Source organism: Pongo pygmaeus, chromosome 7, assembly GCF_028885625.2.
Source record: "Pongo pygmaeus isolate AG05252 chromosome 7, NHGRI_mPonPyg2-v2.0_pri, whole genome shotgun sequence".
Classification (NCBI taxonomy): domain Eukaryota; kingdom Metazoa; phylum Chordata; class Mammalia; order Primates; family Hominidae; genus Pongo; species Pongo pygmaeus.
Window position 1 is genome coordinate 28,396,134 of NC_072380.2, and position 121,190 is coordinate 28,517,323.

Consider the following 121,190-nt stretch of genomic DNA (forward strand, 5'->3'; position numbering starts at 1 on the left):
ACCCACCTTAATCTGAAAATGGAAGGCTTTCCCCTAGACAGCCCCATCACTCATTCCCTATCTCCTTCAGATCCCTGCTCCAATGTCACCTGATCAAGGATTTTCCCCTGAACACGCTACTAAAAACTACTGCAACGTTTGTTATCCATTTCTTAGTAGCTCCACCTCACCTGGAGTGATGGTTAATACTGAGTGTCAACTTGATTGGATTGAAGGATACAAAGTATTGATCCTGGGTGTCTGTGTGGGTGTTGCCAAAAGAGATTAACATTTGAGTCAGTGGGCTGGGGAAGGCAGATCCACCCTTAATCTGGTGGGCCCAATCTAATCAGCTGCCATCCAATATAAAGCAGGCAGAAAAACATGAAAACAAGAGACGGGCCTAGGCTCCCAGCCTACATCCTTCTCCCGTGCTAGATGCTTCCTGCCCTTGAACATCAGACTCCAAGTTCTTCAGTTTTGGGACTTGGACAGGTTCTCCTTGCTCCTCAGCTTGCAGACGGCCCTATTGTGGGACATTGTGATCATGTAATTTAATATTTAATAAAGTCATATATATATATCCTATTAATAAACTCATATATATGAATTAATAAGCTCAGATATATATGAATTTATATATATATATATCCTATTAGTTCTGTCCCTCTAAAAGAACCCTGACTAATACACTTGGCTACAAGGAATGGAAGCTCTAGAAGAGAAGTCCTAATTATTAACCATGGCTTCAACAGTAGGTTAGGAACAAGAACTACAGCATCTCACCATGTTTTCTTTTCTGGTGTGTCAAGTAAGCATGTATGCATCTTTGTGAATTTTATCCTTCCTGTTCCTCTCCTTTTCCCTCATCATTTTATGTAGGGTGTATCAGTACTCTGTCCACGAGAATGAAGCTTATCCAAATAGCCTATCATGGAGCTAAATGTGGTAACCCATGAGTCTCTGGGGCATTCCTCTTTGGGAGAGGGGCAGATATATTTTCTGTTATATTCCGCTGCACTATGTGAGCCTGGAGCTTTGCAGTTTACATTTGGAAATGTAAATATGGGAAGAAGAGTATATTATGTGCATTGGACAACCAAACTAGTGGTCTCTGATGAACAGTTACCACGCTCTTTGACCACAATCACTTGAATGCCCCACCTTCAGAGCTAACATTTAAAATGAGTGCTTATTGTGTGTCAGGCACTGTTCTAAGTGCTTTATCCATATTAACTGAGAAAATCTTCACCCAAATCCTATGAGCTAGGAACTACTATTCTCATTTTACAGATAGGAAAACTGAGTCCTAGGGATATTACATAATTTAATCAAAGTCATATTAGCTGGGCATAGTGGCTCACACTTGTAATCCCAGCACTTTGGAAGTCCGAGGCGGGCGGATCACAAGGTCAGAAGTTCGAGACCAGCCTGGCCAACACAGTGAAACCCCGTCTCTACTAAAAATACAAAAATTAGCTGGGCTTGGTGGCGGGCACTGTAATCCCAGCTAGTCAGGAGGCTGAGGCAGGAGAATCACTTGAACCCGGGAGGTGGAGGTTGCAGTGAGCCGAGATCCCACCACTGCTCTCCAGCCTGGGTGACAGAGCTAGACTCTGTCTTAAAAAAAAAAAAAAAAAAAAAAAAGTCATACAGTAAGTGGCAGACCTCAAATTTTGGAGTCCAAGGAGTTTGGACTCCACACAGAGTTCACACTTTTAACTACAATTCTGTATTGTCCTCACTATACTGGCAAAATTCAGAGAATTCCAATCTTGCAGTTTCTGGTAGAAGGCAGAACTCATCTGCCACTTTAGAAACCGTTAGAAAATTCCAGAAATTCACTTCCTCAGGCTCTCCTCCATGTCAGTCATGGGCACATGATCTAGATTCCACCAATAAGAAACACCTGGGCCGGGTACGGTGGCTCCTGCCTATAATCCCAGCACTCTGGGAGGTCAAGGTGGGAGGATCACTTGAGGTCAGGAGTTTGAGACTAGCCTGGCTAACATGGCAAAACCCCGTCTCTACTAAAAATAAAAAAAAATTAGCCAAGTATGGTGGCACATGCCTGTAGTCCCAGCTACTCAAGAGGCTGAGGCAGGAGAATCACTTGAACCTGGGAGATGGAGGTTGCAGTGAGCCAAGATCGTGCCACTGCACTCCAGCTTGGGCAACAGAGCCAGGCTCCATCTCAACAACAAAAACAACAACAACAAAACACTTGCTGCAGACTTTGAGCAAGTAGGCAGTTATGCAAAGAAGTGAAAACCACAGATAATTCTATCTGGCAGCATTGTACCAAGAATGAACTCCGGGGCAACACTGGCTTTTGCTCATCCAGAGCCAGAGGTGTCTGCAGTGCTATCTCCATACAGTGGCAGAGGCAGCAGTGATAGTCACACAGAAATAGAACCAATCCTATAAAAGTAATTTTGATCATGGCTCCTGGTTATGTAGCCTTCAAGTCTAGTTTTCCAAGGCCTCTCAGTGAGTGGGTGTGAGCTACCCAACATCCTTTTAATAAATCGCTTTGCTACTAATGTCAGTCAGAATCAGTGTCTGTTACTTGCAATTAAGGACCCTGATATATGAGTCCTTTTCTGAGGATGAGTGATTCAGAAACATCGAGGTTCCAGGCACACCCAGAAAATTGATGGTACAGTCACACTAGAAGCATATCAATGTGATTGTGTGGGCTGTGGTGCTTCTTGGAAAAACAACTTAAGCTCTATTCTCTTATGGAGTTCATCCACATCTTGCATAGATACTGTTGGAATGGCACATGTAATCCTTCGTTCAGGAGGGCTGAGGACCCTATAATGATTAATTTTACATGTTAACCTCACTGCTCCATGGGGTGCCCAAATATTTGGTTAAATATTATTCTGGGTATGTCTATAAGGGTGTTTCTGGATGAGATTAACATTTGAATCAGTAGACTGAGTCAAGCAGATTGCCCTCCCCTGTGTGGGAAGACCTCATCACATCAATTGAAGGCCGGAATTTTAAAAAGGCTAAGTAAGAGGGAATTTACTCTCTCTGTCTACCTGATGGCCTTGGAGCTGGAATACTGATCTTCTCCTGCCTTGGAACTTGGACTGGAACTTGAACCATTGGCTCTCCTGGTTCTCAGTCTTTGAATTCCACATCTTGGGACTTTTCAGCCTCTGTAATTACCTGAGCCAATTCCTTATATCTCTTCATCTATATCCATACATACATAAGATATATAAGACATACATACACACACACACACACACACATATACATACATACAGGTATATCTCATTTCATTCAGCTTTGCTTTATTGCACTTGACGGACATTGTGTTTTTTACAAATTGAAGGTTTGTGTTAACCCTACGTTGAGCAATTCTATCATTAAGAATTTTCCAACAGCGGGTACTCACATTGTGTCTCTGTCACATTTTGGTAATTCTCACAATGTTTTAAACATTATTCTTATGATTATATTTGTTATGGTGATCTGTGATCAGTGATCTTTGATGCTACTATTGTAATTGTTTTGGTGGACCACAAACTGTGCCCATGGAAGATGGTGAACTTCATCAATAAATGTGGGTATTCTGACTATCCCACCAACCAGCCGTTTCCTCATCTCTCTTTATTTCCCTGGGTTTCCATATTCCCTGAGACACAATATTACTGAAATTAAGCCATTGAAGAACCCTACAATGGTCTCTAAGTATTCCAGTAGAAGGAAGAATTGCATGTCTCTCACTTAAAATCTACAGGCTGGACACAGTGCCCCACGCCTATTATCCCGGCACTTTGGGAGACCAAGGCAGGCAGATCACTTGAGGTCAGGAGTTCAAAACCAGCCTGGCCAATATGGCGAAACCCCATCTCTGCTAAAAATACAAAAATTAGCCAGGCATGGTGGTGTACACCTGTAATCCCAGCTACTCAGGAGGCTGAGGCAGGAGAATCATTTGAACCAGGGAGGCAGAGGTTTCAGTGAGCTGAGATCATGCCACTGCACTCCAGCCTGGGTGACAGAGCAAGACCCTATCTCAAAAAAAAAAAAAAAAAAAGTTAGAAATGGTTAAACTTAGTGAGGAAGGCATGTCTAAAGCCAAGACAGGTAAAAAGCTAGGCCTCTTGTGCCAAACATTAGCCAAGCTATGAATGCAAAGAAAACATTTTTGAAGGAAATTAAAAGAGCTACTCCAGCGAACACACTGATGATAAGGAAGGGAAACAGCCTTATTGCTGATATGGAGAAAGTTTGAATGGTCTGGATAGAAGATCAAACCAGCCACAACATTCCCTTAAGCCGAAGCCTAATCCAGAGCAAGGCACTAACTCTATTCAATTCTATGAAGTCTAAGAGAGGTAAGGAAACAGCAGAAGAACAGTTGGAAGCTAGCAGAGGTTGGCTTATAAGGTTTAAGTGAAAAAGGCATTTTCATTACATAAAAGTGTAAGGTGAAGCAGCAAGTGCTGATGTAGAAGCTGCAGCAAGTTCTCCAGAAGATCTAGCTATGATCATTGATGAAGGTGGCTTCACTAAACAACAGATTTTCAGTGTAGGTAAAATAACCTTGTATTGAAAGAAGATGCCATCTAGGATTTTCGTGGCTAGAGAGAAGTAAATGCCTGGTTTCAAAGCTTCAAAAGACTGGTTGACTCCCTTGTTAGGGGCTAATAAAGCTGGTGATTTTAAATTGAAGCCAATGCATTGTCCATTCTGAAAATCCTAGGGCTCCTGAGAATTATGCTAAATCTACTCTTCCTGTACTCTATAAATGAAATAACAAAGCCGGGAGGACAGTACATCTGTTTATAATGTGGTTTATTGAATATTTTAAGCCCACTGTTGAGACCTACTGCTCAGAAAAGAAAAATTCCTTTCAAAATATTACCACTCATTGACAATATACCAAATCACACAAGAACTCTAATGGAGATGTCCAAGGGGATTAAGGTTTTCATGCCTGCTAACACAACATCCATTCTGTAGTCTATGGATCAAGGAATCATTCTGATTTTCAAGTCTTATTATTTAAGCAATACATTTCATAAGGCTATAGCTACCATAGATAATGATTCCCCTGAAGGACCTGGGAAAAGTAAGTTAAAAACTTTCTGGAAAGGATTTACCACTCTAGATGCCATTAAGAACATTTGTGATTCATAGGAGAAGGTCAAAATATCCACATTAGTAGGAGTTTGGAAGAAATTTATTCCAACTCTCATGAATGACTTTAAGGAGTTTAAGTTTTCAGTGGAGGAAGAAACTGCAGGTGTGGTGGAAATAGCAAGAGAACTAGAATTGGAAGTAGAGCCTGAGGATGTGACTGAATTGCTGCAACCTCATGATAAAACTTGAACAGATGAGGAGTTGCTTCCTAAGGATGAACAAAGAAAGTAGTTTCTTGAGATAGAACCTATTCCTGGTGAAAATGCTATGAACAGTGTTGAAATGACCACAAAGGTTTAGACCATAAACTTAACTGATAAACCAGAAGTAGTGTTTGAGAGGATTGACTCCAATTTTGAAAGAAATTCTACTATGAGTAAAATGCTATCAAACAGCATCCCATGCTACAGCACAATCTTTCCTGAAAGGAAGAGTCAATCAATGTGAGAAATTTCATTGTTGTCTTATTTTTAGAAATTGACACAGCCACTCCAACCCTCAGCAACCACCACCCTGATGAGTCAGCAGCCATCAACATCAAGGCCTGACCTTCCACCAGCAAAAAGATTATGATTTGCTGAAGGCTCAGATGATCATTAGCATTTTTGGCAGTAAAATATTTTCAATTAAGGTATGTACATTGTTTTTTGGACATAATGCTATTGCACACTTAATAGACTACAATATAGTGCAGACATAACTTTTATATGCACTGAGAAGACAAAAATTTCATGTGACTCACTTTATAGCAATATTCACTGAACCAGCAATGTCTCCAAGCTATGTCTGTGTGTATACATACATACATATATATCTCCTATCTGTTTTGTTTCTCTGGAAAATCCCTAATAGAGACCCTCTCAGGAGAGAAATGTTCCTAGAGGAACAAGGAAATGTGCTTCACCCAGTAAGGAAGGGAAGGGCATTTATTTAACAAGATCTGTTAGGTTAAACCAAGATTTCTCTACTTTGGCTATCCATCCACAGACCACTTAATGGACATTTGGAGCACAAATTTTAGGTCATCTCTAAAGAGATTCATTGTAAATTTTATGATAAAAATAAAAATACATAAAATCAATACTATTCATTTCAGATCAATGAAAAAAATGACAGTTTGAACTCTTTCGCTCTTTGGAGGGATGACATAGTTTGTGTCACAGGATTCCACATCTGACTGGTTTCTTCTATATTTACCTAAACTTACCAGTTGTAAGTTATTGAGCAGGGCAGCAAGAGTTTGGCTCTGTCGGAGAGTGCTAGATATTTGGGTTGAACAGGGACATGAAAATCGTGGAGAATGACTCACTGAAGACTCCTTTCAGCTCTCTGTCAGATGCTAAGTCAATAAGCACATCACACTGAAAAGCTGGAGGGATGACTCTGGGCTTGGCATCAGTGCTGAATGGATTCCTAATCTACTCTTTGGAAAGTAGCTTTTCATGCTCCATTGCAGCCCCTGGAGGTAATTTTAAAATATGCCCAATAATACATCATTGATTTCTTTCTCCCTGAGAAGAAAATCATCAAATGTTAAAGAAAAGACAAATTTTCTGCAACTGTCCTATTTGTACCATGGACAGTCTAGTGTCTTATCCTCAGTATTAAAATTCATGGTCACTAAACCCTGAGGCAATAGGTTCAGGCTCTAAAGACAATAAACATGTGGCTGAGAAAACACCAGTTCAGCAAAGCACTTGAAGTCTCAGAAATAGTTTATGACATTATCAGTGCCATGAAGAAATGTTTCTATTTCATTCCTGATTTCAAAAATTATTGAGCACTGCTTTCTCTTTGACAGGGTACTTCAGTATTGAAAATGTCTTGTACTAGGTGCCCAGTGGGTATAATTTGGATAGACTCACAATTTTCATTATTTTCATCAATCTTGAATCAAGATCAAGATGCATAAATACCATTGGCTACCAATTGTTCTCAGGGAATACAGTCATGTGTGGATCAACACTGCAGCACAGGCTGGGCACAGTGGCTCACACCTGTAATCTTGAGCCCAGGAGTTTGAGACCAGCCTGGGCAACATGGTGAAATCCCATCCCTAAAAAAAATACAAAAATTAGCCAGGCATGGTGGCTTGCGCCTGTAGTCCCAGCTACCCGGAGGCTGAAGTGGGAGGATCTCTTGAGCCCAGAAAGTTGAGGCTGCAGTGAGCCATGATCTCACCACTGCCTCCAGCCTGGACAACAGAGTAAGACCCTGTCTGAAAAAAAAAACGAACAAACACAAAACCTTGCAGAGCAAACCTTTATCGATCAATGCACTGCCTTGCTATACACATAGGTAAGTACACTCAGAGATGATACCAACACATATTTGCTAATCTATACCACAGTTCATGAACTAATCAGCAACTAAATGAAAAACCTTTTCTGTAGCATAAATTTTTTAGTGACAAAAAAAGACAACAGTTTTCTAAGCTCTTTTACCTCATGTATGCATCACACCTGTGCCATGAGCCAATTCACATTCTACCTACACATCAGGGGCTTCCTCCAACCATGCATGATTGCAATTGCTCTTTCATATTGCCTGTGATATCCAAGAACACCATTTTTTAAATGAATTTCTCAATAACTCATATTGCTTAGCTCCATGTATATTTATCATCGGTTTTTGGCTGGTTTTACAAGCTTCCCATCAACAGTGTAACTAATACCTTTTTCTGCTATGAGGACTCTGGAATTCTAAATGATGTCACTGTAGTTTCAGTCTCGTCTCTACAATTAGCAACAAGATTAATTAGTTAGAAGTTTACTAAAGAGGTTTGTGTGCGTTGAGAATAACACAAGAAATTTGAAGGCTCCCTATTATACTTGACAAAGTTTCATAGCAAACAACTTATTAGGGACCAGGTGGAAAATAGATTGCTTCCATTAAAATCCAATTTCTCATTTATTTACTCTCATACTTCTTATTTGCACTCCTCTTTTGACATATTGTGCAGTTTTACTTCTTCCAGCACACAGAGTCACATTCTGTATTTGCACATTCTATGTTTGGGTTGTGGTGTTTACATTATTGTTTTCATCTCCATTTTGATGCTTCTGTGAACCACTTATGAGCCATCTATCCTTTTTAAGCTAGAGAAATGCTGCAACATATTTCAACCTATAAATGTTCCCTTAACTGCTGCTTTCACTGTTTGCAATAGGTTTTGATACAAAGAGTTCTACTGTTCATTTCAATGCTTTTCTAGATATTACAGTACAAAAGTGATGATAATAGATGCCAAATTCAATCCATGTAAATGACATGTAAATACATGGACCTAGAAGAACTGAATCTGTTCAGTGAAATGTTGCAGAAGATGATATTGTGAAAATGCAATACATACACAACCTTTGAGAAGATGAACACTATGACTTCATTGGTTGTCTTTTAAAACCTGTGAATCACTTAATAGCTGAGCTGGGACCATAAGTAATCAGTGATCTGGTCACCGTTTTGATTGTCCAAATTACTAAATCAGTGTTTGTTTCATTTTTGTTGTTGTTGTTGTTGTTAACCTATTTCATTTTTTAAATTTAGAAATAATTTTTTTATTTCCAGAAACTTTTTGTTTTTTTTTGCTCTTTGACAATTCCTTTGCAATATAGTCTAATATTTCAGTAAGGTTTACACAATGTCTTTGAATCTCTTGTTTCTTCCCAAGTCTGAATCAGCACTCCCTAGCCTGGCTTTGGCTAGGTTTCGCTTCAAGCCGCTGAGCCTGCTAAATGGTTCAGGGCCTTTCTTTGCCTACTTGCAAAGAAAGTAGGCAAAGACTTAATGCAGGTTGAGATGTTGAGCTCTTGCAGGCCCCACGGAGCTGGCTGCTTGGGAAGGAACTGTTTCTCCTGTGAGTCAGGGCCCAGTGGCCTGGCAAGCGGGGGCCTCTTGACTGAAGCCCCTGAGGAGACACCCAGTATCTCAGGGACTTTGGGAGGACCAGTCCTCTCCCAACCACATGGAAAGAGAGCAGTTCAACCCAGCAGGGTGGCTCCTCTTGAGGGGGACCAAGACCTGTGGAATCAGCAGCCCGTGCCCTCTGGATCAGTGGGCTCTGGCCTAGGCTTTGCCAGAAAGTTTGGCTTCCTCCCAGGTCCTTGGGTGTTCTCTCAGTATTGCAAATAATGGTGCACCAATGCCATCCTCCACTGGCCCTTGCCTGCACTTCCTCTCATGCTCAAAGTTCCAGATGTGTTTGGGATCCCTCTCTAGCCTCCAATAGGGAGCCACACTTGTCTTACTGGTCAATGAACCCAGCAGAGAGAAAGGGACAGTGGGTCATGACAGTGCTCTCCAACCAACATCTTTCCAGAATCCCCAGTATCCAATCTGTCTCTCATTGAACTCATCCTTCAGGTGGTCACCAGTGAGATTTACCTAAAACACAAAAGTGTCAGGCCCTGATGAGAACCATTTGTGGTTCTCCATCAGCCGAAGTCGAAGTGCAAGCTCTGGAGCATGGTTTACTAGTTTCATTCCACCGCTCGCTGACACATATTTTACTCTGAATAGGACAGAACTGCTTGTGGTTCTAACATCGTTGCTGCATTCCTGTGTGTTCCTATCAATGCTGCTACATCTCACTTCCAGTGTTTCTTTTATCTCGAGATTTAGCTCAGGTGTCACCTCCTCCAGGAAGTTGTCCCTTAACCCCCAGGTTGGTTGAAATACCTGTTATCTGTGCTGCCATAGCACTTTGGGAATGCCTCTCTTCTAATGTTCACCTAATGCTGTCACTGTTTCCAGTGGGTTTTGATACAAAGTTCCCCTGTTCTTCATTTCACTGGTTTTCTAGATATTACAATACAAAAATGACCATAATAGATGCAAAATTCAAGCAATGTAAAGAACACGTAAATGACCTGTAAACACATCGACCTAGAAGAACTGAATCAACACATTATGTTGAACTTCTGTTATGCTGTCTCCTTCTAAGCCATCAAACTCTCAAAGTTGAAAACTTTGTCTTACTCATTTCTGTATCCCCGGAGCCTAGCAGAGTACCAGCCACGTGGCATGTCCACAAAATATTATTTGTTGAGTTAAATTGAGCATATGTCACAGTTTCCAACCGACTGAAATTTCTACTCTTTTTACAATCTCCCCACCAATGCCCCAGGAGTACTTAATGAGTTAAATTCAACCATTTAATGTACAACTCCCATAACAAAGAATGTTTCATCCTTGAAAGGCAATATTGCATTTCAGAAGCCATCTGAGATTAGAATATCACCTGGCCTCAGATTTCTGTAGATGGATATTTTTACCCAAATAATACCATCCTGATTATTCGATATCTGAAACTCTTATTCATCTACAGCAAGAGAACTCATTCCTATTGTCAAGGCTGCAAAATTCTATAATGCACTATGTGAAATAGGCCAAGCTGTTGCTATCAGCAGTGAGAGATTCTTACGCCAGCTGAGGACTCGGCTGCTTTGCCAGAAAGGTTCTTTCAACCAGACCACAGTGTCTGTTTGTCCCTGAATAATCCACATTTTCCAGTCTGTTATGATGCATTCCTTTCCCAGCTCCATTTTATGCGGCCTGATTCTGCCGCATCACCACATTATTTCCACGGCCCACTTCCTGTGGGGGACTGGATTTGGCATCAGTTCTTATTTTTCCCCAAAGCTCAGGTAACAACAGCTTGGGGGAAAAAAAATCTTTGACAGCACCCATCTCCTAAGTTTAATGGAAAGGAGAGAAAACTGGCAGGTCGGGGGAGGCGGGCGGACTCTGCATAGGGTACATTTTTAAGCTAACAAAGAAGATAGATTTTATATCAGCGTGATGATGAACCACCATACATCACCCATTTTCCTATAAGGTGAGGATTTTTTCTTAATCAGCAATACGGATACCATCCCTTCAGGCCATTGTCAGAGAATATAACCCTGAACTACCTACTCCCACCTCCTTTAGAAAGCCTTGCTAAGAGAAGTGATGTTTAAGAAGGAAGGCCTAGAGTCATGCACTTCTGACTTCAAGCCTATCTACTGTTCAGGTTAAACCACCAAAAAGCCCCCACTGGCCCCGTCTACAAAATCATCTTTCACTGAAATGCCCTGGAATGTTTAATATCAACTTTCACTGAGTGTCACAAGAGATGGAGCACAAAAGTTGACTCTGCTTTTGTTATAAATCTTGTTATTAAGGAGATTACTCAACATTCCCGACAAGAACAAGAAGGACAGCAATAAAAACCCTGTGCGAAGAAAAACCTGAAAAACTCGTAAATCAGAGGAGAACGGGCAGACCAGATGACTACAGCTAACGTGATATCCTGGATTGAATCTTGGAACAGTAAAAGGATATTAGTGGGGAAACTGCTGAAATCGAAATAAAGTCTGGTGTTTAGCTAACAGTTATGTATCAGTGTTAGTTCCTTAGTTTTGGCAAATGTATCATGGTCCTAGAAGATGTTGACATTAGGAGGAATTGGATGAGGAGTTTACAGGAACTTGATATTATCTTTGCAACTTTTCTGTACATCTAAAATTATTCCAAGATTAAAAGTTTATTTTTTAAAAAGACTTGCAGGGCTGGGTGCAGTAGCTCATGCCTGTAATCCCAGCACTTTGGGAGGCTGAGGCAGTTGGATCACTTGAGGCCAGGAGTTTGAGACCAGCCTGGCCAACATAGCCAAACCCTGTCCCTAATAAAAATACAAAAATTAGCTGGGCATGGTGGTGTGCGCCTGTAGTCCCAGCTACTTGGGAGGCTGAGTGAGGCAGGAAAATTGCTTGAACCCAGGAGGCAGAGGTTGCAGTGAGTCAAGATTGTGCCACTACACTCCAGCCTGGGTGACAGAGAGAGACTCTGTCTCAAAATAAATAAATTTAAAAATAAATAAATAAATAGGCCGGGCGCGGTGGCTCACGCCTGTAATCCCAGCACTTTGGGAGGCTGAGGCGGGTGGATCATGAGGTCAAGAGATTGAGACCATTTTGGCTACCGCCTGTAATCCCAGCACTTTGGGAGGCTGAGGCAGGCGGATCACGAGGTCAGGAGATCAAGACCGTCTTGGCTAATGCTGTGAAATCCCGTCTCTACTAAAAATACAAAAAATTAACCAGGCATGGTGGCGGGCACCTGTAGTCCCAGCTACTCGGGAGGCTGAGGCAAGAGAATGGCGTGAACCCAGGAGGCGGAACTTGCAGTGAGCCAAGATCGCGCCACTGCACTCCAGCCTGGGTGACAGAGCGAGACTCCATCTCAAAAAAATAAATAAATAAAAATAAATAGATAACTTGCAGGAGAAGCTTAGAGTCAAGAAAAAACACATCTCCCATGAGAGTCTTGCATGAATTCTCCTTTTCAACAACAAATACCCATAACTATTGTTCATTTCTTTTCACTTTTGCTGTTTAGATGCTCAGAGCCAAATTCTATGCTGGATGATATCAATTTTATTAATCCTTACGGTTATCATATTTGCTTCCTCATTTTTCCTGATCCTAATTTCCCTTTTCTATCAAGAATAAGGATAAATGCAGCAATAAACCTTGCTGCATTTTTGCTCTTATTGCCATAAACCAACTCTAATCTTTTCAGGAAGGAGGCTCTGCATTCATTATAAACCTGAAAACTGTCCAAAGGCAGGGGAGCAAGATTGGGAAGGTTTAGGAAATCACGGGTCATGATGTACAGCTGAAGGAATCAGGCTTCTTAGGCAGAGAGATGACTCAGGAGACAAATGATGGTTATCTTCATATGACTGAGCAATTGCCCTTGAGAAAGCAGGAAAGACTGGCTCTGTGTTGCACCAAAAGGCCGAATCCCAACCAAGGGATGTACATCATGAGAGGAAGACCTCAACTCAGCACACGGAATAACTAACAAAGCTTTCCAACGAGGGAGTGGTTAGTACCCCTTTCCATAGAGAAACCTGAGTAGCATTTAGATCATTTTCACAGCATCCCAGGTATGCACATTACACTGATGCAGCTGGCCTGCAGCCCATGCCTTGAGTAGCAAGTCTCTACTCTAGACCATCCATCAGGTATCCCTCATTGAAGAGGTTAAACTAGAAGATCTCTACAGCTTCTTCCAGATGCAAGTTCTGAGATTATATAAAAGTAGTTTAGATCAGCCTGGGCAACACAGAAAGACCCTGTCTCTAAATAATTTTTTTTTTTAATTAGCTGGGCATGGTGGCACATGCCTATAGTCCCAGCTACTTGGGAGGCTGAGGTGGGAGGATCCCTGGAGCCCAGGAATTCAAGACTGCAGTGACCTATAATCGTGCTACTGTGCTCCAGCTTGGGCAACAAAGCAAGACCTCATTTCAAAAAAAAAAAAAAAAAAAAAAGAGTAGTTCATATGGGTGATCATCATTAAATGTTTAGTCAGGAGCTATAGAGTGCCCTCTGCAGCCACTCTCTTTTAATCCTCCCAACAGCTCTTCAAGTTGGCCTGGAAGGAGCATTTCTGCCCCATTGGCCAGGTCTTTTCACACTGCCTTTTTCTATAGTGGCAGTGCTTGCAAGCTGGCTCTGGCATGATGTCCCAAAGGCAGAGTCTGAGACAGTTACATATATTGTTTTGGGAAAAGGTATGGGTGACTAAGTTAGGTGACCAATTTAGTCAATCATTGTTGCTGTGGCAACCAATTCAATAATATGTTGAGAAGAGGCCAAGTCTGTCTGTTTTGGAAGGAAATCTACATGCCCTCAGCATCCCTAGCTTCAAGCAGAACTTCCTCTTCCTCTATATTTGGGTTAATGCTGTATCATATACACAATGTGGCACCCACTAGCTATGTGGCCTTGGGCCAGTTACTTACCTTCTGTCCATTCCTCACACTCTCCAGGGAGTTAGGCAAGTATTTCTGAGAACACTTAGATCTAATATTATAGATAATAAGTGGGGGTAAAGTGACATTTTTAAAAGCATCTAATAATCATATAATAAGCCAAGTATCATCTAAATGTTGCATCTCAAGCTTTCAACAAAAGTCTTCATTATAGAGTCTTAATAATGGAAAAAGAGTAAGGCTGGTGGGAGCAGAGGACAGCAAAAAGAGAAGGTAGATGAGCTACAAGTCTGCCTTTCTTCGTGGTCCAGGACACATAGCCCTCCTGCACAAATAACTCACAATCATCTTGTGCCCAGCTATCACCAGACCTTCGGCTGAGAGAAAATTGCAAGTTAGCTCACTGCAACCTTGGCATTATTAGTACTGCACGTAGCTTTCTCCAACACAAGCACCATCCTATAAAATCCCCTTGCAGTCAGCTCCTCTCTTGCTGACTTGCCCATTGCTTTCTTGCAACACATTTTATTACTTTCTCTAATAAATCTGCCTTTCTTTACCTACAGCTGTTTACCACCTGCACAATACCAGCCCCAGATAGTCATCACCCATGACACTCATTCACAAGCAGTTTGATTTTTTTATCTTTTTTTTTTAGACAGAGTCTTGCTCTGTCACCAGGCTGGAGTGCAGTGGCGTGATCTTGTCTCACTGCAACCTCTGCCTCCTGGGTTCAAGCAATTCTCCTGCTTCAGCCTCCTGAGTAGCTGGGATTACAGGCATGCACCACCATGCCCAGCTAATTTTTGTGTTTTTGGTAGAGATGGGATTTCACCATATTGGTCAGGCTGGTCTGGAACTCCTGACCTCATGATCCGTCTACCTCGGCCTCCCAAAGTACTGGGATTAAGGCGTGAGCCACCAGGCCCAGCTGATTTTTTTATCTTTAACATCCCCTGAGAAGTAGTCATTGACATCCATTTCTCACATCTGCAAAATGGGGCCATGGGACTTTTCCCAGCATTCAGCCCTCCTGACCTTAATGGGTTACCACGCTGAGTTTTAGGACAGAGAAAATGGAACTTGTGTGATCACAGCTTCTGCCGCAAGAAAAAGGCTGATGAGATTACCTGTTATTAGTATCTTTCAGAGGAAGATTTGGAAGCAGAGTAGCATTGGCTCTCCAGAACATCAAAATCAGGACCTTTGGTCCAAGATCACCAAGAGGAGTACCACGTAGGAAGCCAAAAATAAATGATATCTAAGTTTCAGGGGAGAGAGTAGTAAGACAAGGGGTAGAACAACTTGTCTCTGAATGCCAAGGTACAGATCAATCAGACACCTTCCCTGCCCTTCAATTATCAGCAGATCATGCAGAGGATAGAAAAAAACAATGATCAAAACAAACTGAGTTACATGTAGTCATAGTGCTATGGCAGCAGAGAAGAGGAAAAGACAGATTCTGCTCAGAGAAATCTTGGGAAAGTTTATGAACCAAGCTACATTTGGACTGGGCCTTAGAGATGGTAGAGTTCTATAGATGAGGTGACAGGGGAAGGAGGAAAAAAGGAGATTCGAATCCAGAGGACGAGTGATAAAGACGAAAACAGTGGCAAAATTAAAACTGTGACTTTCTATTAGATTGAAGGGAGGGGGGATCCTGGAGATGAGAACGGGAAAACAAGCTGAGGGTTTAGTGCTTGCTGAGGAGTCTCAGCCTCACCTGGAGGCAATGGGGTGACTCAGAGGGTGTGTGAGCAGGACAAGGGACTCCTAGCTGTGTTTTGATAAGATGACTCTGGAAGCAGTGAAGATGCTGTAATCAGAAGAGGAGATTGAGCCAAGAAGTCTTGGTAAGCTCTTTATAACAGTCCAAGTTTACAACATTAGGGGCTCAACTAGGGGCAGGGCAGTGACATTGGAAATGGAGCATTGTGGAGCTGTTTGGGATATTACCAGGGTCAGAGGTCCAGGTTCCTGGAAGGGATTGATGACATGAAGCAAGAAATGTACAGCACTTTGGCGTTTCCACAACACCTTCCCCTCCCTTTCCTCATACCTGGGCTACAGCAGTCTCCCTAGGAGGGCTGCTCCGCTACCATGCAGTCTCTTCCCCACTCTGATCCATTCTCCAAAGCTTCCAAATGCTCCAAATGCATTTCCCCACTAGCTCAAGAACCTGTAGTGATTCCAGTCCAACTCATCGGATTCCTGGCAGAAAACGGAGAGGAAGCACTTCTGATCACTAACGGTCATTCCGCTGCATCTGCCTTCCAACCCCATTTAGGCCCCGGTGGCAGCCAAGCTCTGTCTCCCAGCATATGTGAGTCCTGTGCTGGTGTTTCCTTATGGTGCCCTACTCCCCTCCATTCCTCAAGATCCCTTGCTTTCCTCAAAATCCACCTTGGAAGTCATCTCTAGAAAACTCTGCCCCTTCAGGGGCTGCCTCAACTGTAGCCCACAAATGACCATTGCCAACTGGAGAAGCCCCCCAACTTTGGCTCCCTGTCCCCTCCTCACCACTGAAGACTAGCAGCACAGAGTTGGCCCTGCTGCCCAAAGGGGCTGCATCTGGGCCCCCCAACCTGGCAGAAATGATGGCTCCCTGAATCTCTCTCCAGCAGATGACAAGAAGACAGAACTCTGCATCTGCGAGCTTCAGAGACTCCTGCCTCCCCAAGTCCCTGGCTTTCGCTCTATGTCCCACCCATTCTGCAAGGAGTCAGGGGGTGGAATGTTCTAAGATGCCAACCTGTCACTGAAGCTCCCACTCCACCCTACTGACACCTGACTGCCCAGAGGACTCACAGGGCCAGGGCAACCTGCCATTCCTGGTGTCAGCAATCTACCAAAGAAGCGAAGCCTCCAAGATTCCTTTGACCAGGAGAGAAGAAGGTATTCAGCAACGCAGAAAAGATAAATACTGCAGATTAGATAACTGGACAACATGCTTGAAATTACTCAGTGGCACAGCCATCTTTTAATTACCTTGGAACAGGAGATAAGAGTAATGGAAAGCTACAGATAATTCATTAGTTTCTAAAAACCTTTCACATCCAATGTGCCATTTGAAGTCGATGCTTACAAGACACAGAAGAGGCTGGTGAAGGGTTTTCAGGAAGGAAGTAAAATCCAAAGAGCAGGAAAAACACAATTTGTTCCTCATAAATGCTAAGTGCGGCACAATGCAGTTATTAGCCACAACTCTACACACTCTTTCCCATTAATGGATAGGTTAAATCTTTTCCAAGTGTGACAAGTGGCATCTGATCACTCCCTAGGGATTTTCTGTTCTTTAGCCACTTACCAGTCACAATAAATTTTTCTGCAGTTCCATTTAAGACGTTATTCTCTGGGGGGTATTCCAGTTTACTTTGAATAGCCTGTAAAAGTATTCCCAACCAAGAGCAGAAAGGCTTACTCCAACCCACTCTAACAGAGAGAGAAGTCTGCCCAGCCCAGGTATTAAATGACTTCATGACTACAAAACAGCAGGGTGGAGCCAGGCCAGCTCCAAAGCTAATTCAGCTCTCTCACTTTTACAGATGAGGACAGTGAGTTCCAGGAAGGGAAAAGGACACATCCAGGGTCACACGAACTAACAAGTGATAGAATCTACACCAGATCTGGATCCCTTAAATTCTGAGACCATATCTAATTTTAAATAGACATTTTCTTTCTATTTTCTGGTTCTTTCTACAGCCTGAGGGGGCATGAGATGCTCCACCCAGGTCCCCCTTGAAGGAAAGCCTTAGGGCCTAGCTGTGGAAAGCACGGTCAGCACAAAGCTGCCAGCTCTCAGTTCCTTCGGGATCTGCCTCGACTAGAGAGGTCTGTGCCACTGGAGGCTGCATCCTTCCTGGGAAACCCAGCACCCAGTGACTGAGGTGGGTGGGGTACAAAGGCCCAGCCATTTCTGCCCAGCAAGGGCTACACCAAGGCCCAATATTCACTCCACGGCTCCCCAATGCCACTCTCTCCAGAATGTGGTCTTCCTGCCTCTCCAACCAATGATGCAGCAGGAGAGGGAAATGAGACGCCTGGGGTGGCTGGACCATCTCCTTGCAGGCCTCTGCCCGGCAACCCCAAATTCACACCCCAGACCCCTTCAGTTCACATGGAATAGAGCAGGTTCCAGGAGCTGGCCAAGCAATTGCATGTGAGCACATAGATGCCCTCGTGCCTTCTCCTGGGGAGCTATGGGTCACTCATATCCTTGTGGCATTGATAGAATTTGTTGGTTTTGCTTAAAGAGGTAGGAAGTTTAAAAAAATAAGGCATGATTTGGCAGAAAAGCACAAAACACTTGGGTTCCAGTTATTTGAGCATTTGTGGGTGAAGTGACCCTATGTCCAGTATGCCTGGTTCGTGCCTGTCACCCCAGGGCCATTATCAATAGCGCTGCCTTTCACCCTCAAATGCCTCAAATACCTCAAATGTGGCCACCCCATGCAAAAGCCATAGTATCTCAGAGCAAGTCTCTCTGGCTGTCTATCCTCCTCTCCAGTCTTGGATATTTTGAGAGAGAGAGGAATATGATGTCCTGGGTGGTGAGTGGAAAGAATGCCCTTCCAGGACAGACTTGGGTTTCAAAGACCTCTGGACCAGTCACCAGCTCAGAGACTTCGGATGAGTTTCCCAGCCTCTTACTGCCTTATCTGAGAAATGGAAGTAATTAAACACACCTAGCCTTTCATGCGTGGTTGTTGAGAACACCGAGTCAAATACTGGTTACGAACTTTCTCTGGAAACTGTGAAGCCCTATTCAGATGGAAATATGGACAAAATGCCTAGCAATAAGTATTTACTAAATGATTGAATGCTTGACTCATTGAATGGGTGGAATGCGGCGAATGTTAGGTGTAATTATTATCAATGTGTGACAATGATAAAACAACAACCAGGTTTTTTTTTCAAGTTGATAGGTCACCCCTCAGGAGGTAAAGTCTATTCACCTAGTCTTGAATACAGGCTGGACTTAGGGACACATTTCTAAGGAAGACAACAGAAAACAGCACAAGTGACACTGCATGTGTTCCAAGGCTAGACCATGAAAGGTACTTTAGCCTGGCTCTCTCTTGGGACGCTTGCTCTTCAATCCCTCCTGCCATGTTGTGAAGAAACCCAAGCAACAATGGAGAGGCTGAGTATATTCATTCTAGTCCTCAGCCCCAGTGGAGGTCCTAGCAAACAGACAGCATCAACAGACAGTCTTTGAGATGACTGCACCTCCCATCAATGTCTTATTGCAACCTCACAAGAGACCCCCAGTGAGAACCACCTCCTGAGCTCAGTCAACAATAAATGATTGTTTTGTGTTTAAAAAAATAGTCAATGGGAATGTGTTCTGAAAGCAAGATGCATCTCTTGGAGCAAACTGCCTCCCAAGGATATGAGAAGGGCCACGCTAGGTATGACTCTCTGTCTCTGCAGCTGGAAATGTACAGTCCTGACAGCAGCCTCTGGGGTGTGCCACCCAAAGCATTCCATTTTCTCTAATAGCCAATTATAACTGTCATCTCTGCAAGTATCTTAATCTTTGAAATTACTTTTGCAGGCACTACCACCTCTTGGGATAATGGTTCCATAAGCTTCTTCCTTATGAAACTCCTCCAGAATTTGAAAAATAAATGCATGTCCACTTTATCCACTGCTCTTACCATTTTAGAGATTATGATCACGTTCACTCTTCAACTTCCCCTTCCCAGACTGGGTCATCTGGTATTTTTCGTTACAATCCCTAATGGCAATCCAGTGTGGTACCTAAAACATTCAAGACCTGGGGAGTTAGTGTAAACTTCCAATGAAACAGAGTTGAACTAAATAGCTTATTTGTTAATAGGTATATAGTTTTAACAGGCTTTGAAAACAGCATGTGGGTTTTAATTTGTGTTAATGAATGTAGTCCCTACTGAAGTACTTGAAAATAAATACACAATGATCTCAATTCAATGTTAAGATTCTTGCCCTTTTTGCCCCCTAGCACTGCTGGGCCTGCAGGTCTCTGTCGAGCCATGGATTCGGGTCTCTGTTCCGCAGGATGGAGTTTGTTAAAGTTGTTAAGAATAAGGCCTACTTTAAGAGATAGCAAGTGAAATTTAGAAGACGCCAAGAGGGTAAAATTGATTACTATTCTCAGAAATGCTTGGTGATACAGGATAAAAATAAATACAGCACACCCAAATACAGGATGATAGTTCATGTAACAAACAGAGATATCATTTATCAGATTGCTTATGCCCATATAGAGGGGGAAATTATAGTCTGCACGGCATATGCACGCGAACTGCCAAAATATGATGTGAAGGTTGAACTAACAAATTATGCTGCAGCATATTGTACTGGCCTGCTGCTGGCCTGCAGTCTTCTCAATAGGTTTGGCATGGACAAGATCTGTGACGGCCAAGTGGAGGTGACTAGCAATGAATACAATGTGGAAAGCATTGATGGTCAGCCAGGTGCCTTTACCTGCTATTTGGATGCAGGCCTTGCCAGAACTATCACGAGCAATAAAGTTTTTGGCACCCTGAAGGGAGCTGTGGATGGAAGCTTGTCTATCCCTCACAGTACCAAATGATTCCCTGGTTATGATTCTGAAAGCAATGCAGAAGTACACCAGAAGCGCATCATGGGCCAGAATGTTGCAGATTACATGCGCTACTTAATGGAACAAGATGAAGATGCTTACAAGAAACAGTTCTCTCAATACATAAAAAACAGCGTAACTCCAGACACGATGGAGGAGACGTATAAGAAAGCTCATGCTGCTATATGAGAGAATCCAGTCTATGAAAAGAAGCCCAAGAAAGAAGTTAAAAAGAAGAGGTGGAACCATCCCAAAATGTCCCTCACTCAGAAGAAAGATCAGGTAGCTCAAAAGAAGGCAAGCTTCCTCAGAGCTTAGGAGCAGGCTGCTGAGAGCTAAACCAAAGAATTTTCTATGAGGATTTTTCAAATAAAGACAATAAACTTATGGACAGCAACTAAAAAAAAAAAGATTCTTATGTATGGTTTTTATTACATGTTAAAAGCAATATTTTTTCCTTGGGAATAAAGCTCCACAATCCTAGTAAAAACAAAACAAAACAAAACAAACAGCCAAGAAAATGTTTGCATGCCTCATGCCACCCTGCTGAAAACCCTCCAGACTCACTGCTTCTTGCCTGCAGAATAGCGTCCACGTGGCTCAAATTGATGGGCGGCCATCATTGGTCCTCCAACCTGATGCCTCTCTCCCCAACAAAGCATCAGCAGTGGTGAATCTGATTTACTCACTGACTCCCACACATGTATTGCCTCTCCTTGTTGTGCTTGTTTGCCAATCCTGCCTCCAATAGCAGGAGTGCCTGTCTATCCTCACCCATGGTTCCCAATTCCCTATCATGTTTCTTTTTGTAAGTTCTAATGCTTTATAAAGATTGATGTTTTATGCCTTTTCTTCTTAGAGGTCTTCCAAAGAACAAAGAGAGAATTTACATATTTTTAATTAAATAAAACGTATTTTATTTTGCAATTACCATATGGGTCTACTGGGATCCTTTTTATCTAAAGGCAATGTGTATAAGAGGCATTACAGGATCTAGGTGATCTTATTTTTCTTATATCTTGAGATACTTTACTATTTTATTATCCTGGGAATTATTGTTATTCAATTATTATTATCCTGACAATTCCATCATTCTTCCATTTAAAAATTATTTTCATCATTTTTGGCATGGTTGGGAACAACTGATAAGTAAACCAACTGTTAAGTAACAATTGCTCCCAACCATGCCAAAATTGATTAAAATAAATTTTTTTTTTTTTTTTTTGAGACGGAGTCTCCTCTATCATCCAGGCTGGAGTGCAGTGGTATGATCTAGGCTCACTGAAACCTCCGCCTCCCAGGTTCAAGGAATTTTTCCTGCCTCAGCCTCCCAGGTAGCTGGGACTACAGGTGTGTGCCACCATGCCTGGCTAATTTTTTGTATTTTTGTTTTTTTGTTTGTTTTTTTTTTTAGTAGAGAAGGGATGGTCTCGATCTCCTGACCTTGTGATCCGCCCGCCTTGGCCTCCCAAAGTGCTGGGATTACAGGCATGAGCCACCACGCTCGGCCTGAAAACAATTTTTAAATGGAAGAATGATGGAATTGCCTAGAAGGATGGTGCAATAGCGAAGCAAATCATCATCCTTCCTTTTTTTAAAAAAAGGTTTAAATTGTTTTTTTAATTTTTTGTGAGTACCTACTAAGTGTATATATTTATGAGGCACATGAGATGTTTTGATACAGGCATGCAATGTGAAATAAGCACTTCATGAAGAATGGGTTATCCATCCACTCAAGCATTTATCCTTTGAGTTACAAATAATCCAATTACATTCTTTATTTTCAAATATACAATGAAGTCACTATTGACTATAGTCACCCTATTATGCTTTCAAATAATAGGTCTTATTCATTCTTTCTGACTTTTTTTTTGCCAATGAACCATTCCCACCTCTCTCCCAATTACCCTTTCCAGCCTCTGGTAAACATCCTTCTACTCTCTGTGTCCATGAGTTCAATTGATTTGATTTTTAGGTCCCACAGATAAGTAAGAACATTTGAGGTTTGTCTTTCTGTGCCTGGCTTATTTCACTTAACATAATGATTTCCAATTCCATCCATGTTGTTGCAAATGACTGGCTCTCATTCTTTTGATGGCTGAATAGCACTCCATTGTGCACGTGTATCACATTTTCGTTATACATTCATCTGTTGATGGACACAGGTTGCTTCCAAATCTTAGCTACCATAAATGGTACTGCAACAAACATAGGAGTAAGGACACCTCTTTGATATATTGAGTTCCTATATTTTGGGTTTATACCCAGCAGTGGGATTGCTGGATTATCTGGTAACTCAATTTTTAGTTTTTTTGAGGAATCTCCAAACTGTTCCTTGCATTTTCTTATTACCCAAAGAATGACACCGTCTCTCAAGAAAGTACAAAAGAAGACAGGAGACACCATCTTTGTAGGCTGCTTTTTGCTTTCATTGAACACACTTGACAAATCAGAATTTTTCATTTTCCACCCATAAAGGCAAAGAAAATAAAATGGACAGAAAAAGACATTCCAAATTATTAGATGAACCAGAAAATGAAATGAAAAGAGACAGAGAGTGGCACTGTAGACACGAATAATAATGGTAAAATATATCCTTAAAGTGAAATCTCAGGCTATCAGGCCTCAGATGACACCATCCTAAGTGAGTGTTCTCAAACTTAAGAATCAATGCGTGAACAATGTCTTTTTTTTTTTTTTTTTTTTTTTTTTGAGATGGAGTCTGGCTCTGTTGCCCAGGCTGGAGTGCAGTAGCGCAATCTCGGTTCACTGCAAGCTCCACCTCCCAGGTTCACGCCATTCTCCTGCCTCAGCCTCCCAAGTAGCTGGGACTACAGGCGCCCGCCACCATGCCCGTCTAATTTTTCATATTTTTAGTAGAGATGGGATTTCACCGTGTTAGCCAGGATAGTCTCGATCTCCTGACCTCGTGATCCAACCGCCTCGGCCTCCCAAAGTGCTGGGATTACAGATGTGAGCCACTGTGCCTGGCCAAAAAATGTCTTTTTAAGAACAAAAAGGAAATACAGCATTTTTGCCCTGTTAATCAACAGAAAGGACTTCATCATGCAATAATTTGTGACAAGAACCTGGACCATCTCCTTTTGTTAAAAGGACATGTGTGCTGGGTGCAGTGGCTCATGTCTGTAATCCCAGCACTTTGGGAGGCCGACGCAGGTGGATCACCTGATGTCAGGAGTTCGAGACCAGCCTGACCAACATGGTGAAACCATCTGTACTAAAAATACAAAAAAAAAAAAATTAGCCAGGCATTGTGGCACATGTCTGTATTCCCAGCTACTTGGGAGGCTGAGGCGGGAGAATCACTTGAACCCGGGAGGTGGAGGTTGCAGTGAGCTGAGATTGCACCATTGCACTCCAGCCTGGGCAACAAGAGTGAAACTCTGTCTCAGAAAAAAAAGGGCACGTGACTGCAGTGTTTCATTTTTAATTATGTTTGTGCCTCAAAATTTACTTAATACAAAGAGGTCGGCTACATTTGCATTCTCATGAAAATTTTTAGTAAAGTTGTTTTTCACTATACTTTTATTCTCACTTCTGTTAAGTATTCACAGGATGACTTATGATATGAAAGTAAATAAATAATCCAATGGACATGGATGGTAAATGGTGACGACCATTTGTCCTGGCGTCCTGAGAACTGAGGTCTAGGCAGAGTCCTGTCTACCTTCTAAAATTTTCTCTTGTTGTTCCAGTCCACCCAGAACTTTCTCTTCTCTGAATTATTATTCTAAGAACTTCCACCAAAACAGTTTGGAGGTTAATAGAGGTCAATACTTGCTTGGTTTCTTATCTAACCCAAATCATAAACCTCTTTGAGGCAAAGACATTCATCCAACAAACATTCAAGTGCTTACAGGGACTGTGGCTGGCCATGGAGACACAATAGTAGGCAAATTAGACCTCATCCCTGCCCTCATGGCATTTACCCAGGACCTCGGCTGTGCCAGTGCCGGAACTAGATCAAAGGAGAGTGCAGTGGAAAGGCTCAGAGCTTTAGTGTAGACAGACCTGGGTTTGAATTCTGTCATCACCACTTCCCATCTGTGGGACCTTGGGAAAATGTCTTCACCTCTCTGAACTACGTCCTATTTTATCTGAGAAGTCGAGATTCTATTTCCTTTCTTGAAAAGATGAGTATTAATTTGCTAGGACTGCCATAGCAGAATGCTACAGACTGGGTGGCTTAAACAACTGATATTTATTTTCTCACCATTCAGGAGGCAGGAAGTCCAAGATCAAGGTGGCAGCAGGTTTGGTTGCTCCTGCAGTCTCTCTCTTGGGCTTGCAGACAGCCACCTTCTTGCTGTGTCCTCATGACCCGCCCTCTGTGTGTGTGTCTCTTTCTGTTCTTGTTTTATGCCGCCAGTCATACTGGACTAGGGTGTACCTATACGACTGTTTTTTACCTTAATTGCCTCTTCAAAGGCCCTAACTCCAAACACAGTCACACTAGGGGTTAGGGCTTCAACAGATGAATTTAAGGGAGACACAATTCAGTCCATAACAGAGTGTTATGAAGATTAAAACATATACTTTTTTTTAAGAGACATCTCACTCTGTTGCCTGGGCTGGAGTGTAATAGTGCAATCATATCTCACTGCAGCCTCAACCTCCTGGTCTCTAGCAATCCTCCCACCTCAGCCTCCCAGGTAGCTTAGAGACTACAGGCACACATCACCACACTTCACTACTTTTCTCATTTTTTGTAGAGACAGGGGTCTTGCTTTGTTGCCCAGGGTGGTTTCAAACTCCTGGCCTCAATTGATTCTCCCACCTCAACTTCCCAAAGTGCTGGGATTATAGGCATGAGCCACAGCATCCTGCCAGAGCATACGCCTTATGTACGTACCTAGTACACCACAGATGCTCAATGTAAAAGCATCTAATTGTCAGTTAAGGTATCTTGACACCCAAGTCAATATCCTTTTTGCAAAACTCTTTAAACAAGTTGATATGGTTTGGCTATGTCCCCACCCAAATCTCATCTTGAATTGTAGCTCCCATAATTCCCACGTGTTGTAGGAGAGAGCCAGTGGGAGGTAATTGAATCATAGGGGCGGGTCTTTCTCATGCTGTTCTCATGATAGTGAGTAAATCTCATGATATCTGATGGTGTTATAAAGGGGGGTTCCCCTGCACACGCTCTCTTGCCTGCCACCATGTAAGACGAGACTTTGCTCCTCTTTCACCTTCAGCCATGATTGTGAGGCCTCCCCGGCCATGTAGAACTGTGAGTCCATTAAACCTCTTTCCTTTATAAATTAGTCAGTCAGTGGGTAATTTATAAATTACACAGTCAGTGCTTAATAAATGATGTATCCTTGGACATGCCTAGTACAGTGGTGAGCATGTAGTAAGTAATCAGGGCACATTCGGTGACTGACTCTATCAGGGAACTGGGTTATTTTCACACACTGGCTTGTAAGGAATAGGATGGAAAGTACCACATTTGAGGCCTGAAGAACTGAATACAAGTGTAGATTCTGCTCCTTAGCAGCACGTAAGCTTGAGATGTTACTTCATCTAAAACCCATTTCCTCACTTGTCAGATGAGAATAATCGCACCCCTTTTGCACGGTTGCTTTGAAGCCTAAATGAGATAATGTCTGTGAAATCAGCTCTCCTGGCACATAGTAGGAGATCAGTACATATTAGCTGAGTTTATCAGGGTTTATCTGACTGTGCATCTCTAGGGCGGTAAATAACAGTCATGCCCCCACCAGCATTTTCATACAGGTAAAACTGGGTTCAAATGAACACAGAGATAAGTGTGACATGGAAACATGCAATGGATATGTCCCAGGAGGACAACATAGGAAAGGATTAGAATAGGCACGCTGGTCCCAATCTTGAAGTCTTGGGGTGTTAAGGCTTCCAGATTTTTCCACCACTCAAAGGACTCCCCTTCCACCTGCTCTCTGCCCCCATTCCCCCCTCCACACACACAAACATAGGCAGGAATATCTGTTTTATGGGGCCCTTTCCTTACCCCACCCTCCTCTTTTGCCATTGGGATAAAGGGTGAAGGGTAAGAGATTCTCCTCTGGCCATTCAGATTCTCTCTTTTGGTTGATTTTAGATTTGGGGCAAAGAAAATGCAAGGTAATTCCAGAACACACTGTGCCAGAAAACAGTGTTCAAAGACTAATGGAGTCATGCCAGAGCACAGAAGCCACAGGTCAAATTTGGGGCAATTTGAACATCAGAAAAGAATTACAGTAAGCATTTGTGGTATCTTGTGTTTTTTTTTTTAAGATCTATACATCCATAGTGCTCCTAAAGAGAAATAATGAGAGAAGGAAAATGGGGAAAAGCTCTTCTTTACAAGAAAACCATTAATAAATGAGGACGGAGCCATAGAAAATTATCATTGTGCAATCCCCAACATAATCACTGATTCCAGCAAGAATCATCAAAAAATGTATTGGATAAAGAGTTATAGAGAAACAGAATATTCAGTCTCAAGGTTATCACCTCACAGATTCCTTGTTGACCAGAAAGGCAAAATTATCATTACAATGGAAAGACTGTTCAGTTACTATATCGACTAATTAATCAAATTCAGTATCACCAGCCGTTGCCTCCTAATGAATCTAATCATGAAGAAACACCAGACAAATCCAGAATGGGGACATTCCAAAAGACAACTGGCCAGAACACTCCAAAAAGTCAATGTCAAGAAACAAAAGAAGTGCTACTGCACTCCAGCCTGGACACTGCAACAAGCAAGACTCTGCCTCAAAATTTAAAAAAGTAAAAGACCAAAAAATGTAATATATAAGCTTAATTGGATTCTTTTTTTTTTTTTTGAGATGGATCTTACTTTGTCACCCAGGCTGGAGTGCAGTGGTGTGATCTCAGCTCACTGCAACCTCTGCCTCCCGGGTTCAAGCCACTCTCCTGCCTCAACCTCCCGAGTAGCTGGGACTACAGGATCGCTCGAACCTGGGAGGCGCAGGTGGCAGCAAGCTGAGATTGCTTTCATATTTATAGTTTTTTGTATAGTCTGAAATTGTTTTTACACAGAGCATGTATTTCTCGTATAATCAGAGAAAAAAAAAACAAACACCCTCTCTTTTGCGGGGAAGATACCGTCTCCTATTCTGTAAGTAAACTTTCCAGCTCAGGAAATTATGGGGACAATTGTTTTGTGGTAGAATGTTTATCCATTCAGCAAATAGTTCAGTATAAAATGTATTGCTTGCAAAGACTCTAGATATGTAAGGTCCTCTCATCTAACCTTAAAATTTTTCTCCCTACTTTACCATATATATAAGAACATAAAATAAAATCTTGGCCAGGCATGGTGGCTCACACCTGTAATCCCAGCACTTCAGGAGGCCAAGGAGGGTGGATTACCTGAGGTCAGGAGTTTGAGACCAGCCTGACCAGCATAGTGAAATCCCATCTCTACTAAATACAAAAAATTAGCCAGGCATAGTGGAGCATGCCTGTAATCCCAGCTACTTGGGAGGCTGAGGCAGGAGAATCACTTGAACCCAGGAGGTGGAGGTTGCCGTGAGCTAAGATTGTGCCATTGTACTCCAGCCTGGGCAATAAGAGTGAAACTCTGAGAAGAAAGAAAGAGAGAAAGAGGAAGGAAGGAAGGAATGAAGGAAGGAAGGAAGGAAGGAGGGAGGGAGGGAGGGAAGGAAGGAAGGAAGGAAGGAGGGAGGGAGGGAGGGAAAGAAGGAAGGAAGGAAGGAAGGAAGGAAAAGGAGAAAAAATCACCACATCAGGGCTTGCTTTCTTGTCTCCCACCAATCCACGTCTGTATTTATTTTACCTAGTATGATCATCTTACCTTCCTTTCACTACCCTCTTCTGAGTCTATTGTTCATTAATTTAAGACCTTCCAGAACCTATTGACATTTGGGACATGCACTGCTTTGTGTTCATACCAAATGCAGTTTTTAAGCTTCAAGGGCTCCGGTGCATTTCGGCTGGGATCTGGACTCATTCTTGTTTGTGCCCAGCCCCTAGCATGATGCCTGGCACTAACAGGCCCTCCACACATGTGTGTCAAATGAATGAACACCAATACGTACAGTTAGCTTAGGGGGAGGGGTGGCTTGGTCTTATTTAGAGTATACACATGCACAGAGATATGGAATGCAAATAAGAACATTTCCACCCAAACCCTGAGCCCTGACTCAGGGCCCTCTGGTGCCTTTTGTCTCCAAGCAGCAGGGAATTCAAGCAGAAAATTCACTATTAATGGTTCAATAAAACATTCAAGTCCTGGATGTGGCCCCAAGGGAAGCCTGCAGCAGCGTGGAATACAGATATGTTTCCCCAGGAGGGAGCCCCATGCTCATTTAGCCTTATCTGTCAGAAGGATAGGAGCCTGGACTCCTGGAGCCGGGCCTGGGTACCTTGTCAACACTGGGGCACAAAGCCACAGGGAAAGGTGCAGCAAAGTCTCAGCAGGTGCCCATCAGTCACTCTGAAAAAGTTCCTCTCCTGGGGATTTGCACTCAGTTTGTTATACAAGACAACAGAGGTTAATCACATACCTTACCCTCAGAGAAACAATTCCATTATCTTAACCGACCGTGTGGCTTCAGATTTTTTTAGGTGCTGTGTTCATGTGTTTCAGTGAGATACATTTGGCAAATAATTCTAACAGCGCCAGCTCACGTGGATGCTTAGTAAACGCTCTTTGATTGTAATGATGGCAGACAGAGCTGGGACTACCAGCTGTGTGTGCGTGTGCGCGTGAGTGTGTGTGCGTGTGTGTGTGTGTGTCTGTGTCTGTGTCTCTATGTAGCCAGCAGAAGCCTTGGCAGGGTAGGGGGAAGCTATGGGGGAGGAGAAGGTTACAACAAGCTGTTCTGGCAATGTCTTTTAATTGATACCGAAAACCTGAACTTAGAAATCTTAGAGATCTGTTATTTAATTTTGCAAAGGACTAAAACTATTTTCTTTCTCAAAAAAAAAAAAAAAAACATTCTATCTCATATCTTCCTTTTCCAGAACCACAAAATAGCTTTGGGAAGATAATCATCTTGCATGAACAAAAACACAATTTTGTGAAATGGCATTTCACCAGCTTTACACCAACACTCTGATGAGGAGCAGGGGAGAAGCAGAAAGAAGGGACTCTCTTCCATTTAAGCACAGATTCAGACCGTGGCAAGCTGTCACGCCTCTGATGGTGGTAGTGAAGGAAAGATTTGAGATTTGAGATTTTCTGATCTAGAAACAGGAAACATCTAGAGATTAGGAGATTTTCATGTGACACTATTTGCCGAAAAAATAGAAAGCTTTCAGTGCAGTTGTTGGACCATATGTATGTCTATTTCTAGCTGGCTTTTGAGGCTGCAGTCATCCATACAGAACCAGCCACATAAAGACAGATGAACACCTATAGACGCCCTCCCACTCTCCCCAATCAGTAAGTATTTAGTGTCGGCCCTAGATGACCACTCCTAAAATACTGCCATAGCATCACTCCCCATGCACAGAAACATTCAATGTCTTTCCAATGCCCTACTAATCCCCACTGGGTAAAGTGTAAGCTATCGAGGCCACTGTTCAAGGCCTTTTACAGTCTCACCGTACATGCATTTCCAGCCTCCGCTGCTGCTCCCTTCTGCAAAGCCTCCTCCAGGCCAGCTCACCTGGCCTTCTGACTCTCACCCTTTCCCCATCTCTGCCTATCCAATCTCGCCCGTCCTTCAAGACCCTGCTCAAATCTCCCCTGTCGGCCAAACCTTTTCCACCATCCTATCTGGAGGAGATGCATTTCCCTTAAGTATCCAGGTGTCTTTTGCTAACACTAGAAATGCCACCTGTACCTTTTTTAGTTCTTGCAGCTCATCCTCCAAGCCAGACTGTGAGCTGTTTGAATGCAGAAATTTTTATTATATGGTATTGAATCCCCTGCCCATTAATACGTGCCTTCTGCATATCAACAAGCATTGGGTGCCCAATGCATGCATGTGAAATTGACTGACTTCAGTGTGGCTGGCACTGTGCTCAGTTGCAGAGAAATAAGAAAGAATGTAAGTTGCTTCCCTCCAGCAGTTTCCAGTTTTTCTAGAGAGGCAAGATACAGTACCAGCGGAGAACAGTACGAGGTGCATTCTGCAATGCAAACTGCAAATCTGAAAATAACAATTGTCCAGACATATCATCCAGAAAAATGCTGTAAGCTTATAAAAGGAAAAGGCCACCTTTTAATTAGGCCTAAGAGTTAGTTGTACTTGAGATGGCCTTGAGGAATAATCATTATATTTTGCATTTGTCTGCTACTTTATAGTTTTCAAAGCTCCTTCATTTACATTAACTGAATAAATTATCACACCACCATTGTTAGGTATTATTATGCCTATCATTTTTCTGTTTTCATAGAGACAGGGTCTCACTATGTTGCCCAGGCTGGTTTCAAACTCCTGACCTCAAGCGATCCTCCCACCTTGACCTCCCAAAGTGCTGGGTTTACAGGCGTGAGCCACTGCACCTGGCCCCTATGCCCGTTTTAAAGAATAAGAATTCAAGGCTGGTTGCTGTGGCTCGTGCCTGTAATCTTAACATTTTGGGAGGCCTAGGCAGGAGGATTGCTGAGGCCAGGAGTCTGAGACCAGCCTGGTCAACATAGTGAGACCCCATCTCTACAAAAAGGCCCTGGTAGCAGGAGTGGTTTGGCTCAAGTCATATGGCAATGTGGGGGCTAAGCCAGGACTCAACTCAACCACTGGCATTTGGAGTTCAGGTTCACTACCTTCTACTACTATCATTCTTTGCCTTTAAACTAGAATTCTGGAGCAAGGTATTGAAGCAAAATGAAAATACCATTTTAAAAATATTAGGCAGGCTGCTGTGTATAGGATAGATTGAAGAAATAGAGTGGGGAGAGAGCATACACATGCTAGGAACACTGACAAATGGCTGTAGAGATGAATTGATTACATTTGGTAACACCTGAAGACAAAGGATGAGGGAAGGAGTGAGAAGAAAGATGGCTCAGGTTATAAAATAGAGTGGCTGAGAGAATGTCGTCACTGACACTGAAAATGCGGATGGGGGTTTTAGCTAACAGGGATATCACAACATCCTTGTGAGCATCAAAGTGACATCCGAGTGAGAACATTTCAAAGGCGCTGGAATTATGGTACCAAAATCCAAGGGGAGATCTGGGCTGAAGGGAGCCCCAAGAGGCCCCCACAAAGAGTGGAGTTGTGAAAGCAAATGAGCTAACCTACGAAACCTGTGACTAATTTAACAGAGGGCCAAGCTGAAGGGGGTTTGGCTCTCCAACATGGAACATACATCTATTTCGGAAAAATTATGAAACAGAAGGGTATCAGATCCCCTCCATGGCATTCAAATCAATTGCACCATCCCACAAAGCTTTTCAGGGATTATGATCAGGCTTCTGAAGTGCCTGGATGCTGGGATGCCTGGATATCTGGACACCTGGATGCCTTCTTATTCTGAGCATGGCATTTTTTAGGTTTCTATGATCTTAACATTCAAGTTTCAGCACACAGCTTCTAGCCGTATTGATGGGACTCTTAAGATGTAGCCGTGGGACATGCATGGGGTGTTCCCAGGACATTGTGACATGGCAACCCTGGGGCACATTGTCAGCTTAGTGTCCAGGTATTCCAGCTCCTGGGTTCAGGGCTGAGGATGGAAGGGATGCCCTGTGCACATTATTCACACATGTCCTGTGGTGACCTTTAGTTCCCTTTCTGGGACTGTATCCCCATTATGTGATGAGCACAGTTTCATTACCCCCCTGTTATGGGCTGAACTGTACACCCCTCCCCCAGATTCTTATGCTGAAGTCTTAACCCCAGCCCCTCAGAGCATGACTGCATTTGGGGGTAGGGCCTTTAAAGAGGTGATTTAGGGTAAAGGAAGTCATTACGGTGGGCCCTAATCCAATAGGCCTAGTGTTCCTACAAGAAGAGGAGAATGAAGACACAGATACACACAGGGGGGCAGCCACGTGAGCACACAAGGAGAAGATGTCCATCTCCAAGCCAAGGAGCGAGGCCGCAGAAGGGATCAACCTTGCCAACACCTGATTTCAGACTCCCAGCCTCTAGAACTGTGAGAAAATTCACTTCTATTGTTGAAGCCACCCAGTCTGTGGCACTGGGTTCTGACAGTCCAAGCAGACTAATACACCCACTAATCCTTCTATGTGCCTGTACTAAAGCCCAGTGGCCACTTTCCTGCCCACTCAGAACCTGCAATTTGTCCTCAGCATCTTAACACGTCATTCAAAAAATAAGATAAACATCACTTGAACATCACTCTCCTCTCTTGAACTTCTGTTTCACTTCCAGTCTGATCCACAATTAGCACCTTATCATGTGCTCCCTAGTTCTCGGATAGTCTGAGTCACTATAGCAAATGCTGTGCTGGTCACCATTCATTGATCTAACTTGTCCCCTGGGCCGGCTTCTTGAGTGTAAGGACATCTTTCATCCTCACATCACCTAGCCCAGCACGAGGCTGGTTACTCTGGTAGTAAAACCTATACTTGCAAAGGCAATCATTGGCCATTGGCATTGAAACTGTATTCACCCAACTCTTCCTTTAAACCTAGCTCTTACTGATTACTAAAGTGTAACTTGCCCTCAGTAGTTCAAAAGTCCATCCATATTTTGATGCGAAGTTGTGAGGAAACGTGTGTGTCCCTCTATTTTTAAAATCCATTGTGTTCTGACTTAAAAGTGTTTTAAAATGTGAAGAGAGTTTGCCCTCATTGAGTAAGAAGCAGCTTTTCCAGTGGGACCCTGCTAACGTGGTTACTAAGGAGACCAATTGGAGGTAGGCGCCGTAATTAATCAGTAAATTCCAAGCAGCCAAATACCTGGCCGGAAGAGGCTGTTTACTCTGAGAGGGGAAAATTGGCAGGTGGGTGGAGGTACATTGAGCTCGACATGGGGCCCAGCTGTGGCTGCCTCCTTCCCCTGTACTTCCTCTACTGAGATATTCTGATGACAGTTTTAAGAGGTTTCTCAATCTGCCTCAAAACTTACCTATCAGTACAGATTGGACTCTAATGTTTGCAGTCTCCCTGGTTGGGCCTCTATTGCAAAGAAGATGCCAAGCTGGTGTAGGCAGGAGTGAACTTCCACCACCTCATAAGCAGAAGAAATCATTATTTTATTTTATTTTTATGAGACAAGGTCTTACTCTGTTACCCAGGCTGGAGTGCAGTGGCTCAATCATGCCTCACTGCAGCCTCAACTTCCCAGGCTCAAGTGATCCCCCCTTCTCAGCCTCCCAAGTAGCTGAGACTACAGGTGCTTACCACCACACCTGGCTAGTTTTTTATATTTTATAGAGACAGGGTCTTGCCGTGTTGCCCAGACTGGTCTTGAACTCCTGGGCTCAAGCAAACCTCCCACCTTGGCCTCCTAAAGTGCTGGGATTACAGGCATGAACCACCACGCCCAGCCAAGAATTTTATTAATTCCAAGTTCTTGCGCGCACACACACACGTGTGCGTGCACACACACGTGCACACACACGCGCGCACACACAAAAAGCAGTAGAAATAAGAGTATGTGACCTTTCTTTTCCAACTATTTTAATAAATGTATCCTGCCAATCAGAAAAGCAGGGGGCAGCTTGCTGCTCTGTGACCAGTTACCATACCCAAGGGAAGCCCATGGCTCTCAAAGTGCCATGTCTCAGTGGCTGTGTGGCAAGGGGGAAGCCCTGAAGCCATCACAAACACCACACAGTCTGCACCCTTTCTAGCCTACTTGCGCTTTTCTGAGGGGCAAGATTCTTCTGCTCTCCCACCCAACAGTGGTTTTAAACTCCCTCCTGGGTTCATCCTGCCCTTCTCCATCCATCACAGGAGACAGCCTGCCACCACATGCAGCTTCATTCAACCCATAGAGAATATCCAGGTATTGGGTTCAACTCTTCTGTCTGGTAAATGAGGAAAGAAAAGTCCAGAGAAGCTAAGTGACTTTTCACTCTTGCTCTTTCTCTTCCTCAACTGCAAGGGAAGAAAAGCATTTAGCTGCCTGAACATCCTGGGAATGACAAGGTGCTCAAAGGCAGGTGTGTTGGTTTAAGGTAATATTCCGCTGGATGTAATAGAAAATCCAACTAAATTGCTTGAATCATAGGAAGTAAAAGTTTCCAATGCCTCCAATGAATGGCTTCTGCATAGCCACTCTCTATTATCCTGGGACTTTGTAGTCTCCACCTAGCCTGGCTCTGGACAGTCTTGCAACTGGCCTTAGCCTACAAATGTAGCAAAAGCAATAGACTGCCAGCTCCATGCTTAGCTCTCAAGAGGTTCTGTGTGCTTGCAGTTGTTCCCTTGCTTGATTGTATTTGCTTGTGCTTTCACTTCAGGCTTGCAATGAGACCATGTCAGGTTAATATGCTGGAGGGATATGAGAGACCCATGAAGGATAAGACATGTGCAAGAGAACTAAGGTCCCCAGCTGACACCCAGCCAACCTTCTGAGTCCAACTGCAGGTGCAAAAGAGAGTCAGGCTGAGACCAGAAGAACTGCCCTGCTGAGACTAGCCAAAATTCCCAATCTGTAGAATCATGAGTCAAATACGTGGTCTGTTGTTTTAAGCCTCTGTCCTTGGTGTGGCTTGTTATGCAGCAACGGGTAATTGAATCCTCCCTGACTGACATTTGAAATAAAGGTTTGGGTTTTTTGTTTTGTTTTTTTTTTAAAAGATTGAAGTTTGGAAGTCCAAGATTGATATGGCCATTCCATTAGTCATGGGGGACCCAAAATCCTTCCATCTTTATGTTCTATCATATTTACTCATGGCTTCCATCCTCAAAGTTGTCTCATCTCGTAATCCAAGGTAGCTGCTAGAGCTCTAGCCATCACATTTGTGTCCCAGGCAGGATGGAGGGAGGGCAAAGAAGAGACAGAGGACTTTAGCGAGTTGACCCACTTTAAAAGAGCTTTCCCGGCCGGGCACAGTAGCTCACACCTGTAATCCCAGCACTTTGGGAGGCCGAGGCGGCCAGATCACAAGGTCAGGAGATCAAGACCATCCTGGCTAACACGGTGAAACCCCGTCTCTACTAAAAAAAAATACAAAAAAAAAAATTAGCCAGGCGTGGTGGCAGGTGCCTGTAGTCCCAGCTACTCAGGAGGCTGAGGCAGGAGAACGGCATGAACCTGAGAGGCAGAGCTTGCAGTGAGCTGGGTTGGTGCCACTGCACTCTAGCCTGGGCAACAGAGCAAGACTCTGTCTAAAAAAAAAAAGAGAGCTTTCCTGGAAGCCCCACCCAAGGACCTGCAGCTTAATGCTCATTGGCAACCCTTGGTCAATGGGAAATTGACCAAGTCTTTTAGTCTTTTAGCTAAGTGCATTGATGCCTGGAATAAAATCAAGGGTACTGTTTAGTAAGTAAGAACAGGAGAATGGGGATTTGGTAGGCAGCCAGCAATATCTGCCACATCATGTATGAAATCAGGTTCCAGGCCTGAGACACTGAAGCACATCAGGATGCAAAAATGACCCCGTGTCATTCAGTAAACATGCTGGTTTCCCAAAGGGTCCATAATGGTAGCTGTGACCTGCAGTGTAAGGTTTGGGCAACAGAGATCTAAGTGAAGAATCATGAGTATGCTGGTCTCCTGAGCCCTTTTGCTGTGAACACAGATGGAAGGGAAATTTTATTCTCAGAACCTGTTGCTCCTAACCTGAGCAGATGTTTGCTGTCTTTTTCCTATTTTCTTTTTATGGAGATGTAATTCCCATAACATAAAATGCACCATTTTAAAGCATATAATTTGGTGGGTTTTAGTATTCTTGCTATGTTGTGCAACCATCACCACAGTCTAAATCCAGAACATTTCCATTACCCCAAAAAGAAACCCTATACCATTTGCAGTCAGGGCAGATGCTTCCCTCAATCCTTCTCCACCCAGTCCTGGGTAGACCAGAGAGCTGGACTTACCATATGAGTGAGTGCTTGAGCTCCTTGGACGACATAGGTTCAAACCCTGGGATTCTGGAATATTTTAGACCCTCTTAGAAAAACCAAGGACAGGGTCATGGTGCAATTCACCTAAGGTAAGGAAATGTGGGGTCCCCAAGGATGCTAAACCCTCGAGCCTGTGCCTTCAGCCTGTGAGCTCCCTTCCTGCAGCCCACAACCCCCGGCAGCTGTAGAAGACAAAGAGGCTCTGCAGTAAGGGACAGGGAAGCTTCCAGAGCTTCTGAGCCTCCAGGGCCCTTGGTAGTGATGCCCTAAGGTGCAGAAGGTTTAAAAGCTCTCTGTTGTGACACCAGACACTGATATGGGATTTCTACATCCAGGTGGTACTAATCAGTGTGAAAAGTGGGCTGAGAGGAGAGGGAGGATGCAGCACATTCATTAAGGGCCTCGTGTGTTGTAGATTCAAACAGAATCTCCTTTTTCTACTCACAACCATCCTGGGCAGTATTAGACTCATTTTCCGGAACGAGGACTTGAGGTTCACAAAGAGATGTGCCTTGCTCTGACTGTACAGCCGAATTTCAGACACTTCCATCTGAGCCTCGAGTCTCAGCATTCTCCATTGCACCATGCTGTGGGCACCTGTGGAAATGCCTCCTGACCTGGCCCAGGGCAGGTACAGCCACCTCTTGAGTGGCCTAGTTAGGGGCAGTGACATTAGGTTGGGGCTTGGCTTAGCTCAGCCCTGGGCTCCTCCGTGCCGGTGGGAGCTTGGCGTGAGCTCCCCTCCCTTCTGCCTGCCTCCTATTCTTCACTCCTCAGGCAAAAAGGTTGCTCAAGGAGACTCCAGGATTTGGGGTCTGCCTCATCACTGTCACCAGGAGGCTTCTTTTCTGACTTGCCAGAGCTCCCCATCAGTCCTCACAGAGACTCTGGAAGCACAGGGAAGGCAGCTGTGGGATCCTGGCTGAACAGAGTCCAGGTGAAGCAGGCTTGAGAATGGATTGATGGGGAGGTGGGGATGTCACAGGTTGATGGCAGAGACGGGGGAAGGGAACAGCCAGGAAGGCTTGCAGGTTCTGCTGTTTGGTTGCTGAAGGGGGTCAGTGTGTGTATGTGTCATGGAGGTGGGCAGGGAAGGGGAGGGCTGTGCGTGGGGGAGAGGATATATATGCTGGTGTGGCTGAGACAGCGGAACCGAGCCTCGCATCCATCGGAGGGAGCCGGGGACTGACAGCTCTCAGGTAGGCAACTGCACAGGGCCCCCAGCCCGACCGCGACTAACTGGACTAACTGCGTGGAGCTCCGGGAGGGCAGGGCCACCAGGGGCTGGCTCCTCGGCCTCTCTCCTTTGTCCAGTGTGGATGCTGCTGGCCTCTTGCGAGATGGTTTCTTCATTCATTTCCTTTGTAGCGCTTGGATGGTGGGGAACGGGGGAGGGCTGAGTCTCTTTTTTAACCTCACACAGACGCAGAAGCAGAAAGAGGGGAACTTGGAAATGAGGAAAAGTTTTGCTTCCCCAGCTGTGGCCCCTACATGGTTGTTGCTCTGTGTCGAGAGGAGGCTGCTGGAGGAGTGAGGTCAGGGGAGGGGCAGGCACTTGGGAGGGGGCTTCCCTTCCACGGGGCGGCCCCCAGGAAGCCCCTGGCCCCCTCATGAGGGTTTTCTCTCAGCGGCTTCCTCTCCGATGCGGTGTGCAGGCTGCTTCTCCGCCTATCACTGAACTTGATGCCATCCAGATGGGAGTTTTTAATCCGGAGGGAGCCCTTCTCCCTTCTGCCCCCAGCAGAAATTGCTACAAATAATGGGGAAGCACCAGATCTGGGGAGTGTGCTTCACCTGTATACACACACTGCTGAGCGCCACGGCGTGTGAATTCCAGAGAGCATTTCTAAGGGCATGACCTTGGTCTCCCAGAACCCCATTCATTTAGAGGGCTCTTCCCTTGCTTGGTATCTCTCTCCCCCTGCCCACCTGAAGGTCTTTGCCCAGGTCACGCAGGATACTCCGTTCATAGTCACCGCATCCCAACTCTCGAGGCTCTCTCAGCCACCTTCTTTCTTCTCGTCTCTTTGTGCATCTCTCTCCCTCGAGTCTTGCTTCCCCGGCTTCACTACCCAGCCCCTCCTCCCCCAGTCTCGCTCTGAACATGGGCAAGTTCTGGGGGAATTTCAAGTAAGGCAGGATGATTCGGGAAATGGACTATTTAAAGCAAGCTGCTTTGGACTTGAATACCCCGATCCTGCGCTTAAACATCTGTGTTTAGCTTCCTCAAGCAGCCCATAATTGCCCCAATTATAACCAATAACATTGTTCGGCCGACTAACAAAAGATGAGCTTTGCACGGCATTCGCCAGCAAGCCCAAACCAGAGTTTTCAACATAGATGGGAAAAGTAACTGCCTGGCTTCTTATCAAAACCTCCCAAAGCAAATACTGCTCTTTTTCGCTGCTTGTGGGTGGCTACTGCATGCACCCTCTTTTTTTCTCATTTGTAAAGTGTGGCAGGGAAATATTCTACAAGCGTACACTGAGGCTGTGTTACCTTTAACAAAAAGGATTCGTGCTCCTTTGGGCTCGCTGAGTCTTCTGCAGGGGAGGGTTCCTGGAAAACCCATCCCCAACCATCACCACCTCAGTAAAAGCAGCAGCTTTTACATCTCCATGTGCCGCCTGGTGCTGCCTGGCGAGGGCGCTGTGGCACAGCCTCGGGTCATTTTGAGGGTGCAGTTTTGTTGCCCACAGGGCAGCAGCCCCTGCTTTATCAGCTGAAGGCTGAGAGTACTTAGGGATTTGTAAAATGCAGGCGAGTTTGCATTGTCAATGAAGGGAGTGATTGCAAGATTAGGCTCAAACCTGTGCTCCCTGGAGCCAGTGACAGGAGCTGTCACTAATCTATTCTGTATTCAATCAATCAGGTAGTTATCGTCTACACTCCACCAAGCAGGGAGGCTTGCAGGGGCTCTAGTAGATTCAGCAGAGGTGATAATAACAGCACTTTACATTTGTACAACGATTTAGGCGCTTTCACACCTATTATCCCAGCAACAGCCCTGTGAGGTGGTGCCATTATCTCGGTGTTGCAGTTGGGGAAACTGAAGCTGAGAGATTAAATGATTTATTCAGTACATGGCAGGGTCAGGACTGAGCCAAGCCATTGTGGCTCCAGTTCATCTCCCCGTTACGGTCAGGGGTGCTTATGAACTCATAGTGGGGTCGGGGGTAGAGGAGAGATATAACACAAACATGAGAAACAATTAGAGGACCATGCAAGGCTGGGTGTAATTCAGTCCTAAATCGCATAATCCAGAGAGCAAGTGCTAGAAGAATTCGGGAGAAGGAGCACTTCCTCCAGGCATTCCTGGGATTCTACCAAGTGAGAAGGCAGGTGGAATTTGGATGGGTCAAGGGCTTTGAAGAGGGAGGCAGCAGCCAGGTCAAACACATAAAAGGAGGGCAAAGGAATTAACATTTCTTGAAACCCACTCTGTGCCAGGCAGTGAGCTAAGCTTGTCTACATGCTTATTTCATGCTAATACACATGCACACATATGCACACGGGTAGGAATGGGAAGTTTCAGGTGAGCGTTCTCTACTTGCACTGACACGGTTCAGTGATCCCTCATTTCCCCATCCAGCTCCACAGCTCCCAAAGCCCACGAAGGAAGCTTTGAAATATCTTGCATTCCGAGTCTGGATGGAGCTACTCCTCAGATATCTTAGGAAAGGGATGGGCCCTTCTCAGAAAACAGGAGCCGTCCTGACAATGAATGGCTGGTAGTGGCTTGAATTGCTGGGCAGTCATGAAGCAAACTGGATTTTCTAAACGCCTTTATTTAAATCCCACAATCGAACATAAAGCTTTCCATCTAATCACAAACTAGTCGTGAGATTTGGAGCACATCGATTTCAGGGGCAAGCCAGTTTTCTGGGCATCTCCCTGGATAGGCTACAATTAGTTTCAGTCTCAATTTTCCATGATCCTGTGGGGTTTTTTTGTTTTTGTTTTGTTTTGTTGTTTTTTTTTTTTTTTTTTCTCAAAATACTGGCAGCTGCTTCAACATTGCAGAAGCACAAAATCATCAGCCCGGGGGCCCAGCCTGGCAGGTGGAGTAGATAGCATGCCTCACCGTGCACCCCAGCTCTGCCATCCCACAATGGCTCGGATCCAACCTCCTCTCTTTCCACACTGGCCTGCAATCTTCCCCCACCCTCCTTCCCCATTCATCCTTTCATTCATTTGGCCAAGGAACATGTGTGGAGTTCCTGATAGGAGCCACACAGAGCAAGTGCCAGGAGCACAGGGCGGCCAGAGCTCTGGCTTCCTCCAAACTCACAAGGGGCTTCAGGAGATTGAGACTTTTGTTTTTATCTTACCTTTCTTAATTTGCACTTTAGTGGATTTTATAATGTATGTAACTTATAAATAAATTAGGAATGTGTACTAAAAATCGACTGCTAGGGGTACAAAGTTAAAGAAGTTTGGCCGGGCACAGTGGCTCATGCCTGTAATCCCAGCACTTTGGGAGGCCGAGGTGGGCAGATCACAAGGTCAGGAGATTGAGACCATCCTGGCTAACATGGTGAAACCCCGTCTCTACTAAAAATACAAAAAAAAATTATTTGGGCGTGGTGGCAGGCGCCTGTAATCCCAGCTACTCGGGAGGCTGAGGCAGGAGAATGGCGTGAACCTGGGAGGTGGAGCTTGCAGTGAACCGAGATTGCGCTACTGCACTCCAGCCTGGGCGACAGAGCGAGACTCTGTCTCAAAAAAAAAAAAAAAAAAAAGAAGTTTGAAGATTGTTGTCCTAGATTCATTGCTGTTTCTCTGTGTTTCCCAATATTTTAGAAAAGAACACTTAATGATTTTATTACATAAAAGTAAATAAAAGCTTTTCTTTCTTTCTTTTTGAGTTGGAGGTCTTGCTATATTGCCCAGGCTGGTCTTTTTTTGTTGTTGTTGTTTACAGACAAGGTCTCACTCTGTCACCCACGCTGGAGTGCAGTGGCACACTCATAGCTCACTTCGGACTCAACCTCCTGGGCTCAAGCTATCCTCCTGCCTCAGCCTTCTGAGTAGCTAAGACTACAGATGTGCACCACCACACCTAGCTAAATTTTTTTTTTTTTGTAGAGCTAGGGGTCTTACTATGTTCCCCAAGCTGGTCTCAAACTCCTGGGCTCAAGCGTCCTAAGTTGCTGGGATTGCAGATGCATGCCAATACACCCAGCTAAAAGTAAATAAAAGCTTTCCAAAATCTACTTAAATTACGTTGCCAGTGTATGTGGGAGTGTGGCCCAGAACCAGGAGGATGGGAGTTGAGGGCTACCTTCCCACCTGCAGCAGCCCTTAACGTGTGTCTTTTTCCCCTCCACACTCTTTCTATGGCTTTCCTCATGCTGCCCGGAAGCTACTTCCCCCATGAAGCCTTCATCTCCTTTTCCTCTTCCCTTCTTCCCTCCTTTCTCACTTCCAGGAAAGGACAAATATCTGGCCATTTATAAAATCAAAGAATATTAACCATCTCATCTAACTGCCTCTTCTTATAGAGGGAAAAGCTGAGGCCCAGAGAGAGAGAAGGTCTCGCTTACAATCCCACAGGTAACGACAGAGCCAGACTAGAAGCCAGGACTCTTGTTTCTGAGCACAGCTCTTGCGCGTTCATTTCTCCCCAGCCTGGGGAATGCTTGACCTGTGCTGGGCTGGGCAATTGTTCTTTCCTCCACCTCCTCTATGCTGTCCCCCTCTTTCCAGGTGGAAATTTAGATCAGAGCAGAGACACTTGAAGTGTAATTGTATCAGCCAGAAGAGGAAAAGAAACTAAAGCAGCCTCTCTCCATAATAGCTGGTAAACAAGCACAAGCTCCATTGTAGGAGTCTTGTCTGCTTGGGTCTAAGAAATGGGGCATCGGGAAGACCCACCTATCTTCTGATGGACATGCAGCTAGTGCGCAATGAAGGATCCCTGTGTGAACTGGAAAGAAGCAACGATAAAGAGGTTGTCATCAGCCTGGGCACAGTGGCTCGTGCCTGTAATCCCAGCACCTTAGGGAGGCTGAGGCGGGAGGATCATTTGAGGTCAGGAGTTTGAGACCAGCCTGACCAACATGGTGAAACCCCGTCTCTACTAAAAATACAAAAAAAATTAGCCAGGCCTGGTGGCGGGCACCTGTAATCCCAGCTACTCAGGAGGCTGAGGCAGGAGAATAATTTGAACCCAGGAGGCAGAGGTTGCAGTAAGCCGAGATAGCGCCACTGAACTCCAGCCTGGGCAGCACAGCGAGACTCCATCTCCAAAAAATAAAAAGTAAATAAAAAGGTTGTCATCAGACAGGGAGTGCAGACTTCAGCACAAGAGGAAGCCCTACACGAAGACAGCTGCAGGGATCACTGACGGACAGGATCAGACATGAGTCCCAGCTCTGCCATTTCAAGTTATATCAGCTCCTCAAGCCTCAATCTGCTCAACTATAAAATGGGGATGAAAACACTTACCCCATAGGGTGATGCTTATAAAGCAATTAGCGCAAAGCCTGGCTCATAGTGCTCTAAAGTCATAGTAGTAACATGATTGCTATGAAATGCAAATAGATTCCACCGCAATGAAATGCCATCAGAATTTGGCAACCTTCCAAAAGCAGAAACAGTGTGTAAAGTTGATGGTTTCCCAGAACACACGATTTGGAGTCAACACACCTGAGTTTAAGTCCTGGCTCTGCTACTTATAAACTGGATGATCCTAGTCAAATTGCTTAACCTCTAAGAGTTTATGTTCATCTTAAAAAGGTGGGTTGATATTAACCCTAGATTATAGGGTTGTATAATATATGAATATAAAATTTTTTGGTAACCTGTCAAGAATATTCTCTACATGTGGTCGATGAAAAGGATGGAGGTGTATCTGCCTCTAGCAAAAGCAGTCCCCTCTTCTCTTCTCTGCTGGCAGCATCAAAATTACAGGACTTCGAATAGGTCATAAGACAAAACTCAATTAGGGTCCAGCTTCAACTAAACCTGCATATGTGATTCTCCAAACAGATAAGCAACTAATTATATTGCCCTTGGAAGCAAGATTACATGCAAATCGATTAAGGCCAAGCCATAGTGGTATTTTATCTTTATAAACAGCAAGGCACAATTAAATTTATGAGGTGTCATTACCAAAAGAAAAGGCAATTCAACATTTCTTTATTCAATATGAGACGCCCAGAATATAGTATTGCCACATAGAAGTATTAGCTGAGCTTGGCTCACCAAGTGAAATACAAGCCGTGTAAAATTCAACCTACTCAGGTAACTTTTTATTTACTGATGTTTGCTATGGTTGTATAAAAATAGCAACAACCTGTCACTATTCCCATTTCACAGTTGAGAAGACTGAGGCTCACAGAAGTGAAATAATTTGCACACAGTCCCACCAATACAAAGTATAAAGTTTCAGCATCAATGTAACAACAAACCTGTTATTATCCCCACTTTGTAGTTGAAACGACTGACCATCTCAGGACTTGTCCGCAGTCACACAGGTCCACAGTGTAAGGTTTAAACACAAATATAACTCGTGAGTTAACTAAGTACTCATCTCCATTTAAATACAGAACATCATCCAGCATGTAGATATAGTCAAGACTTCTTACAAATGAAAAACATCTACTGAGTTTTCAAAGTTCAAAATCTGATTTAACCTAGAACACAGTTGTAGTAGGTGTTGGGAGGTGTATGAGAAAATACAGAATGCTGTCTCTTTTATAATGATGTTTACATAATTTTGAGTTTTCACCGACATTAATCTCATTTTAAAGCTTGCAAGCCACCTGTAGGGTGGATGGAACTATGTGGTCATCTCCACTTTGCGGATTCGTGAATTGCACGGGGGAATGGACAGCATTGAGTATGGACGGCTCCTCAAATAATCAGTGGAGTCAATTGTTAAAAGTGAGGGGAGACAAAGAAGGGTCGGGAGGTTGGAGTCTGAAAGGTAGATGTGCCTCTGACCCACAGGGAGGTCCTGGCTAGAGCCAAGGACACTCAACAAGGTCTCCCCAAGTGCCAAGCCGCAGGGCCTCACATTTCACCTGCAGGAAGACTATCAAATGGAGCATGCACTACGTGTCCCAGAAGCTCATCTTCCTTTTACACCTCGCCCCTAAATCCCATTTACCCAGATTTTGAGATGGCAAACATCAGTCAAACCAGCCAACATTTCCTGAATGTGCAAGTTGCCCCAGTTAATGAAGTTCATGAAAAACCTCAGCCAGAGAGCATTTTGCTAACATCTGTCACAGCTTGTCAGCTCAGCCTATGCACACATTCTGTATTACAACCTCACATTAGGAAGGAAAGGAAACGGCTCCTTTTCTCCTCCCGTCCCTTTCTTCTGTGACGTATAGCCACTGCCACCATGTGGCTGTAGAGGGCACAGCCACGCTGTTTGGAACAAATTCTACAAAAATGTCTAGAAAGACGGAAACTTAGTAGAATGAGAAATGTAAGGCCAGGCATGGTGGCTCATGTCTGTAATCCCAGCACTTGGGGACGCCGAATCAGGTGGATCACCTGAGGTCAGGAGTTCGAGACCAGCTTGGCCAACATGGTGAAACCCATCTCTACTAATAATACAAAAATTGGCTGGGCGTGGTGGTGCACTCCTGTAGTCCCAGCTACTCAGGAGGCTGAGGCAAGAGAATTGCTTGAACCTGGGAGGTGGAGGTTGCAGTGAGCCAAGGTTGTGCCACTGTACTCCAGCCTGGGCAACAGAGTGAAACACCGTCTGAAAAAATAAAAAAGAGTGTTAGAGTCAATGCTGCATGCCAGGTTCTTTCCTTCTTTTCCTTTCGTATATATTCTTATTGCCTGTCAGTGCTATTTTAATTGCTTACAAACATTAACCCACTAATCATCCTCTGAGATAGGTACTAATTTCATCCCATTTTTGCAGATGAGGAAATGAGAAATCAAGTACAGCTAGCAAGCTTCAGAGCTGTGATCGGAAGCAGGCAGTCTGTAGTCATTAGCAGATGAGAAAGCACACATCACCGCCACTCTGCAGCATGGGTCTGTTGTGCCTGTGTTGATAGATGGGGCCCCCGAGGCTTGCTGGCCTCCCACTATGATGTGCTCTTCCAGATGCCAGGGCAGCAGAGGAGACTGATCTAACTCAGACCAGGGGGTGGACATGGCTTCCCAGAAGGGATGATGCTAGAGGTGTGTGTGAAGGATGAGTTGGAGAAGGATATTCTGGGCAGAGGGAACAGTAAGTGCCAAGATAAAAAGACATTAAGAAGCCAGGCACAGTGGCTCATGTCTGTAATCCCAGCACTTTGGGAGGCCGAGGCAGGCAGATCACTTGAGGTGAGGAGTTCAAGACCAGCCTGGCCAACATGGTGAAGCCCCGTCTCTACTAAAAACACAAAAATTAGCTGGATGTGGTGGTGTGCACCTGTAATCCTGCTACTCAGGAGGCTGAGGCATGAGAATCACTTGAACTTAGGAGGCGGAGGTTGCAGTGAGCTGAGATCGCGCCACTGCACTCCAGCCTGGGCGACAGAGTGAGACTCTGTCTCAAAAAAAAAAAAAAAAAAAAAAGAGAGACATTAAGAGCCTGATAGAGTTGGGAGCTACACATGATTGGCTGAGACTAGAGGCTATGCGAGGTTAGGTGTCAGGAGATGAGGCAGGAGTTGGTCGGTGCTAAGTCCTTGGAGCTCCTCCTGACAGCAACAAGGTTATAAAATTAGTTTAAATATAAGGTGACATCATCAGATTGGAGATGGCTTGGGGGGAAGCCAGATCATTAGGTGGACTAATTAGGAGGCTATTACAATAACCAAGGCAATAAATCTCAACTAAAGCCCTGGTCCTTGGGATAGAGAAGAAAAATTCATTTCAAATGCATTTGTGATACAGTCATTTATGTAGACACTGTGTTCATTATTTGTTTCAAAACCCGTCTCAAATGTGAATTCATTGGCCAGGTGCAGTGACTTATGCCTGTAATCCCAGCACTTTGGGAAGCTAAGGTGGGAGGAACACTTGAGGCCAGGAGTTCGAGATCAGCCTAGGCAACATGGCGAGACCTCATTTCTGCTAAAACTTTAAAAACTAACCAAGCAGCCTGGGCTCAAACAATCCTCCCAGCTACTTGGGAGGCTGAGGTGGGAGGATTGCTTGCGCCCAGGAGTTCAAGGCTTCAGTGAGCCGTGATTGCATCACTGCACACCATCCTGGGCAACAGAGCGAGACCGTCTCAAACAAACAAAAAGTCAATTCATTGATTTAACAAACACTTACTGAGCACCCCAGTAGTCATCATCCTCTGGGTATGAAATGCTTTGATGATGCACAAGAAGAACTGGGGTGAGCTCAGCTGCAGATCCCTCCTTTGTTCACGTCCTTCTCATACCAGCACTTCCCAAACTTTGGCATGGATACAAGTCACCTGGGAATCTTGCTAAAAATGCGTATCCTTACAAAAAATTAGCGGGACCTGGTAGCATATGCCTGTAATCCCAGCACTTTGGGAGGATGAAGCGGGCAGATCACAAGGTCAGGAGTTCGAGACCAGCTTGGCCAACATGGTGAAACCCTGTCTCCACTAAAAATACAAAAATTAGCCAGGTGTTGTGGCATGTGCCTGTAATCCCAGCCACTAGGGAGGCTGTGGCATGAGAATCTCTTGAACCAGGGAGGTGGTGGTTGCAGTGAACTGAGATTGTGCCACTGAACTGTGCCACTGAACTGAGATTGAGACTCTGTCTCAAAACAAAAACAAAAACAAAAAGACAGGCAGATCCTGATTCAGTGGTTCTGGGGTGAGGCCCAAGAATCTGCATTTCTAACAAGATTCCAGCTGGTCTGCAGGGTGCATTGGAGTAGCAAGACCTTCTACAGTTCCTCAATATCATCTGAAGAAAAAGCAATAAAGGCAGTCATTTTTGGTTTTCTAGACTGAACTCTTTATTAAGGGAACTGCATACAGTGAAATGCACAGAATGTAAATGTACAACTCAATGGGTTTTGGCAAATGGATATGCCCCTGCGACTTCAGTCAAGAACATTTACATTTCTAGAAAGTGCTTTGTTCCTTTTCCATTTAATCCTCTACTTAAAGGTGGTTCTACAGGGACCCAAAATGATACAGTCCAGGGAAGCATCTTTCAGATTCAGAAGCCTTGATCAAAAGATAAGTTTCAAGGAGAAACAGTGAAAACTGCACACCTTTCAGGCAATCCTACATAAGACTGCAAACCACTGATCTAATCAACCAATCCTTGGAGCTACTATCTTAGAATAGTTTCTTCGTTCGATTTTAAATAGCAAGTTCCACATGCCAGGGCCTGTGCTTGGCCTGGAATGGCAAGGTGAATAACATGGCCCTTTGCTCGGGAAGCCAACTGTCTTAGTCTGTCCAGGCTACTGTAACAAAAGAGCGTACACTGGGTGGCTTATAAACAACAGAAATATCTTTTTTTTTTTTTTTTTTGAGATGGAGTCTCGCTCTGTCACCCAGGCTGGAGTGCAGCGGTGTGATCTTGGACCACTGCAACCTCCGCCTCCTGGGTTCAAGCAATTTCTGGCTAATTTTTGTATTTTTAGTAGAGATGAGGTTTCACCATGTTGGCCAGGCTGGTCTTGAACTCCTGACCTCTAGTGATCCACCTGCCTCAGCCTCCCAAAGTGCTGGGATTACAGGCATGAGCCACTGTGCCCTGCCAACAACAGAAACAACTTTTTCACAGTCCTAGAGGCTGGGAAGTTTGAGATCAAGGTGCCTGCAGATTCAGTGTCTGGTGAAGGTCTATTTCCCGGTTCTCAGATGTTGCCTTCTTGCTGTGTCCTCAAGTGGTGGAAGGGACTAGCTAGCTCTCTGGGGCCTCTTTTATAAGGGCACTAATCCCATTCATAAGGGCTCTAGTCTTATGATCTCATCATCTCCCAAAGGTTCCATCTCTCTCTCTCTCTCTTTTTTTTTTTTTTTTTTTTGAGACAGAGTCTCGCTCTGTCAACCAGGCTGGCGTGCAATGGCACGATCTCGGCTCACTGCAACCTCCACCTCCGAGGTTCATGCAATCCTCTTGCTTCAGCCCCCCAAGTAGCTAGGATTACAAGTGTGTACCACCACACCCAGATATATATATATATATATATATATATATATATATATATTTGTATTTTTAGTAAAGACAGGGTTTTGCCATGATGTTGGCCAGGCTGGCCTTGAACTCCTGACCTCTAGTGATCCACCTGCCCTGGCCTCCCAAAGTGCTGGGATTACAGGCATGAGCCACTGTGCCTGGCCCAAAGATCCCATCTCTTAATACCATCACCTTGGAGGTTAGGATTTCAACATAGGAATTTTAGGGAGACAGAGATAGACCATAGCACTAGCTCACATCTAACAGGGATAAGAGGCAAGCAACTGGAAGAGAGAATTCGGGGCATAAGGGGATTGGGGGCATTCCTGGCTGCAGCAGGGAAGGCCAGGAGGATGAAAGGAAGCACTTGAGTCATTAATAAATGTCGTATTTTACTCATCTTACTTTTGCACAGCACTTTGCAAAACTCCCCTTACAGATCTCATTTCATCTTCACAATAGGCCTGTGATAAGGCAGGTGCCACTGTTCCCCTTTTATGGGCTATGAAAACTGAGGCTCAAAGTGGTTGATTTAATGTCACATGCTGGTAAACTGCAAAGCGATGCCTTTAGCTCCCAAGAAAGCTGTCTCTGCCACCACACAGCTGCTCCCAAAAGTGCCTGTGTGGTGTCGAGGCCAGCCAGGTGGCAGGAATCACAGGGGTGTCCTGCCACCCAGGACTAACCCAGGAACCCAGACACTAACAAGCCTGTGTGTGAACACTGAGACTAGGTGATAGGCCGGGTCGCCTATGGCCTTGACAATTTACACCCCTGCAAAGTGAATCGCGGGCCCCTAGTGCCGTCCTGCCGGAGACAGCAGAGAAGTGTCTTTCCTGCATTCTCTGGGTTAGGGTCTCTGGCCCTGAGCAGCCTCCCAAGAATGGCTGTACTCATTGCCATGCTTCCTGTATGTTCCAGCACCTGCTTCCTGCTCCTGCACCATGAAAGTCCTGCTTTGTGACCTGCTGCTGCTCAGCCTCTTCTCCAGTGTGTTCAGCAGTTGTCAGAGGGACTGTCTCACATGCCAAGAGAAGCTCCACCCAGCCCTGGACAGCTTCGACCTGGAGGTAGGTCCCCAAGGCCAGGCAGAGAGGCTGTCCTCCTCCCTGACTACCTCCTCCCTCCCTACTCCAGAGCAGACTCTGAGTGAGAAGCCAAGGCCTCTCCCACAGCTCACAGGACTTGCCCAGCACTACATGGCCCATAGGAAACAGATCAGACAGGAGCTGCTCTTCTGACCCAGAACCTTACAATCTTTCCACCTTACCACCTGCAGGAAGAGCCCTGCCTGTGATGCCAGGTCATTCCCAGGATTAAAATAATGTTACTCATTTCAGAGAGTTTGGCAAATTCAGAAAAGTATAAAACAAGAGAAATTTAAATCCCCCTTAATTACACCAGTCAGAGAAAGAATCCTACTTTTTTTCACTTACTATATTATACCAGGATAAATTTCCCATGTTATTATTTCTTTCCATGAGTATAGTCTACAGTTGGCCCTTGGTATCTACAGGTTTCACATTCAAGGATTCAACTAACCATGGATAGAAAATATTCAGAAAAAAATAAAAAATACTAATACATCAATAAAAAATAATACAAATAAAGCAATATAGCATAACAACTATTTACATAGCATTTACATTATATTAAGTATTATAAGTAATCCAGAGATGATTTAAGGTATACAGGAGGATGTGCATAGCCATTTTATTGATTATTTTTATTTTTATTTATTTATATTTTTTGAGACAGAGTCTCACTCTGTCACTCAGGCTGGAGTGCAGTGGTGCGATCTCAGTTCACTGCAACCTCCACCTCCCGGGTTCAAGCAGTTCTTCTGCCTCAGCCTCCCAAGTAGCTGGGATTACAGACGCCCACCACCACGCCCCGCTATTTTTTATATTTTTAGTAGAGATGGGTTTCACCACATTGGCCAGGCTGGTCTTGAACTCCTGACCTCAAGTGATCCACCCACCTTGTCCTCCCAAAGTGCTGGGATTACAGGTATGAGCCATCATGCCCGGCCGCATAGCCATTTTATATAAGGGACTTGAGCATCTGCAAATTTAGTATCCTGAAACCAATCCCCTGTGGATACAGAAGGACCGTGTAATTTGTTTAACCACTGAACACGTATGTGCCCTTTATTTTATTTTATTTATTTATTTATTTATTTTTTTGAGACAGAGTCTCGCTCTGTCGCCCAGGCTGGAGTGCAGTGGCGTGACCTCGGCTCACCACAAGCTCTGCCTCCCGGGGTCACACCATTCTCCTGCCTCAGCCTCCCGAGTAGCTGGGACTAAGGCGCCCGCCACCACACCCGGCTATTTTTTTTTTTTTTTGTATTTTTTGTAGAGACGGGGTTTCACCATGTTAGGATGGTCTCGACCTCATGACCTCGTGATCCACCCACCTCAGCCTCCCAAAGTGCTGGGATTACAGGCGTGAGCCACCATGCCCGGCCTGTGCTCTTTATTTTTGATATTGCAGATAATTCAACAGTGAACCCCTTAGTACTAAAATGCTCTCCTATATTTTAAATTTCCAACTTAAGGTGCAAATCCAGTATTAACTTTTTCTTCATTAAATAAACTGCTTTGTCAACTATCTACATTTCAGTCCAGATAGTTACTCCTCTCATATTAAATCCAGTAGAGCTCAATTGTTTTTTACTTTATAGTCAAATAACTTCCTTCAAAAAATGCCATCTTTTAAACCCCTTAACCTTTCAAAACAACCGGAAGCACCACAGTTCCTTAAGGCAAATGTACAAATGTAGAACCGAGTATTTTCAGGGAGACTAACACACCCTGGTGTCTCCCACCTCCAGGTAACAGAGGAGGAGATAAAATCCAGCAGACCCAAAGCACCAAGCTCTTGGGCTCAGTGGTTTTCAAGCCCATTTTCCAACCAGTCATAACTACCCAGGGCATCTCCAGTTAACCAATTCACTTACTATATTATACCAGGATCAATTTCACATGTTATTAACATTATTACTTTCCATGAATATAGTCTACAGTTGGCCCTCTGTTAAGTGATTACAGTAAATGTCTCCTCTTACTCATCCACCATGTTTCTCTCTGAGCTCCTACCCTGCTGATGATTCCCTCCTTCAGGAACCCCAGCCCTGTCTCGGTCCATGAGCCTCATTCTCTTCCTCACTCTAGCTACTGTGTTGGTTCCTTGTCCTCTCCCCACCCCCTACACATAAAGGATCACCAAGATTCTCTGCTTTTCACCTCCCTCTGAGAACCCACCCATACATCCCAGGCCTTCTGCTCCCTCCAGGCTGCAGAAAACTCCTAGAGGCACCCTCCTGACCTCCTCTCACCTGGGCTCCAGACCCGTGTTCCCAATCACTTTCCACAGTTCCCAGAAATCCTGCCTTCTCTTCCTGCCCTGCCATTGTGCCTGCCACAGCCTCCTCCCCCATCCATAAATCCCACTCGCACTTCAAATCCCAGATCAAGTGTCCCTTGGTAAGAGAACACTGCACTGATTCTCCACCCACCCCAGTGGAGTGGGCCCTCCTTCCTCATGTTCTGATTGTTAGTCGTATCTGCAGGACTCTCTCTCCCCATATGGAGTGAGCTTTCTTTACTGATGGATCTGGGTATTCCAGCACACAGCACAGTGTGTGGCACAGAGCATAGCTCAATAAACACATCCCATCCCACGGAAATTGGAAGATTCTAAGACCATTAGTCTCCTAATAGGCACATCTGCTGCAGTCTCTGTAAAGGTTTTACGTTTCCATCTTTCAGAGACTCAAAAATTTGGAGCATGTCTGCATCTCTCCATAGCATCTTAAGTATCTGGGGTCTAGACAACATTATCAGCTCTACTTCTTTGAAACAAGTCAGAAAATGGACCCGTAAAAGCCTCACAATGGGGGACTATCACCTTCACAGTGCTCACTAACCCCCCCGGAGGATGTGGCTGCCTGCTTGTTTTTTTTCTAGTTTGTATTCACTTTTAACCTATGTTTAGGTTTAATGAAATGCCTAGAATGTAGGCACTCAAATCCCATTTCCAAATCTGGCAGCCCTTGACTATGTCCATTCTGTGAATGATCAGGGGACTCATATTTCAGCAAAGGTCACTTCCCCAGTCCCTCCACCAAATTACATAATCCTGAGCTATTCCCAGGGTCCTCTGGATCCTTGGCTTCATCAAGAAACTTTTTATTTCTGCTCCTAGTAGACTGAGTATGGCTGCTTGTTGTTAGACTATAATTTTTATTGGTAAACGACTCACACCCAAACCCATTGCAACGTCCTGGTCTTTAACCTGATTGTGAATGGTACTTACTTCATCAGCTCAAGGAGAAAAAACTGGATTCACTGAGTTGTTTTAGAGACAAAAATAAGGCAACCAATCCCCAAGAAAGAGTGTGGGGAAATTTATTTCCAACTCCCTAAAATTTGGCCTGGTGCAGTGGCTCACACCTGTAATCCCAGCATTTTGGGAGGCCGAGGCAGGTGGATCACTTGAGGCCAGGAGTTCTAGACCAGCCTGACCAACAAGGCGAAACCCTGTCTCTACTAAAAATACAAAAATTAGCTGGGCATGGTGGTGCTGTAATCCCAGCTACTCAGGAGGCTGAGGCAGAAGAATCACTTAAACTCGAAAGGCAGAGGTTTCAGTGAGCTGAGATCATGCTACTGCACTCCAGCCTGGGGGACAAAGTAAGACTCTGTCTCAATCAATCAATAAAATTCCCTAAAATTCTACTGAAAACAAGCTACCTTCTGGTAGTTCTTTCTATCTTCATGAAACGAAAATTCTAATGAGGTGACTGGCAGTAGGAGTTCCTTATATGTTTGTCTTCTATGCTCATCTGCTGTATTTGTCCTCAGATATTCTAGCAGGACCTCACAAAGCAAAGAGCTCCCAAATGTCTCTTGGTCAGAAGTGGTGTGACTCTTTAGTGGCAGAAACTTGACCACCTTTGTGAGCTGCTCCTTTCATCCCCAATGGGTTCATATGCCTGTTTCCCACTTTGTACTCTAATCTTTGAGCCCAGACACCCAAATGGCCATTTGCTCACTTTCCCCATAAGCCCAGGTTTACAGATCAATTTGGCAGCCATCTGAGACTCCAGATGCCCATACGCATTCTGGCTTAATATAGCAATGCCATCAGCGTGGGCTGCCAAAACGTGTCCAGCTCACTTAATAAGCCATTAACCCATCTCTGGAAAAAGGCTGGTGAGTTCCCCACACCAGAGGGTCAGGCATTAAGCTCCTATGCCCATCTGGTGCTACAAATGCTGTTGTGAATTTAGCTTCCTCCTATTTGCCCCAAACCCTCTCCTAAATCAAGAGTTGAGATGATTTTATTAGCATCTAATTTATCTAACAGTGCATCAAGTCTGAATATGGACTGTGGCATCTGGTTTGATCACACAATTTCATTTTCTCTGACTGACACAAAATCTAATTACCATCTGGGCTTAGAAACCCAGGGGCTCACAGAAGATCTAAGCACCTCCAGGTTTAACAACTCTTCCACTTGTTTCCGTAAACCGACGGAGCAGAACAATTCAACAAGCAGTTTGGGGCGACTATTCTGCAAGGATTGGACCAAGCGTGCTCAAAAGTCAGATCCAGCTCCCTCACTCTACCCTTCTATGACTTTCCCAGTGCTAGCCACAATTCTCTGCATCCCTGTTGACTTTGTAGAGCAGAGTTTCTCAAACTTGCCACTATGGGCACTTTTGACTGGGGAATTATTTGTTGTGGGGGTTGTCCTGGGCACTTTAGGATGTTTAGTGGCATCCCTGGCCTCTAGGTGCCAGTAACACACACACACACACACACACTCGCCAGTTCTGACAACCAACAATGTCTCCAGAGATTGCCAAATGGCCCCTTAGTGGGCAAAATCACTCCCAGTTGAGATCCACTCCTGTAGAGTACTAACTCAACAGGATTCTGATCTGAAAGAATATACTACACATTGATTCTAGCTGGTTTTCTTCCAAGTATTTCAGGAGCAGGCTAAGTACAGACCCAGGTGACTCTTTCTCTGTAGGAGTCTTTAACCACCGTGTTCCGTGATGGCTTCTTCCTCCTCAGAGCAAGTTCCAAAACAGGATTTCTCCAGGTATCATCCAGCCTCAGAATCACCTGAGCTGTTGCTAAAAATACAAATTTCTGGGCCCCACCCTTGACTTAGTGGATCAGAATCTCCAATGCTTTGGGCTAAAAATTTGCATTCTAACAAACTCCAGTAGCATTTTTTTTTTCTTTGAGACAGTCCCGTTCTGTCACCAAGGCTAGAGTGCAGTAGAGCAATCTCAACTCACTGCAGCCTTGACTTCCCAGGCCCAAGCAATCCTCCCACCTCAGCCTCCCACGTAGCTGGAACTGTAGGCATGCACCACCACACCCCACTAACATTTTTATTTTTGTAGAGATGAGGTCTCCCTATGTCACCCAGGCTGCTCTCAAACTCCTGGGCTCAAAGGCGCCTCCCTCCTTGGCCTCCTAAAGTACTGGGATTATAGGCAGGAGCCACCACGCCCAGCACAGTAGCAATTTTTATAGAAAACTCCAGAAGTTTGCAACTCCATTGTTCTTAAGGCAGCCCTGCCTATCTAGGGAAGTTACCTATCATTTTTTATAATCAGTAACATTGCAGGTGTGAAAAAGTAGTTCCCTTCATCTCCCTGCTGAGGTCATTCTGTCAGCAACTAGGTTCCATGTGTTAAGCATCTCTAAGCAAAAGCTAAATGAAAAAGGCATGCTCAGAAAAACCATGGCTTGAGCATCACTAGGGGCCAGTGTCACCTTCTGTGACTAATAGGTGGACTTGGACAGGTTGCTTCTTGGAAACTCTACCAGGGAAGGAAAGGAACACTCCTGTCAGACAGTCCCTGTCTGTCCCCTCCAGTCCATTGGAACATGGGCAATACTCCCATTCAAACCTCAGCTCTTGGTCTCATAGAATCCTTCTTCTTGCATGAATTGCCACCAATTTATATTGCAAGCACACAGAGGTAGCTGAGTAGATGTCTTGGACTGGGCCGCAAGGCATCTTTGAGTTCTTGTTTAGGTTATGCTGTTATCTAACCCTGTTGTTTTGGACACATTACTCAACCACATCATAAAATGCAAAGGTTGAATTATATTCATGATTTGCAAACCCAGGCAAATATCGGAATTACCTAAGCTTTGTAAAATTAAGTTTTTAATTCCTTTGTAAAAATAAGTTTTAATCCCTGCTTCTATTCTTCAGAGATTTAGTTGAGTCTTGAAATTCTGTTTTGTTTTTTTTTTGAGTCGGAGTTTCACTCTTGTTGCCCAGGCTGGAGTGCAGTGGTGCATTCTCGGTTCACCACAACCTCCGCCTCCCAGGTTGAAGCGATTCTCCTGCCTCAGCCTCCCAAGTAGCTGGGATTACAGGCATGCACCACAAGGCCTGGCTAGTTTTTTGTATTTTTAGTAGAGACGGGGTTTCTCCATGTTGGTCTGGCTGGTCTCAAACTCCCAACCTCAGATGATCTACCCGCCTCAGCCTCCCAAAGTGCTGGGATTACAGGCATGAGCCACTGCGCCTTGCCGAAATTCTGTGTTTTTAAAAGCTCTGCAGATGATTGAGACTCACATCCAGGTGTGGGACCCTTTAGACCAGGTGTGGGCTCTGTCTCCAAAGAAAAAAAAAAAAGAATAAAAGAATCCTGGAATCCTGGACTAATGGCACAGATGAGTAATCAGATAAGCAAAGGGTGGCAGCAGGGTGACAGGAGCTGCTGCAACTGTGTGCATGCTAAGCACTAGGGGCGTCCCAGTCCTGGTTGCAACTAGCTGCAACCCCTGTTCTTCCAGGGACTTTTTCTCACCTCTTTTCATTCCCTTCTTTTATACTCTTAGCTAAATATAAAGTGACTTCTTGATTAATTCATCTCAGCTCAACAAACCTCTACTGAAACCCTACTCTTTACTGGAAGGAGAAGATTCCTGCAAGGGATTCACACATGAGTAAGATGTGGTCCCTAACTTGTCATATTCTGCCTTAGAAGGTGTGGCAATTTAATGACATAAAGCATTAAAATTTCCACAAGAGGAATACAAAGTTCTGTGGGAAGACAGAGGCAGGAGAGAGCGATTCTTGCCAGGGAACTAGAAGGTATCAGAGAGGGGCAGCACTGGAACTTGTCTGGGTCCCAAAGGATGGATGGAAGGATGCAAGGAGGTCATTGCATCCGAGGGACAGAGAGAAAGGCATGCGGGTGCGAGGAGCTTTGCAGTGTTTAAGGCACTAGGAACAGCCTCATAGGCTTCAAGGGGTGTGTGATGAAGAATTGGAAGTAAGACCTAGATAGTGGGCTGGACTAGGTGGTAGAGGGATTTGAATGCTCTGCTCAAGAGTTTGGAGCTGTTTTATGGATATGATAAACAATTAGACAGCTGTGGGCAAAGTAATGACATAATTAGCTACTCTTCAGGAAGGGTATCCTGCCAGGGGTACCACATTGATGACAGTGGCAAAGACCAGAGATGCGGAGATCAGTTAGGGACCCACTTCACCTAAGAGGCACTTAGGCGGTGGTAGAGGGAGTGGGAGGAGGGGCAGAACTGTAGACTGGCAGGATGGGGGCGGTAAGAGGGGAGGAAAAGATATGCCCAGGGTTTGAAATCTGAGTCAACTGGGGAGTGAGGTGCCACTCAGAGATAGGGACTGAGAGGTCAAGCAGAAGAACAAGTGTATCAGATAAGAATGAAATTCACCTGCTAGTAACAAACACCTAAAGTGACAGTGGCTGAAATCAATAGATTCAGTTCCTCACAAGGAGTGAGATGGGAACAGCCCAGGGCTGCGGTGGCAGCTCCAGTCTCCTCTCTCTTCTCTGCCAGTCGGCAGCTTCTAGCCCATGACTCCCATCCTCTGAGTGGCTGCATGGTTTCTAGATGGCAAACACAATGTCAGCCCAAATGTCCACATTCCAAGCAGAAAGTTGGAGGAAGAGGAAAACGGGATGTTCCTCCCACTTAAGTCAGTCTCCTACTTTCTTGGAAACCCCACCTGATGCCTGATCACTTCTTTTTTTTTTTTAGGCAAAGTCTCACTCTGTCACCCAGGCTGGAGTGCAGTGACATGATAGCTCACCGCAACCTCCGCCTCCCAGGTTCAAGCAATTCTTTTGCTTTAGCCTCCCCAGTAGCTGGGATTACAGGCACCCACCACCACACCCGTCTAATTTTTGTATTTTTAGCAGAGATGGGTTTTTGCCATGTTGGTGAGGCTGGTCTCAAACTCCCGGCCTCAAGTGATCCGCCTGCTTTGGCCTCCCAAAGTTCTGGGATTACGTTTCCTTTTTTTTTTTTTTTTTTTTGAGATGGAGTCTCGTTCTGTCGCCCAGTGTGGAGTGCAGTGGCACGATCTCGGTTCACTGCAAGCTCTGCCTCCCAGGTTCACACCATTCTCCTGCTTCAGCCACCTGAGTAGCTGGGACTACAGGCGCCCGCCACCACGCCCAGCTAATTTTTTTTTTTTTTTTTTTTTTGTATTTTTAGTAGAGGCGGGGTTTCACCATGTTAGCCAGGATGGTCTCGATCTCCTGACCTCATGATCCACCCGCCTCGGCCTCCCAAAGTGCTGAGATTACAGGTGTGCGCCACCGTGCCCGGCCTACACTTCCATTTTTATGCTCTCAGCTACTTATGGCTCCAAGGAAGCTTGGGAAACATATATGTTGCCTTTAGGAATAAAACAGTGTTCTGTGCATAAGGAGAAGGGGAGATGAATACGGGCCAGTTGCAGCCTCTGCCCCAGAAGGTGACCTGGAAGCCAGGCAGGAGCTCCATGCTATGATGAGGGGCTCTGCCTACTGACTCACAGCAGTAAGGTCAGGTTGAAGTGGGGTTTCCAGCTGGCTAAGGCCAGAAACCTGGACTGAAATTAGGGGTGAAGCCAAAACAGCAAATAGGAAGAAAAGCTGGGGGCAGAGGCTTCCAGGAGACCCAATCAGAACCAAGAATGTGGGAGGTGGGGGCCCAAGGTCAGAACCAGCCAAGAGGGGGTGGAGAAACATCGTGGTCCAGCTGGTGGCTAGAAGTCAGGGTTGGCAGGAGAGGCAGAGCAGAGTGTTCCTAGGAGCCGGGCGGGTCTGCTGGGCTCAGGTCTGATGATGGCATCTCTCCCCCCACCTGGAACTGGATCACAGGTTCAGCCCCGCACGTCTGGCCTGCTTACACCCCACAGGGTCTTGACCCCCATTTGCTATAAATGATACACAGATAGTGACGACTGCTGTACGCGGGATGAAAAATTAACAACACCTAGGTAGATCTTTACATGGTGACCTTAAAATAAACCTGCAGATTTGACTACATACTTTCACATCCCCAATTTCTTTAACCCATATGACCTTCCACAAGCCTGAGGAGAGAACAAAATAAAATTCTTTATGGGTGATGGTCATGAGCTGTGCTTGGCTCCAAAAACCTGACTAAAGATGTAACAGGGTACGGTGTTGGGCGCATTTACCCTGTGTTAACTTCCTATGTTAACGTGCTGTGACACCAGAGGTTAAGTTACGCTCACCTCTCTGAGCCCTGGTTTCTTTGTAAAATGATGGAGCAGGGTCAGATGATTCTCTGTTTGTTTCCAATTCTGAAATTCTACAAACCTAAAAACCTGTGTAAAACTGCTCCACGTTACTTGATAAATTAGATGCTTCAGAAGCACTTGCACTGGTGCAGTGGGCCGGATCTCCTCCCTCGCCCTGGATTAACAGAGGTCCTTGTTCCTTCTCCCCTCCTCTCACCCGTATCTTTGCAGGTGTGCATCCTCGAGTGTGAAGAGAAGGCCTTCCCCAGCCCCCTCTGGACTCCATGCACCAAGGTCATGGCCAGGAGCTCTTGGCAGCTCAGCCCTGCCGCCCCAGAGCATGTGGCGGCTGCTCTCTACCAGCCGAGAGCTTCGGAGATGCAGCATCTGCGGCGAATGCCCCGAGTCCGGAGCCTGTTCCAGGAGCAGGAAGAGCCCGAGCCTGGCATGGAGGAGGCTGGTGAGATGGAGCAGAAGCAGCTGCAGAAGAGATTTGGGGGCTTCACCGGGGCCCGGAAGTCGGCCCGGAAGTTGGCCAATCAGAAGCGGTTCAGTGAGTTTATGAGGCAGTACTTGGTCCTGAGCATGCAGTCCAGCCAGCGCCGGCGCACCCTGCACCAGAATGGTAATGTGTAGCCGGAAGGGGCGCTCCTCCCAGCTGTACCGGCCACTGCAACCCATGAGTGAGTTGGGCACCAATAAGCTGGGGGCAAGGAGCGACCTCACACACCAACTGTCTTAGCCTTGCTCCCAGGCCTAGAAGCACATTCATCCTCCCGCCCCACCCACCCCCCCACCACACACACACACCCCGCAAGTAGTCCAGCCCACCCTTTCTCTAGGCAGCAAAGATTTTCCTAAGATTGCACCTTGAAGCTGACCACTTCTGGCTAGAGACTGGTTACCATGGGGATAATAGTAGTATGTTAAGATAACTAATTCCTATCACTCCCCAGGAGCTTAGTTACTATGGGGACAGTTAAGTGGACCAATGAGCCCACCCGGTTGCCACAGCAACCAGTCAGCTCACCTTTCCTCGAGATTGTCTCTCTAAACACCAAGAGTGGGACCTACTCTTAGCCATTAGCAGAGTCCGATTACCACAGCTATGACGATGCTATTTCATCTTCAAAGACGGCTTGCCTATCCCCTCTCCTTTCCCCAGCTGTCAGAGTGCCTGGCTCCATGGAAACATTAAGTTTCCCATTTTACCTGGCCAAAGAGTTCCTGTTAAGATAAGGAGTTGTGGTTTCTGCTCTTCCTCCTTCCACAAGCCATTTGTCCATCCTGCCACCTTGCCAGAGAGGGACTGATTCCTTGTGGTCAGCAGTATCATTACTGAGCAAGATGTGGAGAATTTGGTCCAATGGATCTAGTAGCTACTAGAATATGGACTAAAGGGGTTCATCTTCTTTCCTCCATTTCGCTTCTTTCCAGCGTGCCATTTTTGTTTTGGTTTTGTTTGCTTGCTTTTATTCCTCTCTTTCTTCCTTGTTCTTTCTTCTGCTCTGTTCCTATCCCCACAGGCACCTTATACAAGTCCACATGTCTAATAATATACATCAAAGACCCTAATTGATTGCCTGTTCATTCAAAACCCAACTTTCCTTAGGATATCAACCAATACATCACTTTGAGTGGCATTGGCAACCTAGCACAGTAGAATTTTCTGAAGATTTAGGAAAGTCCCAACCATCAAGGCTATGTGCCTTAATTTGTATATGGGAATATGATCATCTGCAGAGTCCCATACGTCTCCTTAAATAGCTAAGAAACTTGCCGGATTCATCCATTTTGCATTGCTACAAAGGAATACCTGAGGCTGGGTACTTTATAAACAAAGTTTATTTGGCTCACGTTCTGCAGTCTATACAAGAAGCATGGCACCCGTATCTGCTTCTGGTGAGGCCCTCGGGGAGCTTTTACTCATGGCAGAAGGCAAGGGGAGCTGGCGTGCCACATGGCAAGAGGGGGCAAGAGAGGGTAAAGGGGAGGTCCCAGCCTCTTTAACAACCAGATCTCCCATGAACTCACTACCATAGGGTGGGCACCAAGGCATTCCTGAAGGATCCACCCCCATGACCCAAACACCACCCACTAGGCCCACCTCCAACATTGGGGATCACATCTCAACATGAAATTGGAAGAGGACAAACTTCTAAACTGTATCATTGTCCTAACACAAAGAACCAGTCAGATCATCAAAATCACCCCAAAACATTCCCCAAGTGGGGCTTTTCCCTGAGTCCGAGCATAAGAGAAAAATGTCTGCATGTGCTATTTTATGTTGCGTCCCATGTGTCAGAGGTAGCCGTGTCACTAATAACCTTCCTTGACAATATATCAGTACATGTGCTAATGTTTGGTGCCCACACTTTAGCATGGAGACGGCCCCTTTGCAGGTAGGCTAGCATGTTCACCACAGGCCTGTTACCAAATATGGACACGTGTATTAAGTTGTGAAGAGAAAGCTGATGTGTTTATTTTAGCAGGATGACTCATCTCCAAAGGCCCCAAATTAACCTGCACGGCTTTTGAAGTCGTACTCACTCTTGGATCCTTCACAAGCCTCCTATTTCTTTCTAACACGTATCTGCACAGCACCTAACAGTAAATCATTCAGAAGTAGCATGGGTTGAATTCTTTCAAATCTTAAAGACATTCTTCTTTAAAGTGGCTCTTCAGGGACACTGAAGCTCATGTCTAATTCTGAACGATGGCAATGTTCTTTACCTAAACACAGTTGAAAATCAGGCCCATTAACAGGAATCCATTTATTTTTAAAAAAATGATTTGAGCCTCTATCCAGGCAATTGGTTTTTCTAATCTTCTATTATGCTTCCAACTGAGAGGCACTGAAACAAAACCGGTAAGGAGCTTCTGTCTGTGGCTCTGCTCAAATGTCAAGTTCTGGATGGAAACTGGAAACATTAACCAGCTCATTTGGGTATTATTGATGACTCTCCTTTCTCCTTCTGCAACCATCTCTCTGTTTCTTTTCCCCCAACATGCACAGTTGGTGAGTTCCAATATGGATATTTATGAGTCTATAACAGCCAGCTTCAACCTTGTTTTCATCCACATACACACACCCCAACCTGCCCTACACATGATGGAGATGTCTCCATCTTGGGGGACTCTTGTTACCAATGCTGTCCTTGACTTCTAAGATACCTAATACTAATCGACATGGAGAAGGCTGGGAAGAAGTGGGGCCACCTTACACTGGAATGGGATAAAGAACCCTATTCAGGGCCGGGCACAGTAGCTCATGCCTGTAATCCCAACGCTTTGGGATGCCGAGGCAGGTGGATCACTTGAGGTCAGAAGTTTGAGACCAGCCTGGCCAACATGGTGAAACCCCATCTCTACTAAAAATACAAAAATTAGCCACTTAGCCACGCGTCATGGTGGGTGCCTCTAGTCCCAGCTATTTGGGAGGCTGAGGCAGGAGAATCGCTTGAACCCAGGAGGCAGAGGTTGCAGTGAGCCAAGGTCGTGCACATTGCACTCCAGCCTGGGCGATAAGATCCAAACTCCGTCTCAAAAAAAAAAGGACACTATTCAGAAAGTGTAATGATGTCCTAAGAAGGAAAGGTGTTGGGGTGCAGGCCCACCTCTAGACAGAACTTGTCACAGCTGGTCTTGGGGGTCTGCCTTCCTTTCCCCTGACCCTATACTGCCTTCCTCTTTTCTGCTACCCTTAGGCTTTGACCCTTCTAGACAATGGAAACTGAGCACATTCATTCGTGGTCAGGTATCAGTGCCATCAGGCTCAAAGAGCACTTGCAAAGAAAAGAACTGTAAAACAAGGGCACTATTTCACATGGGCTCCAAATACCAGCGAGAACTGTTCCCCGGGAGAGGGCTTGCACTGTGCCTATCGAGTCACAGCCCACAGACCTCCCCTTTAGTCTATTAGTCCTGCCAGTAGACCCGGGGCTGGGGGAGCAGATGTGCAGAGGAGCTGAGGACCCCTCTGGCTACATTAGAAACGATTTCTTTGGGTTGATAGCTTTTCTTTGCCTCCCTTTCACTGCTTCCATCTCTAGGGGGAATAGAAAAGGGTCAGAAAAACCATCAGGTTTGCCATTTTTAAATCATTTCTGTCTCCCCAGGTGTCCAGGTGATCCCCCAAACAGCATGTGTCCAGCCCCAGACCTGCCGCCTGGGAATCAGGATTCCTTCTTCCCCAAGGCACTGAGCGCCTGCAGATCCAGCAGGCTTCGTTCGCCTCCAGAATCTCCCCGTCTGATTGTTCCTCCCCAGCCCCCTGGCATGTTTCACCACAACCCTGTTGCTACATCAGAGTGTATTTTTGTAATTCCTCTAGCTACCATTCCAATGGCCCCATCTCTCCTGCTCACCCACCTCTTGCCCCTTCTAGGGGCAGGTGAAAGGAATAGGAAATTGAACCTGGGGTTTTGACTCGCCACTGCCATAACTTGTTTGTAAAAGAGCTGTTCTTTTTGACTGATTGTTTTAAACAACGATTTATCCATTAAACTTCTACTAAGCAAATGGTTAATAAATTGGTTTGATGTTTTTAAGTGAAGTGACAGAAGCAGACTCTGCACACACACAACCAGCGCTGCGGCTCCCGGGAGGCAGAGGTAAAAAGCGCATGGCACTGCTGTGTAGAAAGGAGGATGGGCAGGCTGGGCGCAGTGGCTCACGCCTATAATCCCAGCACTTTGGGAGGCTGAGAAGGGTGGATCATGAGGTCAGGGGTTCAAGACCAGCCTGGCCAACATGGTGAAACCCGTCTCTACTAAAGATATACAAAATTAGCCAGGCATGGTGGCACATGCCTGTAATCCCAGCTACACAGGAGGCTGAGACAGGAGAATCACTTGAACTCGGGAGGCAGAGGTTGCAGTGAGCCGAGATTGTGCCATTGCACTCCAGCCTGGGAGACAGAGCGAGACTCGGTCTCAAAAAAAAAGAGAACGGGCAAGGTGCACCCCGATGGCACAGTGCCCAGATCCAAGGGCAGCAGGTGGGGGGATGCACATGGCTGTGTGAATGGATGGGGTAGAGAGAGGGCAGGGGCTCTCCAAACCCCTGCGTGCATGAGCACCGCAAAGAGGCAGGCTGCTGGCCCCACCCCCCAATTTCAGATGGTAGAAATCTGCCTTTTTACCAAGCTCCGGGTGGTGCAGATCCTGCTGGTTTGGGTCCAATGGACTGGGACACACAGCAAAGAGCAGGGCGGAGAGAAACCTGCTGATGCCACTTTTATCTCCAGCTTCACACGTTAGGGTGTGTCACTGCCAGAGTCCAGCCGAGAAACACAAGGCAAACCAAACCGAGTCTGTCGGGGAGAGTTAACCGTCTACACGAATGGGCAGGGTTATAGAAGATCAGCAATGGATGGAAAGGCGCTCTGTTGGGAGCCGGAGAGCTCTGGTAGGGGTAAGGGAGTTCCTGAACCCACAAGGACTCTAGCTCTCCATAGCTTTCAGTAGAGAAATACAGCCATTTACTCACACACTGTGGGAGCCAGGATTCAATACCCTCACTTCCCTCTCCTCCCCACTTTCAAACTCCAGCCTGATGTCTGTCAGCCAAATCCAACCAGAAGCTGGAAAGTTGGGGGTCAACCCACTGATGCAGCTGCGAAGGTAGGGGTAGAGGGCGAGCTACAGATGGAGAAGGCAGGTAGCTAACTTGGAGGGGGACTTGGCAAACGCAGTAAAACAGGTAATTCTATTCAAGGTGTTCTTAGAGGGATGAGCTGGAACAAGGACACAGAGAAGGTGAGAAGGAAGTCCCTGACTGCACCCCCAAGATATAAAAAAAAAAGGCAAAAAGGAGGGAAAAAGAAACTACTTTGTGGGCTGCTGGGCATGGCTGACTCAGGCCATAATGAAGTGCCTGAGCATGACACCCCCACTGGCCAGCAATGTGAAGGGTCCCTGCAACCCACCCCAAGAGACACTTCACAGTCCCCAAAGCTCCTCACTGCCTCTTTGCCTTCCCTATTTCCCAGAGCCTCTTCCTATAGCTCCTGCTTCTCCCCACCAGAGGGATGACTCAGTGCAGAAAGGATCCTGTCGGGCTTTCCACCTGCCCCACCACTACCTCGAATTCTTATTTTAAATATACCTTAAACGTTTAAACACATTTCCACAACTTCCTCAAGCAAGCCTGGTTTATTTGACTTGGTCTTCTTGGAATCTTGTCATTGTTTCACTAAGTGGTTCTTAAAGTTCAGCAACTGAAATTGCACAAACCAGCCCCTGGGTGGAATGACGCCTTCTGCTTCCAACAGCCTTCCCACCTAGGCCAGCTCTGCCAGCCGCTTAGGCCATCGCAGCACCTGGAACTGATGTCTGTATGGAGCAGACCATGTTCAGAAGCCATTTGATAGGCAGCATGTGACTTATTTTCTCCCATGTTACTTGCTTGCTCCTCAAAAGACTCAGGAATGCAGTCAAGAATATGCTCCCCTTTGTCAAGAAAAGCAGCAGAAAATACTGCCTGGAGTGCTGTTATTTCCCAGTTTATAACCTTGAGCAAGTTATTGAACCTCTGTGCCTCACTCTTCTCATCTGCAAAATGGGAACAATAACAGCACTCTCTCATAAGGTTATTTATAATAGGGAACCCATGTATACACTTGGCCTAGTCACTGGGAAGTGTTACCTACTGTTAGTATAAGTTAATCAACGTCATACTTTAGTACAGTATGATATGCTACCATTTGTGTAACACCAAGGACAAGGACAGTGATAATCTTATTTGTTGCAAGGGAAGGGGCAAAGGACAGGCACACATTAAATCAGACAAGGTACCATTTTATTCCTTATAAAATATATTTCATATTGTTGCTGTAAAAACATTACATTTCACATTTTAAAAAAAATTTTTTAACAGTAAAAATAATACTTGGAAGACAGCTGAGGAAAAAGGCGCCAATAAGACAAACTCACAGATGGGATTTATCTCCCTTTTTTTTTTTTTTTTTTTTGCCCCTGGTAAAAGTCAGAACCTGGGATGACCAGAAAGTAACAGGACAGATTCCTCTCAGCAAATCAGAGTCTCCACATCCAAATGAATATTGTTCTCTAAGGAGTCAAGCTATAGACTCACAACGACAACGTGGCCGTGGCTCAAAACACTCTCCGAAATTACAAAATTGCTTTCTGAGCCAATTTAAAAGTCACATGATTGAATCCAAGCTATTTTACTTTAAAGGGTCCTTTTGCTTTGCACCTAGACCTCGCTTGGCCACAGACGTCATTCGCTGGACTCCCTGGACACTAAATGAGTGTCTAGCATCCTTAAGGCTGCTCAACACACAGCCCCAGACTCTGAAGGTGATTCCAAGAAATATTCTGAAAAAAGTCACATCACTGGAATAAACAGTTTCCCAAGATAACTGCTTTGAAAACCAGTCCCGTTAGTTTCTAAAAGCCCACCTGCGGCACCTTCCTTCCATCAGAGTCTGCGGCCCGGTGGGCTGGGAAGGAGGGAGATACAAAGAAGAAAGTAGGCGCGATCACTGGGTCGGTTTCCAAGCCACCCTCACCCTCCAAGAAGGCATGAATGGAACAACCCCGAGAACAGAGCACGTGTGAAGAACCAACTCTACAGGCACGGGATGGCAGCACGGGTGGAAGGGAGGCAAGGAGGCCGCCAGCGCCAAGGAGAGGGGGCACAAGTGCAGGCAGGGAAGGCGGCACCAAAACCTAATAAGAACAAAGCAAAACCACCATGCTTTCCACACTGCTCCCTCCCTTTATTCCTCCTTCCTTTCCTGCCCTGTATACCAATGGCATAAGAAGCCTGCACAAAGAAAAATCCATATATCCAGTTATATCTACACGGTCCAAACTGGGGGCGGGGGGAATTCAAACAGCTTTCTAAAGACGAGAGGGCAGTGAAAACTCTGAGGGAGAGGGGAAGGGGAGGCCCTCCTGAGCGAAGTTCCCATGTGTCAAGAACACGCCCTCCCCTCCCCATGAGGACCTGAAGCTGGGGGTCGTCTTGGGAAGTGAGGGGGGTCGGGAAACACCATCAGCAGCTGCCAGCTCTTAATTCTCAAGGAGGTCGAAGGGACAGGAAGGAGAGCCCTGCGCCACCTCAGGCTAGCCTGGCTTTGAGCTTTACCAAGAGACAGAATTCCACATACACTTTTTTTTTTTTTTACTAAGTTATAAAAATATACCCCATCACCAAAGACACCTGTGCATAAGTGTCTGTCCCTTCTGTCACCAAACTAGGGTACTACACCCTTCCCAACATCATGCCCCTACTGCCAGGTCTACAGATTTTGTAACACTCAAAGTGTCCTGCATTAAAAAGCACATGTCTATTTCCTACATGAAGGGGCCAAGGGAGCCCTGGTGGCCCAAATATCTTCACCCAGGACTGGGAGGGCAGCCTCGATGACAACCAAGGGGTGGATGCTGACACTCCATCCCAGGACAGGTGGCTGGTCAGGATTCCCTGAGCCCCTGACAGCTGGGACATAGGGCCAGGACTTGTACCCGAGGCAGCTGGGCAGTGGGCGGTCACATTCCAGCAGGCCCTGAGGAATCCCCAAATAAGTCACGCTGGGAGGAAAGCGAGACACCAAAACAGAAACGTGCCCTGCCATCCGGGCGTGGCTCACTCTGTCTTTGCGCACGGCTGGTTGGCATGGTGCTAAACTCCCTAGCCCTCCCTCCTTCTCCACAAGAACAGCTCTGCTTATCGACATGCACGCAGCCCAGGCTCCCCTAGATCCCTGGAGGCTCCAGAAACACCAAGGGCCAAAACGCCAGCAGCCACTAACCCAAACCCACGTCTTCCTCCTGTCATTTCCTCATCCTGACGCTCACGGGTGCAAGGACTCTGCTTGGCCTTCCTCATCCTGCTTTCAGGCAGCAAACAGAAATGGGGAAATCCCTGGTGGGGCCAGGAGACAGAAAGGAACCTCCAGAACCTCCCTGGGTCTCTCCTGGCCACCCAAATATAAGAAAACTTTAATCAGTAAAGGCTTCTGAATACATCATAAAAGAAAACAAAGCATTTCTGAGGCGTCCTTTCCATAACCGGAGGAAGGCGGCGTCAGGAGGGTGCTTCCTCAGGTCAGAGCAGAGAGTTTCCAGACACTCAAACCCTCCAGGAGTTCCTCGAGGAAAGAGAAGAGAATGATCAAGGTAGTGTTTAACTGCCACATTCCAAAAAGTGAATTCTGATCAGCCTTTTGGCTCAGCTATTTGGCGACAGTCTTTTAAAAAACCTCTTTCTCTGGGCTTTAAGAAGAAGCCATTTAATATTTGTTGGGGTGCAACCCAATGTCTGAGGGAACCCAGATTTAAGTCGTCACCAAGAAAGGGATTTCCTTTGACTTCCATGCAGGATGCTCAGACAGGGAACAGGAGGTGCCCTCCGAGAAGGGCAAACCCCTCTGCCCCGCGGCCAGGCAGTCCTGCACTCTGAGTCACCCATCAGCCAGAAAGTCTTTTTTTTTTTTTTTTTTTTTTTTTAAAAGAAAAGTAAATTCATCTTGCTCACAGTCCTTTCTGGAAGAGTTGAGAAAGCAAAGAATTCACCGACTCAGCAGGAAGCAGAACGAGCTGTTCCTTCTTTTGACACACACAAGCTAATCCCCTAGAGAGTGGGGATGTGGGAAACGGAGGGTAATTAATTCTTTGGTCACTGGTTCACTGCTGAATACCCTTGGTCAGTTTTGGCTCTCTCCTATTTTAGGGGGAAAAATATTTTTTGTTTCTTTTTTTAAAAAATAAAATGTTCCCACAATGGGAGAAAATTGCTTTAAGTGTTACACCTTAGCCAACAGAGCCCAAACTCCGTGTTTCCATTCTTTCTCTTTCGGTTTCTGCTGAGGGCTGGTGACACACTGGCCTCTTGTCAGCGGCTGCCGGCAGGGCCAGGAACAGAGTAGAACCTGCAGCACGGCTCAGTCCAGGAAGCGCTGGCAGGCCTTCTTCCACCGGCAGGCCGTGCACCACTGGTCCCGGTGCTCGATGCCATACACCTTGCGGCACTTCTTAGCCTCCCCTCGGGCTTTCCTGCAGAAAGAGAGGAATGCAAATCGAGCCCCACACAGGTGGTGGGCCCGGGAGAGCGGCCAAGTGGGGCTGGGAGAACAAACAGAGGCCAAAGGGGCAGCTCCCAGCAAAAGCCACCAGGACCAGGGGCCAGAGGCTCTGAGGACCAAACAGTCATCCCATCTGGTGCGTCCGCCATCCGGGCCCCTCTCTGGGGACTAACCCTGGTGACTTCATCTGGGCAGGGTCGGAGTCCACGCCACCGGAGACAGGGCACAGAAACCAGAAGGCAGGGGACGACAGCGGACATCTCACCTGGCACCACTCTGGGCCCGGGGTGGAGAAGTGACAATCAGGTGAGATTTCACCGCAGGTGCTGGCTGCTGGGGCTCGCTGAAGCTTAGCGACCGGCTCCGGACCTGGGCGTCGGAAGAAGGGCCGTGAGCACAGGGACATTCAGGAAAGGTGAGGGAGCCATCCTAAAAGACAGGCAGCCACCCGTCCCCAGCTCCTGGTGCAGGAGGCCTCGCGCCTTCTCAGGGAGAACACTCCAGCCGAGGGGAGCTCTTGGCAGGAGAGTGAGGAAGGAACAGGCCTTCATGCCACACTCGGGACCCAGTCGAGGACAAGGACGGGAGCCACTGGACCTGGCCCCCTCTGAGGATCTCCCTGCAGGGGACTTGGACGGAGCCGCCATGCCTGGAAGCCTCACACTGCCTCAGTGGCATCACTGGCAATCTGATTTACAATGTGACACCGCCCTACAGGAGATAACTCAAGACCAGCGCCTGCTAGGTAGAGTTCAAAATGACTTCCCGCTTACTTGAGTTTGGGGTCCACCTATGGCCCTTGTCCCCAGTGGCCTTGAGATTTCTGACCCAGCCCACACAGCCTCCACATTCTCCCCCTTCCTCTCCTCAGCATTAAAATCCTAAAAACACCCACAGGCACTAGGAGCTGATGGGGCAACTGACCCCAGCCTCGCCTGGTGATTTTCTTGGCAAGAAACCTGCTTGCTCTGGACATCCTCTACAAGCGCCTCCTTCCACCTCTGCAAGGGGCTATGGCCAGATGGGGAGTGCCAGGGAGGGGGCAGCACAAGGAGATCTTCAACACGTTTGGGGGCTGAAGGCAAGATGGCCACACCGACCTGTGGATACGTGCCCCGTGCCCAAGGGATGGCCTCCAGCCCTGGGATGTGTGGGAGAGCCCTCGGCCATACCAGGCCCCAGCCATGCTGCCAGCACACTCACCGGAGAGAGGGAGCAGGCGGCGGAGGGGGCAGCAGCCCAGCTGACACTGGTGTAGATGTGTGGTGAGACGGGGATCTGGAAGGACGGCAGAGCCTGCGGAAGACGAGGGTGTCAGCCTGGATTCTAGCTCAGGAAGTGTACAGAGTCTGCCCACAATCCCCACAGCCTCATGACAGCAGCAGAAGGTGCATCTCTGCATAAGTGCAATGACCAGAAAGAGCTGGGACACACTCGGCTTTCTCGAGGACAACACTGGAGTATCATCCAATGCCTTGCAGTAGTCTCCTTATTGCAAGGCTCCAATCTCATCCTGGAACCCTTCCCTCAGCACTGGTCTACGTGCCAGCCTCATGACTTAATCACTGCAGAAGATTTAACTTCTCAACTGGATCACCTACCAAGAACATGCCATGGCAGGTGCCAAAAGAGGCCCCAAGCCTTCTGCGTCTGGGGGGCATGGCTGCGATAAGATATGGGATCCTCCAGCAACTGCTTGAGAGTAGCAGTGTGCTCATGGGTATCCAGGTTCAGGGCTATTTGTGAAAACACCAGCTACATGTCTGGGCCCCATAGGTCACCCAGAGCTGCAAGTGGGCCAAACATGAAATCGCTAAGCGGCCACTCATTCTAACAAGGAGGAGGGCTGGCTCATTTCATAAAGCTTTCTCACTGAAAGCAATACCTTTTAATAACTAATTTGCAAACTGGCCCACAGACTGATAAAATAGGCACAAAGGAATTTTAAGAAATATCAGCACACAGCAAGCTGCACGTGCCTTGAGTACCTACTGCATGCAGTGAAGACCATCCTAAATGTCACCCTCTGTGATACGTTCCTCATCCACGCGGGCAAAATAGGTTGGTCCCTCTGGTCCCTACAACACCTTCTCATGCCTCTAGTAATTAGTACTTTGACTAGTTATTATAATTAACCATAGATACATATTCATTTCTCTCTCAATCTGAACCATGCCCTCCACAAGGGCAGGGACTAAGTCGTCTTCTACCTGAAAATCTTACTTAGTCCAATTCTTGGCCCGTTGTAAGTATTCAAAACATGCGTGCTGGACTGTCTGTCCACGGAACACAATTCTAGGACCTAGACGTCACGTGGGAAGCCCAACTACACAACTCCATCCTCTCTTATAAGCAGAGGTGTTGACAATTCCCCCGCCCAAATCCATCGCCCAGTTACTTAGGGATTTAGCTAGATTTCTAGTAACCACTCATGACAGCTGCCAATGTAGATAACTCCAGGGATTCCCACATTTATTGAGCAGTGAATTCGGTTTCCTTTTGTTTCTTTGTAGAAGAGATTAGCAATTTGGCCAAAGGGCTCAGCCTTCCATCAGGGTGGTGGTAGCCTGTAATCAAGCTGGCCGGTGATGAGTCAGCTACGAGCCTGAGCCTCCAGCAAGCCCCACCCCATACCTGGTATGCATGATCTGCCTGAATGTGCCAGAAGGACCCAGGAGCTGACTTGCTGAGAGCCCCTGAGGGCAGGGAGGACTCTGGGCCAGGATGTTCTGGGCCCGAGGACTGGGCTTTGTGCAGAGGTGGTGGAAGAGCGGACAGAGGCAGGCCGGTCATGCTGGGGGTGGGAGCTGGCTCAGCGGTGGGAGTCCCAGGGACTGGGGTGCCTGCGGCAGCAGCAGCGGCAGCAGATTCCTCCTTCAGCTGCACCTCTGTGTAGTAGAAATCCTCCTCCCGCTTGAACTGATCAGAGTCCACCGTGTCCCTGTGTGGGAGGGAGATGCGGCATAATCAGGGGCGCCCTGCCCCCTTCAAACCCAGCGGGGACCGCGGTGGGGAGGGGATTGCTTGAGGCCACCCAGCAAGCCAGGGACGGAGCCCAAGAGAACACCCAGGAGCCTCGCTCCTGATGGGTGTCACCAGGATTATGTGTTGCACAACAACGGGAATTATTTTTCCTGGCACCCAAGGCTCATCCTCTCCTGGAACATGTGCCAACCTTTCCTCTGGCAGGAGGCATCCCACGCTGAGCACGACCACGAGCCCTCTCTGGGCCCCACCTGCCTGCAGTCACGCTTTCTCCCCCAGGGCCATGAGTCAGCTCCTACCACTAGCAGCCTGCAAACTCGCTCTGCACAGAACACGGCGGAGGCACCAGGGTGGGGCTAGCGGAGACCCACTCCCAAGGAAGAGTCGGTGGTGCAGTGCTTGGCCACTAAACATCTTGGAAACGGGGTCTCACCAGCAACTGAACCAAATGACCCCGTTTCTACCCAGAACCAAAACATCTTGCTTCCTGCAGTGAGGCAAGAAGACACATCCCCAAGATGGACAGAGCTCCCTTCCCGTCAACAGCAACAATGTTCACCAGGATGTCTTTCTCAGGCGGCCAGGAAGAGACACCAGGGGGTGTTCCCAGCAAGCCATGTTCCCGAAAGCACTGTGGGCTGTGGGTCACAGGGACTCAGCAGGGTGGAGGGACACCTGCACGCAACCCTAGGCTAGAGGCCCTGGGCTCGCACATACCCCAGGTGGAGGGCTTTGACGTGTCGTTTGATGCCCACAATGGAGCGCAGCACTTTGCCACAGTTTGGCCACAGGCACTTGTACATCACCTTCACAGAGTTCTAGAGGAAAGGAAGACAGGGTGAGTGGATATGTCTTTCTCCTTATCCCTCGCTCAACCTTACCCAGTGGGGACTCAAACTGGCTGCTGTCCCCGGCCTGACCCAACAAAAACCTCCAGGAAAGGGGTTCTCTGGGACCAGAGAAACTTACAACCGGGGGCTAGAAAGCCCCAACCTAAGAGATGGTCCTAGTGGCCAACAGCGGTGCTCGGTGCCGTGGCTAAGACCCCACTGGAGGCCTCTCCCACGCAAACCTCTGCAGGAACACAGGAAAGAAGGTAGGGATTGGGGTGGAGGCTAAAACAGAAGAGGCTTTAGATAGGAGAAGGAGAATCCTGGGAATATCACCAGGTAACAGAAGCAGCAATAGAAAACCGAAATGGGAGTGAACCCAAGACTATTTAGGGCCTGCAGGGTCCCCTCCCCTCCATGGCTGGCTGTCCCCACACAGACATCATCCGCTCCAGCCTGGGCTCCCACTCACACTGCAATCACATACCTTTCTTTTTCGTGGAGCTGGTTCATCCAGCAGGAAAGGGTCAGGATCGGTCTCAAAGCCATGATCAGTTTGGGGAGAACCAAAAGCATCCCCCAAATACTTGGGGCTGGCCTGGGGGTGGGGGGGCGAGGGGGTGGAGACACCACTGCTCCCACTCCAGTGACCGCTGGTAGTGCTGCTGCCGCTGTCTGAGATGTCACCACTCTCCTTCCATGGGTCGCAGGCCGCACGGGAAGCTGGCCAGACGAAGAAAAGATGAGAGGACACTCACGGGCATGTCCCTGGGCAAACTCTCCCTTCTGAGCTTCGGTAAACATGGAGAGGAGTTCATTCATGGCAGCAATTTCTCTTGGTAGAACTGCTCTGCCCTCACAGACATTTCCTACCATAGCCACCTGGTCATCACTGACCAACAGACACACACCGCAAGTTCGCTTTGTATAAGATTCATACAAAGAGAAGCCTAATTGAAATTTAATTCTCTTTTTAAACAAAAATTTTTTTAGAGATGGGGTCTTGCTATGTTGCCCAGGTCAGTCTCAAACTCCTGTCCTCAAGCGATCCTCTGGCCTCAGCCTCCCAAAGTGCTGCCTGTTTCTCACTTTATACATTAAATAAAGGGGAGATGGGGAGGGGGAAGGGTAAAGCCTCTGCTGCCTCCAGGCCTGGTTGAGAACGAGCACACCCAGAGTGTTGGGTACCACCCAGAGCATTTTCCTACAGCTGAAGCCAACTTAAAGGTCTTGTTGACCAGCTTTCCTGAAAAATGCTTTTCAATCATCTAAACCCAGGCCAGTCCATAGAAACCTGTGGGTGGAACAAACCACTCAGCCTTTGCAACTCTCGGGAGGGTGTGCAACATTTCCCAGTGCTAGCTGCAGCCCAGGTGGAACCTGCTTTAATCAAGAAGTAACATGTTTGGAGGAGGAAAGACAAGCTCTGCGAGCAATTCTGGTCATCACAAGGTGGCAGGGGGCTTTCGTGCCTGACATGGCCCTGAAGCAGCTGCTGGGCTCCTGAATGCCTCTGAGCAGGAGGACAGGTATCAGCAGACATGGAGAATCTTCCATTTTTAAACAGCACATCTGCAGGCTGTGCGGACCCAACCCAGACTCTCACTCCTTGGCCAAAAATCTAGGTGAATTTATAATATAGGAGAATCTGAAATTTTGATATGTGGAAATACCAAGAGAGAGGGAAAAAAGCTACCTGTCCTCAAAAGCCCCAACTCCCAACAGGGGCGTTCCACAGAGCCCCCTAACCCTGGATTCCAAGGTCTACTAGCACTTCCCTTGTGGCCAGGATAAAATCCTGCTGCCTTTCTCTCCTCCTGCTCATAGTCAAGACTCCTTCAATGCTAATCAGGGATCTACCTGGCACAGGCTCCCATCTTTCCATGTTTCCAATCCAGGCTCTCCTTACATCTCACATCCTAGAAGCAGCCCACCCATAAAGAATGAGATGGAGGAAGAACTTTTCCCTCCCCAGATACCACTGTCATGTCTCACAGCTATCACTGTCCCTTCCTGGGAACTAAGAGATTACTACATGTACATGTGTGCTTAAAAAAGGGTACACATTCAGGGCAGAACACAAGAATCGTTAAACAGGCCAACAGGTGAAAGACCCACGCACATCCACTGACAGGAAAACGATCAGGGAGAGAAGGGCAGAGAGCGGAATACTACATGGCGACATCTAGGATGCTCAGGACTCCGGGACAAAGAGCAGGTCAAGCAGCAGGCACACCCTACAAATGCGGCAGCCCTTCCCTATAGGAACCACTCACAACGGCTCAAATGCATGAAATCTGCATGGCAGATTTTGACTGGCACACAAAGGAAGCAAAACATAAAGCAAAAAGTTATCTATAAGTCATAAGTTAATGTATAAGTTATAAGTGACTCCATCTTTGATCATAAGTTTTTCTAGGACACAGGCAATAAATACACATGCTATACCATGAAAATAAAGTACTGCTCTACAAATGCACAGCACTCAGAGCTTACAAGTGAACTTTTAAGAAATACTTATAATCCTGTTTTCTATACACAGACATGCACACACACATGCCATCCTAACCACACAGAAACCAAAGGGACTATGTGGCGTTTGGGCAAATAGTATCCATGACTCTCTTAGTCAAGGTTTTGGTTGTTGTATAGACCACACTTTGCAGAATACTTCAAGATAATTAGGCCAAGGAAGCCTTATATTTCCACTGACTTCAGCTATAAGATAAAAAATATTCTGTCATCAAAAAAAACCTCTAATAGACAATAATTTTTTTTTCTTTTACAAAGGGACTTAAAATTGTCAGGATGATGGCATATCATCAGTGAGATGCTTCTACGTTGATGTGCACTTGTGTATGCATGTATTATACATACCCTCATGATGGGAACTGGAGTCAATAATTTTCTTTTCTTTCCCTTTAGGACACTTTCCTAGATCTTTCCACTGTTGACCCAGCCATCCAGATCTCCTAAACTCCCCTGAGAACTTAGAAATTAACTCCTTTCCTCTTCCCTATTTGGCTGTGCTAATAGAGCAGGCATGCAATACTAAGCTTCACAGCTAGGTGTCCTCATAATGCAATGATTTCCTTTGGCAGCCTAGTCATTGACAGCTGACTTTGAGTCAAGAAAGTAAGTTTTCTCTCTCCTTTATGTTTAATTTCTATTTAGGGAGATTCCTTATGAGGGATACTTATGAAGGCCACTTTCCTCCTGCTATGTGATCAGAGCTAACTCCATACTTTCCTGTAAGTTTATAAGTAGCTTGCAATTCAGTTAGGTGTCCACCAATGAAGAAGTTCTTCCCTGGGAGTAAGGTAGGCCAGCCCTGCCATGAATTTCCCAAAAAACTTCAGGTTCACTACCAGTCTTGCCAAACTACTGACAAATACCCAGCAACCCTTTTTTCCCTCATATTATTGATAAAGTATTTTGGGGTTGCAACTACAGAAATTTTGTTTTAATAAATTTGCCTTGAAGTTGAATCACTGGTTTTTATTAAGCAATTAGACTTACTTTAGAATTTAGCCCATTTATTCCGGATCCTTGTCCCATAGGCCCACACTAATTTATGAGGCTGTATTAGGCACGTGGAATGAGGGCATGAATTTTCTGAGGCCACTAGGAGACCATGTAGCATATTGCTACTTTGTGAACTAAATATTCCTCTATTGGCCTCATTCAGGCCCCACCAAAGTGCTGGGCTCAGCCACTCCCATTGAAGAACTTACTCCACTGGCCACTGCAGCTCAGTCCCATGCTCAACCATCTTCACAATGCACCAGGAAACTCCTCCCCAGGTGAGGAAACTGAGGAAAAAGAACAGAAGTGTCTAACTCCATGGCATGCAGCCGGTCGGAGGTGCCAGTGGGAGGTGTCCCTGGAAATTCTATTGCCAGGCCGGTGACATAGGCAACTAGCTGCTCTGCACAGAAGATGTCTGTCGTGGGCCTCTACCATGCCCAGAACCCAGCTGGGCCCCGCTTGCTCACCAGAGAAGTTGGCCTCAGTCCCGGGAGGACTCTGCACAACAGGGCTGCAGGACAGGGACGTCAGCACCATGGCCGCCATCATCTCATCCATTTCCACTGCGTCCGACTTCCTGGATTCACACGGATGAGTGGGAAATGTTACTTCCTGGCACGGCGGGCCCATGGTCCTTGCAAAACGAGACACCACTTCTGGCTGGTTTCACACAATCATCTTACACTTCTGGACTGTCCCCTCCAAGTCCCCCCAACTCCAATCAGCCAGTGTGTGCTCAGATCATATAAACTAAGTGAAACATGAAGGTCTCCCCTTCTTCCTAAGCAGTACCCATTCTGAGTGATGCTTCTAATATTAGGCAGCCCCGGTATAAGCCGCTGGGTCTCATGCCACTGTGACGCCCTGAGAGATCCCCATTCTCCCATGACTTTGCTGCTGAACTCTGCAGCTTAAAAAAGGAGAATTTTATTTAGGGGAAAGAGGATAGACTCAAAATGAACACGGGGACAAAAGACGCCCACTGGAATTCAAAAGCACAACAATTACCTCCTTTCCTTGTCCCACATTTAAATTTAAGAGGGAACAATTATACGCTAACCACCTTCTCCCACCCCTCCCCCAAGAAAAATGGTAAGGCATTCTGACAGCTTCTGAATGTCAACAGAACCTACTACCCAAGCCAATGTGCAAATAAACCAGAAGCACTAAAATAAATCTCCCAATGCAAGTGTCCATGCTTTATACAGCAGAGTTCTATAAAATGTTACACATAATTTTTTTAAAATCCGTATATCACTACATTATTCGGAAGTAAAACTAGAGCTGTCTAGAAGTTAATGCTAAAGTATTAGTAAAAGTTAGTCTGAAATAAACTTCTAAGTGATCTGTTTCAAAAAGCTGTCTTAATTTATTCCTTACAATTCAGGTCCACCAAAATATGACTTGGGTTTGAAGCAGCTAAACCAAGACTATTAATACATTAAACACATTAGCATCTCTGTTTTTGTATGATCTTTGAATTTTCATTTCCATAGAACAGAAAAATAAATTCTTTGCCTGCATTCCGCTGAATACACAATCACAAATATTGCTGCTCTAATTTGGTTTCAAAATACTGGGTCTGCTGTGTTTTTTAGCACTCATAGACAAACACAGAGAGGTGGGATAGGGTGTGACTGCTTGCACATCTTGTATATAAGACAATTTCAGTTGGCAGATTTTCTTTTTTAAATCTTAAAAGATCAATGTACATACAGCACATAACATAGAAATTAGGATATATATTCTTAGAAAAAAGTTGTATCACAAAATTCTAAAGCAAAATACATTCTTCATTCAACACCAATGGTTCTGAATATCTAAGCCAGGGGTAAGCATGCTGCGGGCTGTGGACCAAATGTAGTCTGCTGCCTGTTTCTGTAGGGTTTCGAGCTAAGAATGGTTTTACATTTTTAAATGGTTTGGTTTTGTGGGTTTTTTTCTTTTTTTTTTTTTTTTTTGAGATGCAGTCTCACTCTGTCACCCAGGTTGGCTTCAAGCAATTCTCATACCTCAGCCTCCCAAGTAGCTGGGATTACAGGCATGCGCCACCACGCCCAGCTAATTTTTGTATTTTCAGTAGAGACGGGGTTTCATCATGTTGGCCAGGCTGGTCTCAAACTCCTGACCTCACGTGATCCATCCACCTTGGTCTCCCAAAGGGCTGGGATTACAGGCATGAGCCACTACACCCAGCCTGTTTGTTTGTTTTTTGTTTTGGTTTGGTTTGGTTTTTGTTTTTAGAGCAGAGTCTTGCTCTGTCTCCCAGGCTGGAGTGCAGTGGTGCCATCATTGCTCACTGAAGCCTCAACTACCTGGACTCCAGCAATCCCCCTGCCTCAGCTTCCTAAGTAGCTGGGACTACAGGCAAAAGCCACCATGCCTGACTAATTTTTTTATTTTTTTTGTAGAGTCAAAGTCTCGCTATGTTGCCCAGGCTGGTCTCAAACTCCCAGCCTCAAGCAATCTTCCCAAAGTGGTGGAGTTACAGGTGTGAGTCACTGCACCTGGCCTAAATAGTTTTAAAAATTAAAAGAAGGATATAATTTCTTGACATGTGACACATGGAAAGTATATAAAACTGAAATTTGAGGGTCCACGAATGAGGTTTTATTGGAGGACAGCCATGCCCATTTGTTTCTGCATCACCCCTGGCTGTCTGGACACCACAGCAGAGCTGAGCAGTGGGGACAGAGACTGTTTAGTCCATCAAGCCTAAATTATTTACTCTCTGGCCCATTCAAAACAAGTTTGTTGACTCTCGATTTAAGCCAGTTCTTCCCTGTCTCTTATCATAAACTATGACCTGATTTAGTTTAAGCATGAGAGGGAAAAAAATAGCCCTATGCCCAACCAAAGGTACATTGCCCATAATAGAGCTATGGAAAAGAAAAGATGCCACTCGGCCAGGCATGGTGGCTCACACCTGTAATCCCAGCACGTTGGGAGGCCGAGGCAGATGGATCACCAGAGGTCGGGAGCTCGAGACCAGCCTGACCAACACAGTGAAACCCCGTCTCTACCAAAAAATACAAAAATTAGCCAGGCGTGGTGGTGCATGCCTGTAATCCCAGTTACTCGGGAGGCTGAAGTGGGAGAATCGCTTGAACCCAGGAGGCAGAGGTTGCAGTGAGCCGAGATCATGCCACTGAACTCCAGCCTAGGTGACAGAGTGAGACTCTGTCTCAAAAAAAGAAAGAAAAGATGCCACTCTGGTTTTCTTAAAAAGATTCCCCTTTTCTGTGTCCCATTTGTCTCAATATCTTGGCACCCAGATGCCAATGACACCACATTTCTTCCCCACCACAAGGCAGCCCACACCCTCACACCACACTACCCATGTGACTTTTAAAACCCAATTTCTTCTCCCACACAAACCTCTTTGGGACATCGATGTTCCTGGAGACGGGCCTGTAGGCCAGGGCCTGGGCTCCGGGCTCCAGGGGTGGTGCCTGGGGACAGGGGCCCTGCAGCTCGGCCAGCCACACCTCCTCCACCCTGCAGCAGACCTGCAGCTTCTGCTCCAGCAGCCAGACGGTCACCTGACCCTCCATCCAGCTGTGCTGCTCCACCAGTCCTGTGCACTCTTGACCCCCGTACCACACATAAACCTGTGGGAAGAGGGACAGTAGCTAGTGGTCAGCCCTAGATGGGTCTCACCCTGAAGTTCTCATGCACCCCACGTCCCAGGAGCCAGGATCTGCCTGCCACGGACCATGTTCTCTGCCTCACTCATCTTTTATTCAAGCAGATGTTCCCAGGTACTCGCTTCCCACCTGAGCACCCACACAGGCCCAATTCCTCCCAAGACGGATCCTTATCAGCTCTCTAGACTGGCAGACAGCAAATATGTCAGTTTCTGGGACTTTCTCTGAATCTAGAATCTGTGCTCATCCTCCTGCCTCCCTTGACCCGGATGCACTGGCTGTCTGCTGGTGCCCAACTGCCACTCTGAATTGCTCATTATCCTGCACTCAGAGGATGCTGAGTCTACCTGGGGACAAGGTGGCAGGGGTGCAGAGGCAAGCCGACCTCTCACCAGGGGGACCTGGAAGTTGGCAGGCCACCTTCTCTCACAGGCAGGGAGGCCTCGCAGCACAAGCCTTGGCAGGGAGACAGAGGTAGAGTTCTCATTTAGGAGGCCTTGAGAGGGCAACAGAAGAGAACCCCAGGCACCTGGACCACATAACATCAGACCCAGGGCCCTGGCACAGGGGCAGGGACGCTGGAAAAGGAAATCCACACCGAATCCAACTACACAAACATCTCTGAGTCTTGAAAGTGTCTAAAGGGAATTCAAAGATGCAATGTTCTCTGACTCTCATAAGCCTGAGATGCCTTCCTTTGGTAAAGGTGCAAACTGAGACAGATTAAGAGAAATGTGGCTATGGTCATCCTTCAAACTGAGGTTTTGAGCAAGCCAAAGCCCACAGTGTCAGATGCTAGGTCTTGCCACCTTCTGCAGACAACACTGTGGTAGAGAAGCCCTGGGTCTACTAACAATGTCATATTCTCTTGTGCGATCTGCTGCCCAAGTGCCCCGTGGCTGGAAGGCAAAGGTCTGCACTCAAAACAGTGCCCAGAGAGTTTCCGGCCTGTCACTAGGGCACCCCAGCCCACCACCCCAAGACTCGCAAGATGGGACAACTGTCCATGTTGGGATCAACCTACCTTCTGCCCAGGCTGAAAGGCCACCTGCTGAAGGCCCAAGGTGCTGGGAGCCTTAAGGACTTCCTTGGTCTGCTCCTGGCAGGGGGTGTCATCAGAGGTGGTGAAAGGCTGGGGAGCGGCCCCTTCTAGCAGTGGCTCCGAGGGTGGGGCGGCCGAGGGCCCCTCTGAGGCACTGGGTCCCAACACCCGGGCTCCCAGGAGGGACCGCTTTCCAAGGCGTCGGGACAGGACGCTCGCCATGCTGCTGCCTCTCCTCTCCTGCGGAGGCGAAGGGGACACTGAAGCCTCTGCCCATCACCTGGGGGAATCAGGAAGCTTTCAGGAGGGAGCCCCACACAGCAGGAGCCAGGAAGGGTCTACTAAAATAAGTGAACCCTTTAAAGTCAACTTTTACTATCCTTCCTTTTTACAAAAGTGATATCCATTCCTAGTAGGACAATCAGAAAAATACTTATATGCACACAGAAAAACAAACCACTCAGGAATCTGCCTCCCAGGGAGGCCCACTCTTCCTATACAGTAAGCCAGGCTTCCTTCTGTGCATGTATTTACACTTTTATTTCTGTAAAAATGGGATTGTTGTTTTGTAAACCATATTTTTACTTAACTGTGTAAGTTTTACTATATCATTCAATATTATTTTATAAAAACATGTTTAGAAGCCACTCAGCATTTTCCTAGGTGGATGCACCATTCCTATTCTAATCTCTTATTATTTATTGTACCCAAAGGCTGCACCCAATGGTCTGCTGTCTAAACTTCTCTGCCTGCAGTGAGCATACTCTGAGCTAGACCTCAGAGCACACACACATCAACCACGGCTTCTGTAGGGCAACTTCCAGGATACAATATTGCTGGGTCAAAGCCTGAGGACGTCTGTCTGATGCACATAGATTCTCAAGCTCAGCAGGCTCAAAGCTGCAAAGAGCCATAGAAACTTACCCAGCTTGGCCAGGCATGGTGGCTCACGCCTGTAATCCCAACACTTTGGGAGGCTGAGATAGATGGATCACCTGAGGTCAGGAGTTCAAGACCAGCCTGGCCAACATCATGAAACCCTGTCTCTACTAAAAATATAAAATTAGCCGGGCATGGTGGCACATGCCTGTAATACCAGCTACTCGGGATGCTGAGGCAGGAGAATTGCTTCAACCCAGGAGGCGGGAGGCTGCAGTGAGCCAAAATCACACCACTGCACTCCAGCCTGGACAACAGAAAAAGACTCAGACTCAAAAAAAAAAAAAGAAAAAGAAAAAAGAAATGAACCAGGCTCCTCTCATCTTACACTTGAAGAAACTAATGTTGAGCATGAGTGACTTGTTCACGTGGCAAAGGTAGTTGGTGCAAGAATCTGAACAGGCCTCTCGAAGTGGGTCCCTACCAGGGGACCAGGTGACCTGCAGTGCTCCCAGGCCTGACACTGCTGGCAGAAGGGGACGAGTCAGACCCAGTGCTTTGCAAATTCAGGTTGCCCTCCTCCTACAGAGCACACGCGGCTCCTCAGTTCCTAATCTCTGCTGTTCCAGTCCTCTGTTCCCTCCTATTCGCTTATTCGCTTATTATGTGCAAAGCACATCCCAGGTGCTGTGGGGTCACAGCAGGTATAAAACACCAGGGTTTCCAGGGACCTCAGCATCAATGCTGACTGCCCCACCCCCAGCACCTATGGGGCTAATTCCACTCAAGTGTGCCCCTCTCACCCCACCCACCTCAAGAGGACACCTGTGGCACAGCCCTTAGCTCAAGCTATCTTTGAACAGTTGCATAAGCCTTCTTTCCTTTTCACCCTTGTCCAGAAGCCCCCCAGGCTCTCTTTCTGTGGGTACCACACCATCTCCACACCTCCCAAATCCTAGCCTCTTTCCAAACCATTCCCACAAGGTATGTTTGCAAACATTTCCACAGTAACAAAATCTAAATGGCAAAAGAATTGTAAAGGATAATAATAGATTGGCAAATATTGAGTAAAGGGGCAAAACGCTGGTTTTCATGAGCATTTTACGCAGAAACTCAAGGTTAGAATCTACTGGCATAGTATCTCCACCATGAATCTTCCAGAAAGTAAAGAAAGTATTAATATAAGGAAAAGGTTGGAGTCACAGCACGCAGACAGAAATTCCTAGTTAGGTATCTGGTAACTACATCCAATAACACTCTCTCTGAAAGCTTCATTGTAACAATAAAAAGGGAGACAAATGTAAAGAGTAGATTCTTTGCCACTATAAAGAAAAAAAAATGTATACCTAAGCTAAATTGGTTGTTTTTTTGGTTTGGGTTTTTTTTTTTTGAGATGGAGTCTCACTTTGTTGCCCAGGCTGGAGTGCAATGGCGTGATCTCAGCTCACTGCAACCTCTGCCTCCTGGGTTCAAGCAATTCTCCTGCCTCAGCCTCCCAAGTAGCTGGAACTACAGGTGTGCGCTACCACCCCTGGCTAATATTTTGTATTTTAGTAGAGACAGGTTTTCATCATGTTGCCCAGGGTGGTCTCAAACTCCTGAGCTCAGGCCATCTGCCTGCCTCAGCCTCCGAAAGTGCTGGGATTACAGGCATGAGGCACCGTGCCTGGCCTTAAACTGGTTTTTAAAACACTGTCACCTACATACCTTCGTCTTTGGAGCCTCAGGCTAAAATGGAGCACCTCTAACTCTCAGTTCAATTTCACTGGGCTGATAGGATCCAGAGGCGAAGCTGCAATGCCAAGTAGAGACATGAGATGGCAGCATCAACTCAGAGAAAGAAACTCCACCACTTTTCTTGGCCAAAAAAAAAAAAAAAAAAAACCAAAAAAAAAACTAATGGCCTCCCCACTTTCTAGAGCAGGAAGTTTGGGGTTTCTACCACTGAAAATGAAGAAAGGGTAGTATTTCCCAAATTCCTGGGCTCCCAGTCTTCAGACGGCGCCTGAAATGTTTGGCCAACAAACATGGTCGATGTTTTTTGTAAGCCTTTTTCTTTTTTTAATTTAAAGACTGCTTTCTACTGCCTATTTTGTTTGTGCCTGCAACCTTCCACGACTGCCAGACTCGCATGGAGTTGGTGAACCTGCCGCTTCTGACTGTATCCCTCCTGTCCCCTTTCTCCTTTAACTGGCCAGAATTCCACACCAAAATACATTTTCTCATTGGCTTTATTTATAGTACTCCCAAATCTTAATTTTTAAAAGCAGAAGAGAAAGAAGGAAGGGAAACTGTCTTTATTAAGTGCCTAAGAGGTACTAGCTTTCATAAATTGTATCTAATTTAATCTTCAAAAGGATCTGAGATGAACCAATGGTCTTCTATTTCTGATGAGGTGACAGCCTCAGAGAGGTCAGGATGCCAAAGCTGCACACCTAGAAACTGCAGCCTTGGGTATGAACTCACGTCCGTCTGGTGTCAGAGGTCACAATCCTGCCATGATTCTAGTAGGTGTGGGATCTCTCAAAATAAAACACTCAATTAAGTTGATTTTCATCAACTTGGTGTTTTTTTCCCTATGTTAGTGAAACTTGATGGGAAAAATAGCTCCTGGACAGGTGCAGTGGCTCACGCCTGTAATCCCAAACACTTTGGGAGGCCAAGGCAGGCAGATCACTTGAGGTCGGGAGTTCAAGACCAGCCTGGCTAACATGGTGAAACCCCATCTCTACTAAAAATATAAAAAATTAGCCAGGTGTGGTGGCGTGCATTTGTAATCGCAGCTACTTGGGAGGCTGAAGCACAAGAATCGCTTGAACCCGGGAGGCAGAGGTTGCAGTGAGCTGAGATCGCACCACTGCAGTCCAGCATGGGGGATAGAGTGAGACTCCATCTCAAAAAAAAAAAAAAAAAAAGAATCGCTTGAACCCAGGAGGCAGAGGTTGCAGAGAGCGGAGATCACACCACTGCACTCCAGCCTGGGAGACAGAGGGAGATTCCATTTCAAAAAAATAAAAAGAAAAAATAGCTCCTGATCTAAAAGTCTACACATCCATTTTCTCAAGTACTTTCATTCCTTGAAAAAATCTCTTCTCCACTTGCATCTTGGCCTCTTACCTACAGAATAAAGGTCAACGCTTTAATCTGATCCTGTTAAGCAGCCCAAGCCACTGTTAATCATTTAGCAGTTCGGGTTTGGGGAAGACCTTTATATACATATTGCCCTCTGGCAGGGCATGCAAAGGGATAATGGAATCAACCCAAAAAGTCAGGGAAAACTTTAGCCAAGTTTATACTGGGGATTAATAGCATGGAAGTGGGAGAAATACAAATCTAGACTAATCTAGGCTGGGCAGCATCACCAGGCATCACTTGATGCCTCGCCTGTGTTAACCAGCACACTCATGACATTTACAGACGCAACTCGATAGACAGCACAAGTAAACCAAGAGTCTTCGGAGACTCAGAGCGAATGACAGCATCAGCGAAGGTCTGCCAACAGGTGGGTCAAGGAGCAAGGTTAACTCTGGGCCGCCTGTGACTTTTCAGAACCTCCTGCTGTCTCACAATCACTCCGGGGGTCCTGCCCACCTGATGCACTTCCACCATTCCAGCGGTGGCCTCCTTCCAACCTCTTTCCTCCAGAATCTCCACTTCATTCACTCCTCTGGTGAGTTCTTTCTTGGGAGCTATCAATGGTCCCTATCAACCAGCCATCCCCTAGTTCGCCATATGCTTCTGGAGCAGCCAAGAGAAATCAAGAAACACCTATTTCAGGGTAACAATAACAGTAGTTCAACACACAGCCAAATCCCACTTTATGATTCTACATTCTCCTCTTACGGAATTCCCTGACTGAAACATAAACTCATGCTGAAGGCTTCTCGGGAAAGTTTTAAGGGGATACCAAGCCCTCTTGTGTTCCTCACTCCCTACTGCCGTCACCAACAGGACGGGTTGGCTACCCTAGATAACATCTTTCAGTCCATGTCCAAAAGGAGTTAGCTCTTTTCTGGGCTCAGCAAACACATTCTGATGTGCTAATAGCCCTTAATGAGGACATCTGCCATCAGTTAAGGAACTGGAACAGGCAGAACAGTAAAACAAACTCTCTCTGTGGTTCAGGGTTGCAAACTGCTATTTGTCATGTAACTGTTGCTGGACAACCACATGTCTCAGCACACGTAGGCACGCCCCCACACTTGTGTGCGTGCACACACTCACGCACGGTGGCTGTGCTCTCCTACCACTCAGGGACACTGCAGCGAGCTATGATATCACCTAGCAGCACTTCCAGAACACAAGTCATAAGTCAAAGTGATTCACTGCACAACTCGTGGGGTTTCTTTTAACTTAAGAAGGGTGAAGTTTGGAGTAAGACTTCTATTTGCAAAAGCGTGGGTGCTTGCTACTTCTCTAATGAATAATTTATAGGTCAACTGAGGGATATAAACCCTCCTGCCAAGAGCTTCAGTTCTCTGCTAAACTCAGCTCTCTGTATATTTTATTATCTCCACTGGGTATCACTGCAGAAACAACAGTTTAAGTTTTTAGATGTTTGGTTAATATTTAAGCATATCATTCTTTATCTTTTATCAGAAAAGTGTCGATTTTTCCTTTAAATCTATAACATTTTTACTTAAGTTTTTCAGTGTGATGTTCTAAACTTGCAGGGCATAGTGGTACATGCCTATAGTCCCACTACTCAGGGGGCTGAGGCAGGAGGATCGTCTGAGCTCTAAATAAATAAATAAACAAAGGCCAAAATGTTTGCAGTGAATGTTTCCATCTCTTATCTTACAACAGAACTCCATGGAGAACAAGATTCCCAAACAATTCATTTTCAGCAATTCTTAGCCAACATCTCTGCTGACAAATGCCATGAGTACTTGCAAGCATATTTATAAGTATATGCAAATATGTTTATGGTCCTCTTGGTTTGCAGGTCACCATTTGAACCTTGGCAGAAGCAAACTGTCCCATCCCATACCCAACTGCTACCTGGTGGCTGGTTCTCAAGCCTTTTTTTTCTGGTATGTCTTCCCTAAAGAAAGTAAAAAAAAAAAAAAAAAGACACTTCACCAAGCATACACGGACCTTTTCTTTGAAGAGATAGGAGAAAACTCCTCCTGGCTTTCAATAGAAAGCCAGGGCCTCAGCAAGAGCACCCAAAGTCCTGACTTAAAACTTCTAGCTCTCTGAAATTATCAGGTCCTGTTATCCTAATTTTAAGAGGGGTGTGGTGTGTACTTAGGATTTTCACAGTACAAGTTTCAGACACATGGCACTGAGCATATTGGTGACTGATTCAAGTTCTCAATCAGCTGGTCAGAGGGTGACAATTTGGATTCTCAGGGCATTCTAATTATTGTCTTTTTCTGAAGGTTTTAAAATACTGGACTACACTGCATCAGTGTAGAATAGTTTAGACTACCAGTAAAATTAAAATGATAGAATATCAAGATTGATAGGGACCAAAATAATTGTCCAACTCCCATTTAGGGCTGGTATCTTCTCGATGGCATACCCTATAACTGAGCATCCAGCCTTCCTATTACTCTAAGTAATAGATGTAATACAGTAATGGAAAGGAAGAAGAAGGGACTCCCAAATAACACTACTATTTTCATATTCCAGCAGATGGGCCATAAAAATAGGTCATCTGATCTGCTTACATCAAATTCTCTCCAGCAAATAATAAACGATCCTGATCAATAAATATTACTGCTGGTCTGACTGCACAACAGTCATTCAATCAAGTAAAAGAGACGGTTTCTGTTTGGGCTGCTGGCAGGAAAGCGTTTTCACAGCTCTACCCAGGAAAAAATACACTTCCCCTTCCTTCACACCTACCTCCCCGTTTGCTCTCAGAAATGCAGTGCCTTTGTTCACGACTCTCTGGAGTTCACACTACCCTATTACACAAGACAGCTCTTAGGACACTCCTTGGCACATAGTGAGGGCTCAGGAATCCACAACCCTCTCTACTGGCACCAATGGGACTGCAGCCTCCTTAGACTGATCTTAAACAGCTGATCTTCCCAGGGGTAAGGAGAGGCCCAGATTCAAGAAAAACGTGTTATAAGAAAGAATACCTGCTGCTGGCCCTAAAATGAAGGCAAAAGTATCAAGAGCATTCGAACTTGCTTCCAAGACAGGGTTTCCTTAAAAACAGGTAGACAGAAGGAATCAGGTATAAGCAGGACTATGCTGACAGATGTCTGGGTGAGGGGACGCAGTTGTCCTGCAGTGTTTTTGTAAATGCATGGGGCGCTGGGGCGTGCATGTATGTGGTGGGGGAGGGGCGGTGTGCAGTGTGGTTAAACCTGATTTAAACTGTTCTCAAACCACATGACAGTTCCAGAAGGAGGTGGGGAGATGGAAGATTGCTGACTTGGCATTTTACCCAGAGCCAGGACTGAAGGGAGGGAACCAGGAGCCGAGTATCCCTGGGGAAAACAAGCCTCATAGAACTAGCAATTCTCTCTAGCAGTCTTCAGGGTAAACTTCTAAGAGACCTGCACAGGACCTCAAAGCACCCACAAATGCTTGAAGGGCACTCAGGTTTATACTCTCTTGAACGCACACACTGGGGGCTTCTCTTCTTTCCCAACTTCCCAGCAACTCAATAAAATATGGAGGAACAAGATTATCCCCATTTTAGAGCTGAGAACACAGGTTCAAAAAGGTCACCTATTTGTCCAAAATCCCAAAGCTAGCAAGCAGTGGCACTGTCAGTTTCCCGCGCTGTCCTGGTCCAGTTCTCTCTTCCCTACAAGTGGAGACCCAGCAGCAAGACATGGCTCAGGCCTGGGGAGGGTGAGTTGGGGGGATCCAGAGGAAGAGAGTGAGTTTCATGGAGAAGGGATTTACTGGAAGCACTTGCAGTAACAACAAGCAAAAGCTGGCAATTAAAAAAATTAAAAAAAAAAAAAAAAAAAGCTGCCATTCCAAAAATATAAAACACAGACGTGAGAGTTTTAAAACCCTAACAACGCCCCAGGTGCCAATCCCAAGAGGACAAAAAGGGTTCCTATGTTCTTGCTCCTTGAAGAAAGCAGGGGAACACAGGAACATGGACTCTACTTTCTTTTATTTTCTTTTTTTTGAGACAGAGTCTCGCTCTGTCGACCAGGTTGGGGTGCAGTGGCGCCATCTCGGCTCACTGCAGCCTCCTCCTCCCAGGTCCAAGCAATTCTCCTGCCTCAGCCTCCCAAGTAGCTGGGATTACAGGTGCCTGCCACCATGCCGGGCTAATTTTTGCATTTTTGGTAGAGATGGGGATTCACCATGTTGGCCAGGCTGGTCTCGAACTCCTGGCTTCAAGTGATCCGCCCACCTCGGCCTCCCAAAGTGCTGGGATTACAGACGTGAGCCACTGTGCCTGGCCAATTTTTTTTTTTTTTTTCCATTTAGTAAGTTAAAGTGGAAACACTATTTGGAACTCAAAAGTCATTTGAATGGATCATCACATTCCCTGACAATGCCAAACAAAGGAGAATCACTCCTGAGGGTGAAATGGTTAAAGGAGAAAACTGGTTTGGAACTCAAATGTCACTTCGATGAATGATCACATTATCTGACAACGCCAAACCGGCAGGCAGGGGAGCCTGGCAGGAGGATGAGAGCTACCTGGTGACTCACCTGGCTGGAATCAACATGGCATAAAAAGGCAACTGCCCTCTCCTTGCGGTGAATAATCAAAGCACCCATTTAGAGGCTTGCCGGTCAAAATGAACCAACTCATGTTCCATGCTTGGAGCTCAACACTAAGTCAGACGGCTCTGGCCCTGGAGCCCAAAGCCAGTGACTGGCCCCTGCCCATCGCCCTTGTGACTAGGTGCCTGCCCCGCTCACTTTCAGTACCGGGTCTCTTTCCTGCTCTGTTCCCCCAAGCCTGAATCTCAGCCTTGGGGCCCTGCCCCCAAGCTTCCCCCAGGTGGGGCCTGGCCAGCCTCTGGGAGCTAATCCCGCCCACACGGGTGGAGGCAGACCCACCTGGGGAGGGACTCACCAGAACCCCCGGGAAAGGGCCCCAGAGCAGAAAAAGCCCAGCGTCTTTAAACATATCAGCCCTGCTGATATGCAACATGTGGGCCCAGCTCTTGACCATGCACCAAGCCAAATATTAAGAAGCCCTGCCCTTAGTGAATTTGGGGTCTAAATGAGCTACCACCTGGTCCACACAGCCAGCACTTGTGTATAAAAGCACTTAATATGCTCCGAAGCTACATTTATGTACTTGTGTTGTATAATGAGATGAATGAATGAACATTTGCTTCTCTCAGGAAAATGAAAAAAACATTCAGCAATCTGACATTGAAGCCTGATTTTTAAAAAGGGGGTTTTTAGAATGGAGCCCATGAGTTAAATGAATATCCATGTGAAAATTTTCCGTTTTTGACATCAGTTAGATAAGTCAAAATAAAATATGTTATGAATCTAAAAAAAAAAATCCGCTGATTGACTGGAGGTTGAAGGAGACACACGTTTCACCCCAAAAACAGAAAGTCAGCCTTAGTGAAGAGAAGACAGGCACCATCGGGGAAGATTTAAATACATAGTGGAAAATAAATGGAGTGGAGGGGGGGCTGGCCCAGGGCTCAAACCACTAAGGAAGTGCCTTAAACGTATTTTTCTCTGGAGGAAGCCATTTAAGGAATCTTTATGCCCCAATAACTGTGGGTATGAGAATGAGTTTCGAGACAAAAGAGAGATGGAGAAACAGGCTGAATAAGAGTTCACCCCAGTCCCAGCTTAGGATGTTGGGGTGCCACTCTCTGAAGCTTTTCCTGAAATGGATGGGGTGGCGGCATTAATCAGAAGGTGCTCACTGGTGAGGACGTTCTGAGCCCAAGTGACAAAATAAATGTGCATCAATCACAGACAGCAGCTGGCACATACTCTCCGAGTTTTCAGAGAAGGAAGGGATAAAATCAGCACCGGGTGCTGGTGAGTTCTGCCTGCCCCAGGAACACAACTGAGGGGGCTGACACACATGCCCCCGCCACCTCAGGCCGGCAGGTAGACTGGACTTAGTTCAAGGCCAGCAGAAGAGGAGAATCTTCTGAAGAAAAGGCAGTAGGATGTTCCCAAGAAATAAAATCACATCTAAGTGGCAAGAGAATAACAGCAACCCTTATATGTAATCCGTGGCCTTTCAAAGACTGATGTGCACTCAGGAATGTTCTAATAGCTATCATTTATCAACGACTTAAGTGCCAGTCAACTTGCTGAGCATTTCACAGACTGTGTCTCATTTAATCCCCCACAAATAACCCATGAGATTATAAACCATCATCATTCCCATTTTACAGATGAGCAAACTGAGTCTCAGGGCGAGTAATTTTCCCAAGGCCACGAAGCTAGAAAATGACAGAACTCAGAATGTGAGCCCAAATGTGTCTGATTTCAAAAGCTATGTTTGTTTGTTTTGAGACAGGGTCTCCCTCTGCCACCCAGGCTGGAGTGCAGTGGCACGATCACAGCTCACTGCGGCCTTGACCTCCCAGGTTCAAGCTATCCTGCCACCTCAACCTCCCAAATAGCTGCGACTACGGGTGCATGCCACCACATCTGACTCATTTTTGTATTTTTTGTAGAGACAGGATTTCACCATGTTGCCAAGCCTTTTCTCGAATTCCTGGGCTCAATCGATCCTCCTGCCTCGGCCTTCTAAAGTGCTAGGATGACAGGTGTGAGCCACCAGACCCAGACAAGCTATGCTCTTTCTACTATGTTGTACAGCCAGGAAATGTATGCATCAAGTGACAGACCAAACTAGATGACCTCATAAGCTTCCTTGTTTTTAAAAACTTGAGTCACCAAGAGGCTAATGTGGTGTTAGTGGTTGTGGCATGGAACGGGAAATGTGCATTATGACAGCAAAGAATCAAGCATGGGATCCCCCAGGAGCAGGGCTACAATTCTTCTTATTTCACCCTTTACAAATACCCCAAAGAGAATGCACAAACAGTCAGGGCTGCCTTAAGCTCAGACTTCCGGCTGGGCGCAGTGGCTCATGCCTGTAATCCCAGCACTTTGGGAGGCCAAGGCAGGTGGATACTTAAGGTGAGGAGTTCAAGACCAGCCTGACCAACATAGCAAAACCTCATCTCTACTAAAAATACAAAAGTTACCTGGACATGATGGTGGGCACCTGTAATCCCAGCTACATGGGAGGCTGAGGTATGAGAATTGCTTGTACCTGGGAGGTTGCAGTGAGTCAAAATGGTGCCACTGCACTCTAGCCAGGGTGACAGAGTGAGACCCTATCTCAAAAAAAAAAAAAATGTTTTTAAAAAAAGCTCAAACTTCCCCATTGTGACCCTAGCCAAATGACCTCACCTCTCTGTGCCTCAGTTTCCTCACGTGCAAAATGAGAAAAAGTATTGATCCTATCCCAGAGGATAATTTGGGGCTTTAATGAGCAATGAATTTTTTTTTCCAGAAGTGCCTTGATTTTTTTAAGAGTCGCCAAGCTCCTCTTCCTAGAGATTCTGATCCCCCAGGTCTGAGAGAGGAAACAGTGAGAAAATGCATGCTGGATACTGAGCACTGTGCCTAGCAAAAGTGCGCAATAAATGCTGACCTGAAAAAAAAGTAGACACCAAATCCTGGGCAGTGAAGAGCCAAACCTATCGGAAAATTATCAGAAAGAGTTTGTGCAAATGCAGGGGAAATACAGTAAATTTTAACATCAACAAGGGCAGTGTAAGAGATGGTAAGAAAAAAATGAAAACCATGCAAGAGCTCTATGGAAACAGTCACACCCAGTAAAGAGACCTGATGTCACTGTGGAATGCACTGTCATCTACTGTGGCCACGAAGGCCAAAAAGGAAAAAGACATCTTGCCCAGTGCCACTGCAAAAGCACTAAAACAAAAAGAAGCACACTGCTCACCCCCATTCTATAAAATCAACCGCACTGGGAACACTGGTTATTGCCCATCAAGAAAGATGAGGCCAGGTATGGAGGCTTACACCTGTAATCTCAGCACTTTGGGAGGCCGAGGCAGAGGATGGCTTGAGCTCAGGAGTTCAAGACCAGCCTGGGCAACACAGGCAGACCCCATCTCTACAAAAAATACAAACATTAGCCAGGCGTGGTAGCATGTGCCTGTAGTCCCAGCTACTCAGGAGGCTGAGGTGGGAGGATCACTTGAGCCTGGGAGGTTGAGGCTGCAGTGAGTTGTGATTACCCTATGCATTCCAGCCTGGACAACAGAGTGAGACCCTGTCTCAGGGCCGGGGGGGATAAAAAAGATGACTTATAAGGCCAGAGGACTATTAACCTAAATGTGCTGTGTGACAGGGAGGGCAAGCTAAGAAGGCAGTGCTCTTCAGGACAAAGGATCAAGGCCAGGAGGGCCCCAAGAGAATCCACCAAGTAGGAGAGAGGAGTAGAATGCCGACTTGGTCACCAAATATTGAAATGACAGAAAAGGGAGGCCCCACTAACATCAGCTAGAGACCAGAGAGGGGATGCTGGAATACCCCAATGAAGGCAAATGAAGTGCACACTGCATTTGGACAGTGAATGAATGCACGAGTGGGGTTGCCCTAGGGTCCAAGTAGCACTACTTCATCACAGACTGCATGGAGATCTGAGATTGAATGCACGTAAAATCGTGAAGGCTGCAAAGGGGCCTCTGCCTCTCCCCACCCAGGTGGCCAGGGACACCGGCCCACAACCGGCCGCAAAGCTGTCTTCGGGAGTGGCACAGCCACTCCCTCCCTTGCCACACTGGCTCCTAAATGCATGGGTTTGATCTGATAGGATTAATTCTCATGTTTTCCACAAGTTCTACAGAGAGATAGACATGAAGGCCAGAATCGTAAACAGTGGCACACGCCATTCTTCTATAATTAACATAAACTGCTACTAACAGCCACGTGGCCGTATTCTAGATGCCTTTAAAGAACATCATGCTTCCAAATGCCTCACGCTTTGCTTGAGTGTTTAAGCCACACTGGATTACAAAGGCAGCCTGAAGAAGAACTGCAGGTGCGGTGAAGGTCTCCAGGCCAAGTGAACTGAGTTTAGAATTTCCCATCCAGAGTCCACAACGGGCTGCCCGTTTGGCCTGTGATTCTTTTCCACACAACCACTATCAACATACGGGTCAAAGTCCTCAGAGGTTGGGGGGTGGGAACCAGGCAGAATTAATTAACTAGGAGGCCCAGAAGAGCCCTTCCCAATACCAACCCTTCCCACAAACCAGCAATGGTATGTGTGACCTGTGAGCATCCACCTAGCACACTCTAAATCCTGCCCTCTTGTCTTCAAATAACTACTTAATGTCTGAGCAGAGGGCAGGCATCCCCCCGCCTCGTCTATAGTAACTCTAAGCGAGGAACTGACCCCATAATGCATCTTTGTTACAATGTACAACTCAAGAACCCTACGGCCCAGCAGTTCCAGCAGTTCCACTTTCTCAGTACTTATCCTAGAGAAAACTTACAGGTGCTATAGAGGTCTGTGCAGCAATGTTTTTTGGTATCAGCGTTTTTAACAGTAAAGGATCTGGAAATGACTGAAGTGCCCATGATTTTGGGAAAGGTGAAGTAATTGTGTAGCCTTCTAATTCAAAGGGAGACTGGGCAGGGGTTAAACAAAATCAAGGAGACCTTTGCACAGGGGCTGGGAACTATCGCCAAGCACCCTGTTGAGGGAGGGAGAGGCAATTCAGTAAAGAGACCTTATGTAATCCACAGCCAATGCACTTAACTTTTTGTAATTCCTATAGGTATAGATGTGAGTATGTGAGGCATCTGAAGAACAGCAAGTCCATGAAAGTGCTCGACCTCTGGGGAAGGGACTGGGATTAGGAACAGTCATCAAGGAAAACTTTCTGATTGCTGCAAAGTTTTGCATTTTTCCCCTCCAGAGAATGTGTTCGTGTACTAACTTGCGCAATGAAAATTTCATTTAAAATTTTTTTCAAAAAAAGAAAAGAAACAGTCCCTGTTCAATGCATTTCAATAATATGTTCGGGGGCAATTTCACCCTGAATCGGGCCCACGCTTCCCAGGGGCTGTGAGCTCAGCAGTGCACATCTGCGTTTCCAGTCAGCAGTGGGCTTTGCAGCACAGATCTTGTTTCAATATTACAAGCCCAGCTCCACAACTCTGTGGATTGTTAAATTTACATGCTAGTTCAAGGAAAAGGCAGGGAAAAAAGAGAAAGTATGTCAATGGGACTTCTGGTCATCCAAAGGGATGTCCTAGGAGTAATTCCAGTTCTTCTAACCCAGCACTGCAGCACTCCAACACAACACACACGTTCTCTAATAAGCCAGCCCTTGCCCAATCACACTTCCTCCATACCAGGCCTAGCTGTCTGTGGTTTTGACTCTTTCAGCTGGGAATCAGGATTCCTAATATAAATCCAAATCCCCTGAGCTAATGAGAAAAAAGAATCTGAACATCCCATTGCACAAACTCTAAAACATTGTTATTCACTCACTGGGGACTCCTAACCATATAGGATACTGCTTTTTAAACAGACACGCACCCTCCGCTCCTCCTCAAAGCACTACCTATAGAGTCCTTAGAAATACAAAATTGGCTGTGCACAGGTAGCTCATGCCTGTAATCCCAGCACTTTGGGAGGCCAAGGTGGGAGAATCACTTAAGGCCAGGAGTTGGAGATCAGACTAAGCAACATAGCAAGACCCTGTCTCTAAAAAAAATTTAAAAATTAGCCGGGTGTGGTGGCGCCTACCTGTGTGGTCCCAGCTGCTTGGGAGGCTGAGGTGGGAGAATGGCTTGAGCCTGGGGAGGTAAAGGCTGCAGTGAGCCGTGATTGTGCCACTGCACTCCAGCCTAGGAAACAGAGCAAGACTGTCTAAAAAAAGAGAGAGAGAGAGAGAGAAAATTATACTATTTAGAACCTACTGAGCAAAACTAACTTATGGCAATAGAAATCAGATTTGTGGTACTTCTGGTTGGGGGTGGGGCTTATCTGGAAATGGTCACGAGGAACTCATCTGGGGTGATGGAAATGTTCTGTCTCCATACGTATGTGTCGAAACTGATTAAACAGCACACTTAAGATCTGTGCTGTATGTAAATTACACCTCAATTAAAAAAATAACTCCTCATACACAGTTTCTCTCCCGGCTGCAGCAGAACTCTGAGCTGTCCTATCAGACGTCGGAAATCTCTGTTGTGCTATGCAAGGAGCATGAGTACCATGGCGACAGTCACCATAAAAATAGATAACAAGATTAAAATGGACACAGGACACATGAATTTAAGAACAGCACACCAAGAGCAATTCATTTTCAGCAGAAGAAAAATAGAAAGAGGAGAGGGAGTTTTCAATTCCTTCGGCACTTTGACAAGCAGCCACTGACTGAATGTGGTTGTTTTTACTAAGAGAGTTGTATATGGCTTCCTGATACTCAAAGGACAAAAAGGCTGACAACTGGTTTTTTGTGTTTTGTTTTTCTTTTTATTTTCTTTTTGTTGCCCAGGCTGGAGTGAAGTGGCACCAGCACAGCTCACTGCAGCCTTAACCTCCCCAGGTTCAGGTGATCCTCCTTCCTCAGCCTCCCAAGTAGCTGCAACTGCAGGTGCACGCCACCAAGCCCAGCTCATTTTTGTATTTTTTATAGAGATGGGGTTTCACCATGTTGCCCAGGCTGGTCTCGAACTGCTGGGCTCAATCAATCCTCCCACCTCAGCCTCTCAAAGCAGCTGCGACCACAGGTAGTCTCAAAGTGCTTGGATTACCGACGTGAGCCACCATGCCCAGCTGGGAACTATTATTTCTTATCATATTTTGCTTTTTTTAAAAAAAGGCCGGGCTCACGCCTATAATCCCAGCACTTTGGGAGGCTGAGGTGGGAGGATCACCTGAGGTCAATTCAAGACCAGCCTGGCCATCATGGTGAAACCCCATCTCCACTAAAAAATACAAAAATTAGCTGGGCATGGTGGCGGGAGCCTATAATCCCAGCTACTCCGGAGGCTGAGGCAGGGAGAAATGCTTGAACCCATGAGGCAGAGGTTGCAGTAAGGTGAGATCGTGCCACTGCACTCCAGCCTGGGCAACAGAGCAAGACTCTGTCTCAAAACAAAAAAAAAAAGGCATGTTAGCCTAACTTTCCCCTAAACCCACTATGTAGCCCAGGGAACCAAATCACAGCAATTCAACAAGCACAGCTGATGTGACAGACACCATGTGAGGCACAAATGATACAGAGACAAAGGAGACTCAGGCCTGTCATCAAATGTACAAAAATTTTCAACTCTAGTTCTAACTAGGTCCTGCCTATGCTTTTCACATACATCTAAAACTGCCATTTGTTAAGTCAGTGCACCCCAAAATTGCTTCATCCCATATAAAGAGAGCACTTTCTTGCCAAATACTGATTTCTCAAATGCCAAAATGCAAGCACAAATCATGTGGAGACAAAACTCATCTTACAATATTCTCCAAAGATGAGATAAACCTCTATTCTCTTTGCAGAGCTGAGAAACTTTTGCTAAGTGATTTAGTCCAAGCAGTGACCTGCACAACAACAAAAACAACAACAAAAGTAATCCAAAAATATCAGGAAGAGGAATCTAAAAGTTTTAAATAATCAGAGAGGATTCTAAATAAAGCATATATTTCAGTGAAAGTTAAGCAGAATTAAACTAAAAAAAAAATTTTCATACGTAAGCTATACTAATACATATGCAAAAATTTTAAAAAAACTTAGCAAGAAGCAGTGGCTCATGCCTATAATCCCAGCACTTTCGGAAGCTAAGGTGGGAGGATCCCTTGAGCCCGGTGGGTCGAGGCTGCAGTAAACCATGATTGTGCCACTGCATTCCAGCCTGGCAACAGAATAAGATCCTGTCTCAAAAAAAATTTTTTTAATTCAAATTACAAATTTATTGTCTGATATAAACTAAACATATGCTTTCCTGGAAAATCCCACTTTAAAATGTCTTTAAGTTGATCTGCCCTGTATTCTCTTTATCGCTAAACTGCAGAGCAATCAGATGGCTCCATCTCATCACTGGTGTCAGGACGGTGTTGAGCAAGGTGCTCCTGGGGATATAAATCCACAGTGCAGGACATGAAGTGGGAGGAGACATTCAAGGTCACTCCACATTCTCTATGGCCAAGCAGAGGCCCCAGCACCCACTAACAGCCCCCTCTTGATTTAGTCATCATCCCGAATAGAAGTGGCATGATGATCCCACCTTTTTTTTTTTTGAGAGATGGAGTCTCACTCTGTCGCCCAGGCTGGAGTACAGTAGCATGATCTCGGCTCACTGCAACCTATGTCTCTTTGATTCAAGTGATTCTCCTGCCTCAGCCTCCCGAGTAGCTGGTGTTACAGGCAAGCAACACTATGCACAGCTAATTTTTGTATTTTTAGTAGAGACGGGGTTTCACCATGTTGGCCAGGCTGGTCTCGAACTCCTGGCCTCCAGCGATCCACCCGCCTCGGCCTCCCAAAGTGCTGGGATTACAGGTGTGTGACACCACACCCAGCATGATCCCACTACTTGTCTACACATCAATCTGTGTCGTTCATTATTACTGCCCATTTCCCGGCCCCCCACCCCGCCAACCTTCTTACTTTTCCTAAGGACCAAATTTAATTTTCAGCAGCCCTGGGGTCACAAACTGAGTTCTGACCCAACTTAAAATAGTTCTCATCTTTGGTTTCCTTTTTTTGAGTCGAGGTCTCACTCTGTCACCCGGGCTGGAGTGCAGGAGTGCCATGATCACGGCTCACTGCTCCTGGCTCACTGCAGCCTCAAACTCTAGGCCCAAGTGAGCCTCCGACATCAGCCTCCTAAGAGCTGGGACCATGGGCAGGTGTACCATCATGCTTGGTTAATTTTTCTATTTTTTGCACAGACAAGTTCTCTCTCTGTTGCCCAAGCCAGTCTTAGAATTCCTGGGCTCAAGCAATCCACCCATCTCAGTCTCTCAAATTGCTGAGATTACAGGCGTGAGTCAATGCACCTCGCCTGTTTTTTGTTTTGTTTTGTTCATCCTTTCTAAAATGATCCCAGAAGGGTCTCTCAAAAATGCTGGGACCTATTTATAAACATTTTTAAAGAACACACTTGATGATATTGACTCAAATACCTGCCACTGGAGGTAAAGCCCCTATTCTATGTGTCTTTCGGCTTTGACAAGTCACATATTAAATAATTGACCCCAGAAATTGGAGGAGATTTTGGAGGTCGGCCTAATTCCTGTCCTTCTCTTCTACCACATCCCTAATCAACAGCATTCAGCCCTACTTGAATACCGCCAACAGCCGTAAGCTCACTACTTCCTAGGCAGACATTTCCTCTGTTGGACAGATCTGCCAGCTAGAAAATCCTTTTTCATATTGAACTGAAATCTGCTGTCCCAGTCTTTCGGGTTAAAGGGGACCTCACAGTCTATGAACTTCAGCATGATCGCTGATTATTCTACAGACAAGGAATCATGTAATCATGCCATAAATTAGGAATCTGCAGCTACAGAGAATAAAGTGACTGTTTCATCTATTGATTGTATTTGAACACCAGGAGCAAAAATGAACGTCTCCTCCTTCCTATGTCTGATAACCAGGAAAATATTTGAAGGTGCTACTGTGTACCCAATGCATGAATACAGTTCAGTTATTCCCTATCCTACAGCATCCTACTCGCCTTTCCAGGATCAAGTCTTACTTGCTCATGTCCCTATTAACTCTTGGCTCTCCAGGGTCCAAATGTCACCTGACCAGCCAAGGTCATTAAGACTAGATCTTATGATTAGATCGCTGAATTTCTGATCCTGTTATAAACTGCATTCAATTTTTTAAAAGCCATATCTTAGAGCTAAGCTCAGTGGACCATGTGCGTAGACCCAGCCACTTGGGAGGCTGAGGCAGAAGGATCGCTTCAGCCCAGGAGTTCGAATCCAGCCAGGACAACATGGCAAGACTCATGACTCTCTGAAAAAAAAAAAAAAATGAAAACAAATAAAAATAAAAGCCTCATCCACTCAAGGCTCACACTGAACTGACGAACAACAGAAAAATCCCAACGCTTTTTTTCTCCATGCCCTGCCCCTCCTCAGTGGACCTGTGCCAACCTGGGGTCAAAGACTCTGTCTTCCACTGTGACTCTAGCTCCTGACCTTGAGCTTGACACACAGCGAGCAGGCACTCAAGATTAATCACTGAATGAATCATCTATTTTACCCTATCTTGTCCTTGAACCATAAAAAGTTTTAAAAATTGCAGATGTCCCCACTGTGGAATATATACACAACTATAGAAAACACGAATAATACAAATGTTAAAAAAAAAAAAAAGCTGCATGCCTCAACCCATCCAGAAGCAACCGGTATTTGTATTTTGATATACTATTTTGGTGTATTTCCTTCCAATTATTTTCTAAACACATTGCTCTTTTAATATTTGAAGTCACACTGTAGATGTCCCTTAACTTTTGGCAAAAACATTTTTCCCTGTTATTTTAAAGCTATTCCTAAACATTATTTTTCATGACTTCATAACATTCTATTTTAAAGATATCAGAATTCACTTATTTATTATTACCTCTAGCCCACACCATTGGATATTTAGGTTATTCCCAAGTTTTTCCTAGAGTTTAAAAAAAAAAATCTCTGAATAATCTCTGTGCATAAATCATCATCTACATTGTGGATATGGTCTCAGCTACATCCCCAGAAGTGGTATTATCTTATCAGGATACTGAAAATCTCAAAACGCTACAATTCAAATTTTTAAACCTAAATCAGACTTTAAATTCATCCCTTACTGAATTTTTTTCTGTTTTCTTTTTAATTTGCACTCCTAATTCTAGACGACTCCACCTTGATTTGTCTGCAAAACCAGCAATTCCTCTCACTTCTGCACCACTAACAAATCTGATGAGCGCGCCTTCTCTGTCTTCACCGCCAACACTGGGAAAATGTTGAACAGATCAAGGCCAAGAATAGAACCCTACTGTACTCATTTTCAGATCTCCTTCCAGGCTGCCTCAGTGCCAATAATTAACAGTTTCACATAGGATTGTTAAATTAATAACACCATCCAGCCCACGTCTTACCACTTATGATTTAATAAGGACCATCATACCTCAAAAAACTGTTAAATACTTTACTGAAGCCAAAATGTACCATAGTTGCTGCACTATTCTCTGGCCTAGTAAACAAGCCACCATATTAGACAGGAAATAGATTTAATTTGATAAGATTCAGCTGGCTTCTGGTTATCCTTGCATCTGATGGCCACACATTGTTAAAATGCACTTCAGTTTCATTTTGTTAATGTTTCAAAAGCAGTATACTTTTTCTTTGAGACAGGGTCTCATTCTGTTGCCCAGGCTGGAGTGCAATGACACGATCTCAGCTCACTGCAGCCTCCACCTTCTGCAGGGCTCAAACAAGCCTCCCACCTCAGCCTCCTGAGTAGCTGGGAGTACAGGCATGCACCATCACACCGTGTGTGTGTGTGTGTGTGTGTGTGTGTGTGTGTGTGTGTGTGTGTGTGTGTGTTGACGGAATCTCGCTCTGTCGCCCAGGCTGGAGTGCAGTGGCACAATCTCGGCTCACTGCAAGCTCTGCCTCCCGGGATCATGCCATTCTCCTGCCTCAGCCTCCCGAGCAGCTTGGACTACAGGCGCCCATCACCACGCCCGGCTAATTTTTTGTATTTTTAGTAGAGACGGGGTTTCATTGTGTTAGCCAGGATGGTCTCGATCTCCTGACCTCGTGATCCGCCCACCTCGGCCTCCCAAAGTGCTGGGATAACAGGCGTGAGCCACCGTGCCCGGCCCCAGCTAGATTTTTTATCTTTTGTAAAGACAGGGTCTCAACCATGTTGCCCAGGCTGGTCTCAAACTCCAGGGCCCAAGCAATCCTCCTGCCTCAGGCTCCCAAAGTGCTGGGATTACAGGCGTGAGCCACTACAGCTGGATCAGTATTTTTAAATAATTGATTTTAGTCCCACCTGTAAACATCAGGGTACTATTGGTCAGTCTCTCTCACCAGTGGCTCATGTGGGATGAGCTCTTAGTCTTGGGTGGTAAATCAGACTATTCTAGATCACAGAGTCCTGAACTTAGTCACTTCAGCTGGACCCCAAATCAGCCTCATCTGCTGGGAGCCATTTGGATCAATACCAAGCTCCTGAGAATTGTACGTCATATGGCACTTGATGGCTGTGACTCACAACTCACCAAAGTATGACCTCGACATCACTCTCAGAGATCCCTGCCAGCCAGAAGTGGAAAATGGAAAGGCTGGAGAAATCTTGGGGTCACTTGAAACTTGCCTTACTACGGAGAACACAGGTCAAAGCCCTCTATAATTCCATTCCCATCATCATAAAAATATTTCAAAGTCCCAGCCAGCAGCTCCTCAAAAAGTGCTACTGACTTGCCTAAAACAAATCCGGTGCACAGAAATATCTCAGATTCCATAATGCCACACTCCTACCCGGAATCCTCAGTGGCCACCCAGAGCCCATGACAGCAATCCCAAATTTCCTGGCCCAGCATTCGAGTCTCTTGAAAACTGAGGGGAGGGATAGCATTGGGAGATATACCTAATGCTAGATGATGAGTTGGTGGGTGCAGCGCAGCAGCATGGCACATGTATACATATGTAACTAACCTGCACATTGTGCACATGTACCCTAAAACTTAAAGTATAATAATAATAATAATAATAATAAATGTAATGTGAGAAGTAAAATAATAAAGTTTTAAAAGATAAAGAAAAAAAAAAAGAAAACTGAGGTCGCAAAGCAAAACGCCTACAGGACTAAGTGAAGAATGGGAAGTGACTGGACTGAGGCAAAAGGAAGCCCGGGGACCACGAGCCTGTCTCCTGTCCATAGGGGACAGCCTTCTCAGCTTGAGATGAACACCAGATCTGACTCTTTAAAAGAGCTGCAAATCCAGAGATTTTTCTGGATTTTTTCCCCAATTTTTAAACACCTTTATGTAGTCCAAACTAGAACACAGCCATATGTTTAAAACACTCCCTGGCCACCGGTTTACAACCTTTGCCCTATATGTGACCCCAGCCCACTTTAACAACTTGATTTCTCCCTAATCTCTAACAAGAACCCTCTGTTCTTCTCTCTCACACAATCATAGACTTTACACATTCCTAACTCCAAGGCTTTGCCCACTCTATACCTCCCCACATCCGCAGCACCCTGAGACACCAAAAAACAGTTCATCCCAGACTTCCTTTCTTGTCCCCAAACGTTTTTCCAAGCCACACCAGCACAGAACATGCCCCCGTCCTCTGAACCCCACAGGTAGTTATTCTTCATGTTGGCATTTAATTATCTTGGCTTGCTCCTTAATCAAGGTGTCTCTCATCTTTCCAAAGAGACTGTAAATCTTCCACCCTTCCTCATGCTTTCTTCCACCTTCAGTACTACAGTAGCTCTTCAAACAGCTTAATAAATACTCACTGAATGCGAAAACTCTCTGTATTTTTCAAACTGTGGGTTATGATCCATTAGAGAACGATTAGATCAACTTAGTGGGAGACAAGAGGTTTTTAAATGAAAAATAATAGACTAGAAAACAGAAATGTCAGAGATGACACCAAGCAAAGGGAGGTAGGTACTTTATGAACTTACATTAGATTTTTATATACATGATTGTATGTACTAGGCCACGATGTAAATTTCACTTCTTAATGTAAGTCACAGTCAAAACAATACAGACACTGCTTTGCAATGAGTAAATGAGCTTGACCACTGCTTCATGCAATTATTCTTTGGACAGTCAGACACACGCTATAAAGAAAAATATCTGATTCCCAAGCCCTCTTCTACTAGTTCACTGATCTTGCATTTCAGAGAAACAAGGAGGCTAAGTAACAGTAATTACATTCTCAGCTCATTCCACAACTTTTTGCAATCATCATTTAAATTCAGATGTTGCAAGTTGAGGCTTGGGGAATTTGTTCAGCAAATCACCCTGTGTCACCCTTGCAACATGAACAGAGCTCAAGAAAAAAGGCATCAGCTCCCCTCTACTTGCAGGGTGCCAGGCTCTGGTTGGAACAGCCCTGGGAATCACAATATCCCTAGGGCTAACGTCCTCCTGCCCCACTCTCTCACTCCTACTCCCCAACCCTCCACCCCAGAAAAGTTCAAAATGTTTCAAAGCCCAGCAATTTACTGTCTTTAGCAAATCCCATTCTACACCATTCTAACCTCCAATCCACCCTCGAGATTAGAAGAATCAACAGCCCCATCCTCCTCAGTGCCCAATTGCCCACAGTTGCTTTTCCAACTTCAGGTTCAGAACCAAGCAATGTCATGTGAATGGCAGTGCAGCAGAGAGAAACAGAAGCCCCTCGGTTCAGGCCTTGAGTACCACTCAGAGGCATTCTCCGCTGCCCCCCTATTACCAGCAGCCTCCCCACTTCTCCGAGCCCCTTCCCTCTCCCGGCATCTGCAGCCTCTGCAACACTGTCCCCCCTCTGGGCTCCCCCCATCTCAGAGTCATAGCTGCTTGCAGGACACTAACATCTGGATATCTTAGCAGCCACAAGAAACTTCTCTATAGCCTGAGTAGTCAATTCCTTCTCTCCAAAATACACATTTCCGATTTCTCAAGTTACCAACTACAGCAGCTCCAAGGCCCTGGCATTGAATCAATTTCCACCAAGAATTAATTTCCATTCATCTCATCCCTTCACCCTGCCCTATAAACAGATTATTTCAACAGTAATGTTTCTCAAACCCACCTTTTTCACTTCCAGTGATCCCAGTGCAAACTCTGGCCACCCTACAACTGCAACAGCCTGCTCACTGATGTGTCCCCCTAACACGACTTTCCAAAACTCTTCCATTACAGTTGTTCATTACACCATTCCCTCACTCGAAAACCTTGAATGTGTGTCCTTAGGACACACAAGGTGGCATGCAATCACCAAAAGGGCTAAGACTTTCACAATCTCAACCATTGCTCCTCTCCACCTCTGTCTCCTACTGTTCAGGATACATTCCCTGGTCTGGCTAAGGACATCTCCTTGTCTCTCTGGAAAGCCATGTTCATTCCCACCTCACAGCCTATCTCAAGAGCGTCAGCCTCCAGTCCTAGTGACTGATCCCTGCCCACAACTCCCTTCTCTGACTCCAACAGAACTATTTCTGCACCTCGCACTTTGACAGTTACCATTCCCTCTCTTGGCGTCTGATTTCACATGCTCACATCCTTCTGTCCCCTCTATGAGGGTAGAAGCCCTGGAGGGAGGGAATCATCTCTTACACCTTCTGTCTCCTCTCTCCCCGAGACAGGTATGAGCCTCTGCTCCTCTGCTCCGCTTTGCAAATTATCCCACCTGTTACTTTCTTCTCCTCTTGTCTTTGGGCCCTACGGGTGAGTTACTCTCCACAGGCATAATTTACTTCAAAACTTAGTACTCCAAGTCCCTTCCCCTATCTCCTCTTTCCTTTATCTGATATACTCCCTCTCCAGCATCTCCACTAACTCAGGCAGCCACTGCACATTAACTTGAACGTAAACTCCTAAATCACTTCCACCTAGTCCTAGGCTTCCTGAAGCCTGGGGTCTCTTCGGTGCCTCCCCCACCTCCCAGAGGGCCTGGCACCGTGCTGAGAGCACAGCAGCTCCCCAAAAGGACCTGTGGAGTTGAACTTAATGGCTGTGTTTCCCTGTGTTTCGAGGTATTTGCGACCAGGCGCTTCTGTTTACACAACGCCTAGGGAGGGTGTCAAGAAGGCCTTAGATACCTGTGAATCACTCACTTTGAAGCAAAACCCCCAGGTGTACCTTTCTAGAAAGGCGGTTCTAAGGCAAGCAGCGCCGGCCTGCAGGAATCCCCCGCGCCTGGTAGCCTGGCATCATGGGAACGCCTGCCCGGTGGAAGTCCTCCAAGGCCACCGGGAACTGGCCAGGGCTGCCCAAAACCGGGAGGCGGCGGCGGCCCCCCTTCCCGCTGGCCAGGTGGGCTTCTTTAGGTCTCTGAGTCAGTTCCAAAGTGAAGGCGCTGAGCCCTGCACTCCCAGGCAGGGAAGAAAACGCTGCCTTGGAAATTGTTTGCACAAGACAAACTCTCTGTGCAGCCCCGCCCCCCCCCTCCCGGGCACCCGCGTGAGCCCACGGTGCCACCGCCGGGGAGGGCCAGGGGCGCAGGCGGAGGCGAGACCGGGCGAGAGCGTGCGGGCAGAGGGGGCGGTGGCCGCCAGGGCGGGAGGGACACGGGTCGCTCGCGGGCGGAGGGTGTGTCCCCCTGTCCCGCCCGTCCCGCAGCCTGGCCTCGCGCGCCGGCCGGAGTGGGCAGGAACCGGCAGGAACGCGCGGGGCGCGGGAGGGCCGGGCGCGGGAGCGCCGGGCGGGCGGCCCCGCCGGAAAGGGCCGGGGAGGGGCAGGCGGGCCGGTCCTTGTCCCTCCGAGGGGCGAGTCCCGACCGCCCGAAGTCGGGAGGGGGCTCCGAGGGGGGGGCGCCGGCGGCGGGCGAGGTAAACAAGGCGACGCGCGGGAGCGGCAGCCACCCCCGCCCGCCACCCCGGCCCTGCCTCAGCGCCCCGCGCCCCGCCCGCCGCGGCCCCGGCCTCCCAGACCCCCGGACCCCCCAGGCCGCCGGCCCGACAGCCGCGGGCGCGCGGGGCGTGGGAAGTTCGCGGCCGCCCCCGTCCCCGGCTGCCGCGCCGCTAGGTCCCCGCGCAGCTCACCTCGGCCCGCCACGAGCGGCAGCACGCGCCCGGCTTCCCCGGCTCGGACGGCTCGGCTCGGACGGCTAGTTCAGCTCCGGGCTGCAGCGGCCGCGGCCCGCGGCCCGGCTCCACTCCGGCCGCCCGCCGAGGCTCGGTTGGCGCCCACCTGGCCGGCCTGCCCTCCTCCCCGGGACACTGCGCTCACGTACGCGGCCGCGGCCACAACCCGGCCCGGATTCCCGCCCGGGAAGGGAGCGGAGCAACACGCCAGCCCCTGCCAGCCGGCGCCCAGCGGCGACACTCCGGACACACCCCCGCCCGCCCCCCGCGCCTCCGCGCCCCCGCACCCGCCCAGCACACCCCCAGCGCGCCTGGGCTACACACCCCCGGCCGCCCGTAGACAGTCGGCGCTCAATAAGTGCCCGAGCGACTCCTCGCGCACATGCGCACTTGAACCTGACCGAGTGGTGACCCCCCCCCACACACACACACCCCGCCCCGCCCCTCGATCGGAACCGGCAGCTGCAGCCCGGAGCCAAACTTGAGGCTTGGCTTTTCGCACCGAGCCAAAGTTTCTCTCGCTGTTGTTTTTCGAGGCCTGGCTCTGAGACAGGCTCCTCCGAGAGGGGCCGGGCTCGACCCAGGGCGGGAAGGGAGCCAGACAGCTGGGGCGCCGCGGACGGGAGCTCGGCTGGGGCCGGGGGGACCCAGGCGGCGCAGCCCCGGCCGCTCCAAGCGCCCATGCCCGCGCCAGTGGGAGGAGGCTGGAAAGCGCCTTCCCATTTTCCTTTGGACTCAATGTTTTCTTCCCCATTTCATGACATCTCACTCCTCTGTCGGTGTAAAGTGAGGCGTTATTTACTGTTGCTGGAATTAAATGGGAGAAAGTTAACTATTAGCCTTCAAGCCTTACATAAACAAGACCGGTTGCTTTTGGCACCGTTAGGCTCTGACTTTTGGATAATTTGTAACAAGGAGAATTGAAGTTGTTCCATTGTGGTGTTCTGTGTTTTTCAGAGATAAGACCAGCGCCACAACGGTAGTGAGGGGGCCCCGTGTCTATATATGTGTGGGCATGAATATTTATATTCAAGCGAATTTTAATGACTCCAAATGTAGTAATTCTTCTCCCCAAAAAAAGTTTTAAAATCTGTGTTGGACATAATGTTTGAATTTGCAGTTCACCTTGGGTTTAAGGTGTGCTGTTTTTCTGGCAAAGAGTCAGTGGGAGTGTCCGGGAAAAGGGCTAAAGTCTTTGCAGTCAGACAAACCGGCTTGCAGTCCTGACTGAGCTACATTCACTTTATGATCTCCAGCAGGTTCTTCCACTCTCTGTACCCCAGCTTCTTCATCTGCAAGATGGAATAACATAGATAAGTGTGTCTAGCTCATAGCAAATAAGTATTATTTCCCTTCCTCCATCTCCCACCATTTGTGAAATAAGAACATTATCTAACTAGAACCAAAATTTCTATAGGACACTGATTCTCAGCTGGAGGTGATAAGAAGCAATGTCTGGAGACGTTTTTGATTGTCACAATTGGGAGAGGGGTGCTACTGGCATCTGATGGGTAAAGGCCAAGGAGGCTGCTAAACATCCTACTGTGCACAGGACAGCCCCCCAAAGAATTGCATAGTCCAAAAAAATGCTGGTATTGCCATTGAGAAGTCCCGCTATAGAATAATCCTGCTACCCAGTAATTCAGCAGACTGGTTCTACCCTTTAACTCTCACCCTTAAGGAAACATTTCTGGTTTGCACTAAGAAGAAGAACAAAACGTTGTGGGGATCACCTCAATTACATTAATATGAAAATGCAGACTGAAATTTTATATTTAATTATTCAAGGAATATTTAGGCCATGCAAGGTGGCTCATGCCTGTAATCCTATCACTTTGGGAGGCCGATGTGGGAGGTTCATTGGAGGCCAGGAGTTCAAGACCAGCCTGGGCAACAGCAAGACCTCTTCTCTCCAAAAAAAAAAGGAATAGTTTTGTTAGTTAACAATGTATCCTCTCTTATTTTTAAGTTATTTTTGTATGTTACATGTTACTACAGTTCATGAATAGTTTTATCTTCTTGTTTCCATTTTTCTTCAAACAGTGGGTGTTTACTTACTTCTATATATTTACCTCTCTGCTAAATTCCTCACCTATCCTGAGGTTTATAATATAGTCCCTGCCCCCAAGGACTATACAGCCTCTGAGGAAGTGGATTAATGCACATGCAACAATTAGGGAACAATACAAGATAACATATAATTAAGCTCTAATTGCAACACCCAGAGTAAAGTGGTTCAGAGGAAAGGGAAATGAGTCCGGCAGCAACAGCCTAGGGCTTGCCTTTGAGACTAAGGTGTTCAGGAAATGTTTATTGAGTGAAATGAAACAGTGAATGTTTCTTACATGAGGTAGGACTAGTATGTAAACTCCATAAGAGGATTTAAAGTGCTAGGATTCATCAATGGATGTTGGTGTCTGGTTGTGAATTTATTCTTTAGTTTTTGTTTGTTTTTGAGACAGGGCCTCACTCTGTCACTGAGGCTGGAGTGCGGTGGCGGATTACAGATCACTACAGCCTTAATGTCCTGGGCTTAAACGATCCTCCCACCTCAGCCTCCTAAGTAGGTGGGACTATGAGCGTGCACCACCATGCCCAGCTAACTTTTTTATTTTTTGAGAGACAGGGTCTCACTATGTTGCCCAGGCTGGTTTCTAACTCCTGGGTTCAAGCAATCCTCTGGCCTCAGCCTCCCAAAGTGCTGGGATTATAGACCTGAGCCGCTGTGCCCAGCCAATTTATTCTTCCTAAAACATTAGTTTAAGCTTTTAACCAAAACTATATATTTCTTTAAATGATTGCACTTTAATAAAACCAAAACACTCATTCGTTTGACAAATACATGAGTGCGTCTTACGTGCAAAGTGAGCCAAAATAGTCTCTACATTTCAACAGAATTGTTCTGTTTGAGAACTTGTTATGTTTGAGACTGTGTCTTGCAAACACAGGCCTTCAAAGGACATATGCTCTCTCTCTGCATAAATTGGATGCATATCTCTTTACTGCAGGTAGGTACTTGCACAGTATGCATTCCAGAGTTTTGCACATTAACACAGATGCAGAGAAATCATCCCAATACAAACATCCATTCCCAACACACACACACCCAGCGCTCAGCACCTTCACACAGAATCCAGGCCCTGACCTGAATACACACTGCACAACACTCACATTACACAAAGCAAGATGTACTTACAAAGACAATCACTTTTTGGTTTCCAGTCTCATTCCCTCTTCCCCCTTCCCCTATAAATGACTAAAGCTTGCCCTTCCTGGGGGACTGTCCCATCTCAGAACTGCCCTTCACCTTGCTTTCTCCCACACCCTGGCCCCCCTATTAAAATGTAGGCAGGCTGGGTATATTGGCTCATGTCCATAATCCCAGCACTGTGGGAGGTTGAGGCAGTAGGATCACTTGAGGCCAGGAGTTCAAGACCAGCCTGGGAAACATAGGGAAACCCTGTCTCTACAAAAAAAATTTTACAAATTAGCTAGGCATGGTGGCATATGCCTCTAGTCCCAGCTACGTGGAGGCTGAGGTGGAAGGATCATTTGAGCCCAGAAGTTGCAGGCTGCAGTGGGCTATGACTGAAACCACTGCACTCCAGCCTGGGTGACAGAATGCGACCCTGTCTCTCTTTGTCTCTCTCTCTCTCTTTTTTTTTTTTTTTTTTTTTTTTGAGATAGATTCTTGTTCTTGTTACCCAGGCTAGAGTGCAATGACTCAATCTCGGCTCACTGCAAACTCTGCCTCCTGGATTCAAGCCATTCTCTTGCTTCAGGCTCCTGAGTAGCTGGGATTACAGGCACGTGCCACCATGCCTCGTTTCTTTTTGTATTTTTAGTAGAGAGAGTTTCACCATGTTGGCCAGGCTGGTCTTGAACTCTTGACTTCAGGTGATCCACCCACCTCAGCCTCCCAAAGTGCTGGGATTACAGGCATAAGCCACTGCGTCCAGCTGACCCTGTCTCTTAAAAAAAAAAAAAAAAAAAAAAAAAAGTAGTTATATTCTGCCTCATTTCCATTAAGTAATTAGCTCTTTGGAGAGTGTCTCCCATTAGCTGAGATTAAGCACAGCAGACCCAGGTCCGACCTCCCTTCCCTGCTTCATATGCTATGGACTCATTTATAGGTGCTATTTTAGAGCAGTAAGAGTCTGAGATTGCCACCCTCCCAACTCCCGGATGCAACTGCTTCCAGGCTTGCCTCCCCACAATCCACTCTATTTCCTCAACCTCTTGCCTCTGCTTAAAACTCCTCAAAAGCTTTCAATGGCTTTGATAATAAAGTCCCAACATTGCGCATTAAGGTCCTTCATGGTGTGCCTTCCAGTGACATCTCCAGCCTCTACCTGCCCCTCTGCCTCTATCCCTCACATGGCACTCCAGACGCCCAACTGATCTTCTGTTTTTTGCCTGAACAGACTTTCTCTGCTTGTTACATGCTGTTTTCTCTACCTAGAACACTCTCTACCCTACCCTCTGACCTCTTTACTTGGCTATCTCTGCTTATCCTTCAGGGGTCAACCTAGATAGCATTTTCTCTGAAATGCTTTCATGGGCCTCCAAGACTGGAACTAGGTGCCCCTCCCATGTGTCCAAAGCACTGTGACTCATTGCACTGAAATCTCCATTTTCTTGTCCCAACACCTCAAAAGACTAAATATTTTGTGAGTACAGGGAGTATGTCCTGTTTTCCATTGTATACCCAATACCTAGTACGGTGGCTGGCATGTAGTAGGCACTTTTCTTTGAGTGTGAAACAGGGCTTCACTCTGTCACCATCATAGCTCATTGCAGCCTCCAAATTATGGGCTCAACCAATCCTCCTGCCTCAGCCTCTGGGTAGCTGGGACTACAGGCACATGCCAGCACACCCAGCTAATGTTTTACAAAAATTTTTGTAGAGACAGTATCACTATGTTGCCCAGGTCTTGAACTCCTGGGCTCAAGTGTTCCTCCCACCTCGGCCTCCCAAAGTGTTGGGATTACAGTCATGAGCCACCACACCTGGCCTGTAGTAGGTACTTAATAAGCATTTGTTAATAAATGAATAGCCAGTTGCATATGGGGGACAGATTAGAGTTATTCCATGGTGCAGGTGATCCCTGCTTCAAAGCATGCCTCAGATGCTCAGTAGATTCCTGGGATACTGAAGACCTCTTGCCCATATATTTAGAGCAGATGAGGCCAACAGAATGAACTGAGGCTTCAGGCTCCACCAGAGGCTTGATTTATACCTAACTTGGTTTCCTGAGCTCCAGACTCTTAAAACCAGTTACCTACTTAGCATCTCCACTTGGATGTCTAATTAGATCTCAAATGTACCATGTCCAAAACCAGACTTCTGATTTCCCTTTAAAATCTGCTCCTTCCCATTTCAGTAAATTGCAGTTCCCTTCTTCTAGTTGCTCAGGAAACAAACAAACAAAAACTTGGAATTATCCTTAACTCTTTTTTTTATTATTATTATTTTATTTTCTCATACTCCATATCTAATCCATCAGAAAATCCTATTGGTTCTAGTGAAATACATCCAGAATTAATTAATGTTCCAGCATTTCCAGCACAACTTCCCTGGTCCAGCCACCATCTCTCTAGCCTGGCCTTCCACAATGGGCTCCCCCTGGTCTCCCTGCTTTCTCTATTGCCTTTCTAAAAGTCTATTCAACATCCCAGCAGCCACAAAGATTCTTTTGAAACCTAAGTCAGGCTGGGCACAGTGGCTCATGCCTGTAATCCCAACATTTTGGGAGGCCAAGGCGGGCCAATCACTTGAGGCCAGGAGTTCGGGACCAGCCGGGCCAACAAGGTGAAACCCCATCTCTACTAAAAATACAAAAATTAGCTGGGCGTGGTGGTGCATGCCTGTAATCCCAGCTACTCAGGAGGCTGAGGCAGGAGAATTGCTTGAAACCGGGAGGCAGAAGTTTCAGTGAGCCAAGATCGTGCACTGCACTCCTGCACTCCAGCCTGGGTGACAGAGTGAGACTCTGTCTCAAAAAAAAAGACAAAAAACAAAAAACCTAAGTCAGATCATATCACTCTTCTGCTCAAAACTCCAACAGCTTCCCATCTCACTCACTGCAAGACCCTACATGATCTTTGTCCCACTCAGCTCTCCAGTCCCACCACCCCATCGCTCTTCCCTGGCTCCTGAAGTTCCAGCCACACTGGCCCCCTTACTCTTCCTCAGCCCCACTCCTAACTCAGTCTTTCCAAGGCTGTTCCTTGAGCTGGAATGATCTTCCTCCAGATACCCATGAAACTTGTTCCATCATTTGATTCAGGTCCTGCTCCAATGCACTCATTGTAAGATACATAACTATAATACCACCACTGAACTGCCCCTTTGCCTGGCCTTTTTTCTCTTCTTTGTACTCATCACTGCCTGATAGTCTGTCTCATCCACTCAACTACAAATTCAATGAGAGTAGAGACTTTGCTTTTACTTACTGCTATATCCACAGCTTCTAGAATAGTGTCTGGCATATACTAGACACTCAATAAATAATCATGAATCAAGGGTCTGGTTAAACTTCCAAGAAGTTGCCCATCAGGATGCCAGATACTAAATTCTTTGCCGCTATGCTTCTCATTCACTTAGACTAGGGACCACACTACCTCTGTGATCCACAGTTCTTTTTTGAGACAGTCTCGCTGTGTCTAAACTGCAGAGTCTCACTGCAGGCTGGAGTGCAGTGACATGATCTTAGCTCACTGCAGCCTCTACCTCCCCCATTCAAGTGATTCTCCTGCCTCAGCCTCCCAAGTAGCTGGGATTACAGGCATGCAACCCAAATGCCTGGCTGATTTTCTTTCTTTTTTTTTTTTTTTTGAGACGTAGTCTTGCTCTGTCACCCAGGCTGGAGTGCAGTGGCGCGGTCTTGGCTCACTGCAAGTTCCATCTCCCGGGTTCACGCCATTCTCCTGCCTCAGCCTCCCAAGCAGCTGGGACCACAGGCGCCAGCCACCACGCCCGGCTAATTTTTTGTATTTTTAGTAGAGATGGGGTTTCACCATGTTAGCCAGGATGGGCTCGATCTTCTGACCTCGTGAACTGCCCGCCTCGGCCTCCCAAAGTGCTGGGATTACAGGCTTGAGCCACTGCGCCCAGCCATGCCTGGATAATTTTTATATTTTTAGTAGAGATGTGTTTTTGCCATGTTGGCCAGGCTGGTCTCGAACTCCTGGCCTCAAGTGATCCACCTGCCTCAGCCCCCGCAAAGTGCTGAGATTACTGTCTCACCACACCTGGCTTGTGAGCCACAGTTCTAAACAAAGCTTTCATACCACAATCTCAAACCACGCTGTGAGTTTCAAATGAAAAGAATAATACTATTAATGTTGCGTCTGTGGCATACTTTGTGCTTTTCTTTTGATTGAGGAAATTACAATGTATCTTAGTGGACAAAAACAGGCCCAGCACCCACTGGAAGTATTTTCACTCTAAGAAGCACAAGAGTCAGGAATTTTAAGAGAAAGTGGTGGGGCAAGTGTGCCCTGGGGCCAATGGCATCTTCTCTCTAATCTACTCAATCTGTAAGGCTTTTCTGGAAGAAGTGGGCTTTGCATTCCATTGAAGAGAAAGGATGGATAGGTTGCAAATAGGTGTTCAAAGGTTAAGGGTATCCCTGAAGTTTCTTGCTTTGAACTGCACAGTGACATTTTCACACCAAGCCCCCATATGTGTAAAGATGGCCACGGGTACACCCCAACATATAAATACCCAGATCTGTGTCTCCTTCCTCTTATCTCTGAAACTCAGTGAATTTGAGCAAATTTCCATATTCAAAAAGGGGGAAAATGAGCTGGCTTTGGGAACAGGGAACATAAGGCCCTATGACTCTTGGTATGAAGGAATGTGTAAGCCTGGGCAGGCTCAGTGTACACATCTGGTTTTTCCCTTTTATGCTTCTGTGGTTTCTATGACACAGGAAATCCATTCTGGAACAACCCTGTCTGCTTTCTAGTGAGTGCATTAAAAGTGGGGATTAAAATTATGTTTATCTCACTGCTAAGGCCATGATGATAAAATCCAGAACAGAACCATTTTGGGGGTGAATCAGCTGAGGCTTCATCCTACCTTGTGCCCCCAGGGAGGAGCTCGTAACTAACACGGGAGGAGTGGGAAGCCAAGGAAAAGATTTATGCACAGGTTAAAAGAATATCTAGACATGGCCAGCCATGGTGGCTCATGCCTGAAATCCCATCACTTTGGGAGGTTGAGGCGGGCAGATCACTTGAGGTCAGGACTTTGAGACCATCCTGGCCAACCTGGCAAAACCCTGTCTCTACTAAAAATATAAAAATTAGCCAGACGTGATGGCGCATGCCTGTAGTCCCATCTACTCAGCAGATTGAGGCAGGAGAATGGCTTGAACCCAGGAGGCAGAGGCTGCAGTAAGCTGAGATTGTGACACTGCACTCTAGCCTGGGCAATAAAGCGAGATTCCATCTCAAAAAGAAAAAAGAAAAAAAAAATCTAGACATGGCTCTCCCTCTGAAGCAGACCAGGTCCAGGAACATACCACGTGGTGAAAACACCAATTCAGCTCAACTCAACAGACAGAATTTGAGTAGTCCCCAATCTCACTGGGAGACCCTCTCCCTTAAGGTGCCACACTACAGCCTCTGCAGGAATACTCTTCTCATAGAAGGTTCTTAACAGAGGCTAAATTCAGTGGCCAGTTTTTCCCACTCACAAGGGAGATAACAGAGCTGTGAAAGAAATAAATAACATTAAATGGCCAGGCACGGTGGTTCACACCTGTAATCCCAGCACTTTGGGATGCTGAGGCGGGTGAATCACCTGAGATCAGGAATTCGAGACCTGCCTGGCCAATATGGTGAAACCCCGTCTCTACTAAAAATACAAAAACTTAGCTGGGCGTGGTGGCACACACCTGTAACCCCAGCTACGAGGGAGGCTGAGGCAGGAGAATCGCTTGAACCTGGAAGATGGAGGTTGCAGTGAGCTGAGATCGCACCATTGCACTCCAGCCTGGGCAACAAGACTGAAACTCCATCTCGAAAAAAAAATAATAGTAATAATAACAACAATAATAATAATATTAAACAATACGGCAGAGCACCGAGAACCTTAGACTTACAAGATGACCCCGAGGAGAAGCCTGAAGTTATCTGACCCCTTGGATAACAAATGGTACCAGAGAAACTGATTGGGGGCTCCCAAAAGAGAAGGAGGAGAGATACAGCAGAAGTAAAATAGCCAATAAGAAGCAAAGAATTGGGCCGGATGTGGTGGCTCACACCTGTAATCCCAGCAATTTGGGAGGCAAGTGGGCAGATCACTTGAGATAAGTAGTTCGAGACCAGCCTGGCCAACATGGTGAAACCCTGTCTCTGCTAAAAATGCAAAAATTATCTGAGCATGGTGGCACACATCTGTAATCCCAGCTACTTGGGAGGCTGAGGCAGGAGAATCACTTGAACCCATGAAGCAGAGGTTGCAGTGAGCCAAGATTACACCACTGCACTCTAGCCTGGGCAACAGAGTGATACTGTGTCTCAAAAAAAAAAAAAAGAAGTGAAGAACTGGCAGGAAAGTGCACATTGGGAATACTCACCCCTGACACTGTTAGTTTCTTGGGTCCAAATCAACATATAATAGTTATTTTACTGGGTCAGGTGCAGTGGCTCATGTCTGTAATCTTAGTACTTTGGGAGGCCAAGGTGGGAGGATCACTTGAGCCCAGGAGTTTGGGACCAGCCTGAGTAACATAAGGGGACCCTGTCTCTGTAAAATAAAAAATAAAACCTAGACGGGTGTGGTGGCACAGGCCTGTGGTCCCAGCTACTCGGGAGGCTGAGGTAGGAGAATTGCTTGGGCCTGGGAGGTTGATGCTGCAGTGAGCCAAGATTGCACCACCACACTCCAGCCTGGGCAACAGAGCGAGATCTGCTTCAAAAAAAAAAAAAAAAAAAATTAGCTGGACATGGTCGTATATGCCTGTGGTCCCAGCTACTTGGGAGGCTGAGGTGGGAAGCTGAGGTGGGGGGATCACTTGAGCCCAGGAAGTCAAAGCTGCAGCGAACCATGACCAGCCACTGCACTCCAGCCTGGGTGACAGAGTGACACCCTGTCATACACACACACACAGGTTATTTTTCTGCAGTGTGTTTATTGTCACATGACTTTGCTCTTAAGGACCACTTTTGTCCCTTGGCAGTATCACCCCTAGCCCTCCACAGAAGGGGGCTGGTGGCCTTTTCTTTAGTGAACTTACCAGAGTTTCATTTTGGTTCAGCTGTTAAACGTCATCATCTCTCAAATATATTCCATTCTGGTCGCCAGCCCCACATGAGCATTCCATCCTTCTTCCTTATCCTTCTACAGCGGCAAACTGCCGCCCAAGGCAGATGTGCCTTCTGCAACCCAGCCTGCCCAGATGGTCAAGAATGGCCCAGATCTTGCGACAATGATCACGCAGAAATATCACAGATCTTGACAAAGCACACAGGGTGATCTTGCATACTGTGGAATGGCAAAGCCATGAAGCATTGGGAAACACTAATAATAATTATTATATATAATAATTATTATTATTATTTCCACAGGGCCACAACAGCAATGTGCTAACTAACCATTGCACAGGATGTGGGGTTGATCAACTGAACAACCTCTTGACAAGCAAAATGAAAAGATTAAAAAACAAAAGTCTGTAACCCCATATGCCAATCAGATAAAACCCCAAATATAAAAGTCTGTTTCTAAAAGCATTTTAAATGGTGCCAATCATTTTATGACAACTTCTGGCCCTTCAGAATTGAATAGCGGATGCTGTTTGTACCAAATATCTTATTGTATTCACAGTCAGCACAGTTTCTTACATCCATCAGAGATCGGCCTCCATCACTCCCCAGTGGTATACCCAACTTCACAAGACTGGTTTGTAAGACACTGGGAGCACAAGTGGGTTCACACACAGCATGAAATTCCCTATTGAGCCAGACACAGTGGCTCACCCCTATAATCCCAGCACTTTGGGAGGCCGAGGTGGGCAGATCACTTGAGGTCAGGAGTTCGAGACCAGCCTGGCCAACATGGTGAAACCCCGTCTCTATCAAAAAATACAAAAATTAGCCAGGTGTGGTGACAGGGACCTATAACCCCAGCTACTTGGGAGGCTGAGGCAGGAGAATCACTTGAACCTGGGAGGTTGAGGTTGCAGTGAGCTGAGATCATGCCACTGCACTCCAACCTGAGCAACAGAGCAAGACTCCATCTCAAAAAAAAAAAGAAAGAAAAAAAAGAAATTCCCTCTTGAGTTTCAGTATAGATAGCAAGGTCTGACACCTAGATTCTCCTTCCAGTTTAATTTTTCTAAGTGCTATGTTTTGAATGTGTCCCTCAAAGTTCACTTGATCACCAGTGCAGCAGTGTAGGGAAGTGGGGGCTAATGGAAGATGTTTGGGTCATAGTGCACCATCCTCCTGAATGGATTAATGCCCTTATTATGACAGTGGGTTCCTTATAAAAGGATGAGTTCGGCCCCTCTTACTCTCTCTCTTGCCCTCTCTTTGCCCTTCCACCATGTTGTGACATAGCAAGAAGGTCCCTGCAAGATGCCCACACCTTGATTTTGGACTTCCCAACCTCCAGAACTGTGAGGAAATAAATTTCTGTTCATTATAAATCACCCAGTCTGTGGTATTCCTTTACAACACAAAACAGACTAAGACACCAAGTTTGAATCATTTACTGGCAAAAAGTTTCTCCTTGTTTCATAAGCCTACCTAAATTCATTTAGGTGAGGAAGAATGATACTTTTTTTTTTTTTTTTTTTTGAGATGAAATCTCTCTTTGTCTCCCAGGCTGAGTGCAATGGCACAATCTCGGCTCACTGCAACCACTGCCTCCCGGGTTCAAGCAATTCTCCTGTCTCAGCCTCCTGAGTAGCTGGGATTACAGGCACATGCCTCCCTGCCCAGCTAAATTTTTTTGTATTTTTAGTAGAGACAGGGTTTCACCATGTTGGCCAGGCTGGTCTCAAACTCCTGACCTCAAGTGATCCACCTGCCTCAGCCTCCCAAAGTGCTGGGATTACAGGCATAAGCCAGTGCACCCGGCCAAGTATGAGACTTATCTTTAGTTTTTTTTGGAGAGAATCAATACAATATTTGCCAATAAAACACAGAGTCTTACCTTGATAAGATATGTAGTTAACTATTCTTCTAACCTGCAATTCATCTGACGTTAGGCCACATCTTGCCCTAGTAATCCTTATAATACATTGGAGCAGAAGTCTTGTGAATTATTAAAATCCTGTTCAATTACCCTTTTATATTATCCACCTGGGAGCAGTCTGATTTTCCAATGCTTGTCTTAGAGATGGCCCATCTCACAATCTTCTCACTTATAAGCTGTTGATTTACAAATCCCAGTCTTCTCCCTCTTATACTGCAATTGATTGCTTCTCAAATCACCCCTGACAAACTGTCAGTGATTCCTGAAGGCACAAGAAATGAGTAGCATCTAGGTGTTTGGTAATTCAGCACCCAAGGTAGGAGTGAAGATCTGTCCTATATAGAAACTAGATCTCAATCCACTTCTAGACCATTCTAGATTGTTGTTCCTCTGATATTTCCCTTCTTTCTTTGTGGCTTATCTCTTGATCCAAACTAATCACCCCAAAGAGACACTTCACTAGTCAATGAGTTGCCAGGCTCCTTCGAATGAATACTAACAGCCAAATGACCGGAAAATCATTCCTATAATGTATTTTAGCATCCACCCACTCCATTCCCAATGTGCTAACCCACCATTTGATAAATGGAAGTATTCATTTTCACCCTGACCTCATGTATGTATTGGGGAAAGGCACAGGAGGTAAGATGCTACAGCACCTTTGGTTAGCTGCAAAGGTTGTGAAATACTGAAGACAGACTTGTGACGTCTGGATGACACAGCCAGGAGAAAAAACAAATCCAATTGAAAAAAGCCTTTAAAGTAATATGTCTTTGTTGACATTCTTATAGGAGGAAGTCAAGGAGGAATTTCATTGCACAACACATAAGAAGCTTTCAAAAATCCTCTTTCCAAATTTCTCCCACCAAAATCCTACTGCCTATAGCTGCTGTTTCTCTCTCTTCCTCCTTCTGTCTTCTACTGTCCTCGACCTTGTTCTCCTCACTTCCTAACTACTCCTTTCCTTTCTTTTCTTTCTCAAGTAGAGAAATACAGCCTGCTCCTGACTTCCCAACTCTCAACTTTGTCAAAGGCCTAGCAGCTGACACAGCCAGCAAATAACCTGTCCCCTTTGTCTGTCAGGGGAAAATATCTAATTTTTTTTTCTTTTCATGGTGACAATATCAGACTAGTCTCAGTTTACCTGATGTGTTCCCAAGGAGTACGTATAGGGCCTCTATAATTTTATCCCCAGACCCCTCAAATGCCCATGACTGGCAAAGGATATGAAAAGACCAGCCCTCCCTCCTCTCCATGGACCACTGACCACCTTTTGCTTGGTGACCTACCCAGCTGTCCATCACTGGAATTGTTCAACAGGAAGGAGAATGATCTGTCAGGGACTCTCTCTCTAAGATTCTGTGATTCCAAATGCCCCTGCTCCTTGCAATTCATGTTCTGTCCTCTAATTGCTTCTTTAAAACTGACCCTCTCACCTTTTCCATCCTTCAGCTTTAACCAACTGATAGAATAGTTGTTATTATTATTATTAGTATTAGTATTATTATTATTATTTGAGAGGGAGTCTTCCTATATTGCCCAGACTGCAGTGCTGTGGCATGATCTTGGCTCACTGCAACCTTGGCCTCCCTGGTCCAAGCAATCTTCCTGCTTCAGCCTCCCAAGTAGCTGGGACTACAGGCACCCATCACCACGCGTGGCTAATTTTTGTATTTCTAGTACAGATGGGGTTTCACCATGTTGGCCAGGCTGGTCTCAAACTCCTGACCTCAAGTGATCTGCCTGCCTCAGCCTCCCAAAGTGCTGGATTACAGGTGTGAGCCACCATGCCTGGCAAGAATAGTTATTATTCTATCAGTCTTTCTTTCTTCCTTTCCTTTCTCTCCCTTCCTTCCTTCCTTCCCCCTTTATTCCTTTCTTTTCTTTCTCTCCTTCGTCTTTCCCCATGTTGCTAAAAACCTTCTAGTAATCTCACCTCGACAATCTCAGTCTTACCCCCTGCACGATCCAGGCCATCATCATATCCCAAGGTCAAGTGTTATCTGTCCAATCTCTAACTTGGGTCTGTTGAATTGTTTTCTGTGTATAAAAGCAATAATATTGAGGAAGAATTAGATTTTCACGGGACTCACACTTGCTATGACTCATTCTGGGAAGTGAACACTTAAGAAATGATAGCTGTGGCCAGCACCCAATTTC

General features: G+C 46.1%; 2 protein-coding genes and 1 pseudogene across 22 annotated transcripts; 2 read left to right on the forward strand and 1 right to left on the reverse strand.

Annotated features, from left to right (window-relative positions):
• The first annotated feature begins 19,902 nt into the window (after nt 1-19,902).
• LOC129042611 (large ribosomal subunit protein uL18-like) lies at nt 19,903-20,834 on the forward strand (annotated as a pseudogene).
• A 16,526-nt stretch (nt 20,835-37,360) lies between these two features.
• Nucleotides 37,361-63,649, forward strand: PNOC (prepronociceptin). Of its 3 annotated transcripts, none has more exons than XM_063669458.1 (4): nt 37,361-37,405; nt 49,479-49,627; nt 59,355-59,748; nt 63,242-63,649. In XM_063669458.1, exons 2-4 carry the CDS (start codon nt 49,502-49,504, stop codon nt 63,325-63,327), a joined length of 606 nt encoding a protein of 201 aa, XP_063525528.1. In that variant the 5' UTR covers nt 37,361-37,405; nt 49,479-49,501; the 3' UTR covers nt 63,328-63,649. The 3 variants fall into 3 exon arrangements, with proteins under 3 accessions (XP_063525528.1, XP_063525527.1, XP_054354796.1); XM_063669457.1 differs by lacking the exon at nt 37,361-37,405 and adding an exon at nt 37,552-37,667; XM_054498821.2 differs by lacking the exons at nt 37,361-37,405; nt 63,242-63,649 and adding an exon at nt 37,552-37,667 and having other exon boundaries at nt 59,355-59,803.
• A 2,258-nt stretch (nt 63,650-65,907) lies between these two features.
• Nucleotides 65,908-107,561, reverse strand: ZNF395 (zinc finger protein 395). 19 transcript variants are annotated; one of them, XM_063668588.1, is made up of 11 exons: nt 107,322-107,561; nt 95,815-95,937; nt 81,192-81,449; nt 79,899-80,131; nt 76,988-77,097; nt 73,480-73,715; nt 72,880-72,980; nt 71,812-72,118; nt 70,381-70,473; nt 69,443-69,546; nt 65,908-69,148 (listed from the first exon to the last, which is right to left on the reverse strand). In XM_063668588.1, exons 3-11 carry the CDS (start codon nt 81,429-81,431, stop codon nt 69,037-69,039), a joined length of 1,536 nt encoding a protein of 511 aa, XP_063524658.1. In that variant the 5' UTR covers nt 81,432-81,449; nt 95,815-95,937; nt 107,322-107,561; the 3' UTR covers nt 65,908-69,036. The 19 variants fall into 19 exon arrangements, with proteins under 19 accessions (XP_063524658.1, XP_054354291.1, XP_063524662.1 ...); XM_054498316.2 differs by lacking the exons at nt 95,815-95,937; nt 107,322-107,561 and adding exons at nt 85,680-85,826; nt 107,144-107,242; XM_063668592.1 differs by lacking the exon at nt 107,322-107,561 and adding an exon at nt 106,778-107,081 and having other exon boundaries at nt 76,988-77,154.
• Nucleotides 107,562-121,190: the final 13,629 nt, after the last annotated feature.

Bases quoted from the DNA above. Each gene is read 5' to 3' on its own strand.
- PNOC (XM_063669458.1), top strand. From the start codon at position 49,502: ATGAAAGTCCTGCTTTGTGACCTGCTGCTGCTCAGCCTCTTCTCCAGT. The intron at 49,628-59,354 runs GTAGGTCCCCAA...GTATCTTTGCAG, and splicing joins TGGACAGCTTCGACCTGGAG to GTGTGCATCCTCGAGTGTGA. The intron at 59,749-63,241 runs GTAATGTGTAGC...CTGTCTCCCCAG, and splicing joins GCGCACCCTGCACCAGAATG to GTGTCCAGGTGATCCCCCAA.
- ZNF395 (XM_063668589.1), bottom strand. The intron at 70,474-71,811 runs GTATGGGGTGGG...CGTCTTCCGCAG, and splicing joins AGGCAGATCATGCATACCAG to GCTCTGCCGTCCTTCCAGAT. The intron at 69,547-70,380 runs GTGAGTGTGCTG...TCCGACGCCCAG, and splicing joins CCGCCTGCTCCCTCTCTCCG to GTCCGGAGCCGGTCGCTAAG.